This window comes from Arabidopsis lyrata (assembly GCF_000004255.2).
Source record: "Arabidopsis lyrata subsp. lyrata unplaced genomic scaffold ARALYscaffold_8, whole genome shotgun sequence".
Lineage (NCBI taxonomy): Eukaryota > Viridiplantae > Streptophyta > Magnoliopsida > Brassicales > Brassicaceae > Arabidopsis > Arabidopsis lyrata.
This window is the reverse complement of record NW_003302548.1, coordinates 6,388,457-6,498,292: the sequence shown is the minus strand read 5'-3', so window position 1 is coordinate 6,498,292 and position 109,836 is coordinate 6,388,457. Positions and strand designations below refer to the sequence as shown.

Sequence of the window (109,836 nt, the reverse complement as noted above, 5' to 3'; positions counted from 1 at the left end):
TTCTAACATAACCGATTTCAGAGATCGATATACCAGATACCCAGACAATATTCTAAACTTAAAAGTAAAAAAAAAAGAGATTGGAGTAAGAGAAAATAATAAAATTCTAATAAAAGAGAAATAAAACATAGAATAGAAACGTGTGTATAGAAGAAAATAAATTTATGGGGGCATTAAGTAATATATTAACAGGGGCAAAATTAAAAAGTGTTACAAAATAACATTAGTTTTTGAAAAATTGACGGTGGCAACTGCCCCTCTATAACGTCATGTGGCTCCGCCCCTGCCTATAACCAAAAGCAATAAAAACATGAAACAAAACAAAATAAAGCAAGTATATACAAGGATACCATGGGATTGCCTCCCAAGTGCGCTTGTTTTGCGTCACATAGCTTGACGTTTTCTCGCCACTTAGGCGGATTGAGGCTCCGAGAGAGAAACCGCGGTTCCTTCCTCGACTTGATCATTTGCCATGGATGGTTTCAAGCGTTGACCATTCACAACAAAGAACAAACTCACCACCATTCTTGTTCCTCAACACAAAAGCTCCATATGGCCTTACTTCCTTGATCTTAAACGGACCCGACCAACGAGAATTGAGCTTTCCCGGAAAGAATCTCAAACGGGAATTAAACAACAACACTTGATCATCCACCTTGAAATCTCTTGAAATGATCTTCTTGTCATGAAATGCCTTAGTTTTCTCCTTGTAAATCTTCGAATTCTCATAGGCGCCTAGACGAAGCTCATCAAGATCATTCAATTGGATCAATCTCTTCTTCACGGCGGTCTTGATATCAAAATTCAAAAACTTAACCGCCCACATGGCCTTGTACTCAAGCTCAACCGGAAGATGACATGACTTTCCGTAGAGAAGGTTAAATGGAGTAGTACCAATTGGAGTCTTGAAAGCGGTTCTATAAGCCCAGAGTGCTTCGTCTAACTTCGCTGCCCAATCTTTCCTTGTTACACCAACCGTCTTCTCCAATATAGCTTTAATTTCCCGGTTGGAGATCTCGACTTGCCCACTTGTTTGCGGATGGTAAGGCGTGGCGACTTTGTGTTTCACCCCGTGCTTCTTAATTAAGTAAGCTCTCAAAGATCTTATTGATGAAGTGAGTTCCGCCATCACTAATCACAACTCTCGGGATCCCAAAGCGCGGGAATATTATGCTCTTAAACATCTTCAAGACCACTTTAGCATCGTTAGTCGGACTTGCAATCGCTTCCACCCACTTCGATACATAGTCAACCGCCACAAGGATGTAACTATTGCCGTAGGACGACAGAAATAGTCCCATGAAGTCTATTCCCCAAACATCGAATACTTCGACCTCTAAAATAGGGTTTTTTGGCATCTCTTTCCTCCTACTAATGTTCCCTTTCCTTTGACAAGAGTCACACCTTGAGATGAAATCATGCGCGTCTTTGAACATCGTAGGCCACCAAAACCCGGCTTGAAGCACCTTGGTAACCGTCTTAAAGGTGGCGTAATGACCTCCATAAGCCGACCCATGGCAATGCATCAAAATGCCTTCAAACTCTTCTTCCGGGATGCATCTCCGATAGACCTTATCCTTACAAAGTGTGTAAAGATATGGTTCATCCCAATAGAAACGATTCACAACCTTGAAGAACTTCTTCTTGTTATAGCCTTCCAAATTCGGCGGTTCCTTTCCACAAGCCAAAAATTTCACTAAGTCCGCGTACCAAAGCTCTTTATCCTTCAAAACCTTTACTTCCTCAAGCTTTTTGTAAGTCTCATGACTTGCATCTAGGAGTTGGAGAGCCATCAATTGTTCCTCGGGAAGAGAATATAATCATCAATAGGAATATTGTTTTCAATCCTCAACCGAGAAAGATGATCCGCTACACCATTCTCTACTCCTTTCTTGTCTTTAATCTCCAAATCAAACTCTTGAAGCAATAGAATCCATCTCAATTAAGTCTTGGTTTGGCATCCTGCTTAGCCAAGAGATGTCGCAAAGCCGCAAGATCCGTGTGAACTACTACCTTAGAGCCAACCAAATAGGACCTAAGAGGCCAAAATAAAGCCAACACAACGGAAACAAATTCCTCCTATGACCAACTGAGACTATCCCACAAATCAAATGTTAGAATTAGTATTTTGCAATGAGTAAGAATTCTAACTAAATCCAAAAATATTAATTCAAACATCACTAGTTCTTTTGGAATACTCGTTCATTCTTTATTCATTTTCTTTCTTTGAAGCATCTTCTTATAGAATCTGTCTTATATATCTTTCTCGTACGTTCTTAGCTCTTATAATCCATATTAGACCATGATAAATTTTCTACACATTTTTAAATTTATCAACTATGTTTATTTTTCCGATTTTGCTTTTTCATCCAATTGTTTTGTCAAGTTTATGACTTATAATGTTGGAAAATCACACTTTCATGTCATCTCATGATTTTCTAAGTGTAATCATGCATGGTACATGTTAAAGCTCGCTTTCCAGAGATTGAACCCGACCCTTCAAATCAGTTCTCCATCAATAGACATACGTCTCTTATATCATCAAATACCAAAAAAACTATCTGAAATAAGGAATAAAAATAAAAACCATCTCAATACTTAATATGAATATAATATTCATGGAAATATCAATAAAATCTATAAATGTAATTTAAAATAATATTATATTAAATGAACGTAGTTTTTTCTGAATCATTTAATTATACATCGGATGATCCAAAAAACTATTTGAAATAGCGAATAAGAATGAAAATTATCTTAATACTTAATACAAATATACTAAATGCAAGTACAAAATTTATAATTGTTGTTTTAAAATAGCATTATATTAGTTGGACATATCTCCTCATTCCGAGAGCCAGATTAATGACAAAATATGTAAAAGACATGGGTCGAGCAAAGATAAATGTTTAGAATACTAGCATTAAACTAAGTGGCTTGATCCAAAATTTGTTTAGGACACCACCACCTTCGACTTCGACTCTTCGCAATGTTGCATTTTGTTATTATTTCATGCTGTAAAACAAAACTAAACTGTGAATCAAATTAAATTATACCAACATTCTCTGACTTGGCGGTGTCTAATAACCAATCCAATCCGGTTCAAGAAACTTGGACCCAACGCGATCATTAGGCCTGGGCAAAATACCCGGAACCGAATACCCGAACCGAAAAACCCGAACAATACCCGAACCGAACCCGAACCCGATTTTTAAAAATATCCGAATGGGTCCTAACCTCCTACCAGAAAAAAACCCGAACCGAACCCGAACCGAATCCAATACCCGAATGTACCCGAATATACCCGAATACAAATATACACCTAAAAATATTAGTTATTTTTATATTTATAATACCCGAAATACCTAAAATTACAATCATAAATCCGAATATATTAGGTATTTTAGATATTTTTGGTTATATTTGGGTAAAGAGTAACCAATGTATTTTCGAGAAATCGGGTATTTCGGTTAGATTTGGGTATATATGAGTTAAAAACCCGAACCCGACCCGAACCCGAAAATATTCCGGGTATTTTTGGTTATTTTCGGGTATTTTGCTTTTTTATTAAAATACCCGAACCGACCCGAACCCGAACCGAACCCGAACCGAATTTTTAGAATACCCGAATGGGTCTTGACCCCCTATCCGAATAGATCCGATACCCGAAAAAAAAGAACCGAACCCGAACGGGTACCCGAATGCCCAGGCCTAGCGATCATAATAAGAAACGGTCCACTGCCATCTCCGCAGTGTATTCCACATTTCCACTAGCAGTTTTTTTTTTTTTTTTTTTTTTTTTTTTTTTGTTAAAGGGTTTTCCACTAGCAGTTTCACATTATTCATGACACATTTAATCACAATAATTAATTATTAACTTTTGAGGCCAAAATTAAGATGTATTATCCTTACTAGTAATAAACGTGAAAGTTTTATCACACACGACATAAATTTTACATTAGAGTTAAAACACAGACACACCTATCAAGTCATACCAATTATAGTACGAATATAAAAAAGTCTTTTCCACATAATCTTCCTTTTTTCATAGTATCTAAATTTCATTGCCAATATATACCCAAACATTCTCCGAATATATCATCAGAAAACAAGAAAAAGAAAAAACATTTGTCTCCGAAACATATACATCAGCATACCCTATACCCTAGGTTTGCTATTATAGATGAACTACAAAAATATATGTTATTTTGCCACATATCGACCATGTAAGGTATTATTAGACGACTCTATGCCCAAACTTTTAAAAAAAATATTCTGTATTATGAAAACATTTGACTTATGTACAAAAATTATTGTTCTTCCATTACTTTGTAATGACTAGTTTTGACGAATTTTTCATATTAAACATATGTGTCTAATGAAAAAATTTTACTAATATTTTTATATTAAACCACATTTGTCATTAGCAATAGAACACACATAAATGTATCTAATAAACTAAAATTAAAAATTGTGAAAAAACATAATAGTTCTTCCAATATATACATTTTCTTTGGATTCAATTTCAAACAGAAAATTTTCACAATTTTGTTTTTTAAAAATAACTTCAGACCCTATAATATGGTATGGACTTGCTACTATATATGTGTCTAATTAACTAAACTACTATAAAAAGGAAAAAAATATTTGAGAAATAACTAAACAGCCATGTCAGAGGATGATCTTCCTTACCAAGTGAAAATCAACGGTCAAGGAGATCTTGAGACAATCGGACGGTTTGGATTTGATGATCAGATTGACTGTTTAGTGATAGCTCATTCTAAGGTGGACGCTACCACAGGAGATCTCCACACTCTGAGCTACAATGTTTTGAGGAAACCTCATCTCATGTATCTTAAATTCGACACGTGCGGGAAAAAGACACGTGACGTGGACATCACGCTCCCGGAACCAACGATGATTCATGATTTTGCGATAACCGAAAATTTTGTCGTCATACCGGATCAGCAAATGGTATTCAAATTAACCGAAATGATCCGGGGCGGGTCGCCGGTTATCTATGATAAAGAGAAAATGTCGAGATTCGAGGTTTTGTCAAAGCAAATCAGACCGGTTCGGGTATAAATTGGGTTGATGTACCGGATTGTTTCTGTTTTCATCTATGGAATGCGTGGGAAGAGAGAACCGAAGATGGAGATCCGGTTATTGTCATAATCGGGTCGTGTATGAGCCCACCCGATACAATATTCAGTGAATCTGGAGAACCGACCCGGATTGAATTAAGCGAGATCCGGTTAAACATGCGTACGAAAGAATCGAACCGGAAGGTTATTGTAACCGGGATTAATTTAGAAGCGGGTCACATAAACAAGAGTTTTGTGGGCCGGAAAAACCGGTTCGTTTACTTAGCAATAGCCGATCCTTGGCCCATGCAGTGGCATTGCAAAGGTGGATATAGAAAACGGCACCGTTTCAAAGTTTGATACCGGACCCGGACGGTTGGACACCGTTTCAAAGTTTGATACCGGACCCGGACGGTTGGATGGCGAACCGTATTTCGTACCGGAAGGAGAAGGAGAAGAAGACAAAGGGTATGTAATGGGGTTTGTGAGAGATGAAGAGAAAGATTAGTCGGAGTTCGTGGTCGTGGACGCGACTGATATGAAGCAAGTCGCGGCCGTGCGGTTGCCGGAGAGAGTACCGTAAAGTTTTCATGGAACGTTCGTCAAGGAACAAGTTTTTTAACTTAGGAGTGTATGTATATTCATAATAATGCTATCTGCTCTTTTTAGGTTTAAATTAAGTGTTGATATTTTTGATTATAAGAAAGGAGTTACATCTTCTTTATCCTCATTATTATTTATGGTATGATTCTCTAGTGTATAAAAAAATCTCTTACCGTATTAGGTTTATCGTAACGTGAAAAAAGCTTGAAGCATAGGTATACTATCATTATCATGATCATTTCAAAAATTTTAACACTTTTTTATATTACATCCAAAAAATTATACGACTATGTAACAAGTTTGGAATTCTTGGTTAATTGTCAATTAGAAGCAACCCAAAAATCAATGTCCCACCACGTGATCCAAAAGCAAAAGCATTAATGTTTTATATTCAACTCGTTTGATTGTAAATTTGTAACTATTAGCATTACGTTTGAAGTGGTCCATTTTTCCATCTAAAGTTTAACTATTTATGTAGAATGAGCATATAAATTATATAATGTGCAGCCAATACAAATTGTCACGAGAGAATCATCACTTACTAAGTGACTATAAAATCCATAAACCATGGGCCATATATTAGTTTTGTTTGAAGTGACATTTTAGTACAGTAGTTTATCAATGAAAGATTCTTCAGTCATCCGCACAAATTTCAATAATAATATGTCCATAATTGGATCATTGGAATCTAAGATAATTAATTATTGTAAGACAAATAATTGTTATTTTGGAGGAGCTATAAAGTTTTCCTCCAATAGGTCTTTAGGTGTTGATAGAAGTGATCGATATAACAAATCAATTTCGTTTTTAATATTAATTATTATGACAAGACAAATGTTTTTGGATAAAGGATAAGACAAATGTTTTTTTTTTTTTATAACCAATAAGACAAATGTTATAAGCATCTATATTGTTAAGAAAAAATAAAATGATATGTATGAAACAAAATGATGTTTGCTTTGATTTTCATGCTACTTGATCTCCTGATCTTCTTCACATGAATTTTTAGTTAGGTACTTAGGTTACTTGGATATAGGTTTTATTAGACTGAATTCGGGAATTTAATAATTAGCACATTTACATTGAGAAGATGTCTATTTGTTTTCAGTTTTTGCCTCTCTTTCAATCGCCGTCCTTACTTCTACTTGCTCATGCCCAACAAAAATTTAATTTACAATATCGAAAACAATATCCCAAAATTTATACCTACAACTTTCAGAAGTAATGCAATAGTTTACAAATATTAAATTTACCATATATATATATATATATATATATATCGTTTTACTAACATGAAATTTAAATAATTATGTATAACACATTACATATTGTCGTATTTTATGAGACTTTAGTGGTATTAAAATCCAAACTATCAGCAACAATTCATAAATGTTACATGGCGGCCGGTATATGGATTTTACATATACGAGAACACAAAAATTGAAAGAAAAACAACGTTTTATGAAATACTAAATTAGAACTAGATCAGGATTGATTCCATTTTTCGATGAGAGAAACGTCAATTTTAGAGAAAGAATACAAAATTGAATTCTTACACCGAGTAAAGCGAATGAAAATAAGGTAGACACATAAAACGACAAAAACCTGAATTTAGACGGAAAGCATGCACATAGTTGATACTCTATGAGTATCATTAACAATTTTTTAGTATTAATTTTAATATTTGTTTATTATTTGAGATTCTTTATGATACTGGTAATAAATCTGTTTCCAGTGGTGAGACCGGTATCGGTATCATTAATTAAAAAAAATTATTTAAAAAATCAAAAATAAATATATAAAAACATAATATTACAAAAGATAATATTACAATCCATAAAAACGTAGGATATACTTAAGCAAAAAAAACGTAAAATTAGAAGAAAAAAAACATTAAGGAGGGTGTATTGGACTTTGTATTTTAGGAGATTTGCTGGAATTTATAAATTTTAAATTTTTGAGAGACTTGATCAAGTTTTTAAGGGATTTAGTTATTTGTTAGAGTTTTTATATTTGAGAAGTAAAAAGATTGGTGATTTGGTGAAATTTATAATTAAATTTTGAGTGATTTTAGAAACAAAAGAAAAGGAGCAGATGAGTTTAACCAAAAACAGAAGTAAGAACACACATAAACTGCTTTTGTATACAAGAACAACATATAAGACATAAAACAACCATTTTCTATGTTTAGAGGATGCATAACATTAAAAAGTGACGACATGACATAAATAACTAGTTGTAGTCACAAAATCTACAAACATCCACTCTTTCTCTATAAACAAAACGCTTCCTGAATTACATGCAGCAAAGTTTTAATTTAACCACACATGCATTAAACCAAGAACCATGCTACTGAAAATTCTTCAGAGATTCAGCTAGAAAGAATAATGACAGTATCCATCCCAAGGGACCTTTTTGAGACCCGCCCGAAGAGATATCATGTCTCTTACCCTGTCACAAGTAAATAAAGTGCATGCAAACTTCTTAGTATATGACTTCTCTGATGAAGGTCTAAAAGAAGAGTGTTTCACCTCTCTGCAAACTCAATCTCTGTTTCACCGGGCCTTATGGTTTGAGGTTCCAAGTACCACACTTCACACACAACAGCCCATGATGTCATGAGTTACAGCAAGTGCATAATAAATGATTGTCTGCAAAAAGCATGCAACATCTTTTGTTACCAAGACAAAGAAATTCCATGTAGTCTGGGAGATAGATCATGTCATACCATTGAGAAGGTACTGGAGTTCCAAAGGCTTGAAAGATCTTCCTAAGTTGATCAATCTCAGTAGAACCCTGAGGAAAGAAACGAGAGATCTTTTTAACTAAATGTTTTGAAAAAAACAGAGATACTTTGAAACATAAAGAACGACAGGTATAGAACATTACCGGAAGAAATGGTCTACGAAGTAATAGCTCAGCAAAGATACAGCCTGCAGCCCAGACATCAACTCCTGCTCCATACTGTCGACTACCAAACATTGACAATAGACCTAATGATACCAGCAGCAGCTCTCTCAGAGTAATGACCTTGAGCTATAATCCTATCAAACAACTCACCACCAGCACACAACTCCATAACCAAATGCACAGATTGTCTATATTCATAAGCACCTTTAATCTCAACAATATTTGGTTGTCCAGACAAATACTGCATTATCTGAATCTCTCTCTCTTCACATCTTCTTTATCTTGCTTACTAATTAACTTCCTCTTAAGAATCGATTTACAAGCATAAGTGTTCCCAGTTCCAATCTATTTACACATATACGTAATCCCAAATTGACCTCGACCTAATTCTTTTCCCAAGTTGTAAGATTTCCTGATGTCTTCGAATGGTTTACCTAAAATCGTATCTGGATCTCGAACTGAGATTGGGTTTGAAGACGGCGTTGAAATCTGTTGAAGGATTGCTTGTTTCATGGGTTTGGGTGTTAGGATTTGAGGTTTACAATGCTCAGGGACTTGATTAACGACATGGGTTTGAGCTGGATTGATCGGAATTGTTCTTTCTCCGCCGTCGTTTTGAGTTTTCCGGTGTTTACTACTAACGCAACCCATTAATAAAGGAGGAGACTTTCGTTCTAGGGTTGAAGAAAGAGATGAGCTTGAAGGATGATTGAAAGAGAGAAACCCAGATCCGAAGAATTTTTTTTTGAATCAACAGAGAAGAAGAAGGAGAGGAGAGAAGAGAAGAAGCCCTTTTTTTTGTTCTTCGTCGCAACAGAGAAGAAGAAGAAGTAAATGAGTTTTGTTATTTTTTCTCTGTTTCCACGGACCAATGATGTTTCGCCACGTCGCACCAAAATGGGTATCAGAGGTATCAGTCCACTGATACGTATCAGACCCAATTGTGTTATTTAAACCATTATAAAATTATTTATGGGCTAATGATACTCAGAAAAATTCACCAGTGTACATGGTCTTATACCTTACATCATGTTTTTAGCTAACTTGTTTAGTAGTTTTTTTTGTCGCAAGATTTTTATTTTTTATTTACATTTTTAGGAACATAAGGTGGACACAACACATTGGACTTAGCCTAGCCCTGGGATTTCGGTTTTTTTTTCTGTTTTTTCGGTTCGGTTTTTTCAGCTTTTCGGTTTTTTTGAATTTTGAAAATGTTACCGAAAAAAACCGAAAAAAATTTCGGTTCGGTTAATTCGGTTTCTCGGTTATTTCGGTTTTTAATCTTAAAAACCAAAATTAACCGAAATATTTGTTTTTAAAAAAAAAAGATGATTTTTTCGGTTAATATTGGGTAATTTCGGGTTTTTTGGTTAATTTTGGATAATTTCGTTTTTTTCGGTTATGAACAAAACTGGTTTAATTTTCTGTAAACCGGTCTAATTGTAGTATATTTGGAAAAAATTGAAAAAAAAAAAAATTCGGTTAACCGAAACCGAACCAAAATAACCGAAATTTTTCGGTTAACCGAATTAAATTTAAAATCAAACCGATCGGTTTATGACCTAAAACCGAAACCGAACCGAACCACCAAAATTTCGGTTCGGTTAATTCGGTTCGGTTTTTAATCCCAGCTCTAACTTGCCCATAGAAAATGCTTACAAAAATTTAGATTACTTGAATAAAATACTAAAAATAAAAAGACTCAAACCTGCTAAACAGGAACCAAACTCAACTTGCATATGAGAAAAATTTTCGATGCGAGAAATGTCATTTTGACAAAAAGTACATAAACTGAATTATTTAACCGAGTAAAGCATATGAAAATAAGATAAACGTAGAATTCGCCAAAAACCCTAAATTCATATGGATGTCATAGTTTTAAAAATTTAGATTATAATAAGAAAATAAAAAGACTCAGGCTTCGAATGGTAACCATGCAAACCAAACCGCAATCAACGGCGGACCTATGTTCAACAAAGGTGGGTCAACTGACCCCCCTAAAATTATGAAATAGTCCTTAGTTCTAGCAATTATCACTAATTGATAACTTCATTAGTTTCTTTTTGCACCCCCTATTTAAATTGTTTTCTTATGCATCCATAATGAGTTTTTTTGCACTCATTAATTATTTTATTCATTTTATATCTAGTTACCTTGTTTAATTTGTTGTTTTCCAAAAAAAAGATCATCTACATATACATTTTTATAGTACTTTTTTGCTTTAATTCTTTTGGATCCGGGTTTGACCCGGGTTTTAGTCTATTCGGATCTTGGATTAGCAATTTAAGGGATGTTGTCTTAATTTCAAACTAATAAATAAAGCCATGTTGTCTTAATATCTTTCATATTAATGACCCTAATAAATAGCCGATTTTAATGGAAAATCGTTTTCATATTTATGCTCATAATAAATATCCAGATTTTAACAATATATACATATATTATGAAATTATAAAGAAAAAACGTATTTATTTTTTTAACAGTATATATATATATATATATATATATATATATATATTATGTTAATAAATTTGTTTAATATTTTAATAATAAGCTATGTCATTTTTCTTTTACAATAACAGATTAAATATAGGCAATTGCCCATTTAAATTGCAATAAATTTAAAATCAAAATAACAATCTATATATATATTTTTGCAGGGGTTTTTTGCTTTTAATAATTTGGATCCGGGTTTTACTCGGTTTTACTATATCCGTATCTTGGATAAGACATTTAAGGAAATCTAAAAAAAACCGTCATTAATGTAGATAATTACACATATATTTCGGTATAAGCATATTCCAAAAATCTCTCCTAAATCAAAGATGTTACGTTCAAAAATTGTTGCCAAAAATCTCTACCATTGGCTGTCATCCCAACTAATTACTCATAATTATCTTTCCTATATTTCTTTTTTTTTTCGAGATTTGCAAGAAAATTACTCAATTCCAAAAATAAAAGATTTTGAAGATATTGTTACTTGATCAGCAAGATTTTAGGAACTCACTCACCCAAAACCCTATAGTATTCTCAAAACAATATAAATACCTTTCATTAGTCTAATAAAAACTCACCAGTTTTACAGAAAATGTGAAATCGCAGACGTGATGCAATCTGTACGGACTCCGGGAAGAGCTAGGAGACAGTGGTGAACCGGGATCTAAACCTCGCCGACGATGTGAAGATGGTGACGAGGAGGAGATCGTAATTCTTTAGGTTTCGATTGGCAAAACAAGACGATCGGCGATCCAAAGCTCCACCGCCTGAAACGCAACATCGAATTGATCACACCGAATATCTTCAGATTTCGGATATGCTTTTCCGGTGGTAGCTTCAAAATACACGCCGAGAACTCCTTGATACGCTACACGGAGAGTAGATCCATGCGTTTTGCTGTAGCTTTGAAGAAACAAGGCTCAGATCGACGGAGCCGTTACTGTGACCGTTAACGACGGAGTTTGAACTTTCCGTTTCTAAGTTTTTCATTTTGGGTATATGAGAGAGTTGAATAAAAACAATTTGGGCTCTTTAGGTCTTTACAAAATTGGTAGACATGATTCTTTGTTATTGGGTTCTAATACTCTATGTGTTTATTTTTTCATTATGTGAACTAATGAAAGTTGCATACTTAATTTTTTTTTCATGGCAGTTCTAAACATATTATTTTTAATATTTGTGATTATATAACAATAATAGGTTAGTGTTAATTACATGGATCATTAAGGTTTGAATAGTGATAAAATAATTAGAAAATACAAATAAAATAACAAGGCCGGTGCAAAACTATTAATTCAGACCTTAATTATCGGATCAGTTCAAGCTTTAACCCATGTCTTTTTTCTGAAATTGCTAAAAATAAGTAATGTTCTCAAATAAATTCAAATATCAAATCTTCATAAATACATTAAATACATAAGATTTAAAATTATGGAGCAATCTTTTCTAATTAAATTCAAAAATTTCTAATTCAAAAATTTCTAATTGATATATTTAAATTTTTTGGCTTTTGTTTGCCCATTTAGCTATGGTTTTTGAGTTTTTATAAAATAGTTTTAAATATTACGGGACGAATTGTATGACACAGGTTTGGTTAGGATTGATATTAATATAAATTTAAAATATCACTAATATATCGCTATAACACATATTAAATCCTCATTTTATTATTTAAAATTTAGCATACGGTATACCGCGGGTAAAATTAGTATAAGACGGGTTAAATCAGCATCTTATTCAAAATCATACAATTGAATCTATTGTTTTTATACTACGTCTATCTATAAAATTTCAATTTTTGTAATAAAATTTCGTCTCACAGTGTATTATACATTTAAATTAAACAAAAAAATAGTATATATCTATAGAGTATCTTAAAACAAAATTTAATAAATTTTTCTAATAAAAATATAGACCCGCGGTGTACCGCGGGTTAACATCTAGTTCTTTATGTATTTTGATTAAAAAAAAATCTAAAATTTCAAAAAAATACAATTTTTATTAATACATACAGAAAATTAATTTATGTAATTTTTATCTTCTTAACAAAGTTAACAATATTGACCCCGGTAAAATATATTTCTAGGTCCCCGCAATAGTAACAAAAATTTCTACATATACATATGTATATATTTTTGATACTATTAGAATCGCAATGCACTTCTCCTGCTATTATTCTGCACGTTCCCATTTGGAGCCTCAAACCCGCTAAAGGGGAACCAGGCTCAACTTACAGATGAGATAATTTTTCGATGAGAGAAATGTCATTTTTATATAACTACATAAACTAAATTCCTTCACCGAGTAAAACATATGAAACTAAGGTAGAAACAAAAAGCGCCAAAATCCCAAAATTCATACGGATGTCATAGTTTTTTCCTGTAATTTTAAAGTTTTAAAAAAGAATTAGTTAACATAAGTCTTGTGCACAAGAAAACAACAAGTTAATAAAAGAAAACTTTAGCAAGAAGAATAAATCAATCATTTAAAGAAGAGTAAATGTTTTACTTGTACCTTACATCATGTTTTAGTTATGTTTTCAAAATTGTTTAGTGGTTTTTTATCCTAGCCGAGATCTAACGAGTCCCTACTCGAAAATGACTGAGCGACCGAAGATTCAACGCCACGAGACGCTCTCCGAGCTTAACCCTTGTTGAGCGACAAATGGAGATAACTTTGTTTGACAAATTCACCAGCCTATTTACATCTAAAAACAAACGCGGACGAAACTTTTTATCACACCATTACGACGTTTCGACGTCATCAAAGATGAAGGGATCTTGCCTCACCAGGCCAGAAACTTCGATGGAACACTTCTCAGAGGAAAAATTTGCCATCCTCGGAGCAACTTCATCACCTCAGGGGAGATGATCATCCCGAGTTTAATCGCATCAAAAAGCTCCACAACCTCCGCCAGCCGTTCAATGACGTATGTCTTTAGAAAACCCGATCGATTAAAACCTCTTTTATTTGTTTCATCTCTTTTTTATATACTTTTATTACCATTTTTGCAGGTATAACATTTTTTAATATAATTAGCAATAATGTTTTAGGGATGGGATTACCCATTGTAACATCACAACTTCGTACTAAGAAAAAGAACCTAAAACCTAGTACAATTGCACCTTGCCAACATGCACATGCTACGAAATCCTCTAATCAATATATACATATACACATGCAAAATGCTTCACACCATTTATTGTTTGCACAAAATCTAACAGTAGTTAATGTTTACTCATGCCTAACTGTATTTGTCAGCTTTTAGTAGTATAGCCATTAGTCTACGTAGAATTTTGTGTACGTAGAATTTGCTTCGTAAAAATTAACTCTTGTCTTTTATCTTCTCGCTTACATTACATGTGCCTTCATCACCACTACTTTGCAGATTCTTCAGAAATCATTTTTTTGTTTGTTTTAAACTTCAGAAATTGTTTGTCTTCAAAATGATGTATGATGATTGTTTAACGAAACAAAATTCCTAGCAAATATTTGAAATATCTTATCAATAATGGAAATAAAACTCTATATTTATTTAATTTTCATGTTGAGATTTTCTTTTGGGCAAAACATTCTTGATTTTATTAATTTATACTAAGTACAAAGTTTAAATAAACATCAATCTCATGGTTGGAAACATCAAAGATAGTTACTAGCATTTTTACAAACGAATGGTAGAGAAAATAGATACGATAATTCGACGAAAAGTCCATACATCGAAAATAAGAACATGATAGTAACTTACCACAAGCGAGAGAATGGTGAGTAGAAAACAATTTCACAAATACTTAAGAAAATTGTTGATTGGTCACATATAATTTGTTTTAAGGTGTATGTGTGATGGAAAAAAAAAACCAGATTTATATTTTAATAACTGGATAATTTATTGATCCAATATCTAATTTCAATCATTCAATGTATATAGTAAAATAATATCTCAGTTCAATCAATATTTCGACAACAACACAAACGATCCTTACCATGTTCTGGCATACATAAAGCATTCTTATAAGGTGGTTTGCCTCCACATTTCTCGAAACAATCTTCTCTTCTCGTACAAGGTGTAAACGGGATATGAGTATAACTTCCACAAAAGTCTCTGCGGACTTTTATCTCACGAGTGGCTTGCACATTGTTAATAAGAAGAAAACATACAACAATGAGAAGAACAAAACATTTAATTTTCGACATCATTTTTTGATGAGTTTTCTACTTTATAAGTTAATATGTAATTTTTTTGTGGGTGAGAACTAATCATGGTTGCTTTATATAGTTTTATTTTTTTTTTCTTTTTTCTGATGTTTTGGTTTTAGCTTGTATAGTTAGAAAATCTAAGATAATTATAAAATTGTTTTAGCTTTTTAAAAGTACATAGATAATTGTTAGAGATAAGTACATGCACTTGTAAAGTACATGAATATAAATATATATATATACACCTTTATGCACACCAACAGAAATATATGTTAGAATTAAGTAGATGTATATCATCATCAGTTATACATGCACATGTTAATTAGTGGTAATTACATGTATATTATCAATAAAGCACACATATACACTTATAAACATAAATATGTATATATAGCATTACATGTAGTGTTTCCAAACATTAGTCAAATATCAGATCTTATTGCTTTGACATATTTCATCCACTTATTTATTTTTGATTAAATTTAATAAAAATACAAAAGACAATGAATTTTCAATTACACATATAGTAAAGTATGTAATTCAGAAGTAAGAATAAGAATTGTGAATAGATAGGATTAACCACCTTGTCATACATATGCTTTATTAAGTATAGCAATACAGAACTATATATTTAAAACTCATTAAAAATATAATAAAACAATATCTTTAAAAATCACAAAACTTTAAACAATATCTTAGTCCAAATAATTTACTTGTCAACCATGTGGGAGAGCTTTGGGTAAAAGGAGATGCATCCCCTAATAAATAAAATTAAAGACATATTTCTCTCCCCTCCATATAAACAAGTTTAAATCGAAATAAAAATCAATTTATGTTAATTTATAAACAATGGACATTAACATGAAAATTATAGGGAAAGTTTTACAATAAGACATTTTTACAAAGTTTGTGTTCAAAATAATACACTTATAGGTTATGACACACATTTTATGTTTTTGTAAAATTTTTTGGACAGATTTACCTTTTTTGAAGAAAGGGCATGGTTATGTTAGGAAAATTTAGGAAAATTTTGCCAACAAATAGATGCATGCATTTTGTTGGACAAATTTAGCTTTTTTGCCCTTTTGTATATATTTTTTTCTTTCTTCCCTTTTTATATATCTCCCTTTTTTTCCTATCAATCACTCTTTTATCATATTAGTTAATAAATATTATATATACTAAATGCATATTCTACGCATTGCACAGAATTTTACAATTAAATTATTAACAATATAATTTGTTGAATATAAATATAATCATTTGAATTTTTCAAGATAAATATATGTATATAAAACATGTATCATATGAATTTTTAAATATTATTTTTGAAAATTTTAAATAGTTGTTATCATTATTTTGGTAAATGTTTTGCTTTTACTTCCACTTATAAACAATACATAACATTACATATATTTATTATAACTTATTTTTTTTTATTGTAGTTTTCACATCTTGCATTTTGTATTACAAATAAACAAATTAATGTTTTTCGATCACAAATAGCATTATAATATTTTTTCTTGTAATCTTTGACAATAACATTATTTCAAATGATATATATATATATATTTAATTGTATTCTTCTAATAAATATTTTTTTTAAGATTGTTTAATTGCGCTTAAAAATGTTTTACATAAAAATATCATATTTTTTGTTTTCACAACAGTTACACACAATCAACACTATGGAATTACTTTTGGAAGTGATTTTTAAGTTCCAATGAATTCTTAAAAATATCATAGTTCGATTGACGAATAACAATAGAATAAAATGAACAAGTAAAAAAAAAATTATTAGTAGACATACGAGTCAAAATAATAACTTGTTTACTAAAAAAATAAACTCCGTATCTGATTTTTATTAATATGAGAGAGAAAAAATAAGAAACAGTTCGTGGGGTTTGCAAAAAATGGAATTGATTTTTAAGCGCAATTAAACAATCAACAAAAAAATGGAAGTTGTTATAGACCGCATGGTCGGACGGACTCCATAACCGTGGCCCATACACATGTTCTAGAAGGTCCGGCCCAACGGTACGGCCCATCACGAGAAGACAAGAGGAGGTCTAAGTATTAGTGGTTCATGGGCCTTATATTCCTAGTCCAATTAGGATTGTAACCTCCTCATGTGTGTATATATAAGTTGTAACCTCCATTCATAATCAATAATAAGAACAAGAATTCACAAGTTCTATAACACGTTATCAGCACGACTTGCTCTTAACGAAATCTAAGAACCCTAACCCTAAATCGCAAAAGCCTCCACGCCGCCGACCACCGCCGCCCAACCCTAACTCGCAACCGCCGGCCGTTTGCTTCCTCCCTTGCTCGGCGATCTCCTCTTAGCCACCAACGCTTGTGATCAAGTCGAAAACTGAGGTCTTTAGCTCCCAGTTCTATTCCGTACAACCCCTTAAGGTGAAAGGTAAAAACGAAACCCTAAAATCTAAAGACCAACCATCGAACTTGAAACTAGAGACAGAGGAACCATAAAACGAACCTTTGATTGATAAGCGATTGTTGTTGCTTGTGAGATCCGATTGCTTGACTTGTTTAGGTTGCTAGAAAGTTGTTATTGCTTAATCCAAACTCGCCAAATCGAAAACACTTTAATCTAGAATCCAAAACCTTAAAAGCTAAGAAACCTAAAATCTAAATCGGATCAAATCCGAAATCCCTAAATAAAATCGGATTGGTTGAGGTTGTTAGGATTGTTTAGATTGATTGTTTATGATTGGTTTCATGCTAAAATTATTAGAAATCTAAAACCTAAAATCGCATGAACCCTAGAAAGCCTAGAAAAGGAATAATCCCATTGTGAATGGGAAAATCCTAAAAACCCTAAATTCCTATTCTAAATAGGAAAATTCTAAAATACCTAATACTAATGAAATACGTGAGTAGCCACAATTTATAAATTCATCAAACCCTTTGATCATTGGCCATGGTTCTATACTTGCATATATTAAAAAGAACTCATTTCAGAAAAACGAATGACTTAAAAAATTAACACAAGTTAAAATCAAGTATGAATAGATAAACAAAACTGAAGCAAATGAGTTCAAAGTTTAAACCAATTGTTAAAAAAAAATTGCATCAGAAACTGTCGCTTGATCAAGAAGAACGACGGTGTGCAATATCTTCATGTCTTCTCTCACGATAAGTAAACCGCAGGAGACGAACATTACCATTGTGAGTTGTGACGATCTGCAACCTCAGTCGTCATCCGAAGCACCTCACGGAACATTGGCGTCGTAACCTCGGTTGTGGTTTTCCTTAGCCAAGTCCCTGAACTGACAGATGGCAGTGCGCTCGTCAAACCATCCTTGTTGGTACTCGAAATGCATGAAAGAGTGACGAATCCTGAGTAGCGTGGTGTGATGGTGGTCAGGGCCAGGCATGTTGGGGCGTGGAGTGATGCAGAAGACGAGGTGGGTGAGTCTGAACTCGGGAAGACCCCATTCTTGTATAGCCCTCATTTGTCCCTTTCTCCTCAGCTGAGAGACTATTACCATTGAACCCACCCGATATTTAAATTCAACTTCATTTTTTTCTCTTAGAGGGCAGCACTACGAATGGGAAATAACACATTCAGAAATGGATGTATATACATTCTTCATCTCAGAGTTTAAGTTTCTCAGCACTTGCAATATGTGAGCATGCTCATGGTGGTTCAAATCCTCCATGAGAAAAGTTCTAAGCTGTCCATTCATCTCAATCACACTCTGGCCTGGTACTTTCTCCATGGCCCCATTTCTCATTAATTTCCTCACTTTGGCCACTTCCGTCCACTTTCTCGCAGTTGCAAAAAAGTTACAAACCAGCGTTTGGATCCCGGTGCTATCTGGATTCAGCTGGAGAATCTTATTAGCCGCGATGTCCCCGACTGATAAATTCCTGTGATTGATGCATCCTGAGAGAAGAGCAACCCAGATGGGTAAAGCATTGTCGAGTTTGGCCGAGTTTATCATGTCAAGAGCTTCTTCGACTCTCCCTGCACGTGCGAGGAGATCGATCAAACAAACGTAGTGTTTTTCGCTCGGTTGAATATTATATTTGTTTATCATGACGCTGAACCAATGTTGGCCTTGTTCTACGAGACCCGAGTGGCTAAGAGCAGAGAGAAGGGATGCAAACGTGGCGTGGTCTGGTTCTATGTTAGTTTCCGTCATTTTGAGGAACATTGATACAACTTCTTAACCGTTTCCATGGATTACATAACAAGATATCATTGTGTTCCAACAAACCAAGTCTTTCCTTCCTACATGTTCAAAGATTACTCTCGAACTTGAAAGAGCGCCGCATTTTGAGTACATGTCCATCAGTGCAGTCGCGGTTATTCGATCAAGAACGTGCCTTTTCAAAATGTAACAATGTACCGATATACCAGTCGTTAATGACCCAACTTGCGAACACGCCACAAGTACTCCAACAAGAGTCGCTAAATCCAGTTGAAACCCAAGGCTCTGCATCTCTAATACTGCTTCAAAAGCATAATTGGCTAATCCATTTTGAGCAAATCCAGAGATCAACGACCCCCACGTGACCGCTGTTTTAAACATCATCCTACTAAACATCCTGAAAGCAACCTCTATAAACCCAACCTTAGCATACATATCAACCAAGCTGGTTTCAACTACAGTATTCATAGGAAGACCTGTTCTAATCAAATACCCGTGAACCGAACGGCCCATTTTCGGATCCCCGAGATCACCAGAAGCTTGTAAGAGACCCAACATCACAACCCTATCCCTACCAAATCCTTCATTTTGCATTTCTCTGTAAAACTCAACAGCCTTCATTGACTTACCACCTTGTGCAAATCCTGTCACCATTGTTGTCCAGCAAATAACATCTCTTTTCGTCATCTTTCTAAACAAAACCTCAGCTTCATTCATTTTCCCACACTTCATATACAGATTCAAGACAGATGAACAAACAAAGACATCATTTTTATACCCAAATTCAACTGCTTTACTCCATACAGCTTCTCCTTTCTCTAAAGCCATACCACTCAAACACGCTTTGATCGTTATAGTGAACGTTGAGCTATCTGGTTTAACCCTTTCAGATATCATCTGATCATAAAGTTTCAAAACCTCATTCGGGTTGTTTCCACGAGAATAAACCACAATCATGGAGTTATAAACAGAAACACTTCTCTGAGGCAATTGGTCGAACACCTTACGTGCATAAGAGATCTCCCCGATTCGTCCATATAAAGCAACGAGATCGCGACTAATGGAGCTTCCATTTAGTAAATTACCGGAAGTAATTACGAAAGCGTGAACCTGAGCAATGTGCCGCTTGTAATTACTAGCAGATAGCAAAAATTTGAGACGTCTCGGACACAAGAGAGTCCGATGTAACATGCAGAAAATGTTGTCTGTTACCTTCCAAACCAAACCGAATATTTCAGACCAATTTGAACAAAATGAAGTCAACGCTTCGAATTTAAAAACTCTCTCTCTCGCGTTGGTTCAGAATTCAGATGTGTGGATTTTTGATTTAGCAAACCGGAACGCACCGGCCGGTTTAGGCATTTATACGAGAACCGAAGTAACTAATTTGTTAAGAGAATAAGACTTTGGTATATATGAGTTGCATTCAAATTTTTCTTTGCAAACTCGTAAACAAACAAAATTGAATTCAACCAATTATGCAATAGATGCGTACATTTATATTATTGATCTTGTGCAAACCATCATATAATATTTTAATCATACACATTTTAACATTTATATTCTCAGCTGTGATATGAACTCTTTATAACTTATTCAATAACATGAAAGATTTAAACTAATTCTAGCTATTGTCAAATTTCCATTTTCTTGATGATATGGATAGGTAACATTATGATTACAATTCAATCCCTATTTCGGTATTCCCATTCTCCGAGAGTGAGAAGTATTGAATAACAGAATACTGCCAATATCATAGCATTAGTGAATTTGATACGTTTTTTTGTGCTAAAAATGTACGTTTTTTTATACTTGAAATTGTCGGGAGGGAAGCGGATGGGGGCCGGCGATGCGTCCCGGTCGGATGCGGAACGGAGCAATCCGGTCCGCCAATCGATTTGGGGCGTGGACCGACGCGGATTACGGCGGCCCCCTACCTCCGGCTGAGCCGTTTCCAGGGTGGGCAGGCTGTTAAACAGAAAAGATAACTCTTCCCGAACGTTCAATTGACCCAAAAACATCAATCGTTCCCCGACTCCTCCGAAATATTCGGCTGAGAAGTGAGTTTCCACCAAAATTTCTTCAGCAACTTGGTCTCCAATCAACCTACAAAGACGGTCAACAAACTCAGATGCCAAAAGCCAATAGAGATTTTGAGTTTGAGTAAGTTTGCAAAAGTCAATGTTTCATCACGAATGGTACTCAAATTCTTCGCTCTCCTCCTTTTGGCCACCCAGTCCTTAGCGCCACTAAGTTTCTCAATATTTGTCATCTTTTCGGTTCGAATATATTCCTTTGAAGCTTCATCTCTGTCTCTGATATGGTGTCTCTCTTCTCTTGAGTACCGGAGCCTTGGAAGCACACATCTTTTGCTTGCTGGGAAGAACAGGGAAGGTGAGGAAAGAACAGGGGTTGGTGGGAAGAAGAGGGGGAAGAAGAGGGAAGGTCTAAGAACATAAAGCATCATCGTTCCGCCGTTGGGTTTAGGGTTTTCAGTTGTAGATATATATAGAGATAGACATTATAATAATGGAAATGGATATTATTAGTTGAAAGTTGAAACTCAATAAGACAAGAGAAAAAGTAATTCAGCTTTTCTTCTTTTTTTTTTTTCCCAGCTTTTATTCTTTTAATTGTATTTTTATTTTTAAAAAGAAAGATTTGCATATCTAATTATACAACATATATGTATATACATTTTAAATTATATATTTGTAAATTTGATTTTTATATTTTTAAAAAAGAGTTAGATGTGATGTTTCGTTTTTGGTTTTATTAGAGTTAGGTTTGATGTTTTTAAATTAATCTGAGATATTTGAAATCCTAGGAAACATACTATCATCTATCCTCCCTGGAGATCAGAATATAGGATAATACAAAAGTTGTCTTGTTTTGTCGTGAGATATGTCTATCTTTGCTGGAGCTCACAACGTGATTTAATTTGATGTCTTGTTTGGTTTTGTCTTGTGGTGGTCATTTTGGATGTGTCACATCTGATAGACAATTAGACCAAGTTTGACGAACGACGTTTCAGTAAGACTATGAAAAAGACTATGAAAAACTTTCGGAACCATAGATTGTTGTTAATATATTTTTGAAAGATACTTTTTCTTTATTATTTATGTGATTTTTAAAGTTGTTATAACATATAAACTAATGATTTAAATTAATCAGTGAAGTAGTTTAATAGAGCCTCGTTTTCTTTATTTCGTCCTAGTCCTAGGATTGTTATATCATTAGTGAATTCGCTATGTATTACATATGATACAGTTTTTTCGCGCTAAAAGTGTACGTTTTTTTTGTAGTGAGTTTCCACCAAAATTTCTCTAGCAACTTGGTCTCCAATCAACCTACAAAGACGGTCAACAAACTCAGATTTTCCAAATTTAAGTAAGGTCACAAATGCCAATTTAGCTTCATCAATGACTCTTAGTTTTTTAGCTTCCCTCCGTTTAGCCTCCCATGTTTTAGCTCCAAGAATCTTCTCCGCATCGGTCAGCTTTTTTGTGCGATTATACTCTTTTCCAGCCTCATTTTTCTCTCTTGCAACTTCTCTGTCCTTTCTTGAGTAATGTGTCTCATAGGACTAACGTCTTTAAAAACAATTTGATTTAGCAAACCGGAACGCACCGGCCGGTTAAGGCATTTATACGAGAACCGAAATAACTATAATTTGTTAAGAGACATGTATTTGAAGACATTTTGGTATATAAGTTGCATTCAAATTTTTGTTTGCAAACTCGTAAACAAACAAAATTGAATTCAATCAAATGCAATAGATACGTAAATGCATATTATTGATCTTATGCAAACCATCATACAATATTTTAATCATACACTCCTTATAACTTACTTATTTCAATAACAATATAATTATATTCTCAGCTGTGATATGAACTCCTTATAACTTACTTATTTCAATAACATTCTCTAGGAGGAGTTTGGTATTTAGAGCGATCAATACAATAATCATAGTTCATGTATTTTTTCCTCACATACTCAGAAAGTTTCTGTTCGTTGTGGCTTAGGGCGTGATTGGAAGGTGCTGTGAAGTCTGTCCACAGCCGTATGTTTTCCTAAAGCACTAAATCTACAGCAATCATGCTTTATATATATATTTCAAATCTACAGCCATTTTTGTTTGTTTTCCTTTTTTTGTGCTGTACAAAGCTCAAAACCTACAGCACTAAAATTTTGTCTTTGAAAAACTTTAAGGAAAATTAACGCTTTCTCTCTTCACTCTTCAATATTTTTATCTTTTGACATATTTCTTTTACGTAAGAGATTTTTTTTTTTATTATATAGGTTCAGACTTAGATTTATCTTAACTACATATACATACATATATACTTTATATATTAGTTATATGCATATAAGTATACAACTACCATTTAGATTTTTTTATTTTTTATTTTAAAAAAACAAAAATAAATATTAGTTTTTAAAAAATTATACTATCTAAATATATATGTAACTTATTATTTATTTTAATTCACTTTTTATTTATATGAAATAATAAGTTTATAATTAACACAAAAATACATAAATCTATAAACTACAGCATACAGCTGAACCAATCAGACTTTCATTTTAAAATGTTACAGGTAAAGCTAAAATATCTACAGCCAAAAACCTAAATCTACAGCCGAAAAATCTACAGCATAAATTCTACAGCTAAAAACATAAAACTACAGCTGTAACCAATCAAGCCCTTAATCTTTGATAGTTGCCTGCATTCCACCAGTAGTTGGAGGATTCACAAGCGGCAACATTATTACTCCGACCATCTATGTTGCAGCCGGATAGAGCGAAGTCTTGGAAATGAGCAATGAAAGGAGAGTATGACCAGTTAATCTTGGTCCGACCACCATCAGTCGCCCAATCGTCACCGTTCCAGAGACTGGCCTCGACTTGCATAGGCTTTGATGGATAACTTACGCCGTTCTCGTTTTTGTACACTCTTATTGGGATGTTGTCCACGTAAAACCTATCAATAATCATCATCATTTCATCTCTTTTGATTATAGATAATATATATATATATATATATGCACCGAATGACAAAATTTGAGACTCAGTTAACAAAACTGACTATGGCCTATGGGGCAATTTTTATTTGCAAAAATAACTTCAAATTGGTAAAAATGTGAAATGGTTTTTTATTTTTTTCCAAATTTTATGTGCTTTTTTCGATGATACATTATTTTTAACACGTTATTAATTTCTTCACATGATATGCAATTTACACATTATCCCGCTATTTGTTAAAATCACCTGAGAAAATTTACCTTCCTTAATTATGATATAATTAAAATAAATATTTTCTCCGTTTCAAGTTAGATATATTTTTAAAATATATATACATATATCTAAAAGGTTGCAAAATGACTAAAACATACGTCATCCAAATTATATTCTCAAATGTTTTGGAATTTCATTTTTCGAAATATTGAATTATTATTGCATTAAACAAACAAACTATGATCACTATATATGATAAAAGAATAGAGAAGGTAATAAATAAGAAGAAGGATTGTGAATAACGTACACAATTTGGTAAGGGTTCCAAAGAATCCCATAAGTGTGGTAGTGTTTGGTTGGGTTGAACCAAAGCAAAAACCTCTGTTCTCTGTTTCCTTCTCCATTCAGAAACAGATTTGTCTGTAATGTTATTGGTCTTCCGTTGTTGTTCCCTAGAAACTCAAAGTCAACCTCGTCATGACCACCTCCTTTCGTCGTCAACTGTAATTATTTTCATATATAAACAAATAAACAATCTAGCTATCGATATGAGTTTTGATGAATTAGTCTACGCATGTATGCATATTAGCATATATATATGTATATAATCAAGAATACAAACGTAAAAAGCTGTGACGACGCCGCCAGAATTTCCTCCGGGCACTTTGATTCTCATTTGGAAGAGACCTGATCCGTAGCTGTTCTTGGACTCGAACCCACCACCTGTTTCATGTAGAACTTAGTATTTAATTACATACCATATTGACCTGGGCGTTCGGCCCCCGATCGGGTTCGGTTCGGTATCGGTTCGGGTTCGGGTTTTAAAATACCGAAATTTTAACCCCATATGGATATTTTGAAAATTCAGTTCGGTATCGGTTCGGTATCGGTTCGGGTGTGTTCGGGTTCGGTTCGGGGTTAGTTTCCACCAAAATTTCTTCAGCAACTTGGTCTCCAATCAACCTACAAAGACGGTCAACAAACTCAGATGCCAAAAGCCAATAGAGATTTTGAGTTTGAGTAAGTTTGCAAAAGTCAATGTTTCATCACGAATGGTACTCAAATTCTTCGCTCTCCTCCTTTTGGCCACCCAGTCCTTAGCGCCACTAAGTTTCTCAATATTTGTCATCTTTTCGGTTCGAATATATTCCTTTGAAGCTTCATCTCTGTCTCTGAACATTGCATTTGTTTTAGAAGTCTAAGCTCTGCATTATTCATAGAAGTATAGAACAATGCATTTGTTTTTCTCTTTATTAAACTGGAGCTCCACATTTTCTCCAAATTACTGTTCTTTGTCACATTTCCCCAAATTTTAAAATAGTTCACATCTGAGTTGTGATGAATATTTTACTGTCCTGTTGAAATGTTTAGTAACACTAACTCGACCCAAAAAAAGCTGAGAGACGAGAAAGTTGAAAGAAAGTGTAATAAGTTAGGTTGCTGGAGTTTACACATCTATGTTCGTTCTCCTCTACTAACCACCAACGGAGTAAATTGGTAACATCACGGCGGATATTGTGTCGGGCACCAAATTGAATCCTTAGGGTTTCCGAGCATCGAAAATTTTGAAGTTAAGCTGGCAATTGAGCTTTTTGTTGTTCTTCCAGCTGCAAACATAACAGGGAGAAAAACAGTCAAAGGAAGAATTAGAATTAGGAACAAGAGGAAAAGATGAGGTAATTGTTACCTTAGGAAATAATAATAGAAGAAGTCGGCATAGAGCAGTGTTTGAACAAGACCGGTGATCCATGCTGCATCATCATAATCAAACATTTTTAAAATGTCAGATCACGAATAACAATCAGAACAACAAATATGAAAAATGTGAACCATGAGAGGCGATGATGCATTAGGCATTTTCCAGTATGAGAACCAACATGCTTTAACACAAAGAGGCTATATTTATTGTCTCTTGAATCCAAATGCTAAATTTAGTTGATCTTATGAGCAAGGAAAAGGGTCATAACCGACATCAATCATAGGTGCAAAACTTGACAAAATCTAATCCAATTAGGAAGAATATAAACAGATTCCCATGAGCTCAATTGTGCTAAATGTAAATGGCAAGGAAGGTTGAGGGGGAGAGAGAGAGAGGATCATACTTATCCAGTGAACAAAGTGTGGCTCAGTGAAGTAACGGTAGATCCAGTTGAGGATGTATAATCCACGGTAGCCCCTGCAAGAAGAAGACATTATTGGTATAGCAAACAAAGTATGAAACTTAGCGGATAACTAAATCATAAAGTTTGGTAGGAGAACAGTCAATAATGCAAAATAGAGCGGGATGTTATTCAAGAAAATACAACAGATAGCACATTAGTAGAACAAAATCGTGAAGTACCCAGACATGGACCGGAATGAAATATGGATCCAGTCAAGAGAAGTTCAGGGGAATGAAGAAGCAAGGATATATTTCAAATAAAGGGAAATTATAGAAAAAATATCGTACCCAAGAAGAAATATATATTGCCCGGTCAAGTTGTCAATGTTTCTAGTCCTTTGCAGCAAGACAAGCTGAGGTAATATGGCAACAGCCTCCAAGTACAATGAAAACGTCCACAGTACCTGATATCGTAAAACAGATACCAATTTCACAAAAATAAATCAGCCTATCAAACAAAATAGTTCAGACTCTCAAATTGCAATCTTTTCGAGAAGACAAACCTCAAGAAAGGTAAACTTTTCATGTATCAGAAGAGCTAAGAGTAAGCACGAAAGCACAAGGAACCAATGACGAAACGTATCTTGCTCCCTGTCGTAAGTCCTGTGGACGGCCTTATGATACCTCATGTACCAAACGATCGAAAAGGAACTTCCTAAGAACACCAACTTCATAAAGGTGTTATAGATAGACACAAAACTCGTGAAAATATCCAAATATCGAGTCGCAAAGACAATGGCATAGAGTTCTTGAGTCTTCACCTGCAAAATACCAAAACACAAATTGAAATTCTCATAGATACGTGTCCTCAAACATAGAATCAAATGTAATGATCCGATGAACTACATTTCAGGCCTCAATTACGTGAGATCAATTCATAAAACTTTCACCAATTGAATTTTCCTTTGATCAACACGGCTCGTGATCAATCTATCCTAAGTTCGTAAGTCGGCAACCAAATTACTACGATAACCCGAATCAGATCCATAATTTCTACAATTTGAACTAATCGTTTGAAACTCCCAAAATGAAAGAATCATAATCGAGTGAGATTCATATCGTCAACGTCAATTTTGGAAAAGCAAATCGAACAAACATCGAGAAATTCGTCTAAACCTAATCAAATTCAGCCAAATTCCGAGACGAATTGAGGAAAATGTACATACCAGCGCAGGATTTGATGGTGTGGATCTTGAGAAGCAAGACCAAAACACTGAACATGTGAGTCATATCACCAGCTAATCTGAAAATGTTCATCTTCGATCGCGATTAATCTTATCGTCTTCTGAAAATGGAGAAACAAAGATCTCTAGGGTTTTGCGAAGCTCCTTTTGCTTCTTTCTCTACACCACACTACGGGTTCGTGCTAGAGTCAAGTGGCTTAAGTTGGGTTAGTGGTTGTAGTTGTTTCCTATTTTCTCGTTTGAGTCAGTTCTTTCTTTGTAAGCCACTATAAAAGGCACTTGGAGTTCATTAATGAAGTCAAGGGATTCTCGTGCAAATCTGTTTTACACATTTGGTATCAGAGCAAACAGAGCAAATTTGATCCCAGTGAGAGAGAGGGAAGAAAGATGAGCGACGACAAAACACTCACGAAGATTCCTCATTTCGATGGCCACTATGATCATTGGAGCGAGTTGATGGAGAATCTTTTGCGAGCCAAGGGTTTATGGAGTTTGGTAGCCGACGGTTACACCGAGATAGCAGCAGGGGCTGAAGTAACCGCCGTGCAACAAAGAGATCAGGAGGATCTCAAGATGAAGGATCACCAGGTGAAGCATTTTTTGTTTCAAGCGATCGATCGCACGGTGTTTGAGCAGATTTTAGATCGGAGAACGTCCAAGATTATCTGGGATTCGATGAAAAGGAAATTTGGGGGCAATGAGAGAGTGAAGCGATCTCTCCTCAACACATTGAGAAGAGAGTTTGAGGTTTTATCAATGAAGATGGATGAAACAATCGATGACTACTTTGGAAGAGTAATGAAGGTTTCCAACAAGATGAGAAGCAACGGAGAAGAAATGCCGGATTCGAAGATTGTGGAGAAAATTCTTCGAACCTTGACTGAAAAATTCACTTATGTGGTGGTGTCAATAGAGGAGTCCAAGGACACGGGAAACATGTCCATTGATGAACTGCAGAGTTCTTTGTCTGTTCATGAACAGAAATTCAAGAAGACGCCTCTTGAAGAAGAAATGCAGGCTCTCAATGTTAATGCTCAAGGGAGGGGCAGAGGTTCCTTTAGAGGCCGAGGCAGGGGAAGAGGAGAAAGAGGTCGTGTTTTTAACAAAGCAACGGTTGAGTGTTACAAGTGCCACAACTTGGGACATTTTCAATACGAATGCCCAAAATGGAACAGTGAGGCACAGTATGCAGAGATACATGAGAAAGAAGAAGTCTTGTTAATGGCTTATGTGGAACTTCATGGAGCACAACGAAGTGATGCTTGGTTCGTAGATTCTTGGTGCTCGAATCACATGTGTGGAGATAAAGGCATATTCTCGGAGCTGGACACAAATTTCACTCACCATGTGAAGCTTGGAAACAATCATAAGTTGAATGTTGCTGGAAAAGGTGTGGTGGAACTTGTGCTTAAGGGAGTAAGCTATGCTATAAGTGATGTGTACTATGTTCCTGAGTTAAGGAACAATCTGCTGAGTGTTGGACAGCTACAAGAGAAAGGGTTGGATGTGTTATTCAAGGGAGGAGAGAAGAAGACGTGTAGTATTTTCCATCCAACAAAAGGAAAGATAGCTGAGTCCATCATGAGTGCAAACAGGATGTATGTGTTAATCGCTGAAACATGTGGGAATGAAGAAGAAAAATGCTTGCAGATTGATGTCTCCGACAAAACAGAGCTGTGGCATCATCGCTATGGTCACCTGAGCTACAAGGGCTTGCTCACTCTACATAACAAGGAGATGGTCGTGGGATTGCCAGAGATTCAACAAGTCAAAGCCACATGTGAAGCTTGTGTGAAAGGAAAACAACATCGGGTACCTTTCCCTAAGCAAAGCGCATGGAGAGCAACTGAGAAGCTGCAACTCATTCATTCAGACTTATGCGGTCAATCACTCCTTCATCAAACAGCCAGAAGAGGTACCTAATCAGTTTCATTGATGATTTCTCTAGGAAAACGTGGATCTATTTTGCCTTAGAGAAATCAGAAGCTCTTCATCATTTCAAGTTGTTCAAAGCATTTGTTGAAAAACAAACTGGAATGTTCATCAAATGTCTACGAACGGATAGAGGTAGAGAGTATAATTCTGGAGAATTTAAGGAGTTTTGTGACAAGAATGGAATCAAGAGGCAGTTGACTACTGCATACACTCCTCAACAGAATGGAGTAGCTGAGAGGAAAAATCGAACCATCATGAATATGCTGAGGACAGTTCTACGAGAGAAAGAGATACCAAGGTCGTTCTGGCCTGAAGCTGTACAATGGGCAAATCATGTTCTTAATAGGTCACCTACTGTTGCTGTGAAAGACAAAACTCCGGAGGAAGCATGGAGTGACAAGAAGCCATCAGTAGAGCATTTCAAAATGTTTGGATGTGTGGGACACGTTCACGTTTCCGATGTCAAGCGAACCAAACTGGATGATAAAAGTGTGAAATGCGTCTTACTAGGCTACAGCAGTGAATCCAAAGCTTTTAAGATGTATGATCCAATGGAAAAGAGAATTCACATCAGCCGAGATGTGATATTTGAAGAAGAGAAGAAGTGGGCTTGGAAGAAAAATCATTCGGCTGAACAAAATATGGAGCTTGAGTGGGAAAATAAACAAAATGAGGAGATTAATGAAGAAGGTGACAAAATGATGCAGAAGGTGAAGAGAATGATGCAGAGGATGAAAATGTTGAAGTTGACGCTCAGCCCCAGCCCCAATTTGGAGAAACCAGAGTTCGAAGACCACCGATATGGGCCGCCGATTATACTTCAGGAGAGGAGCTATCAGATGCAGAGGAAGAAATCAATATGGCAAAGATTGACGTTTTAAATGTTGATTTTCTTGCCTTCATGATAATTTCAGATCCCACAACTTTTGAAGAAGCGGTCAAAGATCAAAAGTGGAGAGAGGCGATGAATGCAGAAATGAATTCTATTGAGAAAAATCAGACATGGTCTCTCGTCTCATTACCGGATGGAGCTAAAGCAATTGGAGTTAAGTGGATTTACAAGACTAAATTCAATGAGCTGGGAGAAGTGGATAAGTTTAAAGCGAGGTTAGTTGTGAAAGGATATGCCCAGGAATATGGAGTGGATTACACAGAAGTTTTTGCTCCTGTAGCTCGAATGGATACTGTGAGAATGATCCTTGCTGTAGCTGCACACAGAGGATGGGGAATTTATCAATTAGACGTCAAGTCTGCATTCTTACATGGAGAGTTAGAAGAGGATGTATACATGGAACAACCCCAAGGCTATGAAGTCTCAGAAAAGAAAGAAATGGTCTACAAGTTGCACAAAGCTCTCTATGGACTAAAACAAGCACCAAGAGCTTGGTTTAGTCGCATCGAATCTTATTTCATCAAGGAAGGTTTCACAAGCAGTCCCAATGAACATACTTTGTTCATCAAGAGAATTGGAGGTAACATTCTGATTGTAAGTGTTTATGTTGATGATTTGCTATTCACTGGGAATAGTGCTGAGTTGCTGGAGGAGTTTAAGCGTTCCATGAAAAGGGAGTTTGACATGACGGATTTAGGGAAAATGAGGTATTTTCTTGGCATAGAGGTGATACAAAAACCAGAGGAAGGAATTTTCATTTGCCAAAGAAAATATGCTGCTGAGGTGATTGAAAGGTTTGGGATGCAACATCACAATCCTGTCTGCAATCCAATTGTTCCAGGTCAAAAGATTGGTCGTGACGTAGCCGGTGAGAAGATTGATGCAACACTGTACAAGCAAATGGTGGGAAGCCTAATGTATCTCACTGCAACACGGCCTGATCTAATGTTTGTGGTATGTTTAATCAGTCGTTTTATGGCATCTCCTACTCAATTACATCTTGCTGTAGCAAAGAGAGTTCTGAGGTATCTTAAGGGAACGTTGGACTGTGGCGTTTGGTACAAGCGTGGAGCAATGAGTGACTTGGTGGCATACACAGACAGTGATTATGCAGGTGATATAGATGATAGCAAGAGCACATCGGGTTATGTGTTTATGATGAGTGGAGGAGCTGTGTCATGGTCTTCACGGAAACAACCAATTGTGACACTTTCCACCACAGAGGCAGAATATGTTGCAGCTGTAGCTTGTGCGTGTCAAGCTATTTGGATGAGAAGGATACTAAAAGAGATCAGTCATGTACAAGCTGAAGAAATGGTGGTGCTCTGCGACAACACTTCAACTATCAAGTTATCTAAGAATGCTGTCATGCACGGAAGGTCCAAGCACATACGGGTACGTTACCATTTTCTGAGAGACTTGACAAAGCAAGGAATCATCACACTCGCCTACTGCAACACGGAGATGCAGCTTGCAGACATGATGACAAAACCATTGAAGCTTGTTTCATTTCAGAAGGCAAGAGCAGCATTTGGAATGATCACATTGAGTGAACTGAATCTCTCAGAGACTTAAGTTCAAGGGAGGGTTTGTTGGAGTCTAACTTTAGTTCTTTGTTTTTGTTCTGCTTTGCGTTTCATTTACTTTGGTTTTGCTGTTTACGGAGTCAATGTTCAGTTAGAGTCAAGTGGCTTAAGTTGGGTTAGTGGTTGTAGTTGTTTCCTATTTTCTCGTTTGAGTCAGTTCTTTCTTTGTAAGCCACTGTAAAAGGCACTTGGAGTTATTAATGAAGTCAAGGGATTCTCGTGCAAATCTGTTTTACACAAAAGGAAGAAAATGAAAGCCCATGACTTCTCGTAGCTGGGCCTAAGTTTTGGGTTAGCTAAACCGAATGCTTAATCAGATGTTGTCTCCCCAAAAGGTTCAAAGTTATGTTTATGTATATAACTGATGAAATTAGGTTTTTTTGTCTTACGTCACTTCTCGTAACAGTCTGACGCCGCAGGACTCATCGGCAATGTTCTAAAAGCGGTCTAGGCGGTCGCTTAGGCCCCGACTAGGCGCTAGGCTCTCATGCGACGCCTAGATAACCGCTTTGACTGCCTAAAATTACATAGATCTTGTTTAATGTATTTTTTCAATTTCAATTAGAATTTTATTTATATATATATAGTTATAAATATTTATATATTGTTTAATATAAATATAAATAAATGTTTTATCTAGTTTTTGTTTATAATTTCATAATTTTTAGTTTTATATAAATATTTTATATAACTTTTATATATATTATCATATTTATAATGTTTTATGTTATAAACGTCTAAATCGCCTAAAAATCGCCTAGGCCCGATTAGACGTTCTAGGCGCTAGGCACTGGATCACCGTCCGCTTAACCTCTACCGCTTTCTTAAACACTGCTCATCGGAGTTTCAGGTTCTTCTTCTTCTCTTCCTACACTCCATTTTCAAAAATCTTCGATTAGAATCTTTATATTCGTCTCTCTAAATCGTTACCAAAATCCATAAGAATTGATATCAGAGTTATTTTGATTTCTGATTGATTGTTTATTGAAACGAATTAGGAGGAGAAGAAGAATGTCTCACAGAAAGTTTGAGCATCCAAGACATGGTTCTCTTGGTTTCTTACCAAGAAAGAGAGCTAATCGTCACAGAGGAAAGGGTAAGTCTTTTTTTCTTCAAGTTTAGATTCATTGTTATTGAAATGCTTACTTGGGTTTTTATAAAGTTTCTATCTTTTTGAATTTGATAAAGGTTACTTTTTTTTTTTTTTTTGCTTACATGTTATTATTGGTTTATCAGTGAAGGCTTTTCCTAAGGATGATCAAACTAAGCCTTGCAAGTTCACAGCTTTCATGGGTTACAAAGCTGGTATGACTCATATTGTCAGAGATGTTGAGAAACCCGGATCCAGTAAGTGAATTTGTGTTTAATCTGATTTGGTTTTTAGTGATTTTTTGAGTTTTCAAAGTTTTTATTGTTGTGTAGAGCTTCACAAGAAGGAGACATGTGAGGCTGTTACTATCATTGAGACACCAGCTATGGTTGTTGTTGGAGTTGTTGCTTATGTGAAGACTCTGAGAGGTTTGAGGTCTTTGAACACTGTTTGGGCTCAGCATTTGAGTGAGGAGGTTAGGAGAAGGTTCTACAAGAACTGGGCTAAGTCTAAGAAGAAGGCTTTTACCGGGTACGCCAAGCAGTATGAGAGTGACGATGGCAGGAAGGGTATCCAGGCTCAGCTTGAGAAGATGAAGAAATACGGAACTATTATCCGTGTTTTGGCTCACACTCAGGTAATATAGCTTAGCGAATGTTTTAGAATTTTGTTCGTGATGACAATTCTTTTGTTACCTTTGTCTTTTCAGATCAGGAAGATGAAGGGGTTGACGCAGAAGAAGGCTCACATGATGGAGATCCAGATAAATGGTGGTACCATTGCATAGAAAGTCGACTTTGCCTACAGTTTCTTTGAGAAGCAGATCCCGATTGACGCTGTTTTCCAGAAGGATGAAATGATTGATGTGATTGGTGTGACCAAGGGTAAGGGTTACGAAGGAGTTGTTACCCGTTGGGGTGTGACAAGGCTTCCCCGTAAGACTCACAGGGGTCTACGCGAGGTTGCTTGTATCGGTGCGTGGCATCCAGCTAGAGTGTCCTACACTGTAGCTAGGGCTGGTCAGAACGGTTACCATCACCGTACTGAGCTAAACAAGAAGATTTACAGATTGGGCAAAGTTGGTACCGAGACTCATTCAGCCATGACTGAATACGACAGGTCAGTAGCATTTACTTTTATCTGCCTCTCTCGCCTGTGATTGCCACTCGACTGATTTTGATGTTGTGGATTTGATATAGGACTGAGAAGGAAATAACTCCAATGGGAGGATTCGCACATTACGGTATAGTGAAGGATGACTACTTGATGATTAAGGGTTGTTGCATGGGTCCAAAGAAGAGAGTTGTGACTCTGCGCCAGTCGCTGCTTAGGCAGACTTCTCGTCTTGCGATGGAGGTGATTAATATCAAGTTCGTTGATACCTCCTCCAAGCAAGGACATGGTCACTTCCAGACCAGCGAGGAAAAGGCCAAGTTTCTTGGTCGTAGTGCAACTGCAAAAAAGGCTTAAAACAAGTTTTCTCTTGTTTTATTAGCTCTTCTTTAGAAAGTCTTGAAAGATGATACTATTTTTTGAACCATCTGTTGCAATTTTGTGTTCTAGTTATTTGATGAGTTTGATTGAACATTTTGCTTCTTTTACTATTCTTTCCCAAATTTCTTCTAATTTAATTATTTAGAATCAGATTAGATAAGTTTTTTTATAAGACTCAAGTTTTACTGAGTTCATCCAAACCAATATAGCATCACTGGTTAGTTTTAAGTTAATAAAAATAGTTTTGAGGAAAACACATGAACTTTTTTAGAAAACCAAATCCAACCCAAAATAAACAAAACTGAATAGAACTGAAACGAAATTCATTTGAAACTAAACCAAAATATACTGAACAAAAAACACAAACCAAACCAAACACTACCCAAACACAACTTAACCGAACCGAATCCCATCAAAAAGGCTAAATCCCATTAACCGAACCGAACCGAATCCCGTTAACCGAAACTAAATTAACCGAATCAAAGTGTTGACTGTTGAGTGGATATTGCTTCATCTTCGTTTGCTTGTTTTTGTTATCTCCCAGTTCCTGGGTTCACGACGAGGAGAGTTGATATTTGCATATGAATTTATCTCAAAGACAAATCCTTTTAAGAAAATCTCACTCTTTGGCAAGTGCCCTTGTTACCAAATCACAAAATTCTATCCCCAATTCGGGTAGACATCTTGATTCGGATCTGATTCGTAATGCACATCAGGTGTTCGACGAAATTCCGGACTTAAATGTTGTTTCTGCTACAGCGGTGATTGGTCGTTTTGTGAAGGAAAACAGACATGTAGAAGCAAGTCATGCCTTCAAAAGGTTGTTGTGTTTGGGCATAAGGCCAAACGAGTTCACGTTTGGCACGGTCATTGGGTCTTCTACATCGTTGAGAGATGTCAAATTGGGTAAGCAGCTACATTGCTATGCGTTAAAGATTGGACTTGCGTCGAATGTGTTTGTGGGTAGTGCGGTTTTGAACTGTTATGTGAAGCTGAGTGCGTTAACAGATGCTCGTAGAAGTTTCGATGACACTAGAGACCCAAACATAGTTTCTATTACCAATTTGATTAGTGGGTACCTTAAGAAACATGAATTTGAGGAAGCCCTTTCGTTGTTTAGAACAATGCCGGAGCGAAGTGTTGTTACTTGGAATGCAGTGATTGGAGGGTTTAGCCAAACGGGGCAGAACGAAGAAGCTGTGAATACGTTTGTGGATATGTTAAGGGAAGGTTTGGTGCTGCCTAACGAGTCAACCTTCCCTTCTACTATAACAGCCATATCTAATATAGCGTCTCATGGTGCTGGTAAAAGTATTCACGCTTGCGCAATAAAGTTCTTGGGGAAGCGATTCAATGTTTTTGTTGGGAATTCTCTGATTAGCTTTTACTCAAAATGTGGTAACATGGAAGATAGTCTTCTGGCTTTTAACAAGCTCCAAGAAGAACAACGGAACATTGTATCTTGGAACTCTATGATATGGGGTTATGCGCACAACGGAAGAGGAGAAGAAGCTGTAGCTATGTTTGAGAAAATGATCAAAGACACAAACCTGAAACCAAACAATGTGACACTTCTTGGACTATTATTTGCGTGTAACCATGCAGGCCTGATACAAGAAGGATACACGTATTTTAACAAAGCGGTGAATGATTATGATGATCCAAACCTGATACAACCAGAGCACTATGCTTGTATGGTGGATATGCTCTCTCGGTCAGGCCGTTTCAAAGAAGCTGAGGAGCTTATTAAAAGTATGCCTCTTGACCCGGGAATCGGGTTTTGGAAGGCATTGCTTGGGGGATGCCAGATTCACTCAAACAAGCGTCTGGCTAAATTAGCGGCGTCTAAGATCTTGGAGATGGATCCCAGAGATGTTTCATCATACGTTATGCTTTCAAATGCTTACTCTGCTTTGGAAAACTGGCAGGATGTGTCACTAATACGGAGGAAAATGAAGGAGACGGGTTTAAAGCGTTTTACGGGATGTAGTTGGATTGAAATTAAAGGCCAAGTTCGTGTCTTTGTGAATGCTGACAAGAACAACGAACTTAAGGATGAAGTCTATAGGATGTTGGCATGTATTACACAACAGCTTGATGAAGATGAATGTTGGGAAGACTTATGAATGCAACTCTTAACATGTATAACAATCTTCCTCGAGCGCTTCTATGCAGATCTCGCAAAAATATTTTACCATTGCAGCAATCAATCAGTATCAAAACGACACCATCACTTAGTTTGGGTTGGATCTCCATTTTTGCCCGAAATTATAGCTATATATCGAACTTATGTCTACACCGACTTGAAAATTATATCTTTTACACACCAACTAAACAAATATTTTAGTAACAGAACACGTAGCTATGATAGTATTAGTACATAACATAATTAACACCATTTTATATGTTGTGAAATTAAAAGTAATTTACCGAGTTTCTTGGTATCACGGCGATGAGAATGGCATTGAGGATGGGGCTAGTGATGACGATGATGATTGTAATGGTGATGACAATGGTGACAATAATGGTGGTGGTGGCGGCTTTGGAATATAATAGCCATGACCGGGACCATCTCTGATACTTCGACCTCTACTTGGATTACTTCTTGATGGTTGTGATTGTATCATCTTTACTCTCCATCGATATCCTATTTAATTAATAATGTTTAAAACAAAAAATACCAAACCACTCATTTAAAAAAATTATTTGAGAAAACAAACTAGCTAGAATCAAGAATTTAAAACTTATGAAAACAAAATATCTTAAAACTATTATCATAATATACTTACGAAATTTGTTGGGATTTTCTAAGGAACAAATGTGTACATATATTTTAATTAATTTTGCATTATGATATATTTTTTGGGATAACTAATCAATGTGATATATTTTTCAAGCACTAACCGGTTAATGGCAATAACTCTTGTGGAGAAGCAAGAGCACGGTCGATAGAGCAGGAGACCAAGATAACCACTAGTAGCAAGAACACAAGTCTCAAATTTGGCTGATTCTTCTTTTTCATCTCTCTCTATTTCCCTCTCCCTCTTCTCCTCTCTCTTTTTTTTTTTTTTTTTGGGCAAACTCTCTACCTCTTTGCTAACGAAAGAAAACCGCGTAGCAAAATATGAATTTTTTGAAGACTCATTAATTTAGTCAACGAAAACCAAAGTCCCTACCACACATTTTTTTTTTGTCCCTACGACACTTAATCATCTCCAACCAATAACGTTGCAGTTATCATGAAGAATGCTCTCCAACTTTACATCTACTTTGATTTTGTCATATTTATCGCTAGCCTCTATTGTCTTAAACTCTTCTAACAAAAGTTATATGAAGTCAAGTTTTTTTTTGAATTTTTTAACCATTAAACATGCATTTAGATATGACCTCACTTTAGTTATCTAAATTTTCAATATTTCGATAGTGTTTTACTAAACCAAATTTTCTACAATAAGAGTAATTTGGTCAGGAATCTTAAGATGATTACTTCATTTAGAAGGTGATTTTTCATACCATATGAATGCATGATGTGTGTGGAATTGATGTCATGCGACCCTTGTTTTTTTTTTTTTGACCAAATGGATCCTTGTTTTCAATTATTAGATTCTTGTAGTTGTGGATTATGTCTCCATATATATATAGAAGCTATACCTATCTCAGCCAATGATGCTAAGATAGTTTTGAAAATTTTCGAAAACATACTATTTCCGAAGTTTGGGATTCCAAGAGCGATGATAACTGATGATGGAAGCCACTTCATCAGTAAGGTTGTTGAGAACTTGCTAAAACAAGATGGAATTAAGCATAAATTATATTAAAGTAGTAACACCTTATAGTCCCCAAATAAATGGCCAAGTCAAGATAGCTAATGATGTTGTGTGATTTATAACATAAGGTTTTAAAATTCTTTAGTAATCACACAAACATGTTGCAAATGCTTTGAGGTAGTGTTTGAGGTATCGACTCCATATAGATTTGACAATTGCACTACGAATTTAAAGAAAACGAATTAAGCTAGAACAAACTGCAGGCTTTGTTGGTGATTGCGAGAAATAAAGATGTAACTAATAAAAACTGATGTTAAGCATTCAGGGTAATCGCAAAGAATATAATATGCAACAATACTATATATGAATTGAATAAAATTTAATTACAAATGATCCTAAACTCAAGAGACGATTGTATAGTCTTTCCACTTATGAGGTTCCAACCACTATGTTTCAACATCTTAATAGGCTCAACTGTCATAGGTTATTATTATAAAGTGAAAACATGCGATAACCTGTTCAGGTTGTGATGAAGTCCACTAAACTCCTAAACTCAACTTCTGCATGTTAAGATGCGTATCTCGTTAAATACTAGTGATGGAAATCTAACAACACTATTATTGGGTATATGTGGATGTCGGATCCGGACAATTTAGAATTTATAATAAAATATGAGTTTTAACCTCTCAAAGACAAAATAAACGAAATTAATGAGATAGTATGAAATTTGCTTTATTCCTTTGGAGAATAAGAATTAACAATAAGACAACAATATTTAGACTAAAGTTTTTCGATCCCCCTACAATTTTCTTCTTCTCCTATTTATAGCTAGACTTTGTCGAAATCGCGACAATAATGGTTAATTATTTTGATTTCCCATTCATTCGCCGTTTTTGATTTTGGTCTTAATACTCATAATTCCTAGTTTGAATCTTTATTGGGCTTGAATGGACTGTCTTTGAAAGATATTTATTCAAGCCCAACTCTTGTTTTTTTTTTTTTTTTTTTTTTTTTTTTTTTTGCTTCAATTCTCAAGATAAATTCCCGTCGCTGCTAAAAAAAAAAGTTTTCGTCTCTTCTTCATTACTCTATGCTCTATTGTAAGTTTCAATATTATCTAAATTTTTCTCGAACTTGACACTCCGTGGCTAAGTTCCTGAGTTTTACTTGAGTTGCTTCTACGACAACTACTCAAATTCCTTCATATATTTGCATTTTGTGTCAAAGTTTTCTGTTATTACGGACTCCTTCCTTCTACAAATTCTCTTGGTGGACATTCTCATTGACCATCACGTTTTTACCATAGTTCTTTACTTGATCCAAAAAACTCTACAAACATATTAGGGATACTCTTATCCCTAAAGATACATACCTCTTGCATGGAGGCGCTTGGACTCTCAATGACATCACCTCATACATACGTTCCTCTTAGAGATCTTGCTTCCATAGTCATCTAGCCTTAAAATAACTAAAAAAAATAGTAATAAAAACATATGTATTGTCCATGTTGTACATGTCGGGATTTCAGAGTTATTCATGTATCTCAAGTTTGGATGCACTTATATGGGGAAGGGTTTATGCCGGGGTACAAAGTTTGGTTTATGCATGGTTAGAATGAGTCAATGGTGAATTATGGTAGTTGTAGCGAACATTATCCTGCTGATAGGTTAGAAGAACCAACTGTGGAAGTAGATGCAAATGTTGGTATTGTTCAGATGGTGGATGATGATTTTCGTGAAAATGTACATTCGTTTGATGGGGATAGTGATAGAGTACATGAACCTAATTTAGAAGCATGAAAGTTTTTTGATATGTTAGATTCAGCTAAGAATATGTTATATAGAAGATGTAAAAAAGGTCATGTACCTTTATCTGCTGCAACCAAGTTGATCGGTATCAAGACGGATTACAATTTGTCCGAGGATTGTGTGGATGGGATTACTGATTTTGTGAAAGATTTACTACCGGAAGATAATCTTGCACCGAGTACGCACTACGAGGTACAAAAATTAGTAGCTGGTCTTGATTTACCATATCAGGTGATAGATGTGTGCATTGACAATTGTATGCTGTTCTAGGTAGGAGATTCAGATCGCTTGACATGTAAGTTTTGTCGCAAACCTCGGTATTGGGAAACAAGTGGAAGAGTCTCAATTCCATATAAACGGATGTGGTATTTACCATTATCAAAGACGTTGAAGAGGTTGTATCAATCTAAGTGCAAAGCATGACCAATGAGATGGCATGCAGAGCACACAACAGATGGAAAAATTACGCATCTCTCAAATGTAGAAGCATGAAAACATTTTCAAACAATGCATCCTAGTTTTGCTAATGAGCGAAGGAATGTATAACTTGGATTATGTACAGATTGATTCAATCCATTTTGGAAGCATGGGAGGCAATACTCATTGTGGCATGTTATCATGACACCTTACAACTTGCCGCCATCATTATGTATGAAATGAGAGTTTCTGTTTTTGCCTATCCTCGTTCATGGCCCTGATCATCCTAGAAAATCAGTTGATGTGTTCCTACAACTACTTATATACGAGTTACAAATGTTATGTGAACATTGTGTTGAAGCATTTGATGTTTCATGCCAACAAAATTTTGTCATGCGTGCGGCACTTATGTGGACCATAAGCGATTTTCCTGCATATGGTATGATATCTGGATGGACAACGCATAAAAAATTATCTTGTCCGTATTATCAAGATAAAACTAATGCGTTCCAATTGAAGCACGAACGGAGAACGTGTTGGTTTGATTGTCATAGGAGATTTTTACCATAGTAACCATCTGTATCGTCAAAGCTCCACTTTGTTTACGAAGAAAAAAAAGTTATTGATGGGCCACCTCCTAAGTTAGATGACACTTATTGCTAACTCAATTACGAGATTTTGGTGCGGCTACGTCAGTTGAGGTTGGTGGTAATGGGCATGATCTTTTTGACGATTATGGAGTGCATGACAACTTGATGAATACTGTCTTAAATGTGCACGGTAAGAGGAAAGATAATTTGAAGTCTAGATTAGACTTACCATACATTTGTTCTAGGAAGAAGCTTCATATTATGCAGAATGGAAAACGACCAATTCATGCGTTCCGATTAGATGCGTCTTAAAGGAAGAATTCTTCGATTGGATAATGCCTACTATTAAATTTCCAGACGGATATGCATCAAATCTTCGTAATTATGTTGATCACGGAGAAGAGAAGTTTTGAGGGATGAAGAGTCATGAATGTCATGTTGTTATGCAGCGCCTTCTTCAATTTGCTTTTGCCGAGCTTCTTCCACCAAATGTTCATGGTGCAATTGCAGGTACATTTACATTGAATTATTTATATTTCTATAATTATAATTATTATATAATCTGTTAAATAATTAATATTTTAATTATTATATAATTTGTATTTATAATTTTAATATTATATAATTTGTTAAATAATAATAAATTTTTTTTATGAACTAATATGCAGGTATAGGCATTTTCTTCAGGGACTTATGTGCGCGATCACTCACAGTTGATGCTATCCAAAATTTGGAGGAAAAGATACCGATTCTCCTCTACAACTTGGAGAAGATATTTCCACCGTCTTTCGTTGATGTCATGGAACATTTACCAATTTATCTCCCTCGGGAAGCAGCACTTGGTGGCTCTGTTCAATACTGATGGATGTACCCATTCGAGCGTTATATATTCTATTTGAAGAAAAATGTGAAAAATTTGTCACGAGTAGAGGGTTCTATTGTTGCCCAGTGCATCAACGAAGAAACCTCAAACTTTTCAGAATATTACTTTCCTTCACATGTCCAAACCAAGTGTCGCCGACCTGCACGACACGACGATGGTGGTGAGAAACCATATTATCCAGTCGACGTCCCAAATATATTTCTACCAATTGGGCGACTTAGTGGAAAATTCAAGAAGCGTCGACTAACAAAAGAGGAGTATGATCACTTGCATATGTATGTGCTTACGATGAGAGAGAAAGTTCTTGAATTCGAGAGGTATATAATATATATTACTTAACAATCCAATAAGTTTTATAAATTAATATATATATATATATCTTACTTAATAGTCCAATAATTTTATTAATTATTATTTATTTAATTTATACGATTTATAAGGCTCAAGTACGGTGTGAGTATCTACTTTTCACGGAAGATGTAGTTGAAACCCTTAAAGAAAGCGAGTTTCCACGTTAGTTGAAGTTTTATGTAAGTTTTATCATGATATTAATTGATTATTGAATTTTATATTAATATTTAGTTTTGATGACCATTCTTTTTTCAAGTAATGACTGGATCTTCTAGAGGTCAATCATTTCCAGTTTGGTTAGAAGATTTGGTGAACGGGCCAGTTTACATTACAAAGCATATCCAATGTATTGCACTCGGGGATATACCTTTTAGGTTTATCGAGAAAGAAGTAGTAGGACAACTTCGAATTATGGTATATCGTCCCACTTTGGTGATCTTGTGTATTATGGTGTCTTGCACAAAATATTGGAAGTCCATTATCCGGGAATGATTGACTTGAGGTTCGTTGTATTTTAATGCGGTTGGTATGATCCAACTCGAGGCGTACGACAAGACGAATTTGGTGTAACATCAATGCATTCGATACGAAGACTTCCGAAGTACGATCCATTCATACTTGCTTCACAAGCAGATCAAGTTTGCTACATTCGCTACCCTCGAGTTAAGAACAAGGAGGATCCTTAGATCACAGTGACGGCGATACATCCGAGAAGAAGGGTAGATGGGGTTTCTTATCACGATCCTTTGATCCGGTTGAACATTCACTTGAAGTCAATCTTGTAGTTGATTTCGACAGTGACAGAGATGATGAGGTGCATGAGAATTCTGAAGATGAGGTTAGGGAATTTGACGACTCATATTCAATTCTTTCGGATTATTCTTTAGATTCAGATTCAGAGTAGATGTTATATATTTGCTTTTTTGTAAAATTTAATTTTCTTTTCACTAGATTTAATTAATTAATAAATATTTTCATTTTCATTTAATTTGAATTTTATAAGAAACAGTTTTAATTATTTTATCTTTTTATAAAGGGCAGTTTATTTATAATAGTTACTAATAAACAACTAAATATAGTTTTGGCATACTAAAAAAAACCATTCTGGAAATTGCATATCCGTCGGAAATCCGTCAGATATTTCCGACGAAATATAGCAACGTGGCATATTAATTAGTTACTAATTTCGTATCATTTTCGTCGGATTAATTGTTACCGTCAAAAATTGGTTGGAAATTTCTGACGATTTTCCGACCAGTCAAGGTTTAGGGTAGTAAAAATGTTCAATTTCATTGCAAATTTGTGGCAAAATTAGTAACAAACTTCATGTTTGTTGAATGAGAAACTAATAAATCCAAGAAAGCTTTGATTTTTCATCAATTTTTATCTTTGCAAAAGAAACACATAAGTCTTTTAAAACTTCAAGTGTCAAGTATAGTGTATTCTATTGGTCCACTAGTATATTAGTGTTGTGTTAAATATATTTTAACATTTGAAATATTAAACTATGTACTAAACTACATCTAATTGAATGGTTAAGCTTGTATATGTGCAATGAATCAATGTACTTCAAAATCAAGTTTCAAACCTCTAACTGGTCAGAAATCCATCGGAAAGTTCCAACGAATTTTTGACATTGTTTTAGAAGATTTGGGTTAGTAAATCGCATGCAAAATAATCTTTTATGTTTCCGACGGATTTCCGAGGTTTTTTTTTTACCGTCGAAAATCCGTCGGAAACTATAATTTACCCGCGAAAACAAAAAGCTAAGCGGTAATATTTTATTTGTTATCTTAAATGTTTTCTATTTCCCTTTTGTTTTTACGCTTATGCATCACTCCAAAACGAGAACCCAAAATTCTCTCTCAGATCTCTCAAATCTCACTCAGATCTCTCTAAGATCCCTTAAATCACTCAATTTCCCTCAAATTTCTCTTAATACTCCCACAATTTCTCTCGAATCTCAACTCTCCCTCAATCTCTTTGAAATCTCTTTCAATCTCTCCATCGTCTCCCTCAAACTCTCTACAGCTATGTAAGTGAACCTTCTCTACTAATTTCAATTAGTATTTTAGATTTCGTTAGTTTTTGGTATGATTTGTTAACAACACCATCACCATTGACCGTTCCCGAGTCGCAGCATTCCATGTCTCATCCACCGATGACGGTTGAGGAGCTATTCCAACAACCGGGGTCGACACTTCTTCGACGATTCCATCCAAAAAGGCTCGAAGAAGGGAGCACATTGTCACGGACTTGATTTTTTGGGATCAAACCGTGCGGTCCTAGACTCTTTTTACATCGAGCAAATAGACTAGGCAGCCTACCTCCCTAAGAAACCCGACCCCTTGTGAGAAAAGAACTCGGAAAGAGTGAAAAACTCTGGAAAAGACAAGAAAATACTGAATTGCTCTAATATTGATAAAAACGTTGGATGATTACAAATGAGGGATCTCACTCCTATTTATACAAAAGACCTCTTTAATGGACGGTGGAGATTAAAGCGATCTGACGGCCCATATTGAAGATATGGCCTTGATTAGCAAGATCCTAATAAATGTGGCGGATTTATAGGGATATTTCTTGGAGATAAAGTCTTGAGAAATATCCTCCAAGTCTTTCCATATATTTCCCAAAACGTTATAGAAGATTCTAGAGAGGATCTAGCCCATAAAATGAAGAAAAAACCCATAAAAGATGTAGTGTATCCTAGTAGGCCGGCCCGGAGGTATGTTTAAAAGAATGGGCAATGACATCCTCCCCCACCTAATTCGGCGATGCCCTCTTCGCCGTGAATGCCTTATGTTGCTCTTGGAATGACCATAACTCATCTTCTGGCTCCCATGAGGCTTATGATTCAGGTAGACCCTTCCACTTGATGAGGTAGTGTGTCCGCCGAGGAACACCACGTATCCGAAACACCTTTGATGACAACACTTCTTTGATCTCCTTATCGTAAGACTTGGTCATGATTGGTGGTGTCTGGTTTGACTCTCCTCGATTTTGGTCTCCTATGTCTTCATGGTATGTCTTCAACATGCTAACATGAAAGACCGGATGAATCTTCAAACTGTCAGGTAGGTCAAGTTTGTATGACACCTTGCCTACTCTGGCGATGACTTCGAACAGACCCTCGTATCTCCGTAGAAGTCCCTTGTGCATACTCTAGAAGACTTTGAATTGTTGGGAAAGTCACCAAAACCCGATCACCTACTTTGAATTCTAATGGATGTCTCTTCTCATCCGCCCACTTCTTCATGCGCTTGCGAGATTTTTCCAAGCAAGCCCAGGCAAAATCCGCATGATCCTCCCACATTTTGGCCATTTTCTGAGCTTTCGGACTTTGTGTCTCATTTCTAGGTATGACCATGGAGTGTAGAGTCGTCGGTTGTTGACCGGTGGTAAAATCGAAGGGACTTTTACCGGTTGCCTCGCTCCGCTGCAAGTTGTAAGAGAATTGGGCAATGTCTAGCAACTTAGCCCAATCTTCTTGGGTTGCACTCACGAAGTGGAGAAGGTAACATTCCAAGGCAAAGAATTCGCCCATTCCGTCTGACCATCCTTTTGTGGATGAAAACTTGTCGAGAAACTTAATCTCGTCCTGAGGGTTTTGAACAACTCCATCCAAAGCTTTCTGGTAAATCGTGGATCATGATCACTAACGATGTTCTTCGGTAGGCCCCATAGCTTCACAATATTTTTAAAGAATGTTCGAGCGGCCTCCGCCACGGTGCAGTCTCTAGGACAAGCGATAAACGTTTCATACTTAAAAAATGGGTCGATCAACACCATGATTGACCCAAACTTCTCAGAATCTGGCAATGCGCTTATGAAATCCAAGGAGACGGATTCCCATGGTGTCTCCGGTATGGGTAATGGTTCCAATAATCCCGCTGGTTGTTGGTTCTCCATCTTATCTTGTTGGTACACCAAACAAGTCTTTACTTAAAGCTCCACGGTATCGCACATTCGTGGCCACTAGTACACCGCTTCCACCAATGCCATCGTTCGCTTTTACCCCGGGTGTCCTGCCCATTGCGTATCGTGACATTCACGGATGATATCTCTTTGTAGGCTCCCCTATCCTAGAACATATAAGCGCCTACCATTGGTGTAAAGTAGGCCATCTTCTATCCAGAAACAGAGAGCCTTCCCCTCTTTCGCCAACTTCATCAATTCCTTGGCAATAGTGTTGTGATCAATCCCCTCCTGGACATAACTTAGGATTGTCACTCGACTTGACTAACGGCCGCGAGCTCGGCCTTTCGACTTAGTGCATCCGCCACAACGTTTGCTTTTCCTGGCTTATACTCCAAACTACAGTCAAACTCAACCAAGAAATCTTGCCAACAGGCTTGATTTGGTGACAATTTCCTTTGAGTTTGGAAATAGCTCATTGCCACATTATCCGTCTTGATGGAGAAATGGGACCCCAGGAGGTAATTTTGCCAAACACGCAAGCAATGAATAACAGCCGTCATTTCTTTCTTTTGAACTGTGTAACGCCTCTCCGTGTCATTGAGCTTACGGCTTTCAAAGGCTATTGGATGTTCCCCCAAGATAAGAACTCCACCAATGGCATAATCGGAGGCATCAGTTTGTACCTCAAATAGTTGGCTGAAGTCCGGAAAGGCAAGGACGGGTTTTCTGCTAACTGCCATTTTAAGCCCTTCGAAAGCTTCTCTACACTGATCCGACAACTCTCATGTCAATGATGATGCCTTTATTGAGTATCCTTTGATGAACCGCCAATAGTAATTAAAGAGCCCAAGGAAAGACCGTAACTCAGGTACCATGGTTGGCGCCTCCCAGTCCGTGATTGCGGTCACCTTAGCATCGTCTATTTTGAGCTTCCAACGCCCAATGACATGCCCCAAGAAATGTACTTCCTTTGTGGCAAACGTACATTTCTCCTGCTTCACGTACAACTAGTTCTCGCGTAGAACCTAAAACACCTTCTTCAAGTGTTCGACATGCTTCTCCATGGAGTTAGAATAAATGACGATATCATCGAGATATGCCACTACAAACCGATCTAAGTAGCGCTGAAAAATCTGGTTCGTGAGCGTGCAGAATGTGGCTGGTGTGTTGGTAAGGCCAAAAGGCATTCCTAGCCACTCAAACGAACCATACCGAGTAACACACGCTGTCTTCGGCTCATTTCCTTATGCTATCCGAACCTGATAATAACTCTTTTGTAGATCCATCTTGGTGTAGACCTTAGCACCTCCAAGTCTATCGAACAAGTAGGCGATTAAAGGAATCAGGTAATAATTTTTGATAGTTACCTTGTTAAGTGCTCCATTGTCCACACACATCCGTAAAGATCTATCATGTTTCTTTTGGAACAACACCAGTGCGCCGTAAGGAGCCATCGATGGTCTCAACATTCCGGTAGAAAGTAGCTCATCAAGTTGTTCCGAAGCTCTGTGAGTTCGGAAGGAGCCATGAGGTATGGGGCCATCACATGTGGTTTGGCTCCCACTTCCAACTTGATCTGATGGTCCACCTTTCTCCTAGGTGGTAGTTTCTCTGGCAACTTACGCGACATTACATCCTTATTTTTCTCAAGGACTTTCTCAATCAAAAGTGGGATGATACTTCTCCAAATCCGTCATCCAACTTCAAAAACACTAGGTAAGTTGGGTCACCCTTCTTCATGCCTCTTGAGAGCTGCATTACCGAGAGTTACCGAACTTCACGATCCTCCTTACTCTTAGCTTCCACAGTGAACCTTTTTCAAAGATGCACACCGTACTAACTGCATGCATAGGTATTGCCGACACTTGTCTTTGAAATTCCAGCCCAAGTACCACCTTGAAGTCATCCATAGACACTACTGAGAAGTTCATCATCCCCTTCCAAGCCCCAATACTATGCTCCATGCCTTTTCCAACACCATGGAGTGGTTGAGCTTTAGCATTCACCGATTTCAATCAACCATCACCCTTCGTCCATGTTAGACCGAGCCTCCTAGCTTCTCCCTCGGACACAAAGTTATGAGTAGCACCCGTGTCCACCATCGCTTGAGTTGCCCGTCCATTGAAATAGATATCAACGTACATCAAACCCTTGCTCTTTGCCTTAGACGTTGTTGTGGTAGTCTTAAGATCATTGAGTAACTGCAAGAATCCGATCATGCCCGTCTCTTCTTGGACATCCACCTCTGCTTTCTCAAGGAAAGCGTATAACGACCCAAGTTTTAGAAAATCCCTCGCAGTGTGGGATCCTTTGCACACATAACACCCACTTCACAGGACAAAAGAGCGTTTCTTCACCTCATACTCTTCCGCCCAAAGTCTTCTCTTGACTCTGAGGGTAAGTCAATGTTGGCTGGTCCCTCCTCTCTCGATTACTCCTAGGCACCACCCTCTCATTCTTCTTGTAGACTTCAGATTGATTTTGAATGACAAAATCGGAAAGAGATTCTGCCGCAGCAATCGCCTCATCCACTGACTTCACACCGCACCGCTGCAACTCTTCCCTTGCCTATCCTTGGAGTCCATCGATAAAATGGAATACCAAATCTTGATCGGACAGGTTTGGAATCTGCAACATAAGGGTAGTGAAATCCTTCACATACTCTCGCATCGTACCCTTTTGCCGGAGTTCCTTCAGCTTCTTCCGTGCTTCATAGACAACATTCTTGGGGTAGAATTGGCGCTTGAGTTCGTTCTTGAACTCCTCCTAAGTGTCCACCAGACAAGTGTCCTGTTCAATGTCTGCATGACGCCTCTACCACCATAGCATGGCCGTGTCTGTCAAGTAGGATGTGAACACCTTGATCTTTGCAATCTCGTCTCCAAGCCCGAGATTATCAAAGTATTGCTCCATTTGTCATAGAAAATTCTCAACTTTCTAGGCGTCTCTAGAAATGTAAGATCTTCTTGCATCGCCTCGATGCTCACTTGCAATTCTTTGAGTGCCCCCATCACTTTTCCTTTTAGTTTGACGAACGGCTCCTCAAATCTGTCCAAGTTCTCCTTAACTCCACCGATCTCGGTGAACACCTTATTCTCGAGTTCGGTGGTAGAGTGCTCAACACGCTCGAGTCTCTCGCTCACCGCAGCACCCAAGGATCCAAGCTCATCTTGAAATTTACTCGTGTCGCGCTTCCTCTTCGGCACGTTTGCAACGAAAGCCTCCTGCTTATCAATGTTGATGCCGTTGAAACATCCGGTAACATCTTCCTCGTTACGACCCACCATCTTTCAGTATCTTGCTTGCCTTTTATCGAACCTAGCTCTAATACCAAGTATCGCAGACTTAATCTTTTGGGATCAAACCGTGCAGCCCTAGACTCTCTTTACCTCGAGCAAATAGACTAGGCAGCCTAACTCTCTAAGAAACCTGACCCTTTGTGAGAAAAAAACTCGAAAATAGTGAAAAACTCCGGAAAAGACAATAGAATACTGAATTGCTCTAATATTGATAAAAACGCTCGATGATTTACAAATGAGGGATCTCACCCCTATTTATACAAAAACACCTCCTTAATGGACGGTGGAGATTAAAGCGATCTTACGGCCCATATTGAAGATATGACCTTGATTAGCAAGATCCTAATAAATACGACGGATTTATAGGGATATTTCTTGGGGATAAAGTCTAGAAAAATATCCTCCAAGTCTTTCCATAAAATATGTAGTGTATCCTTGTGGTCTGGTGCAGAGGTATTTTGAAGAGAATGAGCCGTGACAACATGGTAAATAAATTTTGTTTTCTTGTTTTAATATATAAATATTTTAAAGTAGAAATCATATTACTTCTCTCTATATGTAGGTTCCGTTATTCTAAAAATGGCATATCCAAATCCATTTTACGGATGTTGCACGGGATGCTCAAACATCCGTATCCGACGTACAATGATATGCCTGGCAACGATCGAGAGCTTTGGTTTAGGACTTTCGCAGTAATACATTTATTATTACGTACCTTTATTTTGTATTTTTTATACTAACATAATTCTTTTGATTTGTAGCATGAATTCAATTGGGATATTGTCCACGCACCCCTTATCCGTGTCGCGTTTCACAATTATGCTTCATCAAAATTTGGAGACCACATGAACATTTGGAAGGGAAAGTGGGTGGCAGGCAAGGAGTGTCCAAAAGGGTTGAACCCAGACATATGGCTTGGCTTAAAAGAGTATTGGGTGTTGTCGGATACTGCTCGTATCGTGGAAACCAACAAAAAAAAACCAGAAGAGCCAACGAGGTGGCAAAGGTCTAGCGGTGGACAATGCGGGTTCGACGAGCTTCTTCAGCCGTGTATACGAATTGGTTAGTCTTTTACTTTTATTTGATTTCATGTTTTATTTTAAAATTAACTTTTTTTTATTTGATTTATAGACGGAGAAGAACGGAGGTATAGAACCTGATTTTATAGAAATCATTGAGGATACACACACCAACAAGAAAACCGGATTAATAAAAGACGGTTACATCACAGGCCTCGTTTAGATGTTGAAGAAAAGGAAGACGGAGTGCCTCACGCAGCTTTCTCAAAATGATGATGGTTCCTCGTCAGCCAACGTCTTTGTCTGAGAAAAGATCAACTGCATGGTTCTTGAGGTAAGATTTGTTTTCTAACTTACATTTTTTATATAAATTTTAAAGTTACTAACAATTGTTATATACAAATTCAGAAAACTCCATTAAACTAAGGTCGTGTGGTGGGGTTAAGTAGCCTAAACCAAAGCATCGAATGTTCTTATTCCGGTCCATCACGGGATTCTGAGATCTTTGCAGAGCTTGAAGAAAAAGACAAGGAGATCTTAGCATTGAAAGAGCAAAACAAGAAGATTCTTGACTTCATGTGTTCCTAATTTTCCGATTTTCCCGATGATTTATAAATGCTTTTGTTTTAATTTAATTTTGTTGTTTTGGTAAACAATTTTCTTTTCTTTTGTTGGATAATATATGCACTTTTCAAATATTTATTTACTAAAGTTTTTAAGGACATTGAGTTGGAAGATTGGAGACTAATGAGTAACTATCAAAGGGTATCCAACTTTAAGAAAAGGGCAAGTGTTTTCAAACTCCATGGAGAGAATAGTCAGAAAACAAGGGATGGTTTAGTTATTGGAGCTGACTACACTCTTCGAGAGGGAAGGTAGTCACGAAAGAGGAGTTTATGAGGCAGAGGTTAAGGTCGTGGTCGATAAATACAAGAAGGTATTCGAGTTGCCAAGATGTTTACTAGCTGCTAGGAACAGGGAACACGCTATAACTCTTCAAGAAGGTACCACACCCATAAATTATCGCCCATACCGGTACTCCTTCTTACAGAAGAATGAGATAGAGAGACTTTTACATGAGATGTTGGAAACACGGGTCATACAGCCAAGTATCAGCCCTTACTTCAGTCCAATGATGTTAGTGAAGAAAAAGGATGGAGGCTGGAGGTTCTGCGTGGATTACAGGGCCCTAAATAAAGTCACCATACCAGATAGATATCCAGTGCCAGTTATAGAAGAGTTACTGGATGTATTAAAGGGAGCAAGGGTATTCTCAAAGCTGGATTTAAAATCTGGGTTCCATCAGATTAGAGTGAAGAGTTGTGATGTGGAAAAGACAGCTTTTAAAACACATCAAGGTCACTATGAGTTCTTAATGATGCCCTTTGGGCTTACTAACGCCCCCTCAACATTCCAAAGTGTGATGAATGATATGTTCCGTCCCCACCTAAGAAGATTTGTGTTGGTGTTTTTTGACGATGTGCTAATCTATAGCACTAACTTGGAGACCCATTTGAAGCACCTAGAAGTCGTCCTGCAGCTGCTTAGTCACAATCAGTTCTATGTGAATGCAAAAAAATGTTTTTTTGGTCTCACAGAGATAGCTTACTTTAGGTATGTCATTTCAAGGAATAGGGTACCGGCTGATCACCATAGTTAGATTCACCCTCATGACTCCATGTTTCTATTTCTACACCATGTGACTCGTCTTCCCTTAAACTGATTTGTGAATCAGTTTCCTCTTGGCGATCTCCCTCTTGATAAGAGTATGGTATCTCACACCATGGTCTTTCTTGTGTGTAAGATTCTACGAACTGGTCTGGTTCTCCATCGTGATTGAAGCCCTCATCTCCGTGACTGATTTGAGTTTCTCCATTCGGCAAGTCTTCTTCTAAACTGAATTGGGATTCAGTTTCTTCTTCTCCTTCGAAAGCACCTTCTGAATTCGTCTCTTCATACCAAGGCTCTTCATCACGTTCATCTACTTCTTCTAGACTGATTTTATAATTAGTTTCTCCTTCCCAAGAGCCATAGTCGTAATCTTCTTCTCCACTCCATGACGGGTTAGATTCTTGTCCCCAATCAACTTCTGAAGTGTTGTATTCACTCCTCTCATCTTCATACTCCATAGTTTCTGGTTTATGTGAGAACCTAGCAAAAGAAGAATAATAGAGAATTCAGAATCGTCTTCAACGCTTAGCCAAAAAGCAATAGATAAGGGAATAACAAATAAATTAGGCCTGGGAATTTGACCCGATCGGTTTATTCGGGTTCGGTTTCTCGGTTTTTCGGTTAATTTGGAAATTGAAAGCTATTCCGAATCGAACCGACTAAGATTTCGGTTCGGTTCGGTTCGGAAACGGTTTTCTCGGTTACTGCAATTCGGATACTCGGTTATTGTTTTAATGGGAAAAAAAAAAAAAAAAAACAGATTCGGCCCATGTTTTAAGTAAATAGTTGGGCCAAGCCCAGAAAATAATGTGCCAACAAAGTAATGAAACGTGTGTTTCATCACCCACCCCTTATTCAACCCTAATGTTCTTCGCCGTCGGCTCGACTATCGGGAAATCAAAGCCAAAGTTGTAAGTTTTCTCTTTAACCTCGGATCTTTTGATAAGGAGGAGGAAGAAGAAGCAAGAAAAAGATCTCTGACGTACTTCAAGCGGATTTGAAGCTCTATGGGTTACATCCGACCTACTTCAAGCGCCGGAATAATAGCTTTAGATCTCTGACGTCTCTTGATTCTTCTGTTGATGGTTTTGGGAAGTCTTTAATTGTTATTTTCTTTGCTTATCTTGCTCCAGTCAAAGTTGGAGAAGAAGAAAAAGAGAAGAGCTCGAAGAAGAAGAGGAGATTTGAAGAAGGAGAAGAGAAGAGATACCATAGTTTGGTTAGGTTGTAATTTTCTCGGTTAACCGTTCGGTTCTCCCAAACCGAACCGAAAATCTCGGTTAACCGAAACAATTTTAAAATCCCACCGATCGGTTATGATCAATTAACAATAACCGAACCGATTTGCCCAAACCTCGGTTCGGTTCGGTTCGGACAAATCGGTTCGGTTCAGATTCCCAGGCCTAAAATAAATGGTAAACGAATATTGAAACCCCTTTTTTTCACTAAATACGAAAATTATATTTAAAAAAAATGGAAAAGCAATTTTTATTTTTGTTTTCTGATTTTATAACACGAAAAGTTCAAAAATAATTAAAAATAACCAAAAATATGATTTTTATGGCTTTTTCTTTAATAAATCGGAAATAAATAGTAAAACAAAGCAATCAAATTTTTTTTTTATTTTTTTTATTATGAAGGTACTGAAGCAAATAAATAAGAACAAAGCAAGAAACAAATTTTTATTTTTATTTTGAATTTTATAAAAATTAAACAACAAAAACTGAAAATAGAAATAGATATAGGTTGAAGAGATATAACCTTGGAAGATAGGAGCTTTTGAAGCTCTGATATCAAATGATATAAGATTGGAACCAATCCAACTTATGATCACTCAATGATCAAGAGATTCCAAGCTTAACTTGCGGAAGGTGGAATTCACGAGCTGGCTATAACGCACTCTCTCGTGAATCAAGGGATGGAACGATGGATAGATGCGATTGACTCACTCAATCAATGAACAAACCAGAAGTTTGAATCACTCAAACAACTTGATTTGCAGACTCAAAAGAACTTAATTGACTCACTCAAATAAGAACTAATGAAAGGAAACACAAAGAATTCACAACTTTGTGGAAGAAAAGAAAACAATGTTTTTTATGAACTTTAAAATCTCGATTAGGGTCCATGGTACAATTGTGTTATATGAGCTTTATAGGCTCGTCTACAGGACCTACAAACGGTCATTAGCAAATATAGAAGCTAAATTATTCTAAAATAATGACAAAAGTTAAAGCAAATGTCGCCAACAAAGGAAATGAGCCGTTGGAGCTTGAATGCTAGGTGTGAATGCGCCAGAATTGGAAAGTGCTTGTATCTTGATATCTTCTTCACATATCCACGTTCTAAGAGCCTCTGGTTCATGGAGAGTCTCCCAAAAGTCGTGGTCTTCCTTGGTTTAAATGTATTTAGCTGTTGGAGTGCATGGAAGGCAATTGAGTCTAGATATGGAAAGTCTTGGTGTATGAATGGCCAAGATGGAATCCACTTAATCCAATGGCTGAGAATGAAACTTGAGGTGATATTAGAAGCTTCTAGTTGTATTAGAAACTTTTCTGGACGCCAAAGTTTGGTTTGCAAGTGACTAAACCCGTCAGCTTCCAAATAAGGCAAGCCGAGAATATTCTGGTTTAGAAAATTAATATCTTCTTGATTCCAATTCGACGAACTCCTCTGATGAGTCAAGAATGTAGTAAAATTTACTCCATAGCTTAGATCCCTCTGGTCTTGTTGGAAAGCTCCAATGAACCCGTATATGTCCAAATCGGATAAGCTGGGAATCATCCGATTTGTAAATTGAATAACTCCTTCGTGAAAACTCCTTTTGGGCTGATTCTTCTTCGAGGGGTTGTGTAGATGAGCTGAGAATATTTTCCAAGTGGTTTCCTGCCTTGAATCTTTGTAGTTGAGCTGATATGGTTCACGCAATGAACGTATGTCCTTCTCGGGTCTGATTCGCATAGTGCATCCAATTTGAATGAGCTTTGGTTCAGTTTCTGGTGTGATGACCGCATCATTGGGGTACAAGCCTGGAGTGCAGAACAGGGTGGCTGATGCATTGTCAAGAAAACTACCAATGGCTGAGTTGCAACAGATTAGCTTAGTGGTGCCACTATCCTTGGTTAAAGAAGAACTCAAGGAGCAAGTAAAAGCTGATCCTTGTTATGGGCCACTGATCCTCAAATTGGAGAAAAATGAAGAGGTCCAGAATGGTTACAAATTGGAGCAAGGGATGACAAAGATGGGCGACTGGTTGTTCCATCAAACTCATCAGTGATTCCAAAGTTGTTGGAGCAATTTCACTCTAGTGCCATAGGAGGGCATGAAGGTGCACTGAAAAATTATAAGAGGTTGCTGCATGAGGTTTACTAGAGAGGAATGAGAAAGGATGTGATGAATTTAATTACCCTCTGCCAGGAGTGTCAAGAGAATAAATATGCCACCACTTCACCCGTAGGACTTTTGTCCCGTCTACCATTTTCGCAACAAGTTTAGACCAATGTAAGTATGGACTTTATAGAGGGACTACCCTTTTCTAAAGGGTTTAACTCCATCTTGGTAGTGGTTGACAGACTCAACAATAACAACCATTTCTTTCCCCTGAAACATCCATTTACTACAAAGATTATTGCCGAAGCTTACATCAGAGAGATAGTGAGGTCACATGAGTTCCCAGAGACTGTGGTGTCGGACCGTGATAAGGTATTTCTCAATCACTTTTGGACAGAATTATTTAAATTTCAGGGTGTTGCGATGCATAGAAGTTTTGCTTACCACCCTCAGACTGATGGCCAGACAGAGGTAGTGAACCGCTGCCTTGAAACGTACTTAAGATGCTTCACCAATAGGAACCAACCAAGTGGTCTCAATGGTTGCCCTAGACAGAGTACTGCTACAACACCTCTTACCATTTCTCTATCCAGAACACACCATTCTTTGTTGTCTATGGAAGAGAACCTCCAAATCTACTGCGGTATGGAGATGTTCCAACTGCCAATGCCAATGTAGAGGAGCTATTGAAGGATTGAGACAGTTTGTTGTTGGAGCTGAGGGAGAACCTGGAAGTTCCTCAAGCCAAAATGCAGAAGGAGGCTAACAAGCACAAGAAAAATGTAGAGTTTGCGGTAGGCGACAAGGTGCATCTGAAGATGCGCCGATATCGACAAGTGACTATGGCCAGAAGGAGAAACGAGAAGCTTTCCCAGAGGTATTTTGGTCCTGATCAGGTCATTGCTCGTGTAGGTAGGGTGGCATACAAGCTGGAGTTGCCTCTTGGAAGCAGGATCCATTCGGTCTTCCATGTGTCACAATTAGAGGCAGGTTTACCAACCTCTCAAGTGGCAGAGGACATTCTACATATCTTGACGCAGTCACTAGAATGGGATACAGAACCAGAAGAGTTGTTGGACTATCGACAATCAGAGAAAGGTGAGACTAAGGTAAGGGTACAATGGAAAGTTTTGCCTTCTTTTGAATAGACGTGGGAACCATTGTCTGTTTTGCTAAACCAGTTTCTAGATTGTAACCTTGAGGACAAGGTTATTTCATTACGCGGAAATACTGATAGGTTGCACGTACCTATCACCTTCATGAGAAAGAAAGCCATATCAACAGGGCCGGTCCTAGAATTTCAGTGGCCTAAAGCATAATTTTAAAAGTATGGCTTTGAAAATAAAATAAAATAAACAAAAATTAATAACACAACAAAAAATGACAAAAAAACCAACTATGGAGACTCGAAACTGGGAGGGATTCAATATATTCAACAATTGTCAAGCCACTAGACTGTTAAGACTTTTCAAAATGTGGCCTCTTTTTTTGCTTTATATTATGTGGCCTAAAGCATAATGCTTTACTTGCCTTATGGACGGGCCGGGCCTGCATATCAAAAGGGAGAAGAGCTCGTAATTGCTCGCAGAAGGAAGAGAAAAGTGGCTAAGAGTCTTTGTTGGAGATGAAGTGTCAAAACCTCTAAATGAAAGAGAGTATTCTCTTTTATCTTAAATAATCTCAATACAATACGTTATCGTTTTCTTAAACTAATCAGATACCAAGTGTATTAAAAAGAACAATACTCATTTTTTGGGTTTTTTATCGAATGAAATAATAAACAACTCATTTCTACTATCTTCTTCTCTTCTCTCTTTCTCATCTTCGTTTTCTTCTGTCCTTCTTTTTGTTCTTTAATCTTTGTTACCGCTTCGGTCCTAACAAAGCTTAATAACAAAAATCTCTCTTTATTTTTATTTTGGGAAAAAACCCGAAAAACCCGCCATCTAATTTTTTTTGGCCGTTTAATACATGTAGTATTAAATTTGGAATAAAAATACCTTAGTTACTTTTGGTTGCCTTTTAAAACCTTCGTTTTTTAAAAATTGGTAAAATCATACCTCTGAGTTAACGACTGTTAACTTTGCTAACGGAAGCATTAACTGCGGTTAAAACTTAACCCATGGTGTTTAAGTAAGTATATATATATATATATATATATATATATATATATATATATATATATCTCTTTTCAAAATTGTATGAATATATTGTCTTAGTTAGATGGTTAAACGTTTGATGACTACCCTAGTGAACCTGGGTTCGATGTCTCCCTTCGTCTTTTTTCAAACGTTTTTAATTTTTTCTTTAATTTTTTTTTCTTTAATTTTTTTTCCCCACAGCCAGAGAAATCTCGCTGCTCCTGGGAAACAACTGGTGCTTTTTTTTTTTTTGGGCAAAGATGGGAGATTTGGGCTCAATCGAAAGCGTTTATGGTCACGGGGTCGAATTCGGATCTGGTTCTGATTGGCGGGGTTCTTCTCCTCAGGACGTCATCAAACTTGTTGGTGTCGGATCCCGCACCAGAAGTCCGAGACCAACCAAAGATTGCCACGTAGTCAAGATAATGGCCCATAAAGGATAAAGCCTATTGGACCCGTGAGCCGAAGGAATGGTCGAAGTGGCTATCACCACTTCGAGAATCCGAAGTGACTGCGCTTCGACATGAGTTCGGTGTAGAAGACACGGGTAAGTCGGTTCAAGAACACTTGTGGCAAAAGGCGAGGCCCATGAAGATCAGAGTCAACTCAAATTCAAACGTTAAGCATTAAAGTCAAAGATCAAAACGGACGCATTTAAGAGAGAATAATTGTATTTAATTAGCCATTTAAATGTCGTTTTTCTATGTATAAATATAAAGGCCAATGGCCATGTAAAGGGGACCTTTTTCTTCGAAGCAAGAAATACTATAGCAATTTTTGTAGCAATTCATAAGCTTTTTACATTCTTATTTTTTGTCCCTCAAGAATAATCTTCCCTATTAACAAAAATACTTGAGTGTGTGAATCCGACATCCACATTTTGGCGCTGTCTGTGGGGAAAGAGGATTCTTGAGTGGTCAGATTTTTCTTTACTATATTCCCGAGATAAGCAGCAATATCCGGAGGAGACGCCGTTGAGACATCATTGGCCGAAACCCTCAAAGCTATGCAGCAAACCATGTCGGACATATCACAAAAGTTCTCGGATGTGGAAAAGGCTGTCGATACGTTGCAAACATCCCAGGTATCTCTTAGTCAAAACGTCAATACTATACAAACTCGTGTTCGCTCTTTAAGTGCATGAAATCCTGTGGGAATCCGAAGGAGGATACTCAACTCGCCAAGTTCCGTTGCGCGAAATGAAACCAGCGGACAAACAACTCCTGGTACTACTAATAATGTAGTTCAGCCATTGGATGGAGAGGCACAGCTCGAAGATGAAGCTCAACTTGCAGATCAGTACGAGCAGGAAAACCTCGACCAGTTCGAGACTATGAGGAAGGTTAGCCAAGAACTAAAAGAAATGAAGTCAAAGTTCCATCAGGCTACAAGTTCGGAGCCGGATATCAATCGAGTCATTGAAGAAGCTAGGCGAACACCTTTCATCTCGCGAATCGCGAGTTTGAGAATCGAAGATTCCCGGAAGCTCAAGTTGGACCCTTACAGCGGATTGGAGGATCCAAAGAGCTATCTCGCAGCTTTTCTGATCGCTGCTGGAAGAGTCGAATTGGATGAAGCTGATGAGGATGCAGGTTACTGCAAGCTTTTTTCGGAAAACCTATGCGGCCAAGCTTTAATGTGGTTCACCCAATTAGAGCCGGGTTCGATCAGCAATTTCGACGAACTATCAGCTGTATTCTTAAAGCAATATTCCATCCTTATGGATAAAAGCGTTTCGGATGCCGATCTTTGGAACTTATCACAAGGATCAAATGAATCACTTCGAGTTTTCATCACCAAGTTCAAAGGAGTGCTGTCAAAGCTCCCAAGAATCTCACAACAATCAGCTTTATCTGCCTTACGAAAAGGATTGCGACATGATTCAAGATTTAAAGAAGATTTAATACTTCATAAACCAGACAAAATTCAGGATACACTCTTCCGCGCAAACAACTGGATGGAGGTAGAGGACGAAAAAGAAAGTTTTGCCAAAAGAAATAAGCAAGAGAAGCCGGCAATCACCGTCCCTACCAAAAAGTTTGAACCCAGGGAGAACAAAGGACCAAAGAAATTTGGGTCGCAACCCTTCAACAGTACCGTCGGAAAGCAATTCCAAGGGAAAGGAAGATCAAACACTTGGGTCCGTGATGAAAGTTTATATTGCGACATTCATAAAGTGACCGGACATTTAACCAAGGATTGTAGCATTCTTAAAAGGCACCTCGCAGAGCTTTGGGCCAGTGGAGATCTTTCCAAATTCGATATAAAAGATTTTGTGAAGGAATACCACGAAGCAAAGGAAAATTCCAAAGATCAAAATTCCAAAAGACCAAGGTTAACCAACGAGGAAGAACCAAGGAATTCTAAGGGTAAGATCAATGTTATTCTAGGAGGTTCCAAATTTTGTCGAGAATCGATAAGTTCCATCAAGAAACATAGACGAAATGTCCTACTCAAAGCAAGCTTGAGCGAAGAAGTCGATTTTCAAGGTGCATCAATATCATTTAATGAAGAAGAAACGCGGCACCTCGAAAGACCTCAAGATGATGCTCTAGTCATTACCCTTGACGTTGACAACTTCGAAGTGTCAAGGATCCTTATAGATACAGGCAGTTCGGTCGACTTGATCTTTTTAAGTACTTTAGAAAGAATGGGAATTAGTCGGGCGGACATAGTGGGGCCTCTGTCCCTATTAGTTGCATTCACAAGTGAGTCAGCCATGTCTCTCGGGACAATCAAGCTACCGGTCCTTGCCAAAAAGGTATCAAAGATCATGGACTTCGTTGTCTTCGATAAGCCCGCAGCTTACAACATCATCCTCGGGACTCCCTGGATCTATCAAATGAAAGCAGTCCCCTTTACATATCATCAATGTATCAAATTTCCAACATCAAGAGGAGTGGAAACAATTCGGAGAGATCAAGAAGCTTCACGGACGTGTTATCTAGCTAGCCACCGTATGAAGATTCAATAGCAATTAACGAAGCCCGCAAAAGAGGGACTAAGAACAAAATTTCCTAGCGGGCAGAAAAAAGATGATATAGTAATTGAAGTGGTGTTGGAAGAAGACAAACCGGACCGGAAAATTCGAATTGGGACAACTTTGACTGGCCAAATAAAAGAAGCTTTGATCGAACTTTTGAGAAAAAACATAACATCATTCCCATGGTCTGCAGCAGATATGCCCGGCATAGATCCAAGCATAATTTGTCATGAACTGAACGTGGATCCAAGCTTCAAGCCGGTGAAACAAAAAAGAAGAAAGCTCGGAGTGGAGCGAGCAAAAATAGTAAATGACGAAGTAGATAAACTTTTGAAAATAGGGTCCATAAGAGAAGTGCAATACCCGGAGTGGGTAGCAAACACTGTCGTTGTCAAGAAGAAGAATGGAAAAGATAGGGTTTGCATCGACTTCACAGACCTCAATAAAGCATGTCCTAAAGACAGTTTCCCGCTCCCACATATAGATCGACTTGTAGAGTCCACCGCTGGGAACGAGCTGTTAACATTCATGGACGCCTTCTCGGGTTATAATCAAATAATGATGAACCCCGAAGACCAAGAAAAAACATCATTTATCACTGATAGAAGTATCTATTGTTACAAAGTGATGCCTTTTGGTTTGAAAAATGCAGGAGCAACTTATCAACGGTTGGTTAACAAAATGTTCCATAATCATCTCGGGAAGACAATGGAAGTCTACATAGATAATATGTTGGTTAAGTCATTAAAGACAGAGGATCACATTAAGCATTTAGAGGAATGTTTTGATATTCTCAATAAATATCAAATGAAGCTGAACCCGGCGAAGTGCACATTCGGAGTCCCATCCGGAGAATTTCTTGGCTATATTGTGATAGAAAGAGGGATTGAAGCCAATCCAAATCAAATTAACGCTTTTCTAAATATGCCATCTCCAAGAAACTTCAAGGAAGTACAACGGTTGACTGGGCAGATCGCGGCTTTGAATCGTTTTATCTCAAGATCAACAGATAAGTCGTTACCTTTCTACCAAATTCTAAAAGGAAACAAAGGATTCCTTTGGGACGAGAAGTGTGAAGAAGCTTTTGGGCAGCTTAAGGCATACTTAACCACTCCACCTATACTCTCCAAACCAGAAGCAGATGAAAGACTTTATTTGTACGTGTCAGTTTCAAACCATGCGGTTAGTGGAGTCTTGGTTCGGGAGGACCGCGGGGAACAGAAACCAATTTACTACGTAAGCAAGTCAATGACGGATCCGGAAACCAGATACACAATGATGGAAAAACTCGCACTCGCGGTGGTGACTTCGGCCCGGAAGCTGCGCCCATATTTTCAATCCCATCCGGTTGAAGTATTAACCAACCAGCCACTCCGAACAATACTTCATAGTCCAAGTCATTCCGGACGTTTGGCGAAATGGGCGGTGGAATTAAGCGAGTACGATATAGAATTCAAGAGTCGGGTCAGTATGAAGGCTCAGGTTTTAGCAGACTTCTTGACCGAGCTACCAATACCTGGAACGATAGAGCAACCAGAGAACCAAACTTGGAAATTACATGTAGATGGGTCTTCAACAAAGCAAGGATCCGGAGTGGGAATCAAGTTGGAGTCTCCAACATCAGAAATTCTAGAACAGTCATTCCGATTGTTATTCAATGCCTCCAACAACGAGGCAGAATACGAAACCCTGATTGCCGGACTTCGATTGGCACAAGGAGTTGGAGCTAAGGAAATATTGGCTTATTGCGATTCGCAGTTAGTAGTTAACCAGTTTAATGGAGACTATGAAGCCAAAGACTCAAGAATGGAAGCATCCCTCGAAGTGGTGAAGGATCTATCTAAAAATTTCTCGAAATTCGAATTAATCCGCATACCTCGGGGGGAGAATACAACTGCGGACGCACTTGCCGCATGGGCGTCAACATCAGATCTGAGTTGAAAAGAGTTATTCCAGTGGAATGCATTTCGGAGCGAAGCATTCAAGACAACAAAGAAAACCTCGTCGTTACAAGGTCTCGAGCAGCGGCACGTGACCGTGGCGAACCAGAGATCGAACCTCCGCCCAACAAATGGAGGAAGTCAAGGGGATCAACACATCTAACAAGGAATCCGTTGTCTTAAAAGAAAAATGTGATTCCAGAAACGATATTAGAAACCGAACCGTTAATCGAGGAGGACGTTCTTGAACCAAACGAACATCCCGAGCCAGAGCCACGAGTATTTCACAAGGTTGACCAAATTCCGGCTAAAGACTGGGGGGCTGACTGGAGGGAGCCAATAAAACACTACATCATGACAGGTGAGCTCCCAAAGAATAAGTGGCAGGCCAGGAAAATGAAAATCGTTAGCGCAAAATTTTGTCTATCAAAGGATGCGTTATATAGACGAGGTGTCAGTGACCCTTACCTATTATGCATTTTTGGGCCCGAAGTCGAAATCGTCATGAGCGAAGTGCATGAAGGATTATGTGGGAGTCATTCATCAGGAAGAGCTATGGCTTTTAAAGTTTAAAGAATGGGATACTATTGGCCCACTATGATCACGGATTGTGTTAAATTTGCCCAAAAATATAAGCGCTGCCAACTCCATGCACCATTGATCCATCAACCTTCGGAGTTATTCTCTTCCATCTCCTCCCCGTACCCGTTTATGAGGTGGTCAATGGACATCATTGGACCATTGCACAGATCAACTCGAGGTGTACAATATCTTTTGGTCTTGACGGACTACTTTTCGAAATGGATTGAAGCTGAGGCATATGTTGGCATCAAGGATTCGGCGGTAAAGACTTTCATTTGGAAGAATATTATATGTCGACATGGAGTTTCGTATGAAATAGTCACCGATAACGGGCCACAATTCATTTCACAAGAGTTTGATGCCTTTTGTGCGGACTGGGGAATCAAAGTCAGTTACTCTACTCCACGATATCCGCAAGGAAACGGTCAAGCTGAAGCCGCGAACAAGACGATATTGAGCAATCTCAAGAAACGATTGAATCATCTAAAGGGAGGATGGTACGAAGAACTCCAACTCGTCCTATGGGTCTATCGTACAACCCTTAGGCGACCTACCGGAGAAACTCCATTCTCTTTGGTTTATGGCATAGAGGCAGTAGTACCAACTGAACTCAACGTGCCCGGACTTCGCCGAACAGAAGCACCATTAAATGAGGAAGAAAATTCAGCAATGCTTAATGATTCACTAGATACCATAAATGAAAGGCGTGATCAAGCTTTGATTCGGATTCAGAATTACCAGCAGGCAGCAGCCCGATATTACAATTCTAAAGTTAAAAGTAGGCCGTTCTTCGTGGGAGATTATGTGTTAAGGCGTATCTTTGACAACAAAAAAGAAGAAGGTGCCGGTAAACTCGGTATTAATTGGGAAGGACCTTACATTATTACCGAAGTGGTTCGGAACTGTGTTTATAGATTGAAAGACTTAGAAGACAGGCCAGTCAAGCGACCTTGGAATGTGATCAACCTAAAGAAGTTTTATGTTTAAAGCTACATGCATTTTTTATGTACATGAACTACGGTGTGGCTTGATCCCGAAATGGGTACGTAGGCAGCTCGGAAACGAGTTCAGCTATTAATAAAAATTTGTTTTATTTCTGTATTAAAGTAAAGGTTCGGCTATGCGAACATACAAGAGATTGGAAGCAAAATATTTATTCAAACGAACAAGACAAAGTGTCGATCTTCGCACACTTCGAGTTAAGAAAACCCTCCCAGAGAGCAATGCGAGCAAATTCGGAGAAAACCCTCCCAGAGAGCAATGCGAGCAAAGTGTCGATCTTCGCACACTTGAACTCCTTGACCAGCAAGATCAAGAACTGGCATCATACAATCCGGGATACGAGCAAATTTGGAGATTCCGAGCTCAATCCACTCTCCGGGGTGAGAACTAAGGATGTGAAGATCCCTTGATATCGCAGTGACCCTGCGCTGCATTCGATGAATCTTCTTCCGAAGTTTTTTCTTTTCCAGCGATAGCTTCCTGTGTTGAATTGCGAGCACTTTGATAAAGGCCATCGCAATCTCCCGGTCTCTATCTGGGAGGTTCTTGATCAAAGCGCATGGAGCTCGGATCTGAGATCTGAAAAAGCCGCGAAGTGGAGAAGATCGTCTACTTGGAACATCTGGAACATCTTCGTCCATCATTCCGATCCTAGAGAAGTCCGGCATAGACTCCGAACATCGAAGGTTAAAATCCATATCTGCAGAAGTGAGAAGAATAGTGAGAAATAAAGGGAAGTTGAAGCTATAATTTATAGGGACTTCATGTCCCTAGCAAGCAGCAGATTCAGCCCGGAAATGGAGTGATTCGCGGCGAGATTTATGCCCTTAAATCAATCCTGCATTAAAAGACGCATCTCCGAGAATATTTGAAGAGAAAGGAAAGTTGCAAATGTTTCCATAAATAAAAAAGGGCCGAAGCCCATTATGAGTTCAAAGTGAGTGGAAAGGTTAGAGAACATTTATGGAAGAGGCTCAGGAACAGGCTCCTTCATCGCCGTTTTAGTTTTCGAAGTGGACGCCTTGTTCTTGGCGTCCACCTCGGAACAATCCCGAACGCGTTTCCGACTGGTGCTGGCCTCCTCTTCGTCTTCTTCCTCGCTATCAGATGGAACGGTATGGACCAGAGCATTCACAGGACCCGGAACTCCTCTAGCACGGAGATACATCCGAAGCATCTTCGGGATCTCAGCAACAGAATCGAAGTTCCGCCATTCCCATTGAAAGGGATCACTTTCCAAAGCCCGTATCTTCCTCTCCACCCGAGCAATGCGAGCCTCGAGTGTTTGCCTTTTGAGGCCTAGCCGCTGCCTCTCTTCACACAAGCGACGGTGTTTGTCGGCAACCTAGCATAAAGATGAATGAATAAGATGAAACAAAAAGCTTTTAATCAAAGACGACATATATTAACCTTGTCAATAAAGTCGCAAGCCTCTTTCTTCTCCTTTGAAGGAAAGTGAAAGACGGCGTGAGGGAAAAGAACGCCGGCCGGTTCAAAGCCGTCGCCGGACAAGAATAGTGGGCTGCCAGGATCAATGGGGGCTACTTTTTCGTTTTCCATTCTCGTAATATTTCTCAAGTAAGATTCTAAAATCGTATTTAAAGAAAGCTTAGAGGTAGGTAAGCCTTTATTTATAATGGTTTAGGGTTTTATCTTGGAACCATAAATCCAATAATGATAGTGTGCCCGAGTGGTTTAAACCATTTTTGGAAAATCGAGAAAAGGAAGATATTGCATTAAAGACGAGCCGTTTTCCTACTTTTAAGAAATAAGAAGGGAAAGAGCAACCGTCGCATTAACTACAAAAGTTTCTAAGGCCCAAGCCCAATAAATTTACCGAGTTTACTAAACCCGAAGTGGGGAACTCGCTTTAAGCTGAGCTCAGTTCTCGCATTCTTAAGAGAAAGGTCTGATCAGCCTAAAAAACTAAAAAGCATAACCACAAGGCCACAAAGGGTTAAAAGCGGACTTTGCAAACCCGCACATAATTTTAACCGAACCCCCTTGGGGTCAAAACATAGAAAGGTTTAAAAGCCTTCTCAGGAAAATATCTTGTTCAAAAGAAATAATAAAGCCTCCTTAGGCAAAGACAAGTTCGAAATTAAGTTTTAAAATAAATGGGACAATTCCCAATTCAAAGTGGACGCAGCCACTACGGAGTGATATCCACCTCGGACTCCGGCTCAGCAACCGAAGTTTCATTCACCTCCTTGACTGGTGCTTGGTCAGGTGGAGCTCTTGGTCCGCCCTCTACATTACAACCATCCTCCGGAGTGACCTCCGGTGCAGCAGGAACTTCGGGTGGGACGACATCTTCCGTCTCACTTGAGCCTGGGAAGGGCAGTCCTAGTCAATTTTAAAAACATAAGGTGAGGAAAAGGTAGTAAGAGGTACCTGCCCAGTCTAGACCCACTTATAGGAGGCGATTCAGTGAAGAATTCCTCGAAGTCCTGCAGGTTGAAGGTCGAAGTAGGAAGAGCTGCCAAGCGACTCCGCTTTTCAGAAAGATTAGCCGATAGTTCGGTCCTCTCTTGTACCTCGGAGAAATCTGTTTCATGGATTTCATCGATCACAATCAGATTGCTCTCATGCTCCTTGATGTCTGACTCCAGATCTGACCTAGCTTTCTCGGTTTGAATGAAGCGGATGGCTCCTTGGATCAACTCCATCCCGCGTCCCTTAACCTCCTTTCTGGCTTTCGATGCCGACCTCGCCAACTCAGAATCACGCAATTTGGCGATCGCCTTATACTTCGCGTTAAGCTCAATAAGTTGGTTGTTCAGGGTATCAGCGGTTGATTCGGATTCGTGAAGCCTACCCTGAACACCAGAAAGCTCATCCTGGAGTTTGAAATTCTGGTCGTACTGGTCCTGCAGCTCCCCTTTTATCTTCACCAGCTCGGATGTTTGATTGTCGACCTTGTCCTCCAGATCGTGCTTGGAGCCGGTAGAAGAGCTTAGTTCGGCCTCAAGAGCAGAAAGTTTTTTCTTCCACGCGTCAATCTCCTTTTCCCGACCAAGGACCAGCCCCTCATAATGTTCAATCATGTCATTAAGTTCACCGTTAGCCTGCCATTATGCATGAAATCGGGATGGTGAGTCATTTCGATGAACGGCAGCATAATCGGAAAAATAAAGCGGAACTAACCCGGGATGAATGATGAGCATGAAGCAAATAGCGTTCACGAATCGCAGGGCGCCACTTGTCGAAGTCTGGCAAGATCTAACCCGATCGGGTCTTGAAGCATCGGAAAACGCTGCCTTCCTTCTCCATAGCTAAGAAGGAAGAAGAGTTGTAAAAATCGGAATCTGAATAGAGACAAAAACTTTTAAGACTGTGTAAACCACCAAACCTGAAAGCGATTTGACTTGAGGGACAAGAGCAGGCTTTAACCTCGAGGAAGCATCTCGAGATTCAGAATCTCCCTTTTTTGGAGATGCGCTCCGGGCAGTCTTTTCACTGTCGGGCTGGGAAGAGGAAGACATATCAACCGGTCGTGGAGGACCCATTGGTTCAGTAGGATGGGATGATCGAGGTGAACGGTCAGTCCGGGCCCTTGACTTTTCCCTTCGCGGGGAAGAATCACTACGAGAGGACTTGTCTCTCTTCCGGCGAACCAAGTTCTTAAGTGGTTCGTTGCTAAAATCATCTCGGGGAGGACGAGGTGAATCACAACGAGGAGATCGGTCCCTCCGAGGAGAACGTGAGTCACGACGATCGCGACGAGGAGTTAATCTGAAAGAAGCAACGGATCTGGCTCCTTCGGTGCTGCCATCATCAACCAGCAGGGTCCTACTGTAGTCCTTCTTATCTATAGAAGTCGCGAGAAACTTTTTCTTCTCCTCGCAAGCCTCAGCCATCGGCTTGGAAAGCACCTTACGCTTGGCCGCAAGGGCCCGAGATGACATCCCCTGAGTTGAGGGAGGAGGCAGAAGTTGGTGAAGTTGACCCGGTGGACTCATCCTGAGTCTGTGGTTAGCTTCTAGGAATCGTTCAAGAGTGAAAGAATTCCAAAGGGTTTCCCCTTCGAGAATTATTTTGAAGAATTTGATGAACTCTTCAGATGGGAGAGTGGAAGCGACGAAAGCTGCGAAATGAAACAACGGTTTCAGTCAATAAAGATAATAAAACAACCGGAAAAGATGTATGCGACCTAATTTCTACCAGGTTTCGCGGACCACTTCGATGGGAGTAAATCTGATAGACTTCCAATCGAAGCAGGGGTTTTCTTAATCAGGAACCAAGGGTGATGCCAATTTTCATCCTTGTTTGGAAGATGTGAAATGACGTTCTTGTTAGCATTAGGGTATGCCGAGAAATATCCTGTCTTCTTCGATGAACTTCTCACGCTTAGAAGCTCATTCAACTCGGGGACCCCTATAATGTATCCGGCTTCCGCCGCTATTGTTATAATTCCAAGTATGGTTCGGAGAAGATTGGGGGTTAATTGAGGAAGAGCGATCTCGAGAACCGCCAAGTACCGAACCAGGGCTTCGGGAAGCGGGAAGGTTAATCCGCAACCCTTGAAATAAATCTCGTACACACAGAAGTAACCATCGCGATGGCTTTCTGGGGATTCTGTGGGATCGGCTATCTGCGCCTCCGCCATAATTCCCGGTAGAATTCGGCAGAGCTCCCTCAATCGTTCGAGAGATTGAAGGGTGCAGGTGGTTCTGTAGTGCGGACCAGCAATATCATTAGGGCGGGTGCACTCGTCATTACTAGAACGCCTTTCATCGAAAGACGGAGACTCGGGTCTATCGGAATCAGAAGTCATTCGGAGGAATGAAAAATTCAAGTTTCGGCAAAGAGAAAATCGGCGAGGAAAGAGAAGAGAGGAGTTTCGATTAAAGCATAAAAGTAGAAAATGATGATGAAAAGAAGTTATCTTACACAAACTAAATGATGGAACCGCCTCGGAAGTTGTGTGGAGAGTGGGAAGGTTTTTTCCCATTTTAATAGTAATTAATCAATATACGGTCATAATGATGACAGATGTCACTCGGTTAAAAAATGGCTAGTGCCGAAATTAAAGGAGTGATGAGATTTTCGGCGGGAAATCAGAAAGATTCTCGAGCGCAATCTTTGGTCACTTGAGCATTTAAAGTCCTCCGAATTGGAATAGCACTTCGAAGAACTTGGGGGGCTAATTGTTGGTGTCGGATCCCGCACCAGAAGCCCGAGACCAACCAAAGATTGCCACGTAGTCAAGATAATGGCCCATAAAGGATAAAGCCCATTGGACCCGTGAGACGAAGGAACGGTCGTAGTGGCTATCACCACTTCGAGAATCGGAAGTGACTGCACTTCGACATGAGTTCGGTGTAGAAGACACGGGTAAGTCGGTTCAAGAACACTTGGGGCAAAAGGCGAGGCCCATGAAGATCAGAGTCAACTCAATTCAAACGTTAAGCATTAAAGTCAAAGATCAAAACGGACGCATTTAAGAGAGAATAATTGTATTTAATTAGCCATTTAAATGTCGTTTTTCTATGTATAAATATAGAGGCCAATGGCCATGTAAAGGGGACCTTTTTCTTCGAAGCAAGAAATACTATAGCAATTTTTGTAGCAATTCATAAGCTTTTTACATTCTTATTTTTTGTCCCTCAAGAATAATCTTCCCTATTAACAAAAATACTTGAGTGTGTGAATCCGACATCCACAAAACCAAACCCATAACCTCCATCCGACGATTCTTCAATCTATGCCTCAAATCGATCCAAGCTTAACCTTAATTCCAGGCTTATTCAACGATTTCGCGAAACTAATTCTCTCCTTCGTCCCTTACCCTCACATCTCTCGCATCAAATCGACCTATAAATCATGGTAAGCTTTTCTCTGTTCCAAAACCCCAATTTCACTCCGCCATAACCGAAGCAACAACAACATCAATAATCTCTCGAATCTCCTTTGTATCTTCCCTCAGGATCCTTTGATTTCGCCTCATTTTCTCTTCAATCCAGTGACTCTCTCTAAGGGAGATCGCTTGCTTCCTTTCTCTTCAATGAAGTAAAAAAAAAAATTAAAGAAAAAATTAAAAACATTTGAAAATAGACGAAGGGAGGCATCAAACCAAGTTCACTAGGGTAGTCTTCCAAAGTTTAACCACCTGACTACGACGATATATTCGTGAAGTTTTGAAAAGAGATTGTATATATATACGTAAACACCATGGGTTAAGTTTTAACTGCAGTTAGTGTTTCCGTTAGCAAAGTTAACAGTCGTTAACTCGAAGGTACAATTTTACCAATTTTTAAAAAACGAAGGTTTTAAAAGGCAACCGAAATTAACTAAGATATTTTTTTTTCAAATTTAATACTACATGAATTAAACGGCCAAAAAAAAATTAGATGGCAGTTTTTTCGGGTTTTTTATCATTTTATTTTTGGTAGGAACAAGAACCACTTATTATTATTTCAGTTTTCTGATTTTTGGAGAATATAAAATCTTTTATATCCACCGTAAATTAAATTTTAATTATTTTGTTAAAAATTAAATCTTCATTGAAAAAATATTAAAATTTTACATTAGATTAAAAAAACTTAAATACTGGAGTTTTATTCAAATTTTAAAACCACACCGTCAATTTTGCCTTGTAAAATTCGGTGGATGAATCGTCAATCGTGTGCGTTCAATTTCTCCACCGCAACCGTGAACCGGCCCTCCCCGAACTTTGAATTCCAGTTTCCACCACCCGGCGCGTGAGTACTACCGCCGTCACTTTGATCCTCCTATGGCGTTCGAAGGACTCCCACCTCTAATCGCTGACCAGCTCCACTACTTACTCAATCACTCGCCTGATTCCATCAAGGTAACAACATCTCCAATTTCACGAGATTCAATCTTCGATCATCTTCTTCAAGGTCCTGGATTTTGATTCGCCGTAGAAAGTAGAAAGTTAGGGTTTCTAAGCGTAATTGACTGATTTGTTCTATGTAGATCGAAAATGTCTGGTCTGGTAACAAGATTAATCCCAAGATTCTCGATCGCTTTACTTTGGTGATACCTTATTGTCTAGAGACTATCAAATGTAAGTGTTTTCTTCGGGTAATTACGCAACGATTTTGTCGAAGCGGATCTTTGATTTCGTGTTCTTATTGTGGCAGGGGATGTTATTTACAATTCAGAGTATCCAGTGGATCCTCCTGATTTCGTATTCGGACCAGACGACGAAGATTTTATGCCGTGTAGTGCTATTGCTCCTGATGATGATCAGATATCATCATTGAAGAAGGCTTTGTCCCAGTGGGATAACGAGGACTCGACGCGGTTACTTGTTATCATTCAAGGATTGAGGTTTTTTCCTTTTTGCCATTGTCTGTTTTAAAATTTGACGCTTCTCTGGAGGTTCGTGCTTGGCTTAGTCGATATATTCTTTAGGGATCAATATGTGGCATACCAAAGAAGGCGTGTGGGCCAAGTTGATGATGATCGCGTGAAGTTTGAGATTAGCACCGTTTTAACTCGCAAGGTATCATGCTGGTCATTCTTTTTACATTAGGAATTATTATTAGTTTTATCCTGTCTTCTAGCTGCATTTACACCTTCAAGTGATGGAAAAAAGCAAAGTTGTGGTGTGATATTATTTGAGTAGCTAAGACCTTTCGAGAATATAGATTCTGTTTAATGTTAGGCTTGCCACTAAATGATGGGTTCATAAGTAGTTTTCTTTTTGGTTTGCAACTTTTTCCTTGGGAACAACTGGAACCACCATTTTAGTTAGAACTTCTCATTGTTCTCTATGTTAATGTTTTTCTTGTTCGCCCATTCTCAGGGAATTGAAATGCAAATGGCTTCAGGAGTTGACAAGGTAATTATTGCTGTCAAGACTCTTGATCATTTCTCTGTGAAGTCAGACACCTTGGATGCATTTGACTATCTGTGACCTTTAATTTTTAGTGTAGCCAGAGGAAGTCAAGTTTGCAGTACCTCTTGTGATGGATATGAACATAAACAAAATGGTAGCGGGCTGTCCTTGGAAGCATCAGCAGAAGATTTATCTTCAGGTTTTCTTTTAGTTCCCTAAAAGTTTCCTTTTTCCTATTATTTAGTCTTTTTTACCCTCTAGCATCTTCTTGATAAACTGGTTACGGGTGCAGGTAGTATACCCGATTCTTCGAAAATATGAATCTGCACCTTCGACACCTCGTTTGAAATTAGTATCATCTTCTGATTTAAAAGCTCTATTCTCTGTTGAGGATGTTAAACTTCCTCCATGGATGGACGGGATGTAAGTTACATGCCATACACAGTTCACGTTACCTGCAAACAATACATGTATTAATCGTATATTTCTATTTCAAAGGTGCTTGGCTGAATATCTTCCTCATCTCGAAGAAACTCTTGAGAGACAAGTCAGTTCAACTAAATCTTCCTTCTTACATTTTCAAAAATGTATTTAGTTTGTGGGTATGAGTGCCTTATTAGCTTAGTTTCTAGATGGAGGAAGCTGTTTCTGCAATTGATTTAAGGAGGAGTTTTATTGAGACTTTGACTCTTTTTCTTGGAAGACCTCTTGAAGCTGATCCTGTAAGCATTTCTTCGCACGCCTTGACATAAGTTTATAAATGTTTCCAAGCTGCTTAACTTTCTTTTTTTCTTGCTAGACCTTTTGCCGTAAGGCTACATTCCTTACTGCCTCTGGACAATTTACTTTCATGGTAATTCCATCACTATTCAAGCCTTATTTATTTTTATTTTTTATACTCCAAAATGGATTTTGATTCAATTGCATTTAATCATGTTGAAACTTGTCTTCTAGAGAACTCTCAGTTTCAGAATAAATACACTAAAACCTCTATAAATTAATAATATTGGAACCTATGTATTTTACTAAATTTTATTAATTTATCGTGTTTATTAATTTACGTAGGTGATATTTAGGCCAAAATATCAATTTACGGCTGGAGAAAATTATTAATTTAACGAAGTATTAATTTATCGAGTATTAATTTATATAGGTTTTAGCTGTGGATAATTGGGTTTTTGGCTTTGATGTAGGTTCATTTCTTCTTTTCAACTCAATTTCCGAAGCAGCAACCAACCCTAATGCTTCAGAGTTGTCAGGTATCAAAACTATTTGTAAACAAACCAAATAGAAGGCTTCAGGATTCTCTTTATTTCTTTAGGTATAAAGAAATGACAAGTTTTCTGTATGCAGCATTTAAACCAATCGAGCGTGCCGGTAAAATCAAACCTCTTCACTGAGTACCCATGGAGTCCAAGATGGGAAGTGGGGCGCATGGCTGAGAGACTGTGGTTAGTCTCTTTGGACTCTTTCTTAGATGTCTCATTAACTAGTTCTCCTTCTTAACATTTAAAAGTTTACTTTTTGCAGTGACTTCCTGACCGACGAGACTGTCAACTTCAAAAAATATTGTAACGAAGCTCTACTCCAACATTAGTGTATCTATATTTAAAGTTAGTTTTGTCTAAATTTTGTGTAACACTCCTCTTGCTATTTAAACTGAAATGGAGTACTGTTATGCTTTAAGGAGAATACAATTATAAGCATTTCTTCTTGATTTCAACAAGTTTTTTCTTGGCTATAGGATTCATTGGCTCTTTTTTTTTTTTTTTTTTTTTTTTTTCTTTGTCACGGAGGATTCATTGGCTCTGTTTGCTTTTACATGTCATAAAAGTTTCGAATTTTACATGACTTCAATAGGATATTAAGAAAAGAGAAGGAAGGGAATGAGTGGGTTTGAAGAGTTTTAAAGTTCTCTAGAATTAAGTCCTAGGCTTTCTGTTACTTCTATCTATATGTAATATGTTCATCAACCGGGCCTTGTCGCCTAGTGGTAAAGGGGTCACAGCTGTGACTTCCGCCACCAGGGTTCGAGGCACGGCCACTGGCAGGTTTACATAGTTCTTAGGTGGAATAGATTATTTATGCTTTGAATATATGATGTGGGAAAAGCGGATTAAACTGCTAACAGACGAAACCACTCTATTTTTGAAGAGGACAACAAACCATCGCAGACTAAGTTTATCTCTACGTAAAAGCAGTTTATAGTTAGTCCGCCGCGGATTTGTTCTATTTTTTTCAATCCGCACTACAACGGATTATAGTTTATGAATGGTAAACAAAAACGGTCCAAACCGCAAATGGATTTGTCCGCTCTAACCGCCGCAACCATTTGAACCCTTAGACGATTCAACATTATTAAGTCAGTGGGGATCAAACTAGGTATTATAATCGCGGTCTCTCTTTTGATGGTTTTGTTGGAATTTTGTACTGACTTCAGACTTTTATAGCGTCTGAAAATCTAGAAATTCCCTTTTGTTTTTAAAAGTAAGTTTTTGTAATTTGTAGTGAATGGACTCAATGTTGATTCCGACTTTGTCTCTCTTCTTCTACCTGAATTTGTTGTAGATCTCTCTAGTTAAACATCTTGTGTCATGACTCCTAACTATTGTGTTTTCAATGCGTTCATGGGTTTTATGCGACTTTTATGATCCCGACTGTACTTTCTCTTTGTTAGGTTAATTAGGAAAAAAAAACAGATATGATTGGTTATAATTATGGTAGTCGATTTGACTTTAAAACTTTAGCTATTGGCTATGAAATGGAAAACATACTAATGTGAATGTCTTTGCTTCTTCTAACTATAACGAACATATGGCCTTTGATCCTACTTAATAAATTGACATTTTTAGAAAACAAAAAGGCTAGTAAGCAGTAAAAGTACATGCAAGCAATGAACTTGAAGGAGAAAACTATAGAATCTATTAAAAAGAGAAATCTTTTGTTTTTGATTAAGGTTAAAAACGTGCCTTTGATGGTTCCATGAGACCATGACTGCATCTAAGACTGCTTCAAAGCAAACATAGAGATGATCAAACTTCCACTTTCTGAAAATGGCCTTAGAATAGATGTAAGGAACTCCACTTAAGATATCTCAGACTTTAGCAAATGAGTTTTGTAACTGGCTTTCTTTTCACCTATAAGTTTTGTCTTCATTTTCCCACATTGGTCAACAGTAATAATCATAATGCACCTCTTCTTAATTTCATCAATCATATCTTCTAATGTATTTTTAAGATATACTATCAGCCTTTCTTTCAAACAACTATGCAATTGATGAAATCTTCAAGAAAGTAAATTGATACTAAATTTTTGTTCTTCTTTTGGCCAACATATTTTCTTATATCTAATGGGTTTCAAACACAATATTTGAAGCCCACGATTTCTTTAAAGAATATACCACACATTTCAAAAAAAAACAAAAAACAAAAAACAAACTTTTTCCTCACATCGCAATAACAAAAAGAAATAAGTTTTAAAAGGCTAAAGCAAAACATTCGAACTTTAGAATTTAGTACTTTTTCTTAGTTGCACGATAAGGTTGATTGTTCCACCTCCTTCTTATCATCTTCAATAATTCCAATTTAGAAAAAATATAATTTATAATTTTATTTCGGAAGATAAGCAAAATCGAGTACGAAGAACCGCATAATCAAATTAGAACTGATTTACGGGTTTCAATCATCTTGGATTTAAATAAGAACGAAATCGATTCTCATATAAATCAAATTGGTTTATTTTTCTTTGAACCCAACTTAATTTGGTGATTTTAAGGTGTTTTTCATTTTGTTTAGAAGTCCACCAATATTCATTTTGTTTTAACTAACATGGTTCTAAAATACATTGCTTAACTCAAAACTGATTTTTTTTTTATCAAATGAAATTATTGAGTTTTTTTTTTTTTGTTTTATTCTACAAAGAATTTACCACTCAAAATCAATATACCATTTGATAAAAAAAAAAAAAAAAATCATACCATAAACCCTAGAAGACCAAACACTCTTTTCAATATATGAACAGTCCAAAATAAAATGAAAACAGAACAAAGTTTTGTAGTGTAGCAGCAGTTACAGGCTCCTATGGAATCTCTGAGTCACGTCGGCATTGGTCTCTTCCCGTTCCAATTATGCCGACTTCCACCGGCGACGACAAAGCTCCGACGTAGCCACAACACCTCCACTACGATCTGCTCCGCCAGCAAATGGGCCGACCGTCTTCTCTCCGACTTCAATTTCACCTCCGATTCCTCCTCCTCCTCCTTCGCCACCGCCACCGCCACTCTCGTCTCTCCACCACCATCTATCGATCGTCCCGAACGCCACATTCCCATTCCCATCGATTTCTACCAAGTATTAGGAGCTCAGACGCATTTCTTAACTGATGGAATCAGAAGATCATTCGAAGCTAGGGTTTCGAAACCGCCGCAATTCGGGTTTAGCGACGATGCTTTAATCAGCAGGAGACAGATTCTTCAAGCTGCTTGTGAAACTCTGTCGAATCCTCGGTCTAGAAGAGAGTACAATGAAGGTCTTGTTGATGATGAAGAAGCTACAGTCATCACTGATGTTCCTTGGGAAAAGGTAATTTCAATTTCGATTCGGAGTAATCTTTCTTTGTTCGATTCATGAAATGGATAAAGGAAGGAACTTTATCTGCTGAAGGTTCCTGGTGCTCTCTGTGTATTGCAAGAAGCTGGTGAGACTGAGGTTGTTCTTCGGGTTGGAGAAGCTCTGCTTAAGGAGAGGTTGCCTAAGTCGTTTAAGCAGGATGTTGTTTTAGTTATGGCGCTTGCGTTTCTCGATATCTCGAGGGATGCTATGGCTTTGGATCCACCTGATTTTATTACTGGTTATGAGTTTGTTGAGGAAGCTTTGAAGCTTTTGCAGGTAGTTGGACTTGTTTTGGGATAGTTTGCTGTATTGGTTGCATTGGCCTTGTAAGAATTCTCTGGATTTGATACTTTGTTTTTGAGTCTTGTGCAGGAGGAAGGAGCAAGTAGCCTTGCTCCGGATTTACGTGCACAAATTGATGAGACTTTGGAAGAGATTACTCCGCGTTATGTATTGGAGCTTCTTGGCTTACCGCTTGGTGATGATTATGCAGCGAAAAGACTAAATGGTTTAAGCGGTGTGCGAAATATTTTATGGTCTGTTGGAGGAGGTGGAGCATCAGCTCTTGTTGGGGGTTTGACCCGAGAAAAATTTATGAATGAGGCGTTTTTACGAATGACAGCTGCTGAGCAGGTATACAATTTAGATACTTTTCTTATTTCTTTAGCATGATTTAACTTTAGGTTTCTCCTTCTAATGTATGTTGTCTGGTAGGTTGATCTTTTTGTAGCTACGCCCAGCAATATTCCAGCAGAGTCATTTGAAGTTTACGAAGTTGCACTTGCGCTTGTGGCTCAGGCTTTTATTGGTAAGAAACCACATCTTTTGCAGGATGCTGATAAGCAATTCCAGCAACTTCAGCAGGCTAAAGTAATGGCTATGGAGATTCCTGCGATGTTGTATGATACACGGAATAATTGGGAGATAGACTTTGGTCTAGAAAGGGGACTCTGTGCACTGCTTATAGGCAAAGTTGATGAATGCCGTACTTGGTTGGGCTTAGACAGTGAGGATTCACAATATAGGAATCCAGCTATTGTGGAGTTTGTCTTGGAGAATTCAAATCTTGATGACAATGATGATCTCCCTGGGCTATGCAAATTGTTGGAAACCTGGTTGGCGGGGGTTGTCTTTCCTAGGTTCAGAGACACCAAAGATAACAATTTTAAACTTGGGGACTATTATGATGATCCCATGGTTTTGAATTACTTGGAAAGAGTGGAGGTAGTTCAGGGTTCTCCTTTAGCTGCTGCTGCAGCCATGGCAAGGATTGGAGCCGAGCATGTGAAGGCTAGTGCTATGCAGGCACTGCAGAAAGTTTTTCCTTCTCGCTATGCAGATAGAACCTCAGCTGAACCCAAGGATGCACAAGAGACGGTGCTTAGAGTAGATCATGTTGGTAACAATGTAGGCCATGATGGTGAGCCTGCCGTCTTTAATGCAGAAGCTGAAAGACCCTCTGAGAACTTTGAAACTAATGATTATGCAATTCGAGCTGGGGTCTCAAAGAGTAGCGTTGATGCAATTAATGTTAACATGTCTGTTGCTGATATGTTAAAGGAGGCAAGTGTGAAGATCCTAGCTGCTGGTGTGGCTATTGGAATGATTTCACTGTTTAGCCAGAAGTATTTGCCTATCAAAAGCAGCTCATCTTTTCAACGCAAGGATATGGCTTCTTCTATGGAATCTGACATTGCTACCATAGGTATGATTAAATTATGCAGTTATCATATAAGTTCATTTCTCAAAGTAAGCATGTTTGTGAGCTTAGAACATAGTTCCCATTGAATTTGTTCAAAATTATTCCAATTCCTTAACAGGAACTTCAATTACTTAATACATGTCCCGAAAGTTATACCAACAAGTTGCTGAGTAAATTTTCTCTACGTAAGCTGCTTGAATTTATGATCATACTGTAGACAGAAATGTAGATTTCACTCTCAACATATTGTGTTTAGGAAAACGTAGGATTAGAAATTATCTAAGTGTGGCTTTGTCCAACTTTTCTTTCCTTGAATTTTTTTTTTTTTTTCTGATTTAGGGTCAGTGAGAGCTGATGATTCAGAAGCACTTCCCAGAATGGATGCTAGGACTGCAGAGAGTATAGTATCCAAGTGGCAGAAGATTAAGTCTCAGGCTTTTGGGCATGATCACCGCATAGACATGTTACCAGAGGTATGGGAATAAATCCACAATTTCAGTCAATTGTATGAAAACTGTTGACCTGATTGGAAATCTGTCTGGTGCCTTTCATGACTCTGGTTATTTATAGGTTTTGGATGGGCGAATGCTGAAGATTTGGACTGACAGAGCAGTGGAAACTGCGCAGCTTGGGCTGGTTTATGATTATACACTGTTGAAACTATCTGTTGACAGTGTGACAGTCTCAGCAGATGGAACCCGTGCTCTGGTGGAAGCAACTCTGGAGGAGTCTGCTTGTCTATCTGATTTGGTTCATCCAGAAAACAATGCTACAGATGTTAGAACCTACACAACAAGATACGAAGTCTTCTGGTCCAAGTCAGGGTGGAAAATCACTGAGGGATCTGTTCTTGCATCATAATATGCTCATATGTAGCATACCTGAGCTTGCGAAATTCTCTTTGTTTTGTAAATTCTCTCTCTAAATTAGTGTTTATAAACGAACACAAATAAAATTAACGTTCTTGGCACACCCTCATCCTTGATCTAAACTATAACATAAGGGCTACAATTTGGGATTCTTTCGCAATCAGGTACAAGCAGAATTTGACTTTTCTTACATTCAAGCCTTTCACAACTTAAACGATCAGTTGGAGACTTCTGTTTTATAATTGTGCTCTGGTTATCATCTGGTCAAGCGTATACCAGAGAATGATTTGGTAAATCTCCAGCCAGATGATTTTACGTTCTCGGTTCTAGGTAACAAGCTGAGGCCAAACATTTCCTTTGGCATCCGACTTGGCTCAACAAATCCAAGCAGCTTAGCCACAAGAGAAGCACTTTCTTTTATGTGTTCCATATCTTGGGTGTTGGTCCACAGCTTGTGCGCCACCTGCAGGCTTCTCTGCTTTGAGTTCACCTCCACTCCCCATTTTTGGTAAAGCTCTATTCTTTGGCTCCATGGAAACTTCTTTGGTAATTGTTTGGAAAGCCATTCCTTCTCGCGTGTGAGTGCCTTCACTGTTTGTATCCTGATTACCCAAGGAACTGGTTAGCATAGTACTTATGCGTATATGATTGATATTCATGAGACTCGTTAAAAAGGTGTTGCAGAAAAAGACCTTGATGCTTCCATGTCATTAGATATCGTCTGCTTCAGAAAAGATAGCCTTCTAAGTTCGACTTCCATATAAACATAGTCGGAAGGATCACCTTTGAAGAGCAAGAAGAAGTAGGTTCTATGAACCAGTGGTACATTGCAAACCGCCCAAAGCTCTATTATTTGCCTTTGCTGCCTCTCAAAGTCTGAAGAAATGCTTGAATATTGTCCATTAGCAGCTACCTGTAGTTTCTCCTGGGAAGCCTCTGTGGAATCTGTTTCCTTAGGTTTTGATTCTTCTACCTGTTATTTGTGATCATCCAAACTATTGAGAAAGGATGCAAGTTTTTGTCTTTCAAAGAGAATAAAAATTTTGGCTTACCGAATCATCGGCCTGCTCTCTCTCTGATTGATTATTGGTGGCATCTGTGGTTTCCTGAGGATTTGGCAATGCATTCTCGTTTCCTCTAATGCTATTTGCAGGGCTGTCCGGTCTGATCTCCAATCTTTCGGTTCTTGTGGGGGCATATGGAATCCCATAATCTAGCTCCGGTGTCGAGTCAATTGAGTGATGCTTCTTTGCCATTTCTTCAAGCCCTGCTACAAATTCACGGAAGCTATTACCCATCTCAGGATCATAGTCTTTCAGGCTACGTGTATCGATAGAGGTAGAACTCCCCGAATCAAAGGAAATGCTTGAAGTGTTGGGTCTTCCAGGTGAAGCTTTTGTCTGCATAACCCTCCAGGCAGGTGATGTATTGTTATTGCCTTCCAAATTCTCAAACCAATGAGGAGATCTAACACTCAAGAGATTCTCTCTGCAACTTCGGCTTCTTTTGGTAGTAAAACATTCTGGGCTCATATATTCTCTTCTGAAGGAGGGTGACTGTTGTTGTTCTGCTGTGTGCATGCTCATAAGGTATTCAATTTTCTTCTGCATCTCCTTAACTTTTTCTTTCAAAGCCATGTAAGTGTCGTTGTCATTATCATCTGTCCCAATATTTTTGCAGACAGATGATTCGTTACAATCTTTATCAGCCTCTTGTTGCTGTTTTCTCTCCCACTTATCTCCAGATGTCGCATCCTCATCTAACTTAGTATCATTGGGTGTTAACTCCACTTCGACTGTGGCTTCTGATTGGTTATTAATAGGGAGTGAATTCAATTCACAGTCTTCCGTTGATTGCTGTTCTGACTGAGCATTTTCTTCTTTATTTAAGCATTGCTCAGCTTGCTTTGTGGAAGGACTCATTTTCCTTTCTTCATTCTTCATTTCTTCGTCTTCTTTCACAGATTCCTGTGATTCTTCAGCTTCAACTGATGGGTCCATCTCCAAATCCGAATTCTTAAAAGTTAGCTCATATGTCTCAGGCTTAGCATTCCCACACAACTCTACATCTATTGTTTTCAAAGATAAGTTAACATTTTCCGTTTCTGTAGGTGTGCTAATCTCTATGTCTTCATTCTCGGCTTTCTCATTACCTATAGAAGAGTTAAAGCTCTGTTCGTATTCCAGAGCTGATAAGGGTTCTTCCTTTCTACGTGTGCTAATAATCTCCATGACTTCATTCTCGGCTTTCTCATCACCTGTAGAAGAGTTATAGCTTTGTTCGTGTTCCGGAGCTGATAAAATTTCTTCCTTTCTTGGTGAGTCAACAGTTTCCTTTTCACTTTCTGAAGGTGTTCTAATCTCCATGTCTTCTTCATTCTCGGCTTTCTCTTCACCTGTAGAAGAGTTATAGCTTATTTCGTATTCCAGAGCTGATAGAGTTTCTTCGATTCCAGGTGTGCTAATCTCCATGTCTTCATTCTCGGTTTTGTCATTACCTGTAGAAGAGTTATAGCTTTGTTCGTATTCTAGAGCTAATAAACTTTCTTCCTTTCTAGGTGAGAGAACCTCAGAGATAGCTCTCTTATCAACAATGAATTCTAATAAGTCATGGATTTCAACTGTTGCTGGTTGTCTAATACTCTGCTCAGCTTCAGGTTCAATGCATCTAACTTCTTTGCATGCATCTTCAAGTCTTTCGTCGGTTATTTGAACCAACTCCTCCCAGCCATCATACAGGTTATGCCTCGAAAATTGGGGGGTTTTATCATCTAGCAGGAAATCATCTTCTTCAGAATTTTCCAAAAACTCAAAGTTCCTCTCGGTTAAATTATTGATGATACTAGGTTCTCCAAGATCTGTTGAATCATAGCTTCTTCTTCGGAAATCGGCATCAAAATCCATGGAGCTAAACATGGATTGTTCGTCCATCCTAGAAGACCGCTCTTCTGCTGTTGATTTAAGTAAATTCTCCACCTGGGATTGAGCTACATCACGTTGCCATTTTAATTCTTTCATTTGTTCCTCCATCTGCAGTTTGTGGTCAAAAGTTTAAAAAATTAAGTAGATATTTTAGTGGAAAAAGGAGAGCAATGTAAAAAAGAAGCATTCAAGAGAGTGTAATCACTTTTGCAATCACTTCCTCTTTCTGTTTCAGCAAAGAATAGAAGTCAGAGTCTCCAGAAGCAGATCCTAGATTCTTCAACTCATTCTCCATTCGAGCCAGTTCTCTTTGCAATTGCCTCACCAAAGCCTTCTCAGACACAACCAGATTGACCTGAGCATTTGTCGTAACCTCTTTAGCGCAGATTGCAAAGAGAAGGGTGTTTCTCGACTGTTCAACATGACTACGTGCAGGGCTCATTGTGCATATGATAGCTGTTCTCGCATTTCCTCCCAAAGAGTTCTGAAGGATCCGAGTTAGCTTTGAGTCTCGATACGGTATGTGCCCGTTTTTACCTTTACTGCACTTCAAAATAATTACACTGTCTGTTAAAACACTACTTCGTTGATATAACATGATTTTACTATGTCATGTAATCGAACCTTAGTTTGCGGATGACTGTTCCAAGAGTAAGTAAACTCCTGTTTATATGACAACCTTCTTTCAATCTTGTACCAGCAGATAAAGTCTGAGAAGCTCGTTCACTTCCAGCCAGATCAATGAAGCACTTGAGAGGCAAAGAATCAAAAACACATTTCAGCAGAAAAAGAAAAAGGTAGAAAGCTTAATCAATAAACCAAACTACTCATTGTAATTGTACAATACCACGGACGCTGAAAGAGTGCTTGAGCTATCAGGAGAATATTCTCGACCAGTGCTTTCAATTGTCTGTAGGAAATGCATCGTTTAGCATAGCGAGAATGAAAAGTCAGAATCGAAGAAAAAAGGATGGATTAACTGAGTACGTACCAGCCGGAGTATTTGATGTGATCTAGAGCTAACTTCATTCAGGGAGGTCTCTCCAATCTTCCTCTGAGCTGCAACAACACTGATACATTAGTTAACATTCAACTAAATTCATATATATGTAAGCCCGGCGTGTTACTCACTTTCACAGACTGTAAGAAGTTCCTCCAGATGTGATCTGTCTCGGATGGTCTCCTCAATAAGTTTCTCAACGACGGTCCCTCTCTGGTGAAGCAAGCGGATGGAAATGAGTGGGGTCTAACAAAATATGATAGAGAGTATAGCATAATATCGAAAAACAAGTGATGTGTACCTCTGGATCATCGAGAAGCCTCAGTTGATTATTATCCCCACTTAGGAGATCCCTCACAGCTTCATTGTAAATCTCAATTGCAGAGAATTTCAGAGTGAATTTGCGATCTGTATGCTGAAGAAAATGAAAAAGAAGAGTGGTTGTTTGGTACTTATGAAGGAAGAAATAAGAGACAGAGAGAGAAAGAGATGTCGATGCTGCAGAGTTTTTGTTCAAACCTTTTGAATGTAACAAAAAATGTCGTCCATTGCAAATTTAGTGATGCCACACATTGTGTATGTCTTCCCACTGCTTGTTTGTCCATATGCGAAAATGCTTGCTGCAAAACCAAATGTGTCAAACCAAATTCATTGGTACAAAGACAAATCAGATCGAAATATTGAAGGTCGGTTTTGGTTACAATTGATTCCGCCGAGAACACAAAGAGCAACCTCCTTAGCTCCATCTTCATAGACTTGTTTCGTGGGGGAATCGAATCCAAACACTTTATCTGTAAGATTTCAAAACTTGTTTTCTTAGCATCATTGTATTAACTCTACAATGGCTAATCTAGCTTTGAATATTTCTGAATATCTTACCAAATGTATAGGTCGAGGGGAAGAGAGACCTCTCAGGCAAATTATTATTGCAGATTATTGTTGTGTTGTTAACACATTCCCAATCGCATATATCATTCCTCGCCTTCTCCTTCTCGTTCTGCGGCCTTACCCTTACCGAAACCAATATCTTCTCCCCCTTTCCGCCACTCGCCATTTTCCAACCCTCTCTTTCTTCAATACATTCCTACCGGAATTGGTATCCCTTGCTTGAGAAGAGAAGAGAGAGAGAAAAAAACATTTAGATTGAGAAGAATAATGGATTTAAGAAAAGCATGAAGGGAAAAAGATACAATTAGAAGGCAAGGAAAAAAAACCAGTCGGGTAAATTCTAAAAATGGGTGAAAAGGCTTTATTGGGGTTTCTTCTTCCTCAAACAAACATCTATATATTCTCTAAACCCTAAAATAAGAATGTAGACAGATATAATCCTTGTACTCCTCAGCAAACCTATGACCTGTCTAAGCTCTTACACGAATGGCCAATACGATCAAAATACAGATTAGAGAAAATTGTATCCAATCAAATATTGAAAACCATAATTGCGTTGCCTTGTCAAACACATAACTGAAAGCATTGGTGGCATTTACCAAGAATCTACTTATATGTCTACAAATAAACAAACAAGATCGTATAAATTCATTGTTGATATGGAACAATTTACATATATATGATATATGAGTGACATACCAGCAGGGCCGGCCCATGGCTAAAGCCCATAAAGCAAGGGCTTTAGGCATCAAATAATTATAAGTAGATTTAAGGGCATCAATTTTTAAAATGTTACTGTGGTCTAGTGGTTAGTTTGAAGTCTTTTGTTGTACAGGTCACGGTTTCGAATCCCAAACATGTTAAAACTTATATTATTTTTTTATAACAGTTTTTTTAATGAGCCAAATTTTTTTTTGCTTTAGGCACTCAAATAGTTTGGGCCGGTACCAGAATATAAATTCATTGTCATGTAAGTGAATATGAAAAACAATACAAACACTTTATAAAGACATGAGAAAAATACAAAAGGAATTTCATTCTCATCAATAAAAACATCTCTCTATTGTTATTCTTCTTTTATCGTTTAACATTATTCCACAAATATAGTCCTAAATGCTATAATTATTAGTCTTTAAGTTGTACAACACTTTATAAGCATGTTCATGTAGAAATTCGGACCAATTTATAAAAATATTTATTACAAATTCAATCGCTATGTAAAATATTGAATTAAACCTAGATCATAATATTTTGAATATACCTGAAAAATCTGCAACAAAACAATTCAAGGTTATCTTAGCACTCTAATTGTCTTGCTTTATACATATATCCACACGCACACAGACAGAATCCAGACACAATATGTTAGTACCACCGAGCTTCCACCGACTATCTTTCGCTTTCACGAGATTTAGGGTTTTAAGTGTTTACTTGTCACACAATATTATGGTTTTGGGATATATGAGTTTTCTCTATTTGAACTCTCTGTTCTCGTCTATTTATGTCTCTCTCTATCTCCAAATCTATGCGATCATATCTATATATATACACGCATGTAACCCTAGCTAGACTTACCCACATTAATGTGGAATGGGCTTTTTCCAACTCCAAATTGGATCGGAACTTTTCCATATAACGTGAATATATATATATATATATATTAGGGGAGGTCCCCGCGCCCAGCGCGGGGTTGTATGTTGATTAAGACCAGAATTAGTAATCAATATTTAGGGTTATCAAGTTAGGGATATTTATTGATTTAATTTTTTCAAGAGTCTAATTTTTATAACGACATTAATATAGAATTATGGTAAAATGCTATAACTTTTGATATATATTATTAGTAATCAACAATTAATAGTGTTTTTGAATCACAAACAATTATTAGTGTTTATATCTTGATATATATAATAGAATTAAATATAAAAAATCTATATATTTAAACCAACAATATATTAGCAACGCCCCGACCGCCACTGTCCATGGGTTCCCACGTCCAGTCTCGGTCTTTAGGCCCATCTTCTTTGTTTTGTCGTACTCTTGATTTTATGACATTTTCATGCTTACTCGTTTCTTTCATATTAGCAACGCCCCGACCGCCACTGTCTGTGGGCTCCTCACGTCCAGTTTCGGTCTTTAGGCCCATCTTCTTTGTTTTGTCGTACTCTTGATTTTATGACATATTCATCCTTAGTCGTTTCTTTCATATTAGCAACGCCCCGACCGCCACTGTCCGTGGGTTCCCCACGTCCAGTTTCGATCTTTAGGCCCATCTTCTTTGTTTTGTCGTACTCTTATTATATGACATATTCATGCTTACTCGTTTCTGTCATATTAGCAATGCCCCGACCGCCACTGTCTTTGGGTTTCACACGTCTAGTTTCGGTCTTTAGGCCCATCTTCTTTGTTTTGTCATACTCTTGATTTTATGATATATTCATGATTACTCGTTTCTTTCATATTAGCAACGCCCCGACCGCCACTGTCCGTGGGTTCCCCACGTTCAGTTTTGGTCTTTAGGCTCATTTTCTTTGTTTTATTGTACTCTTGATTTTGTGACATATTTATGCTTACCCGTTTCTTTCATATTAGCAGGATCAATTAGTAACAACCGATATGGGACCAAAGACCAAAACAGAATAATTTTAAAAATTTATATACTAATATTAAAAAAGGATCTTAGGCCATAATAATCATGTTCATGTTATGATAACTAAAGATATGTTGTTTCTATACTTGCTCTTATCTTACGCTTGGTTTTATGATGTATTCATGTTTACTCGTTTCTTTCATATCTGAAATGTCCCGACCGCCATTGTCCGTGGGTTCCCACGTCCAGTTTTGGTCTTTACGCCCATTTTCTTGGTTTTGTCGTACTCTTGGTTTTATGACATATTCATGCTTATTCGTTTCTTTCATATTTGTAACGTCTCGACCGCCACTGTCTGTGGGTTCCCACGTCTAGTTTCAGTCTTTAATTTGGGACCATATTCTTGGTTTTGTCGTACTCTTGATTTTATGACATATTCATGCTTACTCGTTTCTTTCATATTTGTATATAACGCCTTGATCGCCACTGTCCATGGGTTCCCACGTCCAGTTCTTGTCTTTGGGCCCATCTTTTTGGTTTTCCCGTACTCTTGGTTTTATGACATAATCATGCTTACTCGTTTCTTTCATATTTGTAACGCCCCGATCGCTACTGTCTGTGGGTTCCCACGTCCAGTTTCGGTCTTGAATTTGGGCACATTTTCTTAGTTTTGTCGTACTCTTGATTTTATGACATATTCATGCTTAGTCGTTTCTTTCATATTTGTAACGTCCCGACCGCCACTGTCTGTGGGTTCCCCACGTCCAGTTTCAGTCTTTAATTTGGGCCCATCTTCTTGGTTTTGTCGTACTCTTAATTTTATGACATACTCATGCTTACTCGTTTCTTTTATATTTGTAACGCCCTGACCGCCACTGTCCGTGGGTTCCCCACGTCCAGTTTTGGTCTTTAATTTGGGCTCATATTCTTGGTTTTGTCGTACTTTTGGTTTTATGGCATATTCATGCTTACTCGTTTCTTTCATATTTGTAATGCCACGACCGCCACTGTCTGTGGGTTCCCCACGTCCAGTTTCGGTCTTTAATTTGGGCCCATCTTCCTGGTTTTTGTTGTATTCTTGATTTTATGACATATTCATGCTTTTAGATTGTATGTCACTGGAGTTTTTCGTAGTTGGAAACAAATAATTGAAAAATATAATCTCTTACCATATCTCTTACCTATCAAGTAAGTCATCTTGCTCTTTGAAGTAGTTATGTACGTAAAATTTCAATGGTATAAAAACATGCATCTCATTTGTATATATCGTGTCATATTTATCGTCCCTATTGTAGTATCTTTGTCTCTACCTTCGCCATTGGTCGCTGCGTAACCCTTCAGTTGATCTCTTGTTTATAAAACTCATATAAAAAGTTGTAAGAGAAATATCATTTTCTTAACTGTATCGTATATGTATTTGTAGTATATTGATCTGAGATTGCAAAGATGTATGCCTATCAAGAAGCTCTTAGCAAAGTAAACACTGAAGATAGGTACTAAAAATGAGAGGGTTACAAAGAGCAAGTATCTATCCCTTAGAAACCACTATGTGCAACTGAGAATAATTCATATATGTACATACATACACATGTATACAACGTATTGAAGTTTTTAAATTTAAATATCGAATGCTACAAAACTGGAAAATTGCTTGTGGAGAAAGCAATATGAACATGGCCACATATATAACAAATAACCGATTATGCTTGTTGTAGATCATTCTCTTTCAAACCAAAAGTTTTACATAAACAACATATCAAGTGACTCACAAGAGATACATAAGAGCCATATCCTAAAAATATCCGGCAAAGCAAAAACGCTTACAAACAAAGAAAGCAAGCTTTGTTCCAAAAGATCGAACATTCGTACATCATGTTCCAGTTTATTTCTTAACTTTGTTCTTCGTCCAGACTACCTTTTCCAGAGAATTGGAGAGCTTCTCATATAACTGCAAACACACCATCGACTCTGTTTAGCTCATTAAACCGGTATTTATACTACGGTATAATCTAAAAGAAACTTTAAAACATAACTCAAATTTTTTTTATCTGAACAGGCCGATGTCTTTTTCATATGGGATCTCATTGTGGGAGATTCTAACCGGAGAGGAATCCTATGTAGATATGCACCGTGGAGCAATTATTGGTAAGTTCAGAAACTATCACTCAGTTTCACTTTACCTCAAAAGAACAAAACCACTTTTTGCTCATTTGTTTCCTCTTTTTAACACTAAGGTGGGATAGTAAAAGAACACGCTTCAAACTCCCATACCGTAAAGTTGTTCTCCGAGATTGGAAAAAACTAAGAGAACAATGCTAGTCTGTAGACCTTGATTCTCGTCCTCCATTTAACATGCCTACTTTAGTCCATGTCAATGAAATAGGAGTTCAGAGTAACTGTTAATGAATAGAGACCATGGTGAGTCTTTTGTTGTTTACTTGAATGTTATTTTGGTTTTTATTATGTGCATTGTGAATCAATGGATTTGGTAACTTATTATATTCAATCTATTGTTTTGTTTTGTATAATATTGTTGTTTCTAATTTTACTTTTGAATTTTATATGGCATATTTGATCAATATGATGAGTGAAACCGTAGAAGATAATGAATAGAAAGGGTGTAAAAGTTGAGAAGGAAGTCATTGGAAAATTTGAGTATATACCAAACTGGAGAGTAATTCGGCTACAAAGAGAGTTGTGTTAGCTTTGAAGAAAAAGCTATGTGATGCTCTACCTTTTATTTATGAATTTTATGCTATGAATATATGTTTTTGTTAGGGTTCAACTTCAGTCTCCGGATTAGAGACTTATATTCATCCGACAAACAATTCGATGTCACAATCAACGCTACAAAATTGGTGGGTTCTCTCTATCAACAAACAAAAAAAAATTCTGGGGTATATATATATATTTTTGTTTTGTTAGATCCATACGACGAAGAACACCAAAAATTCTCATCAATCCGGTACGTTTGATCTTATTTTTATTAGTTTAACAATTACAGTTATGTCCGAATCTGAAATAACCATGGCTCCAGACTCCTTCACACCATGGCCACATATCACCGGAGTGGAGACGATTTCAAATTCGGAGCTTCTCTTCGCATATAAAATCATACATATGGTCTCTTTGTTTCGGGTTCCCTCTACAATAATTAGTACATATTACAAAACTGAGCTACAAAAGAGCACATTGGATTTTGGTAAACATCAAGATTGCTTCCTACCTTCCAAGAAACATGATAGACTAATTCACATCCAAGACCAAACATTAGCCACATAAAGCCTGAATCAAATTAAACGATCTTAGGATGCTCTTCATAATCCGTAAGTTAAAGAGACTTGCATTAATATTGCAAATTAGACTCTAGAGGTCCACAATAGTTAATCGGAGTGTATCAAAGACGACGAGTAAAGCATGAATTAGAATATCAGCAGAGGAAGCACACAAATATTCAATAAATTTTAATAAACGTAATCAATCACTAAGAATAGCATGGACCCAACTTTTGAAAGATTCATAAATGAGAAGATCAATGATTGATGACTAACCATACAACCGAAGCAAAGCCATAAACAGAAACGAAAGTACTAAAGAGCCACAACAGCAGTGATACGACATTTGTTTCCTCACACTGGAAACAATGACGTGCTTCCATAAATCCAATCTAGTTTTCATGCAAAACAAACCTGCATTCATAATAAACACTACTATTAATTAATATTTTTTATGCAAGAATTAAATGGCAGTATAAAAGAATCATTATTTGTTTTTTGGTAAGATTAAAACCGAATCATTATCATATTAGTAAAATTATCATTTATTTATTATTATCCACGTTAATTTAAAATTTTAAGAGAATATCTGCTTTTTTCTCATAAAAGGATGGAATAATAACATAACTCTTTTAGATTTATAACTATATTTGACATTATCTTATTAAATCTACAGTAAAACCTCTATAAATTAATACTCTATAAATTAATAACCTCTCTAAATTAATAAATTCTTCCGGTCCCGAGTTGGGACCAGTGTAAAATATGATATAAATAGATAAATTAATAAGATAATAATTTTTTTGAAAATTTCATATAAACATATGGTCCCATCGATATCATAAATTAATAATTGTATAAACTTATCAATATATATATATATATATATATATGATATAAATTCATTTATGTCATATTTGAATTACTATGATATATATTTAAAATATTCTATGTAAAAAATTTAATAAAATATGACTTTATTATTCGAAAAACGTTTGTGTTGTTTTTTTAAACTTAATAATTGCTTTTCTACTTGGAATTAGTATTTAAAAAATATTAATTATAAAGAAAAAATTATTTTTAGATAGAAATATTTTTAAGAAATTACAACATTAGTAAAATCTTCCTATAAATTAATAATTATTAATTTATCGATAAATTAATACCTCTCTAAATTAATAAAATTTGCTAGTCTCAATATTATTAATTTATAGAGGTTTTACTGTATTAAGATAAATATATTTCTTTTTGAAAAATATAAATAAAATGATAATATAATTATTATAGATTTAATTACAATTATATTATTATCCATGTCAAAATTTTAAAAAATTTTACTTTTTTCTCACATAGGAAGATAGAACAATAACGTAACAGTTTAAGATTTACAACATAAAATAATATCAGAATTGGAACGCCAAATCATAATCAACACAATTAACACAACTCTAATGGGAAATTAGAGTTATCTTGTGATTAAAATACTAAACAAACAAAACTAACCGAAACAAAACAAAAGTCTTCCTTTCAAAATCATTAACGTGACGGATTGCTGACTGATTAAGTTGAAGTTTTAGGCATTTAAAGATCTAGAAAGATGATTAAGGTTAAACATTTTTATTTATTTTAAACAACGTTTGAATGTTGACAAAAAAAGAAGAAGAGAGTGTTGGGACCATCGGGAGAGACAACGTTGAGCAGCTGCGAAAGAAGCCAACGTTGTCTATTATGTTCCTCACAGTGTTTGATTTGACTTTTGATGACGTTACACTCCTTTCCACTTGTTGTCTCGAAAGTTTATGCAATGGAAAATTATTAAACAAAACAATTTACTTTTATGTATAAATCCTAGGGAAGAACCGATCAAGCTAAGATCAATGGTTGTGGTTTTAGTACCGTATACTTCTGAAATATACCCGTTGAATAACGGAAATCCGCAAGACGGGGAGGAGACGAAGTCAACCTAGCTGGCAAAGGAGCTGACCCAGCTCCTTTGGTCTTATTTATGGTCATCTGTATTTAGCAAAATATGGTATACAAACCGAACCAATCAACAACAAAACCTGTTTTTAAATTGTTGTATATTTCTCAAAAGTCAAAACCCATAATAACCAATGGAACAGAAGAAACTAATGCAGAGCATACTTACGCTTGGAGTAAAGAGTGATGCAAGCTTCCATTGGCACACCCGGAAACGCATCAGAGCATGGAAAGAAACCTAAAAACCAATAAATTAAACAATAATTAAATCTTAGTGCATGGAAAACGAATCCTATACATACCAAAGTCCGAATCTCAGTGCCTTAGAATGACCTCGATACCAAAAACTTTAAGTTACTACTTACATATATGTAATATTTTAGTTTGGGGAGAGAGATTGGCAACGAAGAGTAATTCCTGAATTTAACAGCCAAGTTTGTTATCCCGAATCTAAAGAGAGGAATACTTAAATTGTATTAACGACAAGAATTAGCCTCCTCTGAAGATTCATCCCTGAAATAAGTCATCTTTCTGACTTTGTGGCAACTGTGTTATCAAAAGTTGAGTATTTCTTCTGAAAAAAGACATATTTGAAAATAATAAGAACATGTATCTCAACAAAATCGGGAGGTACCTCATCTTTTTACAACAAAAAGAAACATACCAAACCATCGATGATTACCTTCTCAAAAGTTGAAACCAAACTTTTTGATTATAAAAATTGATTAGTGGTGAAAATAGTGAAACCATAAATACAAAAAAAAAAAAAAAACAAATTTGTACATATAAACTATAAGATCACCTGTTTATTCATTGAATTAGGTCCAAATTTTCCATACACCAGTTCACATCGTCCCATCCATACATCCACCCTACAATGAAAAGAAAAATTAAAATTAGGTAGAAGCAAAAAAAGTTTGAAAAAAAAGAACAAAAAAAACAGGGGTTAGTTATGATCTGAAATTGAATACCATGAGCAAGGTATTTATATTGAATAGGAGGCGGTGCATGATTTAGGGTTTCTAAATTTTTCGACGATAAATACAAAAAAAGAAAAGAAAATTTACATATTTTAATAAGCAAATCACTATCGTAATAATAAATATTTGTAAAACTGCCATTTATTCATTGTTATCCATGTTTATTTAAAATAATATTTACTTTTTCCCTTAAAAATATGGAATAATAACAACTATTTTAGATTTACTACTATATCTGATACTATCTTATAAAATATATTAAAATTTAAGGAAAAATTCCTTTCTGTTTCAAAAATAAGGCGGAACAATAATATAATTTTTGATTTACAATAGATAGACATGCATGGTATCCATATGCGTCATGTCACGCTGATCCATATTTTTTTTCCAAAACTCGATCTAATTGCTATTATGTGCAAAAATCACCGCCGTTCACGTTCATGTTCACGTTAGCACTCCATACCTTAATTCACACGTAAACCTCTCTGCCTATCTCTGACTTCAGCTCTCTCATCTTCGAGTCTCCCCAAGAAAGTTTTGACACCACACCAACATTTCATTCGTCAAAATTAAATCGAGTTTGCACAAGGTTACAACCGATTAATAGGTGGTCTTCTACCTTCTATTTACGATTTTATGCTATGAATATATGTTTTTGTTAGGGTTCAAGTCAATCTCCGGATTAGAGACTTATAATCATCCGACGAACAATACGATGGCGTGATAACCGTTTCTAAATTGGTGGGTTCTCTTTCATTGATCTACATATTATTTTTTTTGTTCGTTTTTTTTTCCAAATATTTAGATTGAAACGACGACGAACACGACGATCATACCAAAAAATTTCATCTATTCCGGTACGTTTGATCTTTATTTTAATTAGTTTAACAATTAATAGCCGTTTATGATTAATTTCGGATATCTAAATCTTATTAATTTGAGTAAGGTTAGAATAGTAATTTTTTATGTTTATATTAATGCTCCGATTAATAATTTTTGGATATTTGACATTATCATCTTAAATATATCAATATTATAATAAATATTTTCGTTTTCCGATTATTTTTTTTTTAAATTCAATTTAATTTTTCCAAAATTAATTAGATTTCATTAAGGGTAATTAAGTAATTACGTAAAATCTAGGACTCAACAAGAGCCGAGAGTCCGACACGTCAGCAAAAACACTTCTCAAATATTGTTATTTATTCAATTTAATTTTTCCAAAATTAATTAGATTTCATTAAGGGTAATTAAGTAATTACGTAAAATCAAGGACTCAACAAGAGCCGAGAGTCCGACACGTCAGCAAAAACACTTCTCAAATATTGTTATTTATAGATATATATATATATATATATATATATATGTATATTATATATCATATTTTATATGTAACACCCCCTTAAATGATTTCATAATAAAAAGAAGGTTTAAACAAATAGAAAATCAAAATTGCATCTGGTCATCATCTCTCTTGCAATGATCCTTTTCCACATTTGGTTCACAAACTCCACTTAAAATGTTGTTGGCGCATAGCGGAGGCTGGTTGTGAGCCGCATGGGCGGATCTAGATATAGTAAGTAGGGGGCAGCTGCCACCCTCAAATTTTTGAATTTTCTTATAGATTTCTAAGAATTTAATGGCTTGCCCCCATTAGAAAATAATTTTTGCCCCCATTAAGAGAATCACTTCTCAAAATTGAAAGTTATTTATCATATAGCATTAATCTTGTTTCCTTGTTTTCACACGTAAACTCATAATTCCTTATTAAAATACAATCATTTTATTTTATCCTGCATTAATTTGTTTGTTTTTTTTTTTTTTTTTTTCTAAAACCTTTTATTAAGCAATGGGTATTACAACCATACAAGGCCAATACAAAACTTCACAAAAACAATTTATTACATAAATCTTTTATCCTGCATTAATTTGTTAGTCTTCCTTTTCTTGATTGATTTTCGAAGTTTGAGAATCAATCTCTATTTATTTGACTAACTACTGTTTTTAATTTATCCAAGTACTAATTAGATATTTTTATTCTTAATCAAGTCTTTTAAACATGTTTTGAGTGAAAAAAATATTTATGCTATGATTGTTTTCTTTTTTTATATGTTTTGTTCTATGTGGAAAAGTATAAAAAAAATTCATTTATAATTTTCTTTTGGATATATCAAGTTTTTTTAAATGAAAAAATGAATCAAAATATAAATAATAGTATATGATGTGTTGTATCATTTGGTATTGCCACCGGTAAAATAAATGGCTAGATCCGCCACTGGTGAGCCGTGGTCCAATCCATGCGGCCGTCTTGCTTCCCTTGGGGTCTCTTCCATGGGAAATCTACTCTCTTTCCTAGGTATACTTGAAGACGGTGTTCCAGTGGAGGAGCTAGGTGGGTTCTACTAGTTATATTAGCTTCTAGTATCTCTGTGTGGGTCTTGGTGTTGAATCAGTGTTGAAAAGCTAAGGTTTTTAAATAAGGCATGTTCTGAGGCTTTCTTTCTCTCTACTTTTGGAGGAGCTAGTAAGACTAATGTGTTTGAATTTTGAAACAAGGCATGTTCTGTCGATGGACTTAATTCCGAGTATGTTTTTTGCTTCCATGTTCTTAACCTTTTCTTGTCATGGGACCAAATCATTAGGTTTAGCAAATCTTGTAAAACCTAAACAATTTCATTCTAATGAATATATACATTCTTAACCAAAAAAAAAGAAAAAAAAAACTCCACTTAAAATCTTGTAAGTTGAAAAAGGCTACCTCTTCTTTGTTCTTTGAATTGAGTTAATGAAAAAAACCAAAAAAAAAAAAATACTTATTGAACACATGTATATTCATGTTTAAAAAGAAAACGAGCTGTATTTGGGTTATGTCGACGTCGTGAGCTTCGCTAGCCCATCTAGATTGAATATCTCTTGTCTTGGTATGAACCTTCTTCTATATTGAAATAAAATTAATTCTGATGATAACACACATCACATTAAATCTGAACTTTGATTCACCACAACAAGAGATAATTGGCAACCAAATTCTAAGACGCAAACTCATCTCCATAAAAGGAAACCAGAACTCTAAGAAATGGAAAATAACAATAAATAAAAATGTACTTTTCACATAAATCCCTTTCCTTTTCTCGATAACAAATGAATTTCCTTTTTAAAACAAGAAAATACCTGAAAAAAGTTAAGACATAAGCTGCCTAATAAATTATTATATATCTACGTTCCCTCTCTCTAATTGAGTCCAAGATAAACTCTCAACGACGACATCTTGAGAATCCAACGAGAATGATCCAAAATCTGCAAAAAATAACACAAGACCACCAATCCTCGGTATTGAAAATGCAGCGTCCCTTTTCTGCATCGAAGAATCAATACTTGTTCTAGGGTATATATGTCGTCGGAAAACCCTAACAAGATTTTGGTCTCCACGACTCTATGTTTGTCGTCATGTAAAAACCCTAAGAGGAAGATGAACTCTGATGATGATCCTAAGGTTTCTTGCAGACCAAGCGACTACAAATTAACAAAAGAAGAAAGAAAGATTGCACGAATGAGGAATCTCTCGAATGAAGAAAAGGCAGAGGACGAATGGTACGGTATCTCAACAGAACTAACACTTTTCAAAAGATCCTTGGATCATCAAGAAGGTACTAACCACTAGCGATCTTGGTCAGCTTAGCCGTCTTCTTCTTCTAACTGGCCCCATTGAGGACCATATTATCAAATATCTCAAACAAGGATGACAAGAAAAAGGTCCAAGAAGGGTTAGGAATCACGGTCAATGTGTACGACCATGACACTGACTCTACGCTTGAGCTGCTTCTAAAGAGATGGACCACGTTGAATAGTATGTTTTAAACGGAGGTTGGCGTATGTATTTCGTCCGTAGGAGAGGTTTGAGAAAAGGAGACAAAATTGGACTATTTTGGGATCGTTTTGCTTCGCGGCTTCATTTTCGTGTGCACGGTGCAGCTACATAAGTGTTTGTAGATCAGAAGAACTAACTAGCTAATTTATATTGGAGCAATTAATGGAGAGAGAGATTCTTTTTGTATTTTTATTTTTTTCTTGAAGGCTTATCAAGTTTAGCATTTACATTCGCATTATTTTCAATACATTAATTAATTATTGGAATCGAAACTAGTCTTAATTAATTTTGATACATTTTAATTTAATACTATTTAAATGTCATAGAGACTTTAAATATTTTTATGATTATTTTAATATTTATTTTTGTCCAGAAATAGGTTTTTTTTTTTTAATAATAAAAGTTAATGGCGAAGTCCAGAAATAGTTTTTTCCAGAAATATGTCATTCATATCGTATGTTTATTTTTTTGAACAAAAGCTATTGAAGATATTTAATTTTGAAGAAAAATACCTTAAAATATCACTAAACTATCCAAAAGTTTTGTCGCCATAAGAGTTTTGAAGAAAGACAATGTGATTGGAATATATTTGGATCGTTTTGATCCTAATAAGCTTCATTTTTTTGTGCTTTTTTCTGCACCAATAAATGTTAATTAGCTCAGATTCTGTACCAAACTACCAATAGATTCAGCATCATTTACTCCTCTTCATGCAGGTCCATAGGACCTCATTAGCTATGGAGGCCATGTCTGCAGAGAGATTCTTGTTTTTTTTTTAATGTAATGGTCAAACAAGTGATTGGTGTTGATTCTGTCTTTTTTTTTTTTTTCTTTTTTTTTCTCGGTTACGTTTTATGGTTTAACTATAACTGGAATTAGCTATAGAGGCCATGCCTGCAGAGAGATTCTTTTATAATTTAAGTATAACTGGAATTGTTTTTTGTGGTTTCATATAATAAATCATTTAACCCAATTATATTTGGATCCAATTGTCTAGGTTTGACCCGGAAATAATTGAATCGGATCTTTCCCTTTGTGGTGATTTTGATCCGAATATTATTTCAATTAGATCCTTCCTTTTTTGAGATTTTAATTCTATTTGGATATATTTGATATTCACAAATATCTCCTCACCCGATTTTCCAAAACAACTCTAATGATTTAATGCCCTTCAAACAATTAAATGAAATTAGGTAAGATTTTCTTTGATTACGCTAACGAATAATTAATGCTAACATAAACAATTTTGGTAATATCCCATTTTAGCATAATCAAAGAAATCGAATTCAAAATAATAATAAAAAAACGAAATAAAAACTAATTAATATTGATTGACGAGAATTAAATGGGATATTCCATAACTAACTACTAAATCCTGTGTTAATTCATAATTGTCATATTTTCAAAGATTTTTTGCTTGCCCAATAAAATCCTGAGAATATATGATCATATCTAATTCTATCATGACCAAGGAACTATATAAATAACCTTTCAGCAAGAAAGAAAACACACCTAATCATATGAAATTATATCTTTTCACTAGCAAACAAACCTTTATTAACAATACGATGGCTGCCCTATTAGTCTTTCTAAAAGACTCCATATATGTAGGTAAGTCAATGCAAATGCAAGGTTGTTAAAGAATCCAAATATGAGTTTACCTTGCCTTTACTACTAAGTATCTCATCTTTATTTTTTCCGTTGATTTTCAAACTCATTATTAAAGTTATTGTGAGATGTTATACTTTCGTTAATCTTAAAAACAATCCTATGTGAAATGATTCATCTTTATGTATATCTCTTATTTTTGTGTTGACCATACATGTTTGTTCTATATGGCATTACAAGCTTTAATCCATTTCCATCTATAAACAATCCACTGTGAAATGATTCCTTGATAAAACAATTGCATATTCAAAACTTTTTAAGTAATTAGCACTTAAAAGGTATGATTTGAAATAAGAAAATTGTTGGCAAACCGAATAGGATTAATATCTATCCAAAAAGATTTAAACGGATTTTCATGGGAGTATTTTATGGAAAGATTTTTGTGATCAGGTTAACAAATATGACAAATGAACGCTTACAAAACCATTAACTCTGAATTGAATCATAATTCTCTACAAGTATATCACAACTAAAATCGAGAAAAATAAAGCTAATTGGAGACTAATTACAACAACCAATCTAAATAAATGTTATATTCCTTACCTAATTATTCAACCATTAACGTTAATTCAGAATTATATTTAAGATTATGATTCTCTTTTAGTTTGTTTCAAAAGTTTTAATTGATTTGAATTATCATATAATACATAAGTTAATAAAAATGTAGAATTTTTGAAGCATATATTGTGATTCGAATTTAAAAATAAACGGATATATATTACTCAATTAATGGAATAAAGGGATTCATTCCCATAAATTTTGACAACATGATTTTAAGGAAATGTGATGAGAATATGAATTACGGGACGGGGACGAGATGGAATCATAAATTTCCAACACAGTCTTAGAACATGTAACAATTAATTAAAATAAATCAACGTTTGCAATCTTATATGTGACAAGTTTTTCAATTTATCTATCATAAAATTAATTTATCTATCATAACAATGTTCAAAATAAAAAAATAAAAGACATTAAACTATCTTCTATAATACTTAAAATTTTTAATGATGTTTAATTTCAGGAGACATGATTATATGGTGGAACGGGGTTGGATCGATATTAATATGAGACGATATACCACGGGTGAAATCCTAGATTTAACAATCAAAATACAATTATAAAATCTTATCATAAATTTATGAGTTTATAACAAGAAAACATACAAAATTAATGAGTTTTTAAGTGATATTGAATAGGAAGAAAACATACAAAATATTGCTTGAAGTGCAAACATAAGTTTACAAAATATAAGTTTATACCAAGAAAACATACAAAATTAATACAAACAATATATTTACAAAATATGCTTATTAATACCAAATATTGCAAACATAAGTTTATACCAAGAAAACATACAAATTAACTACGAAGCACGGAATCGTCTGTGAAGCTACGTTTCTCGCTCCGGAAGCGGAAGCGAAGCGGAAGCGCATCGGAAGCGCTCGGAATCGCGTTGGAATCGCGATTCCCAAAATGAAGCGTTTGGAAGCGTCGTGGAAGCGACGATTCAGAGTTGGAAGCGCCGTTGCGGTAGATCGGAAGCGTCGCTGGTGTTGATCTCTAGCCCATAAGAGGAAAAACACCCTAAAAAGTGAAGATCTTGAAGAAGATCAAGAGAAGCCACTAAAAACGGAAACTTTCACAAAACCCACAAAAAAGTAAACGACTTTCACGGAAGAGAATTAGCAGAATTTTCAAACAAACAGTCAGATCCCAAAATTGTGAAAGGAAGAAGATGAATTTTGTGAAAGCTTTTGCTCTGTATTTTTTTTATTTTTTGGGAAGATTTTAGAGAAGAAGATGATGATAATAAATGCAAAGCTGACTCCTTTCACCACCAATCTCTCGTCTCATTTACTACACAACACACTCTCTCTCTCTCTACTCAGTGCCTTTCTCTCTCTAATCCTTGGGTCAAAAAAGTCTTTGACTTTTTTTCCGTAGAAGCAGAGTAGTGGTGGCGTTAGGGTTTTGAGAAGCTTATTAATTAAGTTTCTGTAATCATTTGATTTTCTATTATTCGAATGAAAGATTAGTGTAAAGTAAATTAAATATTCAATAAATCTATAAATAAATAAATATATATATATATATATATATATATATATATATATATATTTACGCTTCCAACACGTACCCGCTTCCTAATTTTTTAAAAAAACTCGCTTCTCCGCTTCCAAACACTTCCGCTTCCACGTACCCGCTTCCGATTCCATGCAGCTTAGCAAATTAATACAACAATATCATAAATTTATAACAAATATATATATATTTACCCCGCGGTGTACCGCGGGTCAAATCCTAGTATGATATTATAATCGGAAAAATCACAGTTTTAATTTTCAAAGAGTAACTGGGTAGCACTTTAAACCTCGAAAGAATTTACTAACACTATAAACCACCAAAATTGTTTTACTAATACTTTAAAAATCCAAACTAGTTTTTTTTTTTTGCAAAGCAAGAAATGATGATGGAACAATTTGTTTAATATATATTTATTTAATTTAATTTAAATTTTAATTAATTTTAATATTTATTGTGATTTTGAAGATAAATAAAAAAAAGTAAAAAAAATCATCATTTTCGACTATTCACCATACGACCACAAAATTTTCAGATTTTTATTCAGTTAATTAATTATATGTGTTCACATCTTTTTATTTAATTGTTATTATGAGATTCCAGTTTATCTATTGGAGAGATCAGTCTAAAAGATTGTTTCAACAGTTTTTGAAGAAATTTCATGGTCGGACAGTGAGTAAACTAAAAAAATAAAGCTTTTTTTTTGTTTTTATAGATTTTTGTTAATTGCAATAAATATTTTATTAATTAAAATTTAAATTAAATTAAATAAATATATATTAAACAAATATAAATTGATTGTTCCATCATCTTTTATGGCTTTGCACATAGAAAAGTTAGTTTGGAGGTTTAAAGTGTTCATAAAACAATCTTGGTGGTTTATAGTGTTAGTAGAATTATTTCGAGGTTTAAAGTGCTATCCAGTTACACTTTGAGGGTTAAAAATGTGATTTTCCCTATTATAATCGGTATTTTTTTTTTAATGACTACAGGGGGCGAACCTACTAAGGAGAGAGGGAGATCAACTGATCTGGTAAAATAATGATATAAGCTTTTTTATGTGTAAGAATCCAATTAAAAAACAGCAGCTGAGATGGTATTTCTGTGTCCAATGACCCTCCTAACGCGAGTTCAAGTCCCTGTCCTTTATAGAGCAGACTTCTCCCAACTCGAATCGAACCCGTGACCAATAAAATCCCTACATTAGCGGTAACCAATGGGTTTAGCCATTCACTAAGCCAACTCATTGTTGGTTATAATCGGTATTCATCAAAAACATTATAACCACTTTTAACGTACGAATGTCAAATCTTGATATTACAACCTTATAAAAGTAAGCACAAATCATTCAGGACATTTCCAACCGTTCAATCTATCACCTAGGCCTGGGCAAAAAAACCGTTAACCAAATAACCGACCGAACCGAACCGAAAAAAATTGAATCATATCCGAACCGAAGTTTTAAAAATAATTAAATGGTTAGTAAAATCCCCTATCCAAACTAACCGAACCGATAACCAAACGGTTAACCGAAATATCCAAAAACCTATAAGATACCCAAAAATAATATCCAAAACTATAATTATAAACTCAAATATTAATTATTTTTAGAATCAAAACAATCAAATAGTTTAAATAATCAAAATATCCAAATATTGTTTGTTATATTTTTCAAAGTTAAATACTCTTTTACAAAATTGAATCAAATTTTATTTTTCTTTCTAAGATTTTTCTTTTTTTGTATTTTATTTTTGTATTTTTTTTGGTTAATTTCGGTTAGTTTCAGTTATTTTGGGTAAAAACCCGAACCAAACCGAACGTGATAAAAGTTTGGTTAGATACGGTTATCTATTTAAATATCCAAACCGAACCGAACCGAACCGAAATTCCTAAAATATCCGAATGGTTATTATATTACCATATCCAAACTAACCGAAACCGAACGCAACCGAACCCAAACCGAATGCCCAGTGATAGTATCACCAATATCTATATCTTAATTGCCCTGTACTCACCTTTTAATTTAGTACCAGTAGAAATTTCCAATTACTACGAGACATTCACACATCTCAAGTACGGAAATATTCAAACTACTACACATTTTAAACTTTAAACGTGTTGACATTTGGGGTTCTTCCTCTATTTAATCTTTAGAGGTTCACCATCTCTATTCTCTCTTTGTTCTCTTTAATGCTTTGTATCACTCACTCACTTTAACACAAGCACAAAGAGAACCTTAACTCTCATTCTCTCTAGTCTTTGGTTTGTTTCTTGCTTTAACACAAAGACATAAAACGTTTGGTAAGAGAGAAAGAGAGAAAACATTAATTGTCTACATTTTGTTTATTGGATCACAAAGATGATTCTTACAAGACACAACACACATACTTAAACTACATCTTCTACTTGCACCTCACATGAACCCATACTTTAAACCATACTTGTAGATCCTAGGTTCTTACACAACCACATACTCTTACTTAGTTTTACAAGCAATGTTAGCAAGTACAACAACTCTTAACTATTCCTAACAACTCCACCTTAGCAACTCTACTTAGTACAACAACTCTTAACAAAAACACACTTCTTTTATTTGGGCCTTAACCAAAACGCAGCCCATTAGTCTTCTTAGGACCAAACCACACAAAGTCTAACTCCTTTCTCATGTTGACTTTGCATATGTCGTTGACCCTTGTCTCACGACATCTTCTTCTTCTCTTCAATCACGAGCCGTTGCTTCTTCTTTTGCTCTGTTCTTCTTCTTCTTCTTGTTCTCATTGAAGCTTACTCTTTTGTAGATTTAATCAAAGGTTCAAATCCAACAAAACGACACAACACAAACAGAACAAAAATAACAAAAACAATACAAGAAAACCAAAGTGAAATTTTATTTATTTTTGAAAGACATTAAACAACAAATATGCGAAATAATTAATGCCAAATGAAGACATTATACTCGACCACGGCATCTAGACCAACAATCTTATAAGTCTTGGCCTGTGCATACCCTCTAGCAAACCTGAAAGCACCGGTTCCTCCAATAATCGGCATCTCTCTCACCTTCGAAAATATATCATTCCGGCCATACATCGCGAGGGTGCTTCCATTAAACTCTCCTTCCGTGAAAGCCAAGTTAAATACCATTGTGAAGACTATGTCCTTCATGGCCGTCGATGCGTACATCCCCTGAGCTCTTCCCACTACCTTTGAACTCGGGTCAGGTCCTTCTGTTAACGGATCATCAGCGATCATAATCACGCCAAAATTGACGTTGAGGGAGTTTGTTGGGCGGGCTTCGGCGACTTTGATGGCGGTAGGTTTGTCACCGGTGATGACGTCATGGAAGTAAAAGTGGAGGTGAGTGAAGCACTCCGGCTTGTAGCCTTGAAACGGCGTTGTTGTCGAGTAAGCTTCGGATTCTGTAACGGTTACGGCAAGAAGAAGAATAGTTGAGAAGAGAGGAAGAAGAATCAGAAAACGTTTAGCCATGTTAGTTGTCTGTATAATACTATGATAATGTTGTGTATGGAAATGTGATTTATTTATACACAAAGCAAGATCAGTACGCAATTGTTGGATTATATAACATTTGAATATGTCGTTACCAGATTGGTGACAACAACATGTCCGTTGACGAGGAAGTAAACTTGGTTTTTAGGTTTATAAACAACTAGATATGTCCACCTGTATGAATCCTGTTAAATATTATATCGGTATTTTTTTAAGCATGAAGAATTTGAGTGCTAGCTCTACTGTGGTTTCAATCATTCTTAACCATTCATAGACGTCTTTGGTGGGAAGAAAACTCAGATTTTTATATAAAATATGTGATTCTCTCCTTTAACAGAAAAATGTATTGTATTTGATAGTAATATAAAACTAGGTGATTGCCCGCGCGCATGCGCGGGAAGAATTCTGTATAAATGGTAAAATCATGTGAAATAAGGGATTGTTTAGGTGTTACTTGGTAGTGTAAGAAAAATATGGTAAATTCTTTAGGATTTAGTGTGATAAAATTATGGAAAATGATGAAATTTAAAAAATTCAATAATATTATAAATGCTAAAAAATAATAATAAATCATCTTTTAAAATCATTCACCATCCTATCATTAAAATACATATCATACCTATGGAGTTTTAAAATCAACGAACATCATCACTCCATGGCATTCTCCTTCCGTGTGATAATCGGTACTTGGTCATTTTCAGGATTCCTGACATCCGATTAAGAACACCATAAACAGTGAATGTCCAGTCGCCAACTTTAGAGTTTTGATTGTAAACGGAAAAAAAAAATACTTACCAACAAAGCATCTCGTCAGTAATACTGAGATCCGGATTCAACATAATCCTCGTACTTCCGGTAACATTGGTACATCTCCACCTATGTTCCTGTGATAGCTCTAATTTCACAAACTTGATAATACATATCACTGTGTTACGTGAACGTTGCTTCCATAAGTCATAGAACTCGACTGCAAGGTCACCCGTTAAACGACACTCTAGATGGATACACCTAATTTTAAGATTTGAAGAAGTCATAAGACATTATATTCTGGTTTAAATCTTTAAAAGAATAGTGACTTACTCAGTATCACGTAAACCAAAGTACAGCTCAAAATATCCTCCTTGAGAATGTTCCACGGAAGGAACAAAAACCAACTCTCTCACGTTGACAATTTTGCCAACAACATCTATGAAACACACACATGAATAATACAGTCAGAACATGAACCGCAAATAAACTCCAAAAGCACAAATAAATTTATAAATTAGGCTTACCAACGCAAATATTCGGATTAACAATACCACTCAATATACTCACAAACTCAGTTAGATTGAAATAGGTTCTACTGGAGCACATATTAATACTTTGCACTAAAGTGTCCGAACGAAACACAATCTTGAATCTATGCGGTACTGGTCTCAATATGCTGTTAACCCGTGATACATCAAAATTTTTAATGCTCACCCACTCATCGATTATCAATCTTGAAAGATAATTATCAATTAATTCATCACGAACAACGGCTTGGATTTGTGTGAACTGCAAATAAAACGTTAAAGACAAAACCAATTCAATTTAATATCGAAAACATGTATAGCTGGTAAGTTATCAAAAAACTAACATGCTCGTCACCCAAAATCATATTGAGCTCTCTACCCGTGACACGCGAAACAGACCAACAATTCAAAATCTTCACCGAGACAGACCACTCACCCATGTTAGGGTTAAGAGACGCAATACGAAAATAACCACCATCACATGAATCAGATGTAAAAGGTATCATTGTAGAACCCATAACAAAAGATTACGCGGCTAAATATTCCAATGAGGTATGAATGCGGGAAACATATATGTAGACCTAACGATTATTTGGAAAGAACATAAAAATGGAAAATATATATTAAAAACTAAATCAGAAAATTAACAAAAACGAATATTGATTAAACGATATAGAATTTATCCATAAGATTAATAAATTAAGTTTTAAAAAAAGAAACTAAATCTCAACAGTTAAACTGAAATATATACTAACGAAACTTAAGGGTAAAATATATCACTCTGTTATCAACACCATAATAATAATATATACAAATGGTGTAAGTTATTAGGGACGCAAATAAAGTTCCAATTTACCTAACGACGGAAACCAAAACCACACGATGCATTTTGAGAAACAACTTTTTTGAATGAGTAATACAAAAAAACTATAACCAATGACAAGCTATGTATCATGTATGTCACCTCAAACAGAGTTTTTAACTAATATCATATAACATCTTTCAGACTAAATTACAAAAACTCACTAAAGCGAAATATATATAGAACTATAACGCATATCCAGAAACTATACTCTATAAATAAAATTGTAACTATTAAAAATGTCAATTTAGTATTTATCACAATCGATGCATATCATAACAGTATCCCTAATTGTAGAGATTTTGTTTATTATTACACGCGATTTTCCATAATAATCGCGATAAAATAATAGTTTTTTCTTTCTTTTCGGTCGTGTTGATGTAGTAGCTGTTTTTTTTTTTTTTTTTTTTTTTTGTTCTTTTTGTTTGGTTTGCTTATATATAATAGCGTGAATAATAATAATAAAACAGAGGAGAGAGTATATATTAAAATGAAACGGAATATCTAAAAGCAAGTAGATATATCGAACTATAAAATACGGTACAGACGACGTCAAATCGTAACTGGTTATTTTCTAATTATTACTACAAAACAGTACAGTTAATCCCATTCAATTTTTACCGCATACGAACATAATAAAAAAAATTACAGAAGAGATAAGCGATGATAACCTACACGCATCGTCTATGTGTCGAGGTAATAATGATAGCAAACACAGTTCTAAGTCTTTGTAATAATGAAAGAAAATTACGCATAAACAGAAATATTCTAGTTCACCTTTTTAGGTCATTTTTTTACCCCTGAACAATGTTATAAATGAATATCTTAGAAAAAGTGATACAGCAACAAATACATGTAGTTAAAAATTATGGATTACGCGGTACTTCGTATATAATTCGCATTACGAACATGATATAGTCGATAATCACATTAAATACACAAGAAAGAACAAACTTAATTAAAATAACAAATTCATAAATAATAAATCATAAAGGTTAATAATTCCCAAAACGATAAAATGATAAAATAAATAACACCAAGACACTATTATATTGATAGTATTAGGTGGAATAGTAAACCAATACCGAAACTATAACACCGATAAAACAAAACCAAGACAACGATAACAAATCTAGGCCAATATCACATTGACATGTCATCACATTTGTAAGTTAAGAGTCGGCGAACTATACCAAGACGCACACCTTCAAAACCGGCATGATGGAATCCAAGATCACCCATCACCTTACGCATAACACGAAAACCATACCACTCTAATTGCACATCGGATAACTCCAACCCTAGTGTAATAAAAAGCAACACCTTTTTGAGACACAACTATCAAGTCAAACAACATCTATAAGTATTTAGTATTGATGATAGATTAATACCAGGATTATTACGCGCGATTTTCTGTTCAGCCAACACATCACCACTCAAAACTCGATAGCAAGCGTCCCATACCGTGTGGACATTAATGCTTTTATAGAGTATCAACGATTCAGCAAAACGAAGGCGTAGATACGCCGGGCATAAACGCCAACTACTGATGACAATATCATTAATACACTCAAGAGTATCTTCATTGGTATTCATTAAAATCTCATCACACTCAAGACCGTCAGACGGGTATGGCTTCATACCAGCAGCAACAAAACGCTTCAAGATAATAATAGACAACACATTAGTATCTTATTACATGAATACAAACTGACTATATATATAATATATGTACATCAACTATTAGTAAGATAGATATAAATTATCTCACCCCATCACCAAAATACTTCATGCGCAAGTCAGCATAATTCTGGAAGATATACAAAATAAAGTATAAGCAATATAATTTATATTACCAACATTTATCAAACACGTAAATCGGAACGAATGTTACCAAACAATAAATCGAACTGCACACTATATAGAGTTACCAATTAACCTTTTTAGTCTGCATCAGAGGGTCCAATGATTTTGCCTCCTATACAAATCAACGAAGATATAAGTTTTTTTTCTTTTTATTTTCCTGTTTAAGCTTCGAAACATACATATCGAATATAAACATTGACAACAAATACCAACCTGTAGATATCTGGACAAAAGATATCTCAAGTATAGAGACTTTAACTGTGTCCGAGATTCCTATATTATATTTGTCAATATTTATGGATTATAATTTGTCAATATATATAGAGTATAAATAGGAATAAAATGCGTAATATTATAAGTAAGAACCCAATAATAATATACCAGGTAAAGTACAGCCAAAACGTAGTCTTTATCGGCCGACAATGCACCTAGATCCGAAAGCACATCCTTGAACTTATTATTTACAAACAGTATAGCGTTAGATAAAGATAAAGTAGTTGAATCATACATTATATATTAATAATATATAACTACATAGTAACCAAGTAATTCAATAATTACCTCATCAAACGATAGAACTGCAGCACTGGCCTCGACATGCTAGGAATTCAAATAAATATAAAATTCAACATTGTGTTGTTAACATCAATATATAGAGACGATAAAAACGTTACTAATTAACGACCGTGTCAGATATATACCAGGACAGAAGAAAGATCAACTGCAGCAGACACATCATCGAGATACTACATAAGAAAGAAACAATGTATTAAAACTATTTGTATGAGAATACGAATTCGCTATCAACATGGAGACGAAACAAACATGTTTGTAGCATACCTCTTTGACGTTTTCCTGTGTATAAACGTCAAATATAAAAGTTAGATTTAAAAGATTAAAAGTTAATAAACAAAAAGAAAAAACTAACACACATGATCAAATGAATATATACCTCGACGTCAGGGAGACACGAAGAATCGGATGTAACATCCTTGTAAATAAGATAATAATACAATTATCAATTAATGTTAGATAAGAAATAATAATTAGTATATAAACTCATAAGAAACAGTTAGTTTTAAACAATCAATACGTACCAGAAATTGAGAAAGGACCCCATCACCGCATCCGGATCCCTATTCCAGTAATTAAATTAACCATATTAGATACCAATCATACGAACAATAAAAAACAAATCACACAGAAACAATACTACACATTAAACAGAGCATAAATTATAACCGTATATTTCATTGTAGAACTTTTACAACAACTATAAACGAATGTCTACAATTTTCGACCAGGACACAATCAGTA

General features: G+C 36.5%; 12 protein-coding genes, 2 long non-coding RNA genes and 2 pseudogenes across 26 annotated transcripts; 6 read left to right on the top strand and 10 right to left on the bottom strand.

Annotated features, from left to right (window-relative positions):
* The first annotated feature begins 4,235 nt into the window (after nt 1-4,235).
* Nucleotides 4,236-5,685, top strand: LOC9299863 (annotated as a pseudogene).
* Nucleotides 5,686-7,886: 2,201 nt separating this feature from the next.
* On the bottom strand, nt 7,887-9,399 carry LOC9299862 (cyclin-dependent kinase 7). 2 transcript variants are annotated; one of them, XR_002331319.1, is made up of 4 exons: nt 8,577-9,399; nt 8,416-8,483; nt 8,219-8,338; nt 7,887-8,138 (listed from the first exon to the last, which is right to left on the bottom strand). XR_002331319.1 is itself a non-coding variant. In XM_021022440.1 (4 exons), exons 1-3 carry the CDS (start codon nt 9,246-9,248, stop codon nt 8,304-8,306), a joined length of 501 nt encoding a protein of 166 aa, XP_020878099.1. In that variant the 5' UTR covers nt 9,249-9,399; the 3' UTR covers nt 7,887-8,138; nt 8,219-8,303. The 2 variants fall into 2 exon arrangements, 1 of the variants encoding a protein (XP_020878099.1); XM_021022440.1 differs by having other exon boundaries at nt 8,219-8,483; nt 8,577-8,680; nt 9,032-9,399.
* An 8,870-nt stretch (nt 9,400-18,269) lies between these two features.
* Nucleotides 18,270-20,833, bottom strand: LOC9299858 (putative pentatricopeptide repeat-containing protein At3g25060, mitochondrial). The gene is given in 2 exon segments (XM_021032882.1): nt 18,270-20,757; nt 20,818-20,833. Coding segments are annotated over 2 exon segments (1,914 nt in total). The 3' UTR covers nt 18,270-18,859.
* A 2,477-nt stretch (nt 20,834-23,310) lies between these two features.
* On the bottom strand, nt 23,311-25,841 carry LOC9299857 (xyloglucan endotransglucosylase/hydrolase protein 3). The gene is made up of 5 exons (XM_021032872.1): nt 25,697-25,841; nt 25,335-25,435; nt 25,020-25,213; nt 24,181-24,458; nt 23,311-23,492 (listed from the first exon to the last, which is right to left on the bottom strand). The coding sequence occupies exons 1-5, from the start codon at nt 25,839-25,841 to the stop codon at nt 23,389-23,391; spliced, it is 822 nt and encodes a 273-aa protein (XP_020888531.1). The 3' UTR covers nt 23,311-23,388.
* A 94-nt stretch (nt 25,842-25,935) lies between these two features.
* Nucleotides 25,936-28,132, bottom strand: LOC9301593 (ER lumen protein-retaining receptor B). Of its 2 annotated transcripts, XM_021015437.1 has the most exons (6): nt 28,040-28,132; nt 27,377-27,634; nt 27,162-27,277; nt 26,815-26,888; nt 26,400-26,463; nt 25,936-26,319 (listed from the first exon to the last, which is right to left on the bottom strand). In XM_021015437.1, the coding sequence occupies exons 2-6, from the start codon at nt 27,545-27,547 to the stop codon at nt 26,253-26,255; spliced, it is 492 nt and encodes a 163-aa protein (XP_020871096.1). In that variant the 5' UTR covers nt 27,548-27,634; nt 28,040-28,132; the 3' UTR covers nt 25,936-26,252. The 2 variants fall into 2 exon arrangements, with proteins under 2 accessions (XP_020871096.1, XP_020871097.1); XM_021015438.1 differs by lacking the exon at nt 28,040-28,132 and having other exon boundaries at nt 27,377-27,650.
* Nucleotides 28,133-33,242: 5,110 nt separating this feature from the next.
* On the top strand, nt 33,243-35,147 carry LOC9301592 (annotated as a pseudogene).
* Nucleotides 35,148-35,632: 485 nt separating this feature from the next.
* LOC9299856 (pentatricopeptide repeat-containing protein At5g42450, mitochondrial) lies at nt 35,633-37,260 on the top strand (the record flags this gene model as incomplete). Its single annotated transcript, XM_021032868.1, has 1 exon — nt 35,633-37,260. A coding segment is annotated over one exon (1,548 nt), but the record flags the coding sequence as incomplete, so codon positions are not given.
* Nucleotides 37,261-37,357: 97 nt separating this feature from the next.
* LOC9299855 lies at nt 37,358-38,224 on the bottom strand. Its single transcript, XR_002330112.1, has 2 exons — nt 37,959-38,224; nt 37,358-37,701 (listed from the first exon to the last, which is right to left on the bottom strand). It is a non-coding gene; the product is annotated as an uncharacterized LOC9299855 (long non-coding RNA).
* Nucleotides 38,225-51,841: 13,617 nt separating this feature from the next.
* On the bottom strand, nt 51,842-54,248 carry LOC110225927. Its single transcript, XM_021016307.1, has 2 exons — nt 53,767-54,248; nt 51,842-53,260 (listed from the first exon to the last, which is right to left on the bottom strand). Exon 2 carries the CDS (start codon nt 53,236-53,238, stop codon nt 52,729-52,731), a length of 510 nt encoding a protein of 169 aa, XP_020871966.1. The 5' UTR covers nt 53,239-53,260; nt 53,767-54,248; the 3' UTR covers nt 51,842-52,728.
* Nucleotides 54,249-64,955: 10,707 nt separating this feature from the next.
* Nucleotides 64,956-65,606, bottom strand: LOC110230317. Its single transcript, XM_021032862.1, has one exon. The coding sequence runs from the start codon at nt 65,454-65,456 to the stop codon at nt 64,956-64,958; it is 501 nt and encodes a 166-aa protein (XP_020888521.1). The 5' UTR covers nt 65,457-65,606.
* Nucleotides 65,607-68,844: 3,238 nt separating this feature from the next.
* LOC110227700 (meiosis-specific protein ASY2-like) lies at nt 68,845-69,535 on the bottom strand. The gene has a single exon (XM_021022976.1). It carries the CDS (start codon nt 69,533-69,535, stop codon nt 68,912-68,914), a length of 624 nt encoding a protein of 207 aa, XP_020878635.1. The 3' UTR covers nt 68,845-68,911.
* Nucleotides 69,536-71,335: 1,800 nt separating this feature from the next.
* On the top strand, nt 71,336-74,294 carry LOC9301589 (BRCA1-A complex subunit BRE). The gene is made up of 13 exons (XM_002865469.2): nt 71,336-71,572; nt 71,701-71,791; nt 71,868-72,057; nt 72,142-72,232; nt 72,536-72,571; nt 72,666-72,767; nt 72,861-72,991; nt 73,067-73,115; nt 73,201-73,290; nt 73,368-73,421; nt 73,762-73,827; nt 73,922-74,019; nt 74,099-74,294. Exons 1-13 carry the CDS (start codon nt 71,495-71,497, stop codon nt 74,163-74,165), a joined length of 1,143 nt encoding a protein of 380 aa, XP_002865515.1. The 5' UTR covers nt 71,336-71,494; the 3' UTR covers nt 74,166-74,294.
* Nucleotides 74,295-76,545: 2,251 nt separating this feature from the next.
* On the top strand, nt 76,546-79,933 carry LOC9299854 (protein ACCUMULATION AND REPLICATION OF CHLOROPLASTS 6, chloroplastic). Its single transcript, XM_021028177.1, has 6 exons — nt 76,546-77,148; nt 77,230-77,454; nt 77,551-77,811; nt 77,893-78,883; nt 79,220-79,353; nt 79,451-79,933. Exons 1-6 carry the CDS (start codon nt 76,648-76,650, stop codon nt 79,739-79,741), a joined length of 2,403 nt encoding a protein of 800 aa, XP_020883836.1. The 5' UTR covers nt 76,546-76,647; the 3' UTR covers nt 79,742-79,933.
* On the bottom strand, nt 79,797-85,124 carry LOC9301588 (kinesin-like protein KIN-7J). Its single transcript, XM_021028188.1, has 13 exons — nt 84,550-85,124; nt 84,372-84,461; nt 84,190-84,290; nt 83,972-84,085; nt 83,802-83,883; nt 83,662-83,729; nt 83,518-83,580; nt 83,295-83,419; nt 82,876-83,212; nt 82,145-82,778; nt 80,802-82,006; nt 80,442-80,722; nt 79,797-80,351 (listed from the first exon to the last, which is right to left on the bottom strand). Exons 1-13 carry the CDS (start codon nt 84,722-84,724, stop codon nt 80,006-80,008), a joined length of 3,621 nt encoding a protein of 1,206 aa, XP_020883847.1. The 5' UTR covers nt 84,725-85,124; the 3' UTR covers nt 79,797-80,005.
* LOC110229125 lies at nt 80,615-84,240 on the top strand. Of its 11 annotated transcripts, XR_002332562.1 has the most exons (10): nt 80,615-80,706; nt 80,903-81,169; nt 81,263-81,338; nt 81,713-82,066; nt 82,151-82,204; nt 82,307-82,487; nt 82,595-82,711; nt 82,906-83,189; nt 83,374-83,467; nt 83,587-84,240. It is a non-coding gene; the product is annotated as an uncharacterized LOC110229125 (long non-coding RNA). The 11 variants fall into 11 exon arrangements; XR_002332564.1 differs by lacking the exons at nt 80,615-80,706; nt 80,903-81,169 and having other exon boundaries at nt 81,249-81,338; nt 81,713-81,771; nt 81,860-82,066; XR_002332573.1 differs by lacking the exons at nt 80,615-80,706; nt 80,903-81,169 and having other exon boundaries at nt 81,249-81,338; nt 82,154-82,204; nt 82,406-82,487.
* An 18,757-nt stretch (nt 85,125-103,881) lies between the features above and the next one.
* On the bottom strand, nt 103,882-104,564 carry LOC9299851 (dirigent protein 2). Its single transcript, XM_002863729.2, has one exon. The coding sequence runs from the start codon at nt 104,491-104,493 to the stop codon at nt 103,936-103,938; it is 558 nt and encodes a 185-aa protein (XP_002863775.1). The 5' UTR covers nt 104,494-104,564; the 3' UTR covers nt 103,882-103,935.
* Nucleotides 104,565-109,836: the final 5,272 nt, after the last annotated feature.

Bases quoted from the DNA above. Each gene is read 5' to 3' on its own strand.
- LOC9299854 (XM_021028177.1), top strand. From the start codon at position 76,648: ATGGAATCTCTGAGTCACGTCGGCATTGGTCTCTTCCCGTTCCAATTA. The intron at 77,149-77,229 runs GTAATTTCAATT...TATCTGCTGAAG, and splicing joins CTGATGTTCCTTGGGAAAAG to GTTCCTGGTGCTCTCTGTGT. The intron at 79,354-79,450 runs GTATGGGAATAA...GGTTATTTATAG, and splicing joins GCATAGACATGTTACCAGAG to GTTTTGGATGGGCGAATGCT.
- LOC110225927 (XM_021016307.1), bottom strand. From the start codon at position 53,238: ATGGAGTATGAAGATGAGAGGAGTGAATACAACACTTCAGAAGTTGAT.
- LOC110227700 (XM_021022976.1), bottom strand. From the start codon at position 69,535: ATGACTTCTGATTCCGATAGACCCGAGTCTCCGTCTTTCGATGAAAGG.
- LOC9301589 (XM_002865469.2), top strand. From the start codon at position 71,495: ATGGCGTTCGAAGGACTCCCACCTCTAATCGCTGACCAGCTCCACTAC. The intron at 72,992-73,066 runs GTAAGTTACATG...TCTATTTCAAAG, and splicing joins CCTCCATGGATGGACGGGAT to GTGCTTGGCTGAATATCTTC. The intron at 73,828-73,921 runs GTATCAAAACTA...TTCTGTATGCAG, and splicing joins TAATGCTTCAGAGTTGTCAG to CATTTAAACCAATCGAGCGT.
- LOC9301593 (XM_021015437.1), bottom strand. From the start codon at position 27,547: ATGAAGTTGGTGTTCTTAGGAAGTTCCTTTTCGATCGTTTGGTACATG. The intron at 27,278-27,376 runs GTTTGTCTTCTC...TTACGATATCAG, and splicing joins AAAAGTTTACCTTTCTTGAG to GTACTGTGGACGTTTTCATT. The intron at 26,889-27,161 runs GTACGATATTTT...TTCTTCTTGCAG, and splicing joins CAATATATATTTCTTCTTGG to GGGCTACCGTGGATTATACA.
- LOC9299851 (XM_002863729.2), bottom strand. From the start codon at position 104,493: ATGGCTAAACGTTTTCTGATTCTTCTTCCTCTCTTCTCAACTATTCTT.
- LOC9301588 (XM_021028188.1), bottom strand. From the start codon at position 84,724: ATGGCGAGTGGCGGAAAGGGGGAGAAGATATTGGTTTCGGTAAGGGTA. The intron at 83,884-83,971 runs GTACACATCACT...TTGCTTCACCAG, and splicing joins GGCTTCTCGATGATCCAGAG to AGAGGGACCGTCGTTGAGAA. The intron at 82,007-82,144 runs GTGAAGAGAAAG...ACTCTTCTACAG, and splicing joins AAGCTATAACTCTTCTACAG to GTGATGAGAAAGCCGAGAAT.
- LOC9299857 (XM_021032872.1), bottom strand. From the start codon at position 25,841: ATGACAAATATTGAGAAACTTAGTGGCGCTAAGGACTGGGTGGCCAAA. The intron at 25,436-25,696 runs GTTTGTTGACCG...TACATGAAACAG, and splicing joins TATTGGCTTTTGGCATCTGA to GTGGTGGGTTCGAGTCCAAG. The intron at 23,493-24,180 runs CTTGATTGGTTA...ACGCCCTAAGCC, and splicing joins CAACTATCAAAGATTAAGGG to ACAACGAACAGAAACTTTCT.
- LOC110230317 (XM_021032862.1), bottom strand. From the start codon at position 65,456: ATGGATTTTAACCTTCGATGTTCGGAGTCTATGCCGGACTTCTCTAGG.
- LOC9299862 (XM_021022440.1), bottom strand. From the start codon at position 9,248: ATGGGTTGCGTTAGTAGTAAACACCGGAAAACTCAAAACGACGGCGGA. The intron at 8,681-9,031 runs GTAAACCATTCG...TGGTATCATTAG, and splicing joins AGATCCAGATACGATTTTAG to GTCTATTGTCAATGTTTGGT. The intron at 8,484-8,576 runs GTAATGTTCTAT...TTCTTTCCTCAG, and splicing joins TTCGTAGACCATTTCTTCCG to GGTTCTACTGAGATTGATCA.